The sequence below is a fragment of the Cricetulus griseus genome, chromosome 2 (genome assembly GCF_003668045.3).
Source record: "Cricetulus griseus strain 17A/GY chromosome 2, alternate assembly CriGri-PICRH-1.0, whole genome shotgun sequence".
NCBI classification, from domain to species: domain Eukaryota; kingdom Metazoa; phylum Chordata; class Mammalia; order Rodentia; family Cricetidae; genus Cricetulus; species Cricetulus griseus.
The window spans coordinates 266,512,550-266,656,728 of record NC_048595.1 but is presented as its reverse complement, the minus strand read 5'-3'; the positions used below and the strand labels follow the sequence as shown (position 1 = coordinate 266,656,728).

General features: G+C 41.4%; 1 protein-coding gene across 3 annotated transcripts; it reads right to left on the bottom strand.

Moving 5' to 3' along the window:
- Positions 1–34,919: 34,919 nt before the first annotated feature.
- On the bottom strand, positions 34,920–136,110 carry Atg5 (autophagy related 5). 3 transcript variants are annotated; one of them, XM_027401894.2, is made up of 8 exons: positions 135,892–136,101; positions 119,221–119,386; positions 115,247–115,374; positions 110,039–110,117; positions 101,837–101,999; positions 73,698–73,792; positions 48,753–48,870; positions 34,920–35,660 (listed from the first exon to the last, which is right to left on the bottom strand). In XM_027401894.2, the coding sequence occupies exons 2-8, from the start codon at positions 119,326–119,328 to the stop codon at positions 35,524–35,526; spliced, it is 828 nt and encodes a 275-aa protein (XP_027257695.1). In that variant the 5' UTR covers positions 119,329–119,386; positions 135,892–136,101; the 3' UTR covers positions 34,920–35,523. The 3 variants fall into 3 exon arrangements, with proteins under 3 accessions (XP_027257695.1, XP_035296262.1, XP_035296263.1); XM_035440371.1 differs by lacking the exon at positions 34,920–35,660 and adding an exon at positions 40,217–41,205 and having other exon boundaries at positions 135,892–136,110; XM_035440372.1 differs by lacking the exons at positions 34,920–35,660; positions 135,892–136,101 and adding exons at positions 40,217–41,205; positions 118,517–118,576 and having other exon boundaries at positions 119,221–119,360.
- Positions 136,111–144,179: the final 8,069 nt, after the last annotated feature.

The following is a 144,179-nucleotide window of genomic DNA, read 5'->3' as shown; positions in this document are numbered from 1 at the left end:
ATGGGTTATAGCACTAACACAGTGGTGGGTTACTTTCCTGTTGTGCACAAAGCTCCAGATTCAATCCCCGGGGAAGGAAGGTACTCACCTGACATCCTGACTGTCACAGCCTGGGGAACATGCAATCTCCTAACTGTCATACTTAGACAGTAGAAAGCCAAGTCATAAGCCAAAAGAGTGACCAGAAGAAAGCATGCATTATCTTTCTTCATGAGCGAGCACAACCCGTCTGAGAGCCCCTCCTCTGTAACTTGTAATTTAGGGCTTGTGTAATGACAGGGTGAGCTCCTCTTATTGATCTCCAGACTTCTTAGTAAACTAAATGACAGGCACACAAAGAGTTTAAGGACAGAAGTGTGGCAGCAGCTTCAGGAATCTTGCTCTGTAGGAAAGAGGTTCTAATATAGTCTGTGTTCTAGAACCTCAGAGTCAAGAGCTTTGGCTGGCTGAACCTTTCAACCAGGAGAGGCAGGTGTCACCTGCCTTGAGCTTTTGGTTTGTCACCCTCCTCGTGGCCTTGGGCTGTCTCTTGTCAGATCTCAGGAACTAAAAGCAAGGTGAAGGTTGGCTTGAGTTTGACTGGAAGAGTCAGGAATGATAATAATAATTAACACGACCCAACTTCCACTTGCACTATAAACAGTAATTAATGTACAGGAGCAGTCCAAAGAGGCACCTGAGTTTGGAGTATGACTCTTATTTTGCAGACAGGGAAACTGAGGCCAAGAGGTGAAGAGGCCTTTTCAAGGCCACACAAGGACTCACTATCACACCTGAGGTTAAAATGTAGGTAGGCTTCTTTGTCTCCTCATTGGAGGCTTCAGCTAAATTTACCTAATATTAAAGACTTAAACACAACAAAGCTACATACATAGACATTTTAAAAAGATAAAAAAAAAATGATAGTCAAAGTGTGCAATTTCAATCAGGATCCAGCCCATCACCGCAACTGCACAGCCTCTATCCCAGTCACAAGTCATAGGCTTGAAGTGTGTTCTCTTTTTTTTCTTTAAGTTTCTTTTTTTTAAGACAGGGTCTCACTATACAGCTCTGACTATCCTGGAACTTGCTCTGTAGAGCAGGCTGGCCTGGAACTCACAGAGATCCACCTGTGAGTTCCAGGTGGATCTCACAGGGATTAAAGGCATGTGCCACAGCTCCTGGCCACATGCATAGATTCTGCCAGGTTTGTGTTCACCTCACCTGACAGTTTGCTGGAACACTGTCAAAGCTCCTAAATTAAAACTCCAAATATTGTTTCTCTTGAATTGTTCCACCCCTACTCTTAGAGATAATAAATGCCAGCATAGAATGGACAAAATGTGGTTACCAAGCCAATCTCGGCCCCCCAAGAAGACAATCCTTCGTATTGCTGTTAAGGGGGAAAAAAGATAACCCCAGCACTCAGAAGGCAGAGGCAGGCTGCTCTGTGAGTTCAAGGCCAGTCTCGTCTACACAGTGAGTTCTGAGTCAGCCAAGGCTACATGGTGAAGCCCTGTTTCAAAAAAATAAAATAAAAAACCCTAACCCTCATTCAAGTGTCTTTTGGTTGTCACCGAGAAAACTATTCAAAACAGTTTAGATGGAAATGCCAAGGCAGTTCAGGCTTAATGGAGTCCTTGTAAACAGACACATCAGCATGTGTTTGGGGCCTGGCACTGTTCTCCTCAGGGCTCCTGCGAAGGGAGAGAATGGTGACCACTTAGGTTCACTGGACTTCCTCTGGTGGACAACCCTTTCCTACCTCCATGCAGGTGTGAAGTCTTTCCTGCATAGAGGCATAGTTTGAAGTTCCATAAGTGACTGTGCTTGCCCTGAGCCCCACACCACTCTGATATAATTTCAATAGAGAACTTGCCATGCTTCTCTAGGCATAGGTTGTCAGGCATGGGTGTGGTCCTGAGACCACAAGTCTCCCAAATCAAGGTGCTATTTGCAAAAGAGGAGGGAAGGGATGCAAGGCAGGTGAAAGCCCTGGCTGTCCACACCTTATACAGGAACAGGAAAGTCACCATTTCACTGTATACACTGCAGAATACTCTTTCAAATGCTCTTTCTGTCCTTGCTTCAGCTCTGCATATCACCACTAATGACACTTTTAGGAATGGAGCAGCAAATGTGGCTCCCCCATTAGCCTGTATGTCTCAGATTCTTCAGAATGTTTATGTCAATGACCTTGAGGAGCTCCTAAGTCTCAGACAGATAGGATAGGTGACGAGCAAGCCAAGCCAGCAGGACCTCATTGTCAAAGAAAACTGAGAGAGGATACACACCAGACTCGCCTCTACTTTGCCATCACTTTTGTCAAATGCCTTTCAGTGTCCTTCTTTCTACTCCATTTGGAAGCTCACAAGGAGTTCAGAGGACTTTTTGAGTTAAAAATAGTCATCAAGTCCACAAACAATGAACACACAGATGAGTAAGAGGGGTGAGAAAAGTATAGGTAGAAGGATACTGAGCTGGCTGAGTAGCCCAGGTTTGACGCCAGTTGGCAAATGAATTTATCTGAAGGAAGTCCTCTGGGAGCTCGGATTCTCTGTCCCACTTGTTTGCTGTTAGTGATGCGCTGTGCCACCTGGACATTTGTTCTCCAATCGTCAAAGGCCAACCTGTCCCCATGAGATGATATCCACCTCTCCTTTTCCCTGCTTTACTTCCAGGAACTCCCCAGGAGGAAGTCTTCATTTCCCAAAACCATGCTGCTTGTTCCTACTGTCCTTACCTGAGCCTCTCCTAGTTATTGTCCCATGAGCAGCCTGGACATGGCTGTCTCCCAGGCCCCTTAAAGCATGGTGGATATAGGCAGTGGTTTGGGAGTATCTCCCAAAGGCTCATAAGAGGGCTGCAGAGCAGAACGAGAAAATTGAAGCAGATGTCACCTCCCTCACAGGCTGCTGGTCTTCTTTTTCTGGCTACCCCTCACCCAAGCACCATTTATCACCATGTGGTCAGGATACACCATCATTCCTGAATGGTTATCTCAGAAATCTGGCCTTATGTATGATGACAAGAAGGAGGCAGAAAAGGAAGGAGGAAGGAGGAAGAACAGAAGGGAGGGAGGGAGAAAGGGAGGAAGGGAGGGAGGGAGGGAGGGAGGGAGAGGGGAGGGAGAAAAATAAACCTATATCAAAGAGGTTCCTTTAAGAACAAAAGGATAAATTAACTACCATGGCTAATTTGTTTCTTCCCAAGAATTCAAACATCCAAAGCAGAAAACCAATCACATCAAGAAACAAATTCAACTTTTATAACAGAAAAAAAAAAAGTCTGCTGGAAATCTTGAAAATACAATTTTTGCCCTGCCATTCCAGGATGAAGACAATACAAGCATGCCTGTCAAACTGAAAGGTGGCATGGGAAGGAAAACCTTTGTCCTGGAAGACCTCACCATGACTTCGAGGACCAGCTCAGAGAGAGTAAGCTGTGTCTATGCTAGAAATAAAGTAGAGTTAAGACCATCAGCAGCTCAATCCTGGAAAGAGATTGGCTTAGCCTCAGTTTGGGATGGAAAAAAGAGCTCACAGATTTAACTGACCAGTTAGTGTTAAGAACTAAGTGATCTGCCAGTAACAAGTCACACTCATCAAGAGATAAGAACTGTGGTCAGGCCAGGCATTGGTGGTGCACGCTTTTAATCCCAGCACTGGGGGTGGGGATGGGTCGAAGAGGCCGACAGATCTCTGTGAGTTCCAGGCCAGCCTAGTCTACAGAGTGAATTCCAGGACAGGCTCCAAAGCTATACAGAGAAACCATGTCTCAAAAAAAAAAATGGGTAGTGGTACACAACTATAATTTCAGTGCTTGGATGATCAGGAGGAGTTCAAGGTCTTCTTTGGCTATAGCAAATTCAAAGTCAGTTTGGATTACACAAGACCTTTTCTCAAAAACATAAAACAACGACAATAATGAGTGATCCCAACAGAGACACCCAGGGAAACACTGCAGGTTGAAGGGTGTGCAATTGTCATCTCAAGATCTTGAGGTGTTCAATATGGAACAAACCACCAATAACAGTGGTCTTCACAAACTCCAGAGTCTGCAAGCCTGCTCTGTGTTGTTCCAATTCAGTAGTCTTGTAGCCTTTACTGGAACTTACAAATATGTAGACTTAGTTCATGACTCCATACTAAGAACTGGCTTGGCTGAGTGAGTGGGGTGGGGGTGGGGGGATGGGGGAGTGGCCCATGCCTTTAATCCCAGCACTTGGTAGGCAGAGACAGGTGGATCTCTGTGAGTTCAAGGCCAACCTAGTCTACACAGTGAGTTCCAGGACAGCCAGGGCTACACAAAGAAACCCTATCTCAGGAGAAAAAACAAAAAACAAACAAAAACAAAAACAAGACAAAAAACAAAACAACAAAGAATTGACTTTTATAATTAGAGTGACTAAAGTTATAGGAGCTGTTCATATCCCACAAGATGTCAAGGATGTCTTGGCCAGAAACCTACTGGCATGAGAAGTGGAAGGTGGTGCAAAGCCATGTCAATGCCAAATCCTTTCTTACCACAATGGAATGAGCCAACGGGGGATGGGGTGGGTGGGTAGGACATATCCGCATCTCTTGTAGGGAAAGCAGAGGATCCCACAATAGCCTGGGAACAATGTACCCACATAGTACATACAGGCACAGTATTTGTACCCATGATTTTTAGAGGAGTTTATGAATTGTTTTAAACTCCAGAAAAAAATTAGGGTCTATAAAAGTTAATTAAATTTTGGTTAAAGAGATAAAAATTCTTGTTGAAAGGCATACTAATCTTTCTATTGACACTACTATGTGTGTGTATGTGTGTGTGGGTCTCATAGAGACAATATTCCCCAGGGCCCTTGATGTATTTAACCCCAGCTGCCTTCTTGCCCTTGGCACCTACAGAGTCCTTTCTGGCTTAGTCTAGACCCAACTGTGTACAGCAATCTACAGCACCCTTCTAGTTCATTTTCCTCCCACCCATTTGGTGGACCTGGGGATGATCATTGCCTGTTTCAATGGAAAAGCCATGCCTGTAACCCCAAGTGAGGATGGATGCTCACAATTGCAAAGCCCGCACAGGAGATGAGTGAGTTCAAGGCCAGCCTGAGCAACTTAATGAGGCCCTGTCTCAGAAAAAATAATTAAAAGAAGTAGGGGTACACCTCGGGTAAAATACTTGCACAATATGAACAAGGCTTGGTGTTTAACTTCGAGAACCATGAAAACAAATAAACAAACAAGTAAATAAATAAATCACATTCTTCCTAGCAACCAGGTAGTGTCAGCAAACAAAAACAAACAACAACAACAACAATCAGAAAATATATTTGACAAAATGCATTCTCTTTATGCCCTTGTAACCACTGGCAAAGAAATGTACAACTGCAGTAGCTGCCACACCTCTGAAGTGTGACCACAGTCAGTCCCCTTACAGCATTACCCCACTCAGAAGCCCACTCTGGACCTTGGCTGGTCCATATGAATGGCATTTAGCCCTGCTCCATGGACTGCTGTCACTACAGTCAGGAGCCACAATACCATAACCTATGAGCTCAAGATGTTTTCATTCTGTTGTGTGGAAAACATATAAATGTCATGTCTAGTCTACAGGGCTTCCCTGGAATAAACTGACGTGGAGATGACCTTGGGGAACTAACTGCTGAAGACCTTTGGGAAATTATCAAGGAAAACTAAGAAAGGAACATGATGCCGTGCAGGGGTCTGCTTTCCTACTGTCATTTCTTTCATTCAGATGTATAGCCTTCATGGTGCTCTGTGATTGTGTTTCTCCTTAATTGTGGTAATACTACATTATATTTACCATTTGAACAATTTGTAAGTGTGTAATTAAATGGTATCAAATATGCTTATTTTATTGTATAACTATAACACTGCCAGAGTCCCTACCCCTTAAATAATAACTTTCCTTCTCCTCTACCTACACTATTTTTCATCTGTGTTAATTTGCCTACTCTTCATACCTAATGCACATGGAATCAGACAATATGTGTCTTTTGGTGTATGACTCATTTTACTTAGTATAATGTTTCCAAGAAGGTCTATCCATGTTGTTACTTAGAATTTCATTTCTTTTTTTATATGGGTAGCAGTCCATGGGTTATGGCTACCCTACATTTTGTTCATCTGTTCATCTATTGGCAGCCATGGGAACTGCTTCTATCTTTTGTCTATTGCCATAAACCATGGAATACAAATAAGGCCTCTCTGTTCAAATCTCCATCTTCAGTTTTCCTGGATATGGATTCTACCTAGGGATAGAATTTCTGAATCAAATGGTGCTTCCATACCTAGCTTTTGAAGAAAGTGTCAAACAGTTTGTAATCATGCTTTGGTGGAAATGCTGATCTACAATTCGGATCGTTGAGCGGGCAGCAAAAGGACATAGAAAATGCTGTGCCCCAGGCACTCTCTCCTCACATTCTGGCAGGGTTCCCCAATCACTTTCCTTGTTGGGTGGTTATCACATGGACAGAAAACAGAAAATCACCTGACAAATAACAGAGCTGCTCACTGTTCTCTGCGGCACCCTAGTACATGGGCACAGCACAGGCAGCTCATGCCTGCCTCTCGTGAGGCAGAATGCTTGCCTAACAGCCTTTACTTTGTGTTTGGTATAAAATATACAAACAAGCAAAGTGCATATAGATTAAATAATAATGAAATGAACGCAAAGCCATTGTTCAGCTTAACAGAAACCTGACAGTATGTTAGCCCTCTGAGTGTCAACCTCTGATCCTGCCACCATATGTGTGACTACTCTCCTGAATTTGGCCAATTATTTTCTTTTCATAGTTGTGTTACAATAGACATGTGTTCTGATGTATATAATCCATTTTTGCATGTTTTGAAGCTTATACAAATAAAATTGTCTGGAATCTGTTATTTCTATGACTTGATTTTGTTCACACATCACTGTGATTTTTTTTTTGTGACTTCCATTCCAAACTCAGTAAGTGCAGTTCATTTTCACTGCTGTGGGTTGCTTTTTTTTTTTTTTTAAAGATTTTATTTATTTATTATGTGTACAACATTCTGCTTCCATCTGCACACCAGAAGAGGGCACCAGATCTCATAAAGGATGGTTGCGAGCCACCATGTGGTTGCTGGGAATTGAAGTCAGGACCTCTGGAAGAGCAGTCGGTGCTCTTAACCTCTGAGCCATCTCTCCAGCCCTGTGGGTTGCTTTTTTATACATCTTTAATATGTTTCCTATTCTGAAACTGGGACACTCTGGTTATTTCCTAAGAGTTCATTCTAACTGGGTGTCGTCCCCCTGCCCCCATTGCAACTGGCCCTAAACTATCTTAATGGTCATTGTTCTAACACAAGAGGACTAGCTTTCAGGTTGTGAGCAAGAGGATGGCAGGTGCCCTGTTCTCTTGGGTTCTGAGCACTTCTTCATGCCTAACTGCCAAGTCTGGATCCTATACCACTCTGCCAGGAGCCAAGGTAGTTAAAGTCTGTTAAAACAATAGACCCCAAAGGATTAAAATGTTGGCAGGAATCCCATGGTGAGGGAGGGAAAGGCTGAAGGCAGGAGCCAGTTAGAGGAGGAACTAGTTCTAACAGCTTGTTAGATAGATCACCTTGCTGGAGAGATTTCAGCCAAGACAATGCTGGGTCATTGATGGGTGGGGACCACACCTTGACCAGCACTGCTTCATTACAAACACCTCTAACCCTCCTGTGAGTGGGATTTCACAGGCAGCATGGAGCAAAAGGAAATCTAGAAAGCAGCCTAACACAAAAGTGTAAGCTTATTTAAAACTTTAACCAGTCGGTCTTTTGGTTTTTGCTGTTTTGCTTGGTTTTTGGTAAATGTCTCAATTTCAAAAGGTTGGATATTTCTGACTCATGTCAGTACCCCAAAGATAGCCTTGATCATCACTGGACCCCTTTATTTTGCCCTTCTTCCCAATGTTTCTGCTTTTCCCTGGTTTGTCTCTATAGTAGGCATACTAAGGACAGGTAGCTAAGAAGGGCTCGTGGCTGCCAGAGTCCAGACTTTCACCCCATAACTCCAGCAACAATTCCACTCTCTGATCAAAGCTGGTGGGATCATAGCCCATCTAATCTATGACAATCAGATACTTTCTCTGAAAATGTAAAACCCTACCCAAAGAGCAGTCTCCTTTGCTTTGTCATTTTATGTCAACTTGAGGTAGAGTCATTTTCAGAGAGGAAACATCATTTGAGGAAATGTCCCACCAGATTAGCATGCTCACCATGCATTGAATCACAGTTCACTGTGAGCAGTACCCAACCTGGGTGCACGGTCCTAGGTGCTACAAGAAAGCAGGCTCAGCAAGCCATGGAGAACAAGCCAGTAAGCAGCACTCCTCCTTGGTCTTATCAGCTCCTGCCTCCAGGTTTGTGCCTTGAGGCACTGCCCCAAATTCCCTTCATGATGGAGTACAAGCAGTAGGTGAAATGAGCCCATTTCCCTCTAAATTTCCATCATGGTGTTTATTGCAGCAATAGAAACCCTAAATAAAATAATCCTGCCAACATGGGAATCTGGGACCCTGAGTCTGGTGTCTCCTCTGCCCTATGTCTAGAGGGAAACAGCAGGTCAGGAAAGAGAGCTGGCGCATGTATGAAGTGGAAGGAGAGTCCAGGCCTTCTGACTGGTCCTACCAGCAAGCTGACTTTGGGGCTTGCAGGATTCCGTCATTGTTCATAATCAGGTCCTGAACTCATCGACTGCAGTTTCTTCTTCCCACCCATTCAGAAGAACTGCAGAAATGCCCAGGGACTCTGACTAGCCCGAGAATGAGTTCACTTTTTTACCTGACCAACCAGAGGTAGGCTGATTCACCAGTTCTGCAGGCAGCCAGCTCCAGGTGCTAAACAGTGGGCGGAGCTTCACCAGTTTGAACTGCTACACTAGTTTAAAGTCATGAAGACATGGATGTAGCTCCATGAGGTTTATCTCCTGAGTTTTTTTTTTTTTTTTTTTTTTTTTTTTTTTTTTTTTTTTTTTTTTTTTTGGCCAGTTATTAGAGATGCTATAAGGATTTTAGAATTTCTGAAAAACAAAACACAACAGTGCAGGGCAGTCAGCACTTAGCTCCATTATTCTCAGTGACTGGGAGAGCAACGGTGAATGAATGAATTTTACAGGCAGATCTTGTCTCAGCTCTTATCTTGGGCAATAGCTTTCTCTTCAGTCTTTACCAGAGCTGTGGCAAGAAACAAAAGGCCTGTTACAAGTGGAGGTGGTTTTTGTTTTGTTTTACTTTCCTTTTGTTTCCTCTACACTCCTCCAGGAAAAATGCAAATGAATGATAAGCTAAAAATAAAATAAAATAGGGCAGGTGGCTGGAGGGTGAAGAACACCGGCTAAAGAATTCCAAGAGTAAGCCTGGTGGTAGTGGCACATGCCTTTAATCCCAGCACTTGGGAGGCAGAGGCAGAGGCAGGCGGATCTCTGTGAGTTCGAGACCAGCCTGGTCTACAAGAGCTAGTTCCAGGACAGCCTCCAAAGCCACAGAGAAACCCTGTCTTGAAAAAAAAAAAAAACAAAAAAACAAAAAAAATAAAAAAACAAACAAAAAAAGAATTCCAAGAGTAGTAGTGATACTGGGGATCATGGATAGACACTACGGTAAGCTGTCCTTCTGGAGGCAGTCACATTGAGCTTGCATCCACAGCACACAGAGGGAGCCTTCGAAAAAAGGAAGAATGCCATGCTTTTGTTTAAAATCCTTTGTCAATCTGTGTTGCTCCCAAAGGCGTGGAATTTTTTTTTTTTCCCTTAGCCTCTGTCGAAACCAACAACAAATACTGTGTTGTAGAGAGTAGCCATTCTGTTCTGAGGTGTACTTTGAGGTGAGCTGCTTTCTGCCTTCTCTCCTTTTCTGCGCTGAAAACCACAGTATGGTCACGACGATGGTGCAGCACCAGCTTAGAAACAGGCATATGCTCTCTGGCTCAAACCTCAGTACTGCCTCAGACCAGCCTTGTCACGATTCTCTCAAGTGTAACATTGTACATTTGCTCTCGGAAACCTGTAGATGGTCATGCCTGAGACAGTGAACTGGGATAACACCAGAGAGTTGCTTGGAAGCAGAGAAGCTCATTATTCCTGGAACACACTGCTGGTGCGTGTGCTTCGGTTCAAGCTTTTGATGAACAGAAAATGTGCTCTGAACTCATTTTTCTTTCCATGAAACCCTGACACAGCATTCTGGTTTCAAAGGAAGCTATATAAAAGGGACCAAGGGAAACCCCACAACATGGGACCACCTTAAAATCAAGTTTACTGCCTAAATGGGATTAAGTTAGAGTTGTGTTTTAAGAAGAATAAAACAGAAAAAAAACAAGTCTTTGCTGCATGGTGCCCACTTCTATCTGCACAGCTCTGAAGTCCAGATGCAAGTTGTCACTGAACATCTCTGGAGAGAGCGTGGGAAGTTAAAAGTCAGTGTTTTTGATTAATTACTAATCATGCTCAGCTGTGTTGGCAAATGATAAAAACGAATCATCTGCCTTTAAAGTACCGGGTAGAGGACTCGTGCTTGCCCAGAGCCGAGTGGGGAGGAAGAGCAGCCTGCTGGCCTGGTCTGGCCTTCACTGGTCTGGGTGGTGAACAATAGGCGACATTGTGTGTCTTTTAGCTTATAAAGTCATGACTAGGAAGTACCAACCATCATTTAGACAGGCAGGCAGGCAGGCAGGCAGGCAGGCAGGGAGGGAGGCAACCGGAGCCAGTGCCTAAGGAAGAGCCCAAAGGACTGTTCCACGGCAACTGAGGTGGTTACAAGAAACACCCAACTAAGGAATATAGGCTGCATAACCGCTTCTCTGTCCACAGCTGGAAAAGTTGTCTGAGCTGGAGACAACAAGCTGTAGTTGAGTGTGTGTTTGTACATACATAGGATGAGGCAAAGTGTTATTGGTAAATAAGAGAACAAATAAAATACCTAGAGTCTCATTTAATAATAATGATAATAATAATAATAATAATAATAATATTTATTTGTTTATTTGTTTATTTTTCACTACTCTGAATCAAACCCAGTCCCAAACACTTCAAATTAAAACAAAAAAATCAAGGAAATAAGACAGTGACCCCATGACATTCTTCCCTGAAAGTCCGGTGGCTTCAACTGACTGACATTTTTCTCTACCAGAGCCTGTGGAGTTTTTGTTTTGTTTTGTTTTGTTTTGGTTTTGAGACAGGGTTTCTCAAGCCTGGCTGGCTTGACTCTCGCTCTGTAGACCAGGCTGGCCTGGAATTCACAGAGATCCACCTGCCTGTGCCTCCCAAGGAGATGCGCTACCAGTACCACCTGGCTGAGGTTGTCTGCACTGAGATTGGCTGAACACCCATTACCTGACATTAGTCATTCTTAGTTCCTTCAACACAGTGACTCTTGTCTTTTGGGCATGCATGGTAACAACAGTAATGAGATGAATGGCGCTAGAGGCTGTGGGTTTTTTGTTTTGTTTTTGTCCCCTCAGCTAAAGCTACTCTGATGGTTCTCATTATATCCTCTGTCTACAAAGAAGCCTCCTGAAGTGTTTATCTGATTATTCTTTATCAATAAAAAAATCAGGAGTCAGATATCAGGGTAAGAACCTGATTCATCAGAGAAGTGGAGAAGCCACCAGTCACCTCCTCTCTCTTCTGTTCTTCAATCCTAAAGCCCGAGATCCTAAGCCCGCCTTACTACTTCCCTTATCCTCTCTGTCCTGTCCTCCAAAACCTCTATGATTAAGCTTGGTCAGCTAATGGCTAGCTCTGCCCTCTGACTCCAAGCAAACATTTTAGTCAGAATTCAATCAAAATATCAGACAACAACCTCCCCTCCTGCTGCCTTCACTCAATTCACCGTGTATACTTAGTTCACTTTGGGTCTATCCTCTCAGCTCCTGGGCTTGCCATGGCCCCTTGTTGTTTACCAAATCACTCCCAACTTCATGCTGCTTCTTGTTCAGGAGCCTTCACACTGAAGGGACCAGCTCCCCATTTCAGCAGCCATAACAGCTGAACACATGCTTGTCTGACCTTGTCTTAGTCACTAGGAGGTCAGATGCCTGCCTTGTGGCAAGGAACCAATCAGAAGTTAGCTGGTGGTGCTATGCTTTACGGCTCTGGGTGTGCTGTACGGACATGTGCACAGCAATGACGCGCAGAACACAGCAACCACCTGGGAGGGCCTATGGGCCATAACAACCAGTTGACCAATCAACACAGGGCAAACCCTCCAAGCCTGGAGGCACACCAATCCTGAGCCTGTGCATACCCCTAGACACTCCCCTTACACTGCCCTATAAGATCTCTATGCAGACGCTTTGAGCTATCTTTACTAGCCATCCGCCATGGCGGGTGGATGAAAGACCCGAGCTAACACGGGGTTAGCTTGTTAAACAACTATAATAAAGCCTCGTGCAGTTTGCATCAAGCTTTCGACTCTGCCTGGTGATTGGGGTGACCGAGGTCCTGGGCTGAGATCCTGGAGGCCTGAGCTTCCGGGGGTCTTACAACACCATGGACACAGAACATATTTCTATGCTAACTCAAGCTACCCCTGATGCTGTCAAATGGCTGACACCCTGTATAACTCCCCTAGATCACCCCTCATCTTCTAGTTTCTTCCCTGAAGCCAGGCTGAGCCAGCCTTCAAGGAGCATGGGAGCCACCCTGCAGGATCTGGCTCCATTGAAAGGTCTGATTTCCTTTCTCTTGATCTTTACCAACATTCTGTTCAGTGTCATCTCCTCCTCCTCTTTTGTGCATCTGTGAGGCCCTTTATGCATTGCTCCAACTGCAGGTGAGGAGAAAGCAGCAGGTCCAGAAAGGCTAAGTTTATCTTTGCCTCAGTCCAACCCCGGTGTGCTGCTGAACCAGGAGGACAACTTCCTCCAACTTGCTAGAAACCTGCAGTCTACCAAGGCCATAGCCTATCACCTAAGACTCAGGGACCGTGACAAACATTTTAAAAATCATCTGGATATGGTGATACACTGCAGTCTCCGTCCTCGGAAGGCTGAAGTGAAAGAATTCCAAGACAGAAGTCAGCCTGGGCTATACAGTGAGACTCTGTCCAAAAGAAAACAATTCATAACTCCAAATGATTAAATATGTGTTGACATTACCAACAACCCAGTCCTATGAAGTCCAAAGTCTGAAACAGTATAGCTTGGCCCTCTCCTCCCTTCAACAAAGCTGTCCAGAGTATTTGTCTGGAGGTGTTAGGGAGGAAACCCATTTTTAGTTCTTGTTGGTAGGATCCAGGTCCCTGCCTTACCAGGTCTGGGGCCCTCAGTGTTATCAGGTCAGACCCATCATAACAGTATCTCTTTCTTATAGTTAGGGTTGGTCAGCTGTCCCGTAAAACATAAACCATCACATGGTATGTCCATGGGGGAGATATGGCTCATCTTTGAATTCTGCCTGCCGTATGATCTTATATATCAACTGCAGGTATTGTGTGAGAGTAGTGGACAAGCCAGTCTTGCCCAGGACTAGTGAAAAGGCTACTGCATTCCTCCAGGAGACAGAGACTGTCCTGTGACTAGGGAAAGCTTAGAGATTCTTGTAAAATCAGGAGAAGCCTAGAATTCCCGAAAGACATTTTCCAGTAAGGGAAGGTAGGGAAATGATGAAGACTTGGGGAGTGGGTGAAGAAGCTGGGCAAACTAAAGGAACCAAAGATGAGTGTGGGTTGCAGATTCTCTAGGGAAGAAAGGTACCTGTAACCCTTGGCTGTGCTGTGTTTCTGATCAACACACAGCTTGTGTGTGGGGAAATGTGGCATGGCCAATACCTCAGGGTAGAGGGGCCCACCTGTGTGTAGACATGCAGGGACGAAAGCAGAGTGTGCTGGGAGGAATACACAGGCTGTACAGCCCCCAGAAAGGCCGAAACTGTGTAGGGAGACCAAAGCAGGCTAGGGTTTTGGCTGTGGAGCAGATGGGGTTAAGACTCCTTAGAATAGCAGTTTACAAAGAGTTGCCATGGATAAAGCAGGGTTTATTTGCCCCCCAGAGCACAGAGTCCAGCTCAGTGTTGACCTAGGGGACATTTTGAGCCCAGAGTATTTATGACTGACCATGTGACTGCCAGCACCCGAGAGAATCAAACAATAAGTTACTCTCCTTTATAATTAATAACTATTTTATTTGTTTTTCAGTACTTTGGATCAAACCCAGTGTTCAGTTCTGAATACTTCAAATTAAAACAAAACAAATAAAACAACAAAACAAAATAAAACAAGCAAACAACACAGTGACTCTATGCCACCCTTTCCTCATATATGAATCAGAGACCCACAACAGCCAGGACTGCTCAGCCTGGTCAGTGCACAGAATGTCTCCTTTGCTGCCTGTAACCAACCTTTCTCCCTCAGCATTGTGGCTTCTGCTCAGTGGTGACTTGCTGGTGCTGGGGAGCAAAGGCCTGTTGAGCCCAATCTTGGGTGTCGTTTGTCCAAAGACCTCTTCCCAAACTGGGCTCTGAGCCTGAGGATATTCAACCAGCATGGGGTAGGATTCAAAGAACAATTCTAACTCAAGCAAGAGACTCTTTAAGCTGTAGGGTCTCTTGCTTGATTCTTCCTAGAGGAATTTTATGGGGTTTCCAGGATCAAGAATCACATTTGAATCACCAGACTTTGTTGTTTTGTGAGGTACAGCCCAAATGTCCACTGTAAAAAACACAAACTGTGAAACAACAGTAAAGCATGAAACCTCATCGCTAAGTCCCACATACCTGTGCTGGGTGGTCACCATGGAAATCCTCTGCTCCTTATACTGGCCAGGATAGAGCGAGTCTATCAAGACTAACTGGCATGTCTTGAAAGTTCCGAGTCCTCGACGAAGTGCTCAGAAGGAACCAGGCTGCCTTTTGAAAGTTCCTGAGGACCTAGAGGAGCTGGCAATAGTTTGAATCCAGTAAAAAAACAAAGGTAAAGATCTGATGACAACTTCCATTATCCAGCAAATGCTGGGACAAACCATTTTGAGAAGTGATGGAGCTGGGACTGCCTGAACGTGAACCAGGTCTCAGAGAGCAGTCCAAATGGATCCCAGATTTTGCTTTAACCTCATGGGAATATACAGTCAGGGTTCTTTCCATCATGAGGAGGCAGGTCTTTCTGGGCCGTAGCACATCTTACGGTCAGAGGGTGCTCCATATCTGACCAGCAAGCGGCCCTGGGCTACTACATCTCTATGTGGGAGCTCCAGAGACTGCCCCGCCAAGCATTAAGACAGGGGGTAGAGCTGCCACATGGACTTACTTCTCTGTATGATCCCATCCTTCCCAGCTTTCAGAATGACCCTACAGTCCACAGGGCTGTGCTGGGAACAATAATTGGCCAAGGACAGGCCTTTATGCCTATGATCACTCTGCCTGACCTTGGTTCTTCTAAGGTTACTAGGAGAGGCTTGCCTTGATCTCGAGTCCCGAGTCTCCTTCAAAGTCCCCAGGGAGCTCTGGGCTCATTTTAAAGATGACTCCCTTTTGCTTCTGCACTCAGCCTACAAGTTCCTTCAGTGTCTTTTTGGAACTGAGCAGAGGCCGGCCATCCCTTCAACCCTAGGGCTGGGACAGTCAGCTTTCCATCACGGTAACATATACTTGAAGTAATTCACTTTGAAAGAGAAAGGCTTATTTTAGCTCACAGTTTTCAAGTTTCAGTCTGTAACCCACTGGGCCTGCTGTTTATGTGACAAGAAAGCACATCATGGCATGCTCGACAAAGCCGTTCACTCCAGGCAGGGAAGTGAGAAAGCAGAAGGAACAGCATCCCACCATCCTCTTTGAAGACATGTTCCCTGTGATCTGAGGACCTTCCACAAGGCCCTGCTTCTCAGATGCCTGCCACAGACACTACCACCCCAATAGCATAACTTGGAGACCATTCCTTCAGCATCCCAGGTCTAACAGCCAACAGTGGCCCTGTCCACAGTAATTCTTAGCACCTGTCTTTGCTCCTGAGTACATCACCATTAACCTCCTGCCCTCCATCATACCCCTGCTGTTTGAATAGTGCAATCAGACTAAACAAAGGTGCTGTGCAGCCTGAGGCTCTGCCTTGCTGACTTTTTGAGTACTGGTTTAGAGAGAAGAAAATTTCCACTAATTTTTACCACTGAGGGGCTGTGTAGCTTTGGGAAGACACTGCATTGCTTGGCCATGTCCCTTCATCTTGTGTAATGAGACAACAGACTACATAATCTATGGTGTACATAGATAGCTCCAGCATACCATCAGTTCTGATCATGTCATGCTGCCTCCTAGGAAAGCCTCAGGTATGTATGTATCCAGTGAATGTCTATTTGGCAACTGCACTATAGACTAGGGGTATGTTGTCCAGGAGAGGCAGCCTCTGCTCCCAAAGACTTTATAGTCTAGTTAGAAAAAAAGATGCCAAACTTTAAAAAGAAAATGCATACACCCCTTATTAAGCAACGTGAGTACTGTATAACAAGTGAAGGCAAGCACAGGGCCCCTCATCTGTTTCCTGGTTCTCAGGGAACACTGCTCTTTACCGCCTCAGGTGTAGTGTTGTGAAAACAGGTATTCTGTGTGTCCTGTCTGCTTTTCTCATGGAGGTTGTTGCAGGAAGGAAGACAAATTTGGTCTATCACGCCAGACTGGTTAGAAGAAGCTCCACCAAACACTTTTGGTCATACAATCTAATAAAAAAATGAGCCTGCATTCACATCACCTTTTTACTTACTTTTAAGCCGAATATATGTGTGATTGCGGCCATATATAGTAAATATTAGTCACATTTATCGATATTCCTACTACTACTTATAAAGCTCAGTTTCTTTCTCATAAAATACAGATATAAGTGGAGGTTAAAAGACTTGTTTTCTTTCATTTCAAGGTATACCCATAGTCCAGGACAAAGCCCGTAGGAAGTTCAGCTCTGAAAACCTTCAGAACCAGTTAAATGGAAGCCGAGATAAATACTTGGTCCAGGCAACATTACACAGTTCTGACATAACACAGCCTGAAGTGGTATGTTGGTGAATACCAATGAAAGCTATGGTTTTATGGAAATAGTTTTTTAAAGAATTGTGTTAAAAAAAACTGCATTATGCCACACCAAAGTTTCCTTTCCTTTTTCTTCAGGTTTTATTTACATGTGCACAGAGTCCATAAGCATTAATTATTTTCTCAGCTCCAGGACTAGGCTTCATGGGCAACTGCAAGATATCTGTAGACCTGCAGCCTCTGAGTCTGTGGCTGCTTTCTGGCAGGTGTCATAGGAGAGTACACCCATGGCAGGTGCCTTTGTTTCCTTATGCTGCTGTCACAGAATACCAGGTCCGGTACTTGATAATGAAAGGAATGTCTCAACTCATGGTTCTCAGGACCAGCAAGTTCGAGACTGAGTGAGTAGCAGCTGCTGAGGGCATTTGTGTCCAACATCCTATAGCAGAACAAAGAGAGTAAAGGTGGCTGAACACTCCCTTTTCTGAGAATCCACTCTGCTCTCAAGTTCAACCACCTTTAATCAGGCCCCACTCTCGGCACTGGTACATAGAGAACGAAGCATCCCAGCACTGTGGCACCATGGCAAGTGGGCTGTAACTGCCTGCATCTGAACAAAAAGGACAAGGATGCTGGATTAGGTGCAGTTCCTTTCTGGGACTTGGAAAGATGCCAAGAGATCTGGCTCACTTTTTTTCCCTCTGCCAGCCTCTTGAGTCTGGCTCTGATAGCCATTGCAAGCAGGCCAGGGCAGAAGATACCTGCAGAGGCGTGTAGACAGCAGAGCAATGATCACTTTCACTGTGTTGGCTGGGTGCTGGCTAGAGCTGGCACCCCAGGCTGCTGGAAGGGCCAAGGTAGCAAACCAGCAGGAAACAGAGTGCTTGGCAGAAACCCATCCTCTAAGACAGAGAGAGGCTTTATCTCCATCCTTGGCCACAGTTGCAAAGGGACATGGCACTCAAGTCACCAAATCTGGTTTACATGTAAGATATACAAAACATTCCTTGCATTGTGAAATGGAGTCTATGGTAGTCCCATCCCAGCAGCCTTGGCACACCTCCCCTCCTCCATTCTAATATCCAGGTTGCTCTAGCTGCTAAGAGTGACAGCTGACCTTTGAAAGGGAGGTGGAATGCCCCCAAGAGATCCCAGACCTAACTTCAGTTTGGCAAACCTTTATAATAAGAACAGATTGCACAAGCCTGCACGTGCGGGTTGAGGGAGGAAAAGGGAAGGGTGTTCCTTGCATGTGACTGGGACCCTGCTCTTCATTTGACTTGGATTTCAGCTGAGTTTTGTAGATTATAAAGATAGGAGTATGTGTCAGGACTAGAGAGACCTCTGCTTTCCGCTGTACAAGAAACCCCACATCTTCCCCGAAGGCCAAGCTATTCCTGTCAGATCCTGGGACCAACCCCTGTGCTTTCAGGGGAAGCTGACCTGAGGGATGTCTTGGGTCATACCCACTTCACACTGCCCAACAGTCCTGTCAGGCACTATGGGTGCTTTCTTTGGCCTTCATCTTCTGCTCTAGCCTTGCCCCTTGGAGTGGACAGGAAGCAGGATTTAGAGTTGGCACCTCATGGTGGTGGAGCATGGATTCTGCCCCAGTAGCTCAGGGAAGGAATGCTGGTCACATGGGATCCAGAGTTGGCTGTGTAATGTGGGAGACAATGAGTTCCATGTTCCCACACTGTAAGTCATGATGACACTGTTAAAAATGACTGGTGGGCGGGGGAAAGTGAAAGAAAAAGAGCCAGAGGGAAGAGAAACCGATGTGATGCACACAGAGGATCATGCAAGAGAAGAGGGAAGGCATGAAGACAGGCTAGGGGAGGGCGGCCTGGAAGTGAATCAGGGAAAGGGGACAACAGGCAAAAGCGATTGGGCAGGAGGAAGAAGCCAGGCTAAAGGGAACACGATGAGGTATTTATAGAGAGAACACCTCTGCTTGAGCAAATGTCCCACTGTAGCAGAGGGTGGAGGACAGGTTTACTCTTGAATACATCACCTTCAGACTCTGGCTCCAGGGTTCAAAGTCCCTCACCTTAAAGTCTGTCTCTGCTTACTGAAGGCCTGACTAAATTCAGAGAGATAATGGAGGGGAAAGAGTGGAGAGCCATGTGCTTAGAAGAGCCCTCTCAGGAAACCCCTAACAGACTGTGTTCTGCCCATTACCTCAGGAGTACTGCCAAGCACTGGCTTGTGGTATCAAGAAATTAGAGAGTACTAAACAGCCATACTGTCATTTGGACTCCACAGACAATGAATACAGTAAGAAAATATTAATGGAAGATGAAATAAGAGAAAAAAATTAAATGAAGAGTGGCTTTCTTCACAATACCACAGAATTTTCTTAAATGTGGAGATTAAGGTAGAAAAATTTAGTCAACTAAGGAAACATTGACAACTGGACAAGAAGGTCCAGTATGGAGTCTTGACAATAGCATAGCAAAGTCAAAATGGAGAAGTGTAGCACCAAACCCCATCTCCTGGTGAGCCAGCTCAACATATAAATTGGATACGATATTTGAGATATATTTAAAAAGCAACAAATCACAGAAATGATTGGAGTTGATGGAGGGAGATTGGCTGTGTGTGTGTGTGTGTGTGTGTGTGTGTGTGTGTGTGAGAGAGAGAGAGAGAGAGAGAGAGAGAGAGAGAGAGAGAGAGAGAGAGAACATTCAACTTGCAGTTGACAATGAGAACTAATAATTATTGTTTTTTAAGACAGGGTCTCACTCATCCCAGGTTGGCCTCATCCTATGTAGCCAAGGATGACTCTGAACTTCTGATCCTTCCATATCCCAAAACAGTACTATAGGCATGAGCCACAGTACCTTGTGTTATGTGGTGATGGGGATGGAACCTGGGGCTTCATGAATGCCATGCAAGCACAACCAACTGAGTTACATCACCAGCCAAAGACAACTGACATTTAAGGAGTGCCAACTCTGTGCCTGGTGCTTTCTTAAGCATGTTACATGCATTTATTTGTTCATATAAGCTCTTCTATCACCCTATTAGGCATTTCCTATTAGTTGCATTTTATACACAAGGGAACCTGAACACAGAAAGAACAATTACATGGAAGTTAGCTCAGGGTTCCATGTTCTGTAATTCTTAAATCTGAAGACATGCTGGACAGTGGTGGTGGTGGTGGCGATGGTGGCGATGGTGGCGATGGTGGCATATGCCTTTAATCCCAGCACTCGGGAGGCAGAAACAGGCAGATCTCTATGAGTTCGAGGCCAACCTGGTATAGAGCCAGTTCCAGAATAGCCACAGAGAAACCCTGTCTTAAAACCGCCCCCCCCAAGAATTGATGTTTATGGTTTTGTGTGTCTGTGTGTTTGTGTTTGTGTGTTTAAAGAGGTTCTTATGTAGTAGATGTTGGTCCTCAAACTCAGTATGTAGCCAAAGATGACCTTAAACTTCTTTACTTCTGATCTCCCCAAACCAAATGCTAAGATTTCAGGCTTTTGCCACCATGCTTGGCTATGCACCGTCGGGTAAACACTTTGCTAATTTAGCTGCAGTCTAAGCCCATTTCTGTTCCTTTGTTTGTAAACATTCCCCTTGAAACGTGATTATAGACACACTGCCAAAGAGAGGATTCTGTGAGGAAACTATGATTTATAATGAGAACCTTAACATTGTCGTTAAGATGATGCTTTCCCCAGAGAAAATGTTCTGTTGTTCTAGTTCAGGATGCTGAGGCCTTCATATTAAAGAGGCCCATCAAACTAAGAGCCCTCTGGGTGCTCATAATGGGCCACAGCATTGTGCTCTGATACTCCCTTCCACTGTGAAAGCACTGATGGGGGGGGGGAGAGCAAGATTCTTTCTCTTTAAACAAAAAAAGAAAGAAAAGAAAATATGAAGGAAGAAAATGAAAGGAAGGAAGGAAGAAAGAAAGAAGGAAGGAAGGAAACAAAGGAAAAGTGCCCCAAGCCCTGGAAATGCACCCAGGTTCTTGTTCTCAAGGTAGCCTCTTCTACAAGAACCAGAGCTGAGGAGCAAGGTATGGCAGAGATGGGCTGTGGGTCTGGGAGGCAGCAGATGAAGAAATAGATAGCAAATACATCTGTTTTCTCATGAGCCTGTTGTTCTCTGTACTAACTGCTATAAAAACAACATGAAACCAGCCACACTTCAGTTTTGGTTCTAGTGACTAAATCAAGGAATGGCACAATGGTGCTGTGTCATTAGAAATGAAACCGGTTTTTAAACAAGAGAACAGGGCCACCATTTTAATAACCCGGACTACTTCATAGAAAAATCAAAGCTGAAACTCTACCACCCCAGCTCTGAACACCTGCTGCCTAAGGTTGGTTATGAACCAGTGAGCCCTCTTTCTTGCCATGAAGACACCAGATGTGCCCTGACTTGCCTGATGCTGCCAGGGCCAGCCTCCTCATGCTCATTGTACTAGTGGGAGGAAATGAACCTTATTGTTGGCTTCAACAACTGTATGTGATACTCTAAAAAGAAACAAAAGTACTTCATATCTGATTTTTATTTTTTCAAATATATAAACTTACATATGTTCACCCTCCATACGCAATTTTGTTTATTTGTTTGTAGACAGGGTCTCAATATAGCTCTGGCTGAGCTGGAATTACCTATATAGACCAGGAAACTCAAGAGATCTGCCTACTTCTGCCACACAAGTGCTGGGCCAAACATATATTTTCATATATGAATTTGATCTTCACTGTGGGGTTGCCATTTACATTTTATTTTTCAGATAAGTACTTACTCTGTGGCCCAGACTGGCCTGGAACTCATGCCAAAAGCCAATCCTCCTGCCTCAATCTTCTAAGTGTTAGAATTACAGGCATGAGCCACGTTTTTTTCAGATTAGTTAGAAGCAGGCAGAGCTGGCATCCACAACCAGGAGTGTTGGCCAGCAGTATTTGGGAGAGGTCAAAAGGTCAAGGTCAGTGTGGTCTACACAGGGAGACCCCCAAAGAGGGAAAGACATCTCATCGATGTCTGTATAGCCCGATCTAACTTGGCCTGTACCACAGTAACGAAGGTTGTGCCATAAGCATTTGTCAGCTGCCTCATCAACTTCTCCTCAGTTGCCAGGGAAGTTCCTCTCTACTTCCCTTCTTGGGGACCTGTGCTGATGCCCATCATAGTATGCATCAGGACAGGTGATTGGCTCAGTCCAGGCCAAAGGGGTTTGAGGAAACATTTGCTAGCCGTTCTGAGAAAAAGCATCCTTGGTTCTCAGTTCTATTACTAAAGGAGGCAATCTCTCTTTCCTTGACGGCCTAGCAGAGAACTTGAAGTCTGCATTCCCTAAACTAAGTGCCAAAAATGCCGGCCTGTGAACCAAGCAAGCACACAAAATAGGCAGTGCTCATGAATGAAACAGATGTGGTGCCCAAATCATCTAGGGACTCAAGCAGTAGAGCAATATCAAATTTTCAGAATACAAGTAAAAGCAATCCCTTCTGTCACACAAAAACTGACAACCAATGGAAACACTGCCTGAGCCCAGTAACATCTGCTTGTGCTTTGGCTTCTCAGTCAGCCTGAAAGTGTCCCTCAAAACCTATCATTAGTTTGGGGGCATATGCACCCCTATCCTACTTCAGACTCAGAGATCCCTACCTCTCTATTTCTGAGGTCTGGCTTCTTCAGTTTTCTGCCCCATCTCAGCCCAGCTCAGACAAAGGCAATGCTCTTCCGAATCCTACCACAGTGACAAATAACTGTCCTCTGGAAAAGAAACTAGCAGGGGAATGGACAGCCAGCTGCAGGTGTCAGGTATCACAGTGAAAAAGACCAGTGCTGAGAAAGGACCCTGCCACAGCCCTTTCTTCATGAAAGTCAGGCAGAAGGCCCTGTGGAACAAAGATTACCTCCTTACTGGATCCCAGATGGAGCCTTGACCCCAAGGAGTTTAGGAATCTTATTTGTGAGTGGAGGAGTCTTCTGGAAGTTTAGACATTTGAGATCATAATTTATAAGTCATATAGGTTTGAAAACCTGTGAAGAGAACTGGTTTTTGAGATTTTACTCAATCTCAGTTTCTCTTGAAAACTCTGTTATTTCCACTTCTGAGCAGTATGACTGACTAAGCACAGTTAAAGTCACCCACCCTCTGCTGCACATCGAGAAAACATAAGGTTACATGTGCAAAGGACATTCTTCTTCCTCCACCCCTGCAGCCTATCAACAAGACTTTCTGTTTTCCAAGTGACTTGATTTCTCTCCCTTTTTAGTAGAGCTCTGTAACCCATTCACATGACAAGTATTAGGGCTAGACATTTAGCGCAGAGGTCAGAGCCTGTGAGGTACATAGGCTGGTTCTCCTCCAGACATGTTCTAGCACCTTTGGAGAACACGAATATGCCCTGGTGAGTCCTCACATGACCAGAAGCCACCTACCTGCTTTGCCTTTTGCTCTCTCCTTCCCTTTCCACACAATACCTGAAAAGATCTAAGACATTCATATTTCCCTAGTCAAAACCATCTAATTGGGGCTGGTGAGATGGTTCAGTTGGTGAAGGCTCTGGCTATCAACTCCAATGAAGAATTTAGTTCCTTGGTTCTACACGGTGACCCAACCAACGCACCTACACACACACACACACACACACACACACACACACACACACACACACACAGAGAGAGAGAGAGACAGAAACATAGTTTGAAAAGTAATAAACCTTCCTTTAAAATGGTTAGATATGGTGATGCATGATGCATGCCTTTAATCCCACCACTCAGAAGACAGGGACTGGTGGATCTCTGTGAGTTCAAGGAAAGCCAAGTCTACATAGTGAGTTCCAGGACAGCCAGGGCTGACTACGACTACAAAACAGAAAGAACAGCAATAACAACAAACAACAATAATAAAGACAGTCCAATGGCTTTCCTTGTTTCTCTACTTAAACCCTGTGGTGACCTCCTAGGTCCTGGTGGCCACTGCCTCCCTCCATCTTTGACTTTTCCCTATCCATCTTCCTTCCTTAGAAGCATTCAGGCATGTTTTCAGATCCTCAAGCTGTTACACCCTTTTCTCTTTCTGAACATTCTATTTAGTCTGATTGCTGCCTAAACAGTAGCTTTCAAACTTCTTTTTGAGCATAAAACCATTAAGAACAAAACAAAACAACAACGAACTTTATCATCTTTAACTATAACACATCTGTACATAGAGAGAATTGACTTTTTATAAGATAATACTTTGGGTATTTTTATTTCTTTTGAAAATTTATTTAACTTTTCAATAGTGGTACAAACACAAAATGAAATACAATTTGTCTGTGAAGCAAAAATGAAACTTGCAGGAAAATGGATGGACTTACACTGTATAATATTAAGTGAGGCTACCTAGACAAAGAAAAACACAGCACATTCTTCTTCATATGTGACCCAGGCTATAATGTACTTATGTAAAGAGCTGCATGGGCAGAGCAGGACGTTTAGAATGGAGATCAAAGAAAGGGCAATGCTAGGTGACAAGGAAGGTTGGGATGCACGCAACAGAACATGTGAGTTGTGAAAGCAGGTAAGGCTAATTTTTTGCGAGTTTCAACTGTTCTAGATTTTTCTTCATGGTGTCAGTCCATGAAAATGTAATTTACAGTGAAAGGGCAAAATCCCAGTGAAACTCCGTGGCTTCCGAATGGACATTCTAACAGTATAGAATTCACTGAGATGCACTGATTGGGACTGGGTGTTTGATTGCTATCTTAATCTAGCTGTGTGATGTTTTCACTTGGAAGTTCATTATAATAAAGTGACTAAGAATAAACTGTATTGTTTGTGTGTGTATCTGGGCATACTCGAATGTGCATGTATGCAGGTGGCCATGTGCAGGTAAGAGGACAACTTGGGGGACTGGTTCTCTCTTTTCAACATGTAGGTCTCAGGGATCAAACTCAGGGTTGGCAGCAAGTGCCTTACCTACTGCTATCTTGTCAACTCCATTCCTTTCTTTGAAAACCAAATCCTGACCCACTAACCTACAGTCTGGAAATCCTCAATTTGCTCTTGAAACATTTTTTTCTCATCTTCCAGCTGCTCCCTAAGTGTCAGCCACTCACAGAGTCTTTCTCCAACCACATGATCTAACCTAGACCACAGATTTGGAATATTTCAAATCTCTGCCAGTTGTCCCTTCCCTTCAGAGAATGTATCAGAGTTACAATTATGTATTCATTAGTTGAGAGGTGTCCCTTGTCTATCTCTCAGCCCCCAGGTTAGCTTTCCAATGGTGGGATTTTATCTGCTTTCTTCCCCATTGTATGTCCGGCTTCTGGTCCAATGTAGCATCAGAGTAGAATATAGCAGTCACCAAATGAGTGAGTGGATGGGTAGGTGGCATGGTTTTAAAAAAATGAGTCTTCTCAGCACACACCTTTAATCCCAGCACTCAGGGGACAGAGGCAGGCAAGATCTCTGTGAGTTAGAGGCCAGCCTGGTCTACAGAACAAATTCCAGGACAGTCAGGATCATTACATAGAGAAATCCTGTCTCAAAAAACAAAACTAGGGGCTAGAGAGATGGCTCAGTGGTTGAGAGTGCTGGCTGCTCTTCCAGATGACCCAGCACCCATGTGGCAGCTCACAACTGTCTGTGACTCTAGTTCCAGAGGATCTGACATCCTCACACAGACATACATGGACGCAAAAACACCAATGCAGATAAAATAAAAATAAATATGTTTAAAAAATGAAACTAAACAATCAATCAATCAAACAAAAATAACCAACCAAACAAAAGTCAAGCCTTCTCAATAAAAGGAATCAGTGTCCTTTGGAGAAATATTGGATTTTAGGGCTGAGACAAGAAATACATTTAAATACCAGAAAGTAAAATAACTGTTCACAAACAAAAGTATGGGGGCATGTCACAGGACCACAGGGGCCACCCTGGAAAGCTCCAGTTGCCAACAGGAGGAGCAGTAAGAGACACAAACCTATCAGACCACTAGACAAAGCATTAAATATCTGAGTTTATATTTATATAAATAAATGGACTTCTTAATACATGAATGCAGAAGTCAAACTTTCCTTACAAATGAATTTCAAATATTTATCTAGATACTGCCCTCAAGGAGGTAGAGTTAATTCTTCCCATCCCACCCTACTCCCTTGAAAGGAGGAAATGCTGGCCTCCAGTTGGCTTCTAAGCAACAGAGGTAGGGGAAGCAGAGATAACACAGAGTAACTACCCAGTGGAGAGAGCTGGCAGACAGAACCCTGGTCCCAATGGAGGCCAACCACATGATGATGTCATGACAGCAGGTACCCTGATGCCTAAGACAGGGTGAGAAGGGCATGTGCTGCAGTGGCCTTCCTTCTAGAATCCCACTGTAACAAGAAAGTAGTGGCAGTCACAGTCAAACAGGGGCAGTTCACAAGCTTACTGTTGCTCCCATCAGCGAAAACACGAAAAACTAGAAACTGTCACACAAGAGGATGAAGGCAACAAGAAAACCTATGCAGATGGGGGAGGGGTCCTTGCTGAGGAGATATTGGCAGTTGAGGGCTGCACGAGGAGGATGATCACTGTTTGAGGATATGGCCACTGGTAGGTTGTCCACACTCCAGTGCATGGCTCCATACCCATGGACTCAAGGTAAGAACAACATAACAACAACAATAATAAAGAGGACATTAAGTCAGGAGGGAAGTGGGTTAAGAGATCCTGGGGGCCGGGGAAAGGTGGTAGGGGGTGGATATGATTGCGATATATTGTATACATTTATGAAATTTCCAGAGAATAAAAAATATTTAGGAAAAAACACTCCCGTGTAATGTGGTATCTTAGTCCTGTAGACCCAAATAAATCAGAATAAAATATGGCCTTTTAGTTAACAACAATGTCTAAATACTCGTTAGTTATGGTAAGTATACAGCAGTAATTTGTGGTGAGAGGCAGTGAGTGTGAGGGATGGGAACTCCACACACTCATTGTAGTTTTTTTTTTTTTTTTTTCTTTCAAGACAGGGTTTCTCTGTATAACAATTCTGGCTGTTCTGAAACTTGCTTTGTAGACCAGGCTGGCCTTGAACTCACAGACATCCACCTCCCTCTGGAGTGCTGGGATTAAAGGCTTGCACCACCACTGTCCTGCTTCATTGTATGTAAGTTCTACATTAGGAAATACTTTTTAAAATAAGTCATAGATTTGGAAATAGTACACATAGTCATTTTCTGTTAGAAAGCATTGCTTGCTAGGCATGGTAGTAAATACTGTACCAGCACTTAGACTGAGGCAAAAAAAGTTGCCATGGGTTCAAGATTACTCGGAGTTATGTATCCAAGCCAGCCAGAGCAACACAGTGAGGCCCTGTGAACAAAACAAAACGAGCATTTCCTTGTCAGATGTACATACTTTAAAAACATCTCTTACCTTTACTAATGCATAATACAATATGAAGGATTTTAAGAGAATGTCTCAAGTCTCTCTGAATCAACTAACAGGAACTCCCAAAATAACCAACCAGTAAGTATTCAGTTGAGGTAAATACTTGATTAAGACCACAAGCTGCTCTCAGAAGTGTCCTATCCTCTCTTCCTCCAGAGCAATATAGATTCACACTTCAAAGACAGCACTTTGCTTAGTGCTGGGAGGGAGGCTGGAGGAATACAGAGAATTTGAATTCCATACAGCAAGTGTGCACTGCAATCACATGCCACCTCACTTCAGAACAAAGGGTATTCAACTTTTCTTACACAGATCTCACTGTAAGGTAAAGCCAAATGTGCAGCATATCTTGATGCTATTTCAAAGAGGGGGATGTCTCATGGAACCGAGAGGGTGAGATCTAAGGCCAGCAGCGTCAGTGTAATTTGGGTGCAGGTGGAAGTGTTGAACCCAAGGCCCGCCACCACCCAATCCCTAAGAAGCTGCATTCAAACACATGGCCACGCCTCTGCCTTCTGACCAGACACTTTGCCTAGTTCCACTGAGGCCATGCTTCCTGGTAAAGACCATGGCCACGCTTCTGCCTTCTGACCAGACACTGCCTAGTTCCACTGAGGCCATGCTTCCTGGTGAAGACTGGGTGTCATCCTCAGTGACAAAGGCCAATGTCACTTTCTTTTTTCGAGACAGGGTTTCTCTGTGTAGACCAGGCTGTCCTCAAACTCAAAGAGATCCACCTGCCTCTGCCTCCTTAGTGCTGGGACTAAAGGCATGCACCACTGCCGCCTGACCCCAATGTGTCTTTTTTACACCAGGGGTTTCACTAGTTAGAAATGCCTGCAGGGATCATTGTTTGCATCCTCACTGTGAAACTCCTTCCTCTCCCCAGACCACTCGATACCCTGTGAGGGTGATCATTACTCTTGTATCCCACTGGTTCCTAGACCTGTGCATATTGCGCTGGATCTCCTAGACACATAAAACTCAGCTTTCTCTCTCCCATGTGAGGCTCAGCTGTACTCTAACCTCTTTTTTCCTCACTAAATCGTATTTTATTTCCTAAATATGCGTAACCAATTTTCAACTCAAAACAGCTCTTATGAGGGTCCCAAGTATTTACTCGCCAAATCCCAAGGTCTGGTCCATTATCACCCTGGGTCCCTGCGAAGTCTATGAATTTTTTTTTTTTTTTGGCTCTAACTTCCCAGCATCCTTGCCTCCCCCTTTGCCTGCTACCTCAACTACAAGGTCCCCTCCATGCAGAAATCTCAGTACCTTCAGTACTGGCCTGTGCTTAAGTAAGTATTATCTTTATTCACCTAATGAATTTTTTTTTTTTTTTGAGACAGGATTTCTCTGTGTAACCCTGACCATCCTCGAACTCAAGAGATCTGTCTGCCACTTGATGAATCTTTCACAGTATTGTTAGGCACTGGTGGATAACACAGACAGTTCCAGCCCTCACAGAGCTTTATAGTCTACCAAGGAATAGCTATGGTGCAATGAACACAAGCGGGAATGTGCTACGGAGGGCGGAAGCCAACTCTAGTTCAGGAAGACGTCAAGTAAAGAGCAGAACACCTAGTAATTTCAGATAAAGGACATACGCTGTTTCATATTCATGTGTCTTAAATAGCACACAGGGTTGAAACAGCAAAGGATACACTTGAGAGTATGGTTTCCAACTCAGCTGCAGTTGATTCAGCTTTCCCCCGAGAAGGGACGTAGGGAGACACGTGAAAGGCTACTGCAGTGAACTGGATGAGATGTTGGCTGGCCGGTGAGCATTATGTTACAGAAGTGAGGGTGACAGATTATCACAGATGTGTTACATTTTAAGGTAGACAGACTCTCCGAGACTTACTGACGGACACAGGATGGTGGAGAAGGGCAAGTGTAGTGCTAATGTTGACATACACATTTCAGCACCAGAGGGGTGAGTAGCATTTAAGATGGGGAAGAATGGGACAGGTGGTGGTATGAGGCAGGGGGAGTCAAGAATTCTGCTCTGCCGCTCAAGGTGGAATTGCTATATACCTGACACAGATGTCAAGTAGGTGGCTGAGTGCTGGTGATAACGAGGGTGTTAAATGTTCCAAAGCGTGGGTCTGGGAAGACAGCTCAGTAGGTAAGAACCTTGGCTGCTCTTATAGAGGACCTGGATTCAGTTCCCAGCACCCAGTCACCTCTAACAATAGGGTTTGGGGGGATCTGACACCATCTGGTGACTGTGGGCTCTGGCATCTTCACAAAAGCCTACCCACATACACTTTTTGGTTTTTTTTTTTTTTTGAGACAGGGTCTCTTTATATATCCCTGGCTCCCATGAAACTCACTATGTTGTCCAGGCTACCCTTGAACTCACGGGGATCTACCAGCCTGTGCCTCCAGAGTGCTGGGATTAGAGGTGTGCATCACCTCACAGAGATCTCCCTGCCTCTGTCTTCTAGGGATTAAATGCATAAGCCACCGTGCTCACATAGACACATTAAAAAAAAAAAAAAAGTCTTGGGATGACTTCAAGTACCATAGAGGAAGAGGCCCCAAGGTGAATGCTGGGACACCACAATCAAGGTGAGAAGGGAAGGAAACTGAGAAGGGGGTTGAGATAAGCAGCAGGGCGTGGTGACCAGTGAAGAAAGTGAAGAATGAAACAAGGTGTGGTCAATTGTCAAATGTGCTAGAGTCAAATTAATCCAGTGTCATCTACCACAGCCCAAAGCTAGTCTTGACCACTGCCTCACTTGTAATTTTTCTCATTGCCTTTTCTTGTTTTCTTTGCAGTTAAATTCTGCCTGTTGCCTTCTCACAGACACTTGTTTATCCCAGAACATCTGCTACCATTTCTTTCCCTGTAGCTCTCTCTCTCTCTCTCTGTCTTTTTTTGTTTTGTTTTGTTTTGTTTTTGAGACAGGATTTCTCTGTGTAGCTTTGGAGCCTATCCTGGCACTCGCTCTGGGGACCAGGCTGGCCTCGAACTCACAAGAGATCTGTCTGCCTCTGCCTCCCAAGTGCTGGGATTAAAGGCGTGCACCAACGCCCGGCCTTTCCCTGTATCTCTAAGTAAGTATGTTACATGGACTTCTATAAAATCCAGAGTATGTCGAGCACATAAGAGCAATTAGCATACCACTGCAGCAATGGCCTTACTTCATATGTGGTTGTTGAGTGTGGTGTGTGCTGCCTCGAAGGCCAGGGCAGGAGTCATAATTTCAAGTACCAGCTCACGAGACCCTCACTAAGAAAGAAAGAAAATAATAGAACTAACCTGTGGGTTTTGCACGTGTCTGAGGTGGCCTGCTGCTAATTACATTCACCTGGCATTTTCTTTGTCTCATTTTTAATGTCCCATGTAATGCCCTGCCCCCTAGTCATTTGTTTATCTCAAGCTGATTGGTTCCCGAACCTTTTAAAGTTTGTTCCAGGCCTTGGTGACAACCAGTATCATTGAAGCCCTATCAGAGACTTGAGATGGCAGGAAATTTCAACAGTGCCAGGAAGAGTTAGAGAAATGCAGGTACCAAGATGACTTTTTAAAGTGAGATGTGGTTATGAGAAATAAGGAAAGGCTGGTAGCTATGGGATAAAGCTTCCCTAACTCCTTACAACATGAGAGGGAGTAGACAGATCTACACATCAGTTATTTCTGTAGAAGTGTTAGCCACCAACAGATAAACAGCATGAACATCAGAGCCTGGTACAGACAAAAGCCTCCAGTGACACAGAACACAGGACAGTCATGGCAAACTCAGGCAAGTCCAGAGCCAGCTAGATGTCAAAGACACCTGCTGCACATGCCAGGGCCTGAGAGCCAGTGCACACATCTGATTCCCTTTCTCATGCTCACAGATTTAGGGGCATTCTCTAAATTATTGACTACTTGGCAGATACCAGATATTCAAAATGGGACATATGCAATGAAGGAATGAGCAACTAGAAATGCTTGGCTTGGAGATGAGTTAGCTTGAGTTCTTTTCAAACAGCTAGAGTCACCTTAAAGTGGCAGAGGTGTGGGGGGTGGAGGGTGGGAGGGTGTTAAGAGTCATGCTCTAAACCCTGAGTCAGCTGAACCAATGACTTACTACAGCCCTAGTTTAATGGTTGCTGGGAGACTGGGGGCAAGGGTTCTATTCAAGAGTTAGGGAAATGCTGGATTCAACCACTCTCATTTTCAGAAGGACAGCCGCAAGCACAAGCATGACACAAACCAACCGTCTATGAAAAGGTCAGGACTAATGAAGGGCTCCAGATGCTGGCTCAGAATAGCAACCTAGGGGCTGCTCAGGGTGAGGTTGAAACAGGCCTGTGCTGTGGTCGACACTACAGCTAAAATGAATGTGGGCTGACGCAAGGACCTGGTCCACAGTGGTTCCTACTGAGAGATTTGAGTAAGCACGTCTTCATTGGTGATGCCAACCCCAACCAACTGAACTTTGTACACTGATTTCTAAATGACAAGGTCTGTCCTATTTTTATAGCTGGTAACTCTGACAGGAATACAAGACCTACTTACAAATGCTACTAACCATCAATTTTGCCGTTTTGTAGATAGGTCTTTTTTTGGCCTTGTGATTAGAGGTAGGAGAAAGCTTTGCACCAAGCATTTTTAGGGGTCAGATGATGTTTCAGAGCACACTGAATATTCCTAAATTCCAAGACTTACTTTTATCTGTATCACTCTAATATTTCTAAATTTAAATGTTTCAGTATTAAAACCCATGTATCTAGTGAGTATCTCCAGGATCTAAGCACAGAATGTTTGACTTTGTGATTGCAGGGTTAGGCCTATAATACTAGGCATTAGTACATTTGCTAGTGCTTGAGAAGGACCCTTTGTCATACGCAGGTGCACAGGGAAGACTTCCTATAGCTGTTCCCTGATTCAGATGGGCAAGTTGAAAATATCCAATAGGAAAAAAAAATGTATCTGATGAATAGATGGGGTGATACATACACACTCGTAATCCCAGAGCTGGGAGGTAGAGGCAGGGAAGTTCAAGGGCATCCTCAGCTGCATTGAGTCAAGGCCATCCTAGGATATGAGAGACCTTGACTCAACAGCAACACATGTGATTCACATACCTGTGAACCTGGTAGCTTTACAATACAGCACACTGAAGAGTACTGCTTTCAGACTACCTGACCTGGGGATTCCCACTGCTGCCCAGCTTGAGACAGCATCCCCACCACATGTGCCAGCCTAAAGCCATCAAAGCTCTGACGTGCAGCTTATACTGCCAGCCTGTCACTTCTGCATCAAAAAGACAACCGGCAATTACAGAGTGTCATTTGATCTCCAATAACACGAACAAGATGCATGCCTCTCCTTCCTCCTCCTTCTCCTCCTCTGGAGTATTCTCAGGCCAGATGAATATGTTTAGAAAACACAAAGAGGAACAGAACTCAGAGACAGGCATTGTGAACAACTCTCGTCATGGTGGTTGTGTACAAATGAGTCCAAATTGTTCTGATTTTTCTCCAATCACACCCAAGAATTTTATCCTGTTATTTGAATTATGCTGGCACAGGTAACAGGCTCCCCAACTTCTCTCAGACCCAAGCATCAACAGAAGATAAAGAGTGATCTGCATTCTCCCGAATGAGACACATGCACCAAATTTTTAAAACTGAGAAGACAGGTTATCTGAAAATATACTTTTAAGCAAACATGCCACAGAAAAACAACCATTAAAAAGTTGATGGGTTAAGGGCGTTTGCTGTCAAGATTGACAATGTGAGTTCAATCCCCAGAACATACAAGGTGGAAGGAGAGAATCAACTCCCATAAGTTTTCCTCTGACCTCCACACTCATGCTGTGGCATGCATTTGTGCTCCCCTCCCAAATAAATGAAATGGAAAAAAAAGAGAAGAAGAAGAAAAAGCTAGTAACTCAATGTTAAATCTACATTCTTTTCTTAGAATAATCCACTCAGCTTTTCTGATGGGAAAATCCTAACACGGTCCAGGGCCATTCCTCCTCATACTTAGATAGGAACATGTTCTGTGCATCATCATTTATGCTAAATCCCAATAGATAGCACAGGAAAACATAGTGACTATTAATTAAACCCCATCTATGCTCAGAGCTGAGGTCATCTAAGCACTGAGTAACATGATGAAGGTAAGTGATAACTCACTATTGTTTGAATCCCCCTCCCCCAAGAGTAAGCCACTTATTGAGACCTAGCCCTCATCCTTTTCCTGAGAAACTTACAGTCTGAAGATGAGGGAAATCCTGATATTGCTCTATAAATATTTCACCTCCAACTTCTAGGAATGATGGCAGACATTTCTCTGGCCACTGGACCCTTGGCTCACCTGGTTTTATAGGTGTTTGTTTATGGTGCTATTGTGGCTGGGTGGTATTTACTTCATTAATCTGGAAGGGAAGGCCAGCAGCTCTAAAATACCCCAGAAATCCATCCCTCCAGTGTCACCTGTAAAATCACCATGGTTACCTTCTGACCACGCCTCACAGAGAGGGCTCTCTGGCATATGACCCTTCTGCTCAGTGATGCTCTTGTCAGTCTGTCAAAACACCAAGGGGAAAATCCCCAAACTCAGCAGACGAATAAACACTTGTAACGTGAACAATCATATTTAGACCAATGTCTTGCAAAAATACAAGTCAGTGGATTTTTCTTTATGTAACTCAAGCATCACTATTTTTTCCTGCCTTTACTAAAAGGGCACTTTGTTTTGTCACCCAAATTTCTTCTACTTTTCTGTGACTGGTACCCAATGTTACTTCTTTTACTATTTTAATTTCCATTTTTGGATATTTGCTCTTTGATCCACTTTATCTCATTTTGTGGATAAATCTGGTTAATTAGTGAAAAATCACAAAGACTTTGGGGGGGGGAAGGGTAGGTAAGGAGCACTAACAGGATCTCACTTGAGTCATCACATAAGTTTATAAGAAAACATTTTTATTATAGAATCTAAAACCATTATTTTATGATACTGTCTTTGTGCATACTCAGATGGGTTGACATTCAATGTGGACATAAAGCTAGCTCACAAATCAACTGTAGGAGTCTCCAAGCAGCTGGCCATAGGTTGCAGCAAGTTTCCTTCAGAGTGGGAGGAGTTCCAGGAACCTCTGGAGGTTTTGGTAATGATAAGGAAAAGCTACTGCAGTCTAGAGACAGGTCACCTTCACGATTTAAAAACTGGCTGACAGGGGACCACAGTGACACAATAGTCCTAGAGCCAAAAATCAAACAAACAAAAAAACCCAAACCAACCAACCAACCAACCAACCAACCAGATACCAAAGGAGAGGAATGGGAGTTTCAAAATACGTAAGATTACCTTAGATGAGCAATTGGAATACTATGATTCGACAGGGTTAAAATGACCAACAAAACAGCCAAGGCAGTTCATATTCTTTCTACCTTTAGTGCAGAAGACAGATCTTCAAGTTGCAGTAATAAATCCCACAATAGCTCCTGAGACAAGTTGCCCTATGACCTGCACCCTTGCCATACCAGGGAGAACTGGAACACAGAATAAAAAGAGACTTACTATATGGGATTCAGGGTGTCCTTGAAAAGTGACAACTGTATGTTATTAAATGACAAAACATAGTTAGAGGCTTTATTTAAAAATCTCTCACTGTTCATTATCAAAGTTACAAGATTGTTTGCATACCAATAGACTGACTGTAAACAGGAAATTCTCATTAAGGAAAGATGGGTTTACTGTAATTTGATCTTTTACAAAAAAATTACTGTAAGTTATTGACAGCAATTTCTCTTTTACTTTCTTAAGTCTAATTTTCTTGAAAATTCAACCAATGTTTCCACTTTCTTGACTAAGGTTCAAGCACGGTCACCTTAGGAAATACCCTGCTTATTTGTTAGTCAGAAATACAAACTGTGGCACATGTTTCCATGTTATTCCTAGAGCAAAGGCTTCAGCTGCATTGTATTTCATGAGAGGAAAAGACACTCCAGGTCCTGTTGTGTCTCAGCTCAGTTTAATGATGGCAGTGTGGCAAAGCAGTGGTGGTGCCCAGTCAGACCTGCCAGGCTGCCCTATCTCTCTTGGGATCTTCTTCCTCCTAGGCTTGCAGGCAGCCACGTGTCTCCACCACCACTGAACCTGACTGAAGCGAGGGTGACATGCTGACTCAAGGTGATTCCACCATCCAGCGAGGAGCTGCTCTGTCAATCTGTTGACTGGGGGACAATGCTAATATGAAGAAAGTTATCTGGGTAGCTCAGATGCTCACTCAGCCACTGCAGAGGGGTTTCCAGCATTGGCTCAATTCCGTGAATCATCACTTGGTTCTTTTTTTCTCCATCTGTTCCAAGAAAGAAATCCAAGAGTAATCAATAGAAATGAAAACCACCAAGAAAAGATAATCTGTTGCTTTTTCAGATTCCTTAGTGAATTAAATAGATTGAAAACTTGTTTTATCCCCTCAACAGGAAATGAAGACGAGGAGAAAGTTTAAATGTTGCAATATGTCTCATCCTGAACAGAAACTTGAGGTTGCAATGAATTCTGATAAAAATTCTGTTGCTATATGAAAGTATTTGTTCTTTCTTAATTACTGTGCTTGCCCAAGATTGACGTTAGTGAAACTATCCTGGAGAAAACAGCAGGTTGAACCCACTGACCAAAAGTATTCTAGTACACATTTAAAACCACTGTAGAAGGCTGTTAAAAATGGTAACCTCGTGGAGGTGGGCCACACACGCTGGGAATCTGAGAGGATGTTTAACAGATGGGAGCTTTGCTGATTATCAGCAATGTGCTCAAGTGTTGGAAGTAACAAAAGCACAATTAAAACTATTATTACAGAGAACCAGCAGTCTGTCTTCAGAGTCACCAAACCAAACCTGATGGATTTTTGCTAATTCTCAATTGCTAATTAAAACAGTATTATAAGCCAGGCGAGCACGCCTTTAATCCTAGCACCCAGGAGGCAGAGGCAGGCGGATCCCTGTGAGTTCGAGACCAGCCTGGTCTACAAGAGCTAGTTCCAGGACAGCCTCCAAAGCCACAGGGAAACCCTGTCTCGAAAAACCAAAAACAAGCAAACAAACAAACAAACAAAAAACAGTACTACAGCGCCTGCTGCTGGGCTCAGCAGATAAAAAGCATTTACGGGCTAGCCTGTGGTCTGAGTTTGATCCCTGACACCCACAGGGTAGGAGAGAACCTAGTCCCCAGGTTGTCTTCTGACCTCCATACATACACACATGGTACATGGGCAACCACCCCAACCACCCCTACACTGAAACTAATTAAAAGCAAAACAAAATCCCTTATGTATCGAGCCCCTCTTCCCAAAACAACCACTCCAGACCAAACAAAAATTACTCAAAAAGGAAAAGAATTCTTTAACTGTCTTCAAAATACAATGGCAATCCCCTCACATCTTTGGAAACAAAAGACAAGAGGGCCCAATTCTCTGATGGGACAGGAGCACTCCAGCTACTGCTGTCCTTGCCGCTGTATTCCAAGTGCCTTTCAATCCCCACTGTGCTAAGGTACAGGAGGGCCTGGTTGGCACCTAAGAGCAGAACCTATAAAGAAACCGGGGGGGGGGGGAGGGAGAGAGAGAGAGAGAGAGAGAGAGAGAGAGAGAGAGAGAGAGAGAGAGAGAGAGAACAAACAAAGCTTCCCCACATACCTATCACAATTCAGCACAACTTTGGGGGACAGACTACTGCCTCATGACTCCAGAAACTAAAAACTGTCTCTATTGCTTTCATTTCCCTAGCAATCTTAATTTTCCTTTTTTATTATTTAGTTAATGTATGTGTGTCTGAGTGTGAATTTGTGCATGTAGTGAGTGCAATGCCCATGGCAGCCAGATGAGGATGTTGGATCTTCTGGACCTAGAGTTACAGGCAATTGTGAGCTGTCCAATATGGATGCTGGGATCTGGGTTGGGTCCTCTGAAGGAGCACTGTACTCTTAACACCTTAGTTATCCCTCCAGCTTCCCAGCCATCTTTGTTGCATCTATGTAATTCTTTTACACAGCTGTAATCACATAGTTAATACAATGATTAGCTTCATGACACTGGTCAGAGCCATCAACAAACTGAACCCTGAAGAATTGGTGTAAGATGGACGAACACTAGAGTTCTCTAGAATGATTGATTCATCTTTCCAAGTTCTAGATTGCCAAGGTCTTACCATATTAAATCTTTCTTAGAATATCTAGAAACAATTCCAGTACGGTTCTCTTAATATTCTTATTATATATTTCTTTGAGCTTTATTTTAATATTCTCAGAATTTCCTCCTTCTTAGAACCGAGTCAAAAAACGAAAGCGTGGTGAGAGTAAAAGTTCCTTTTGTGTACAGGTTCTCAAGCCAGAGCCATCTTTTTCCAAGACAGAAAAACTAACAAGTCACTCCTCACTGTTCAACACAGTTCCTAAAGCAGCATTTAACTGGAGTGGACACATGCGAGTGCCCCATCCATTGATGCACTCATGCTTGAGAGGAGACTAATCCTCTCACTGTGTGACAACAGTCACACCGTGCAAGCCAGAGAACATCAGAACCATCCTAGCTCTTTGTCCAATCTGGCATATCATGCCATCATGGCAATAGGCAGGCAAACACTAGTTCTCTGGCTTTCAGGTTGCTTGAACTGCATAACTAAGTTGGATCTCTCTCTGCTTTACCCATCACTGAACAACTGTGGATGCGAGATATGATCAGGGACAGTGGCTCATGTTTGTAACTGAGCACATGGGGCAGAGTCACAAGGGCAGTCTTAGTTCAAAGCCTGCCTAGTCTACAGACTCAGACCCTATTTCAAAACAAAGAAAAGCAAAGCAAAATAAGACAAAGATGTGAGACATTTTGTCATTGCATGCATCAATCCAAACACATCATGGGTATTTATTCTTTTGTTTACTTTCTGACTTCCCTTCAAAAGTAACTGTAAACAGAGAATTCTTGGGATGGGGCAGGGTTTCCTTGGGACTGTAATCAGAGCTCCTGTTGTTCACGGATGTCCCCAGCAGCTAATATGGTACTGATACACTGTGATAATGCAGTGGAGTTTCACAGTGGCAGGTGGGGTGGGCTGCCAAAACATCTTCTGAACTGGGTCTGATGGCCACCCCACCACTGGGCAGTGTGTGACTGCAGAACTGCTGGAGTTAGTGAGGTAAAGGCTACAAGTAGTCCCAAATAAATAACAAGTATGTATGTTGCCACCTAAATTTATGCTTCCATAACAACAACAAAGCATGGCTGGGTAATTTGGCAATTATCTACATGAACAAAAAGAATAGCGATGAATTAATTCCTACCTTCCTCTAACAAGAGAAAGGGAGCCCTTGATGAGATTGCTAAACTAAACACATTTAGTAAACATGTCTGTGTTTCTGATTCTAGACTTTATACTTGAAATTGGAAACATCACTCAAAGCAGATGACTCAGGACTCCACTGTACACTTCTTACTTGCAATTTTGCCTTTTGTCTGTTGGGTGATGCGAGATTAACCAGGGTCTTGGGCTTGCAAGGCAAGGCCTCCACTAGCAGGTTTTACCTCTGCCTCCACTGGAGTTTCCAGTATATGGAAGTCTGTCGAGTGTTGTCCTCTGGCTGTGGCCTTTGGAAATGTGAGCATCTGAGATTACCAAAAAATCTGCACTAGACTGAGCCCATTAGCTTTCCACTGTGGAAATGGGGATGGGCTCACAAGCCATGCCCCATCCTGAGCATTTATACACAATGCTTGTCACATCCCACTGGTCACCAAGCTAGACTTGGATTTAATCCTTTCTTGGATCTGTCCCTGATCCTATCTGAGATGAGCAGAAGACAGCTGTTCCCCCAGAAAAAAGTTCATACAATAGAAGCTCTAAGTTAGGCAAACGTTTAAGATAGTAATCAAGAGAGGCAGTTGTGGTCATTCATATATCACTTTTGCAGGGTGACTCTTATTCTGCCATAACTTTCCATTTGTGATGTACATTTTCTAACAAATATATTTCACAGAACTATTGTGTAGTTAGTAAAATTTAAAATGATATCAAACTATTAGGTAGTCTATCATCAAACTTCAACAGTCCCAATATTTTTGTCCCCAGCTTGGTGCTTAGTCCAGTCCTGTCTTAGGTTGCACTACTCTTGGACAATTTCTCAGAGCAGGATATTCCTTCTCTTCTCTTCTCTTCTCTTCTCTTCTCTTCTCTTCTCTTCTCTTCTCTTCTCTTCTCTTCTCTTCTCTTCTCTTCTCTTCTCTTCTCTTCTCTTCTCCCCTCCCTCCTTTCTTCCTTCCTTTCTTTTTGAGACAGGGTTTTTCTGTAGCTTTGGAGCCTGTCCTGTAACTTGCTCTGTAGACCAGGTTGGCCTCAAACTCATCAAGATCTGCTTGCCTCTACACCCCTTGTGCTGAGATTAAAGGTGTATACTACCACCATCCAGCTAGGGGAGTTTCTAAAGAACAGTCACAATTCTGCGGCTGAGTGAAGGTCCAGGTACTAGCAAGTGGAGTGGGCCTTCATCTGATGTCCCAAGACAGTGGACAGGCAAGAAAAGGCCCACAGCCTTTCAAAGGTTCCAACTCTAACATTGCTGCATGAGGAACCTTCCAAGTTAGGGATCCGAGGGACACTTCCATCTGCAATAGGGTTTGGACTTTCAATTTTGAAAAGTATACAATATTATTTTGGAAGGTATCCTCACAGTAAAAATCAGTAGCTACTTTTAAAGTGAATAGTGTTACAATAGTTGTCTTTTAAGGAAAATATATTTACGGTTTGGAGAGACCACACCATGGCTAAGGACTGGTTCTGCTCTTGCAGCAGAGGTCCTGGGTTTGGTTACCAGGATGGTGTATATATCATCCTACCATAATTGCACACAAACACACACGCATACACTAAAAATGAAAATTTTAATGCACACATATGTATTCAAGCACATTTTGTCTATATGAGAATGGTAGCAGTACACTGAAACAAACAAAAAATACAAAACAGGAAAAATCCTATTGGCTAATAAATAGTAAAGGCTTAAAAACAATGGTAACACACAATGCATCTATAAAATATGTTGCCTGCATACAGATACATGTACAGCAAATACAAATGCACACAACAGTATAAATCAGACATAAAGGAAAGGCCAATCATGTAGACCAGTGCTATGAACAGACCCTGGGAGTTCAGACACTTAAATCCCTGGGAATGAATGACCTTATTCCTTTGAGATTTCCTTATATAGGAAGTAAAGGTGTCACACTAAGTCATAGTTCACATTCTGATAGACCATCAGCAGCAAGAGAGAGGTTAACAGAAAACAAACACATAAGTTGGGTTCTCTTTCATGAACCTCTGCAGTACAGTCTGTTTTAGATGTTCTGTAGAACCAATCCAACCATCACATTTCCCAAGGAGACCCAGTTGGTAATGCTGTGAAGCCTGATGTGTGCTAAGACATAGCCCAGGTCCTGCTTGCTGTGTAGAACCCAAGGTCGCTTCTCACCTAATTCACCGGCCAGACTGTGAGCCTCTTGTCTACAGAGTCCCAACAGTTCTAGTCAATCTCTTACTCTCTTATGTCAGAACAGCAAAATCTTTCCTTTAGACATTAGCCATCAACATTTACTAACTATGAATCCTTTGTTAGATGTGAGTCTCCAGTTCTTCATCTTACAGAGGGAATAAAGACTCATCTCTAGTACTCCTTGGAGAATTGAATGAAATATTTAAGAAGAGAGCCCAGCTGGGCATTGGTGGCACATACCTTTAATCCCATCACTTGGGAGGCAGAGGCAGGAAGATCTCTGTGAGTACTCTGAGGCCAGCTTGGTCTACAGGGAGACAGTTCCAGGACTTGAAGGCTGTTACAAAGCGAAACCCTGTCTTGAAAATCAAAAAAGAAAAAGACAGAGAAAATGAGTCTGGAGTATACCTCATGTGGAGGAGGCTTCTTACTGTGCACACAGCCTTTGGTTCGATCCCCAGCATTTGTAAACTGAAGGGAGTGACACATACCTGGAGTCCCAGCAAGACAGGGGGAAGAGACAAAGTTCAAGCCCACACAGAGAAATTCTAGGTCAGGCAGGGCTACTAAGACCACAAGGGTGAGGAGAGTCACGGGGAGAGTAGGGAGAGCAAGCAGATCAAGAAAAGGTAGGCATATGCTGCAAGGTATGGTAATAAGTTAATTACGTTAATTACGTGGGTACTAGATGTCGACCAATGTAAGAGCTACACAGAGAAACTACACAGAGAAACTCTGCCTTGAAAAGCAAAAAGCAAAAGAAAAAGAAAAGATAAAAATACTCAACTAGAACAAAGCAAAATCCATTCAAGCTTTTGCTACACCTCCCTCACACTGGCACTTGGGGGCTCACACCAGGCAATGGTGGCCTGCTGGGAACCAGTCCTCAGGTCCCAGCCAACTGAAACAAGAGATCTGTAAAACAAGCTTCTAGGGATATCCTGCAATTTCTTTCTAATTGACAAATACAACGGACTCTCTTAGTTTAAAAAGGGGGCTAAAAAGAGGGAAGACAAAGAAACACAGCCTTTCATGAGAAAATTTCAATTGAATTAATCCCTTTTGAGGTCCATACCTCTATGTATGCAGGAAGAGAAAGCTAAGGTCAAATGGACTGATTGCAGGTTTTCAGGGTTATTTTATGATTCAAAAACAAATTTTCTGAGAAATATTTAATAATTCTAAAGATGTTTTAAAACCAACAAGGAAATAAGTTTTTTTTTTTTTTTGATTACCACTAACTCTTTTGAACAATTTTGCTCTATCTGATGAATTCCCCAACCTCTGTTATGGCCAAGAACAAGATGCCAACTGACTGGATGCAGTGACAGGAGAAAGCACAGGCTGAAGTCTGAAGTGCATACATCATGCTGAAGGGCTCTGATAGCTGCGGTGGTAACAGGCAGTGAGGTCAGGTCAAAGGGGGTCAAAGCAAACCAGGATATGGGCAAAGGAATACATCAAACACTGATTTTAAAAGGGCAATTAATCTTACCCAGAAATGCTTCCTGGGGAATGAGATCTCCATCTTAAGAGCACACTATATGCTGTAAATGAACACGAACACACGAGCACAGGGCTTTTATCCCATGATCACAAACAGAAGGAGAGAGTGCTGTTTATCAGAGCCACAAGCCTTTTACAGCGCTCCATTAACACCTTCCGGGACTATGCTCACTCAGGGCCAGTCTTAAGGAGCCACTCATAGTCCATGTGTCGTTCTTCCACGTATAAGCTGTCTATTACCTAGATTATTTTATTCCTAACATGTTTCTGGAGCCTTGGCTCTTTTGATAGTTTCATGAATTTCTAAACATGTGCATTCTCTTGACTATTGCTTATAACTATTATATTTCTTTGTGAGAAGGACATAAACCAAAATTTAAATTAAAACAATGTACTTAAGTATAATCATAGAAACTGTAGTTAGTGACTGGTTAGGCCATTTAAATAAACTGGTTAAGACCCTCCGGGCCATGAATTGAAAAAATAAGGTGAAATAAGATATAAATACAATCAAGAGTAGGGAACAAAGCAAACCCAGCTAGAAGAGACTAACAGACAAGGATCCCACTTCTGCATGGGTCACTATGGTAGTCTTCCTGCATGGCAAACATTCCATTAGCATCACCAGCACTGGCAGCCTACTTCTCAGCCTCTTTATCATGTTTTAACAAGTTATGTGACAATCAAGCCTGCTACACACTAAGCAATGACTGTGGAGATGCTGCAGTTTCTTCCTTACCACAAACACACTCTGGCATTTCTACTCCTGCCCAGAAGCTGATTCCTCAAAGCATTAATCAATGGCATAGAAGTTTGCCATAAGTGAGGTGTAATTGGCCTTTTTGAATTTCCAATGAACTTTTGTTTGAAAAAATATGTTAACAGGGGTTGGAGAGATGGTTCTGTGGTTAACAGCACTCTGTACTCTTCCAGAGGACCCAGGTTCAATATCCAGCACCCACATGACAAGTGTTGGTAATTCCTGTTCCAGGTGATCTGATTCCCTGACACAGACATACATGTGGGCAAAACACTAATATACATATATTAATAAAAGAAAAACTAGGCTAGTTGCAAAATCTTAGAAATATAAGACTATGAAGTCTCACACGGGAAAAAGTTGTCTAATTTATGTTCTACAAGCATGCTATAATAGGAAATATAATTATTGCATAAACTAAGAAACCTGGGCTCATTAAAGAATTCAATGGTTGCCCAATTAAATAACAGGAGGGTACAAAGATATTAGTTCACATTCTAATGTAATGCAGACAATGACTAGAGTTATACAACCATTACCTCATTCTTCAACACTCATCTTAGGTTGCAGGGTGGGGGGAGGGAAAGGAGGAGGGCCTACTTCAGTTTTGACATGTGGTCACAAATTCAAATGCTAACTCCTCAGGAGCAGTGGCTGTAGTAACAATGCACACCCTACGATATCAACAACCAACTTTAACCTCCAGAACCTGAAGGACCTGCCTCTGAGTGTTTTTGTCACCCACCCCCGCTGTTGTGTTTAAGAATAACACACCACACCACATAAAGAATTTACCATACAAAATCATATAGAATAAGGAAAATATGAATTAACTAAATTTTATTTTTGTGACTCCTGTGGTTTCCCATAAAGCATATTAAAATAACATAACTACCAGGCATGATGGCACATACTTTAATCTCAGCATCTGGGAGGCAGAGGCAGTTGAATTCTCGAGTTCCAGGCTAGCATGTACACAGCAAGTTCCAGGTCTCTCTCTCCTCTCCTCCCTCCCTCCCTCCCTCCTCCCCCCCACCTCTCTCTCTCTCTCTCTCTCTCTCTCTCTCTCTCTCTCTCTCTCTCTCTCTCACACACACACACACAGAGAAAAGTAATTTTGAATTTAGATTACCTAAACTGAATATCCCAAGTCCCCACGCTTCCATTTCACTGAGTTCCTTAGTAACTCTCCAATATATCCAAGCTTACTGACAAATTCAGGCATGTATAAAGAAAAGGCAGACAAACTCAGCAAACAGACACTACATGCCATGCAAAGGCAGCTGGTGAGGGTTCCATGGTAGGCACATTCGCTGTGTGACCTGATCCCTTTTTCCATTTCCAATTGCTTCACTTCTGCCCATCTTCGTTATGACTTGTCACAACTGATGAGGGCCATACTCACTGTATCTTCAGTCAAGATCATCCCACAGCTGTGTATCTTCCTGTCCATTCCAACTGGACCAAAGCTTTTTTCATAGAACACTACTCTATCTTTTGTATCTTAGAGTAACAAGACAACATGTACAATACAAAGAAAATGAAAAGTTATAACATCACACGGACCTGAGAAGTTAAACAGTTGTCAAGGAAAGATATCAAGGAGTTAAATTAAGTGCACAGAAGTTGGAAGAAACTGGAAAGGGAAAACATGCAAGCTTACTGAACAACTCATCCCTCAGGAGAGCTACAGGATGCTAGGACTAACCTGTCATGGACTAAGTCTTTCTTTACACCTGTGCTGTCCATGTGATACCAAAGACAAAATCAGGAGAAAATAGCCCAACACAGAGAACTAATCAATGAAATCTTAAAAGAAACTTATAGAAACCAGAATGGAGGTTTATTAAGCTATGCAGCTTACCAGTTTTCATAATTATATTAGAACAATGGAAAATAAAGTATGAGCCAGTAAAGTTTATAGGCTTTTTATATTCTTCTAAATAAAAATTAAGTATATGACTTTTGGTTTTTAAATATTAACACTTAATTTATTCATTCTGTGTCAGAAGATAACTTTTAGGGGTTACTTCTATTACGTGGATCCCAGGGACTGAACTCAGACTGACAGTTTGGAAGTGGGTGGCCAACTACACTGAGCCACCAAATTGGGCCTGGTTTCTGACACTGACATTGTAGTACACTGAAAGAGGAAGATACGTGATTTGATCCCAGTGCAGAAGTATTCATCTCTGAGTCATTTTATCCACTGAAACCACAGACACCATGTACCTGTGCTCACCTTTGCTTTGTTTCCTGTTCCTTCTATCTTGGCTAATTTCCCTAGCCACTTACAGATCAGAAGGAAAAGAACACAAAGCAGCTTGTCTCGGTACTCCAATGACCCCAAGCTCAGCACATTCTGCTGTCACGATGAACTAAGACTGAATTCCTCCATGGCTGAATCACAGGGAGGAGCATGCAATAGTGCCACATGGGTTCTGTAAGCACTTTCTCTTTTTATCATGTGATGACAGCTAGGTCTTATCCACACACACCCAAATTTCAAGTCTTTCACTTTCAGCTTGAGTGCATGTGTGTCACTCTGACAGCGGACAGGTACCCCGAATCACATAGTGCATCTCCACTCTGACAGCAGACAGGTACCCTGAACCAAACAATGCATCTCCACTCTGACAGCAGACAGGTACTCTCAACTGCATACTGCAGTTTTTCTACTCAGAGACTTGAAGCTTCTGAATACACCCACAGATTTTAAATGCTAATTTTTCCTAATTACAAATATGAAATGAAAAGAGGCAAAGATAAAAGCTTTCCAAAAGAAAGACACAGAGTTAAGGATGTGCCCAATTTCACAGCATGAAATTCAATGCTGTGTGTTGGTACTATGTATGTCATACCAGCGAAGTTTCAGTCTTTGCATCAACCAGCGCTTAATGATTTGAGGAGCAGACCCCTGTTAATTCACCCATAGCACCTGAACAGTCTGAAGCAGATCTTCAGGTTAAAGGCTTTTTGTTATTTTTTTATTTATTTTGTGCATACAGGTGTTTTCTCTGTCTGCATTATATCTGTGCACCATGTGTGTGCCTTGTCCTTGGAGGTCAGAAGAAGGCATCAGTTATAGACAGTTGTGACTCTAACAGTTACAGCCACCATGTGGGTGCTGGGACCACTAAGCCATCTCTCCAGCCCTTGCCAGTCACCCACAGCATCTGTCACAGTCTAAGGCAGACCCATGAGTTGAATTGTGTCTTAACCTACAAAGTCACTCTGCATATTCTCTAGCAAAGATCATGCAAGTACCAGAATTCAGGAGAGAACAAAGAAGCTTTGCAAAAACATTCACAAATGTGCTCACTATTCACAGATGAGGCCATGATAATCTTCCCCTGGAGGGAAGATGGCAGAAGCGAACACAAACGGGCTCTGATAAAGGGTTTCAGACTTTCCTGTATAGCTTGCTGTTCACAGTCACCATTTTAGTGTACTAGACAGTTGGCAGGAAAGGCAAACACAACAAAATAAACACAGAAGCAGCTTAGATTCTAAGGTCACACCATCAATTTAGTCAAGAGAACTAAGTGAAGAATTCAGAGAATTAAGTTAGGAAAAAGCACACATTTCAGAACACTTTCAGATGAAGGTTTTTAAGGACTTTGTGTGTGTCTCTGTGGGCATGTGCCCCATGAGTGTGGTGGGTGCTTACAGAAGTCAGAGGGGGCATAGGATCCTCTGGAAATGTAGTCACAGGAGATGGAGTACTGAGAAATAAAGAGTAGTCCTCTGGAAAGTAGGCAGTGCTCTTATCCCTGGGCCATCAGACTAGCCCCAATGAAACAAAACAAAACAAAAACACAGAAAATGAAAACAAATGGCCACTACGGTTAAGTAGAAAAACCGATACATGGTTAGCATGATGGCTCAGCAAGTGAAAGTGCTTGCCACATAAGCTGATGATCCCTGGAGCCTATATTAGCAGGGGGAACTGTCCCCTGAAAGTTGATCTTTGATCTCACTCTGTCTCTCTACACACACACACACACACACACACACACACACACACACACACACACACACACACACACACACACACACACACACACACACACACACACAGAGAGAGAGGACTGGAGTTCTTCACCTCATTCCCAACTAATCAGCGAAGAGATACTGCAATGCCTGAAAACTGCAAACACTGGGCTAATTGAACCCAAAGGCTCTAGGCTAAACACCTCTTCACAAACGCAAAGGTGACCCTGACTCGGCTCCACTGCCTTGTGAACTTCCTCAACCACACCTAACAGCCAGAACAGAAACTGGCAACCTCAAAGTAAATGAACTCAGACTCCAAGTTAGTGAAAGAAATAAAAAATTAAAATCCTATTTTTTAGATTAAAAAGAACTATTAAAGTTATTTTTAATAAGCAAAACACAAGTCTACCAATCAGAGAATTTTAAATTTCTTTGATTCTTACTTGACAAAATGGTCTTTAAAACATACTACAAAGTACTCAAAAAACAGAAAAGTTTAGTGCGAAGAGATGAGCATCTGAAAAGCCAGCCACTGTGGACAGGTGTGGGAACTACAGGTTTCATCACATTTAAAACTCTGATGAAGGTAGTGAAGACATTCACCAGGTTTGCTATCCTCTAACCAGCACTGTAAGATTATCCCGAAGCAACAAAGGCTCCCAATTTCTAAAACTTGCGTCAACAGGAATTAGATTAGAAAATGTAGCTATGCCTCTAGATGGGACCTGAGACAGACTTCTGAGTTCCTTCCTATAAGCTTTCACTATTCTGTAATTATACAAATATATTACCTACAAGAAGACTCCTACCAGTTCTAATTCTATTTCTTAGCAAAACCACTTCCTTAGATTCTTTCATAAGAAGCTATTGAAGAATTGCTTTCACGATGAACAATTCCTACCTCCTTCCTACTAGGTCCAAGATTAAGGATGCTCAGGGTATTACTGAACATGGTCATATATCACTGAAAATTCCTCATAAAAACTAGTCAGTGATGAGCATTGTAATAGATCATGGGGCTAACACTGCAAACTATTTAATTTCTTACCCAATGACTGGGTGAGGAAGACACCTGCATCCATGTCCACATACAAGTACACACGTGCATATGCAGAGCAGATCTCAGGTGGAAATCTGAAATGCCCTCATATTTTAGCAGTGAGGATGTAGCAGCACACATGGAAACCTCCACAGCTGAGCACATGTGACAGCTCACATAAAAACGTAGGCACACTAAAAGTACCATGGAAATCACCTTTAGGTTGTGTGTACAGGTAATGTATGTGTGTAAGAGCACAAATGAACTTGGTGTTTAAGCTTGCATTCTATCCCCAAAATAATTCAATACATGTATGCAAATATTTCAATTTCTTCAAGAAATCTGAAGTACCTTTGGTGCCAAGATTCTCCAACACATATACATGTGCACTGATTTTCAGATATACAAACTCATTGAAGTAGTACTTACAAACCAAACTGATTTCTTGTTTTATTACAAGTGTTATAAAACAGAAGATTTCCCCTTAAAAGGCAATAAAAGATACCTTCCTAAAGTGTATCAATATAGAATATCCACTTAATGCCAGCAACCAAAGGTGTAGAAGAGAAAGTGACAGCACTTCTTTGGGTTGTTAAGCACCTTACCTTCAGCGGTGACTGCGGAAGGACAGACTTCTTTGAGAAGATCTCCAAGTGTATGCAGCTGTCCATCTGCAGCCACAGGACGGAAGAGCTTCTGAATGAAAGGTCGTTCAGTTGTAGTCTGTTTGAAAAAGAAAAACAACTCAAGCAAGTCAGTCTTTGTTGCTGTTGCTGCTAACTACACAGACACAGATCATAAACATGGTCCTGGCACTAGTGTCTTCTGATGTGACTTAAATATACAAAATAAGCATCACTGATGCAGTATCACTGGGGAAAAAGGTTAACATAATAAATGCACATAAATCAGATTCATGCAAATATGGAATGTCAGATACTCTTAAAAACAACTAGCTAGACTTCAAATAGCAACCTCCCCTTCCCCAACAGGGACAAAAGGCATTGTCAATAACTCTAAAAGTGATACCATAAAGTCACCAAATACAGAAACACACCATGGCTGACTACTGCATTAAAAAGGATTTTTTTTAAGGGGCTGGAGGGATGGCTCAAGGGTTAAGAGCACTAGTTGCTCTTGCAGAGGACCATGGCTTGGTTCACAGCACCCACAAGGTGGCTCACAACCATGTCACTCCAATTCCAGGGTATTCAACACCTTTTCTGGCATCCATGGGTATCAGGCATGCTTGTGGTGCATATACATACACACAGGCAAAACACTCACACATTTAAAAAAATATTTAAAAAGAAGCTTTTTAATGAATGTATTGTAAGAGAGTTATGGGTTAAGGGGAACAAGACATTTGATAACAATGAATTCAGATCAAGTATCCAAGGTTTGATAGAGATAGGATTTCAGTACCAGATGTGGGATACTTCCCTGAGTTAAAGGTCAAGAAGGCCCTAGAGACCACCGAAACAACAGGCTGTTATTGCCATTGCTCTTGGTTGCCCACCATAACTAGATAGTAAGGCCTTATTGCTAAAGACACCACACACTTTGGTTGCAGGACATAAAGAAATCAATTTGGAACTGACCTGGAAATTTCTCCCTGCTGGCTAGCTTTCATAGTGCTGGAAGGTGCTACACAGGCCACTGGGGGAGAAAAACCATCAACAGTATTACCCAGTGGTGGTCCCTGCTTGCAACAATACTGACCTGCCAGACAAGACATACTCAAGAAATCATGAAATAATGGTATGACTCTTAGGGGGAAGGGGTAACCAAGTGCTTTCTGATTAGACCTGAGGCCTACTCTACAGGGAGGAATTGAGGCCTGACTGTAAATATAGTCAAGCCCCCCGGGCTAGGGGAGCGACTGGCCCTAGTGGGAACCCACTACTATTGTTTTGTTAAATGGCCATGCTGTTGAACTGGTTTCTACATGTTTACATTTATATCTGTGTATAAGTGTTGCTCTAAACTGGTCAGAGAAGCTTCTTGCAGTAGCAGTAATATAGAGACTTATAACTGGTCAAAGCACTGAGAGTGAGTCACTGAGTTTACTGCAACCCTCCTCCTCCCAGGCTCAGGGAACATCACAGGGCAAACAATGAGGAGGACTATGAAATGCTGTCCCCAGGGACATGATTTGGTTGCTGCACTCGTGAACTCATAGCAGCTGTGATCACCTACACAAGATCAAATGGTTCAGCACGGATGGTGTGGGGGCGCAGCAGGTCCCACCCAGAACTACTGGCAGTTGCTGGCTGCTAAAGGGCTGTCATTATTCTTTAGGTGTGTAGTGGATGCTAAGTTGCCCATGCCCCAGTGATGCTTACAGTGCACAGCAGCATTAACTGGAGTGACTGAGTGAGTTACTTAAACAAATAGAAGAAGATAAAAGAAAAAGACATGGAAGGAAACTGGGTATGATCAAGGTTTCTACATTCACATGAAACTGTCCAAGAATAAGTAAAAATATTCTTCAAAAACAAACACTCTACACAAAAGAACCCAGCTGACTACTGCACTAAAAAGGAAACACCCTTCTTAGAAGAGTCCCTCTAAGAGTGGTGCTGCACCCTGGGCAACAGACATCCGCTAACAGCGTTCTCACCAAACTTCTGAGGTTTGACAGAGTTATCAGGATAATCACAACAGGATTGATTCCTAATAGCTGCGTATCTGAGCCACTCCTAAAAGACCATTTTTCTTTTCTTCAGTGATTTGAGTACAGAAGCTCTGCAATCAAATACCTGAGGCTGGCCTGAGACTTACCAGCCTGCTTCCACTCTACCTCACGAGTGCTGGGACTGCAGATGTTGCCCAATACCAGCTCAACATCCCTGTCTCTCTTGTCTGTTGTTAAAGGACTGTGCCAAGCACAAATAGGTATATTAAGAGAATGGAAAATATTTCTTTTCACCTCAACTGTTAGTCAATTTTATGATGTTAAGTTTTAATTTTCAGCCTCTTGGTATGAAAAAGAATCACAAAATGTCTAAGAAGAAAAATATGCCTAATCTAAAAATATGACTTTAAACACTTACAAAAGACACATCTTTGGGAGAAATAATATGTATATATATCCACATTGGCTTTTAATCAGAGAAGCTCTCAGTCTTTTTGAAACACCTATCATTTTTAAAATTAATAGAAACTAAACATGTGAAAAAACTTGTAAATGTAAGCAATTCAGTGGATATATAATAAATGTTAAAAATGGTATGTAAACAACATAGCTGAGAATGTGTGGCAATCATAAAAATAAACTGTGCAAAATAAAAGCTTAGAAATAATTTGGTTCCCTTCACTTACTTAAAAAGCCTATACTTTGCTATACATATTAAATAAAAACTATCATGTCCAGGTAACTGATTAACTACACAAAGATAATAAAGTTAGCAGAGTCCCAGAAGAAAAAACGAAAAGGGATGAAGGTAAACACTTAAATTGTCACCACCCACTTAGGGTTGTCTGTCTTCTAGGTCACCAAGAGGCTTTTCAGACATTTTAGGAAAGGAAATGATGTGAGGCAGGAGGCTTCTCTCCAGACTAATGGAAAGCAGCCTGGGGACAGTCTAGGTAGGGGATGGAATGAGGACAGGTGGCAAGAAGTGACTGTATAAAACAAGCCCAGGTGAGATAGCCTGGCCAGGGAGGGAGAGGAGGGGAAAGGGTGTCGAAGGGCAGCAACGGATTCCCACCTAAGAGAGGCACGAAGAATGTACCGGTCGGAGCTGAAGCCAGCAACGTCACAGGAAACTCTAGAGGGTTCAGTTCTCACTCATACCTAATCAGCAGCAGAAATGTGAGGTGGCTGAGTGACAATAAAAATACTTAAAAGCAACAGGCTAAAGAGAAAAAGCCAAATAGTCAGGTTAGCAAGTTAAAAACGAAATTCTAATTCCATCATTGAAAAGAATGCCCCCTTATATATCAGAATAGCTCCCGTTTTTACTCCTCCAGTTACAACAAAGGTGAAACTTCCCACAGTAACACACCTTAATTCAATACCATATAATGGTAACCAAGACCACTCTTCAGAGGAAAGTTCTGTTTCCATCCATCACAAATAAAATGCAAAAGAAAAGGCCTACCAAATACAGCCAAGTAGATCAACCAGTATTGACGGGACAACTCTAGCTTTCTTCAGTCAACTTACTAGACCTATTCTAGTAAATTAGAAATTAGAAAACATATAGACTGTGGAAGAGGCACATTCTCACAAATGAACTGAGTTTCAGGCATTTATTAAACTTAATGTAACAAAAATTTAAAGTACTGACGAAATAAAGAGTTAGCTGGCAGTTGCCATTCATTATAGAACCATGGACACAATGACCCAAATTTTCTGAAAGTACACACATGCATACACACACACGCATGCAGGCAGGCATGCACACACACTCATGTCTGTGTACAGATGAACCTAAAACATTCCATCCTGCAGAAAAGCCCATGTAGGAAGGTAAACAATTCAAAATAGATTCAGGAAGTCCCTGAAACTGACCAGATTCACAAGCACCCCCCCTAGCCCCCAGTAAGCATTACAAGTACCTCTCTGTTGAAGGAAAACTGAGCTACAGACTCCCATCCCAGACAAGCTGAACTGCAAAGGTGACTCTGAGAGCAGACCAGCTACCTGAAAGAGGTTTAGATCAACTGAGGCACCTGGAAAGGGCCTTCTACCACCTGATGCAGGATGTGCAGTGTGCTCAGGTTTCCAGCTTTTATGAGTTGTCATTCATGATGGGGCAGGCAATGGTGATCCAGCTGTCTTTGAGTCACTTCTGCTCCTGTAAGTAACCCCTCACCCATTCTCCTGCAAATAATCCCAATAAAACTATTGGTTCAGGAACTTGGACTTCGGTGGTGTTCATACTTTGGTCCTCCATTGGATCCCTATCTGGGGTGAGTAGACATGTGTGTTGTGTCTCCCCAGGAAAAAAAATTGTCACATAACAATAATGCACAGGACAGCAAAGTTAGAAACAGTTTTAATTCAAAGTAAGAACAGTGGTGGGTGGTGTCGAACGCCTTTAATTCCAGCACTCGGGAGGCAGAGTCATAAGGATCTCTGTGAATTTGAAGCCAGCCTGGTCTACAGAGCTGCACAGAGAAACCCTGTCTCGAAAAATCACAGAAAGGAAGGAAGGGAGGCAGGGAGGGAGGGAAGGAGAGAGGGCAGATGGACAGTATCTTAGATAGACTTCTACTTGAGACTTCTATTAGCAAAACTTAATAATGAGAGGGGCCTGATTTATTAAAGTCTGCACAGAATTTGCTAACAGTACTCCCTCAAAGGTTTAACATCTCCCAGTGACATGAATCACAACTGAATGGCAATCTCTTGGGTTGCTGTGAGTATACTATCGTAGTATAGTGCTCACCTGGCATTTGAGGGTTTTGGTTCAACCCCAGCACCACAAATACAAGCAAAGGCCAAAATCTTTTGCTCCAGGAGCCTTAGATGTATACTCTAGGACTGTTGGTTAGGCTGAAGAAACAGATAATGACAGCTTACATATGTCACCAGCTATTTCACATGTGCTGGTTTTAAGTCCCTTTAAATAGAGTGGTTGAACAGAGGGACATTTATCAGTAATATTTATATGATTTAGAAGTATTTCTCTAATGGAGTGAATACTATCAAGTTATATTATATGTACACCCAAAAATGTCACAATGAAATTCACTATTTTGTGCAATTATTCTAACTGATAAAAAACAAAATGTAACAAGACTATTTGGGTATGGTGGTGCAAACCTATAATCTCAACACTCAGGAAGCTGAAGCAGGGGGATCAAAGTTTGAGGCTAAACTAGGTTGGATATTGAGAAAGGATGGGAAATGAAAGAAAGGAAAATAGAAAGGAAAACCCAAAGTACACAGACAAGATGGGGGTTTGTTGTTCAATTATTGCAGAGGATTTGTTATGGATTGCAGGTATTTACAAGATTAAGGGAAAAATCAAGCTATATTGAACTGGAATTGGAATTAGCAATGTCTACTGATTGAAAATGTAATTAGATTTTCTTAATTAGGTAACAAATACTATATGGTAAGAACTACATCTAGGATGTACACAAGTGTGCTGATGTGACCAAGACTGTTTTCATTTCTATTACCAACAAAATAAATTTAATTGGAAGGTATTAGAATAACTGTGCTTTAAATAAAAATCCAGGAAAATTAACCAGGACTCCTTACCAACAAGAACAAAGATAGAACAACAACAAAAACCTCTAACAAGTTATTTAAGTTTAAGTTCTAAGGGTGGAAGATGCCTGAGTAGGTATAAAGTAAAGCAGCCATTGCATAGTACACTGAATGTAAATTTTAAAACACATCATTTCAAAAGATGATGAAAACCAAGGTGAAATACAGATGGCTGTCAATCTTCCAACTTAGAATCTCACTGATATTTTTTAATGAAGAAAGAGATCATGACATTTCAACATTCACAGGGACCTGGAATAACAGTACTTGTTAGAAATTAGTGAATAACAAAACCCAGCTAAGGGCCAGAGGGCAGACTACAGCACAACATACTGATTTCAAGAGGCATTCAACACTGGAAGTCTGTTTCTCAATCTGATAAGCTGGGAAATGTTATCTATAAACTATTATTATGATAAAATAATAGGATAGATGATACTTAAAATGTGAAAGAAATAATGCACTAGGTGGTAACAAAGGCTAGTTCTTTTCATCCTGACTTTTAAACCACTATTGAATGAAAGGAATAGTTTTTACCGAACCAATTACAGAGAGAATCAAAAGTATTTAACATTTTACCTTCAATTTCCTTTGATACTTTATTAATTCAAGTAAGTGCTCATGGCACAAAGTCAAAGCTTACACAGGCCGTGCTGCTATACTTTCCCAAAAGCAACGTGACAGAGGCTTCAAACTGTAACAGGCACATGTAGCTCAAGATATACTCATGCATGTCAAATTTTGCATCACATGCTTTTCAGAAGCAGGTTCATATTTAAATTAGCTTAAGAATATACACAATTACAAGATCCATTAGATAGAAATAACAGAGCAATTTAAATCAATGCTTAGGATTTTCCACTAAACAGTCTATGGTGGGAAACTAGGAAGAGGAGCAGAGGGATTCCTTTATCTGTTATGGAGGGAAACGGAGACCTGAAAATAAGCATGCTGAGTGGTCCTGCTAAAATAGTCTGGAGTCTACTTTCAATATTCCTAATACCACCAAGAAATAATAATTAAGATTTGAAAAGCTGTCATTGTTACAGTCAGGAACACTTAATCTCCAAAGCTGCAGAGTCTTAGTTGAGATGATGATTAAATTTAAAGCATACATTCCAATCCATCCTCACATCTGGCTTAAAGGTTATTTTGTCTCATTGAGATTATTATATTTATTATAATATTGTCTAGACAATGCCAAATGTATTTTGTCACATAGTAGTTACAGCAAATACAGATAACAGTTTGTGACCTCTTTACATCCTTTCAACTAAGTAGTGTGTGGTACAGGGTAGCACAGTTAACTACTGAGGACTGAATTTGATGGAAGAGACAGTTGCTTGGAAATATGTTCTTTATTGTGTGTGTACGTGTGGTGTATTTGTGTGTACACACATGTCAGAGGCTGACATCTAGGTATTTTTAACTCACTTCTCCACCTTATTTTTTAAAATTTTATTCATTTATTTTTATATCTTTTTTGTCTGCATGCACATCTGTGTATCACAGGCATGTCTAGCTCCCATGGAGGCCAGAAGAGGGCTTTGGGTCCCTTGAGACTGGAGCTGAAGATGGTTGTGAGCTACCACAGGTATGTTGGGAACAAACTCAGGTCCTCTGGAAGAGCACTTGAGTCCCTGTTTCAGCTAGCTTGGCTGGCCAGTGACCTCAGGGGTACTCTGCAGTAGGTAGACAGCAGCACACACCCATGTCCGCTTTACATGGGTGCTAGGAATCTGAACTCAGGTTCTCATATTAATGCATCAAGTACTTTCTCAGCAGGGCCAGCTCCCTAGCTCCATTTTAATGTTTTATATGAATTTTTAGTAGCATAGTCAGAGAAGATTCAGGTAAAGACAGTACTACTAATGATTCTAGAAAGTTATCTTAATACATTAAAGATCTCTCTCCAAAAGAATTCAGTCATACTGAGAGAATCACAGTTGAAGTTTAATTTTATTTAGTAGTTTTGGCATTTTTGCTAATTTTATTGAAAGCCATACTAAAACGTTAGGTGAATATAAGAATAATGTAGCTAATACCGTACTTCTTCTGGAAAGTCAAAGGGTAGTTTTGCATGAAGTTTTTATCTTTATGGATATTACCATAAAGTAAATTAGAAACACTTTCAACTTGTACAAATAAAGTAGTGAGAGGAGACGCCTGAGTAAAAGCAGCTGTGACCTCAGAAGTGGGCGTGCTCTGAAGGCCAGTCAACTGTCTTCCCCAGGAGACCGGTGAGTCTAAACCAGGCCAAGAACCCGTGACTCTGCACAGAAACAGAACATCTCTTACACCCGCCCCTCCATACATGCTCCAATAGTTTTACAATGAATGCTGAAGTTTACCATACGGGGATATTATTTTTTAATGATGCATATACTTTTTCAATGTATTTCAACGAACTATCAAGAAATTATATGAAAATTCCTTTCAATTTTTTTTTTTTTCGGTTTTTCGAGACAGGTTTTCTCTGTGTAGCTTTGGAGCCTATCCTGGAACTTGCTCTGGAGATCAGGCTGGTCTCGAACTCACAGAGATCCGCCTGCCTCTGCCTCCTGAGTGTTGGGATAAAAGGCGTGCGCTACCAACGCCCGGCTGCCCTTTCAAATTTTTGAAGAGGCAAATAAAAGTGATATTCCATAGATCTGCCTGCTGATATAATCTCCAGATCAGCAAGTTTAAAAATAAAGCACCTGACTGTTATGAAACATGAGAGAAAAGTAATGAAGTAAAAGCACACAACTCCTAGAAGAAAACTCAGGAAGATGCCTGTGACCTTGGATCAACAAGGTCAGGTCAGATTTTCTTAGCCATGAAACACCTCAAAGCATGAGAAACAGCAGAACTTCACCAAAAACTTTAAAGTTTGCTCTTCAAATGACATCAAGAAAAAAAAAAAAAAAAGGGAAATCCAGAGTAAAAGGAAATATTTTGCAACTCATACATCTGATAAGACTAGTATTTAGAATATATAAAGAATTCTCAAAACAATGGAAAGACAATCTCACTTAAAAATGATCAAAGGGATTGATATGTAAAATAAGATTGTTTCTAAAATAAATAAATAAATAAAGATCGAAGGGGCTGGCAGGATGGCTCAGCAGGTAAAGGTGCTTGCTGCACAGTCCTAATGACTGGAGTTTGATCCCCAGAACCCACAGAAGCTAAAGGAGAGAACAGGCTCCATAAAGTTTTCTTCTAACCTCCACATATGTACTGTGTTATGTGTCCTGCCAACCCCCACAATCTCGTATGCATACACAAAGTAAAAATAATAACTAACTAGATAAAAAGGAACAAAAGCAGATGAGTATAATGGTATACACCTATAATCTTAGCACTTGGGAAGCAGAGGTGGAGTTCAAGGTCATTCCTCAACTACCAAGCAGGGTTGGGGTTAGGACCTAGGCCACTGGACTAAAAGCCTGTTTCTAAACATACCCCCTCCCCATAACTAACTAATTAAACAAACAAAAACAAGAAACAAACAAAAGCCAGTAATTTAATGATATTTCTCATAAGAAGATGCTAAGCACATGGGAAGATTCTAGGCAGTGTTATTAGTCATCAGAGAAATGCAGATCAAAAGCACAATGTGACCATGGAACAGTGCTGAGATGAAAATGACAGAGACTAAGAACTGGCAAGCTGCTGGCACCTTCATTTAGTATGGGTAGGAATACAGTGAAGATGCTTTGGGAAATACACCAACAATACTTCAAAACACTAAACAACCAGCATAAAATGGTACTCTTTAAATACCTACAGCAGAGAAAGGAACATAAATGATTACCATAATTATAATTACATTCATAATGCATTAGTAATAGCCCGAAGTGGAAACAATCCAAGTGTCATCAGTGGGCAACAGCCATATACTGGATCATACAAAGACCCCGTTGCTCTAAAGGAGCAATTGTGATCCAGAGCAAGCATGAACCTGGGACATCATGCAAGTGAACAGACCCTAATTTCTTACCACGTCCAGAATGGGCAAAAAGCACAGACACACAAAGTAAATTAGTGGTTGAAGTAGGGAGATGAGTGACTGCTAATGGGCCTGGGGAGATGAAAATGAGAAATGTTGTAGTTTCGACAGCTGCATGAATTTGTGATGTTCTGAAAAACTCACTGAATAGTATTCTAAATGAGAGACATGTATGCTACTAGAAAAAACACCAAAACTGTTGAATACTCAGGTGTGGTTAGTACAAGACCTACAAGAAACAGCAAGATACTGTTCCCTGCCACACACACAAAAGCCCCCCTTCCCCTTTACTTCAAAATAATTATAAGGAAAGAGGTCGACAGCCCCCAAAGGTTAGAGAACTATTCTTATCTTTATCAATTCACAACATTTCCACATTTCTCCCAACAGAATGAGCATCATAGCAATTCTGAATGAGAATGGAACAAGCTTTGACTGTTTGGCAAAAGTCATTTGATATTTTATGACCTGGTAATTAAAATGCACCTGGAAAGTTTTTAAAGTACAGGATGTTATTTGTTTGTTTGTTTTTTGAGAAAGGGTTTCTCTGTGTAGCTCCAGCTGTTGTGGAACTCACTCTAGACCAGGCTGGGATTAAAGGCATGGACCACCACTGCCCGGCCAAGATGTTAGTTTTAAGAGGAAAGTTTACTAAAATACATGCTGTTAATAAGAGTTAATATGAGTGTGCACACCCACAGACGGCAGGAAAAGGCAACAGATTCCCCTGGAGCTACAATTAGAGATGGTTATAAGCTGCCCCAATGAGTGCTGGGAACCTAACTCAGGTTCTTCCTGCAAGTGCTCTTAACTTATGAGCCCCCAGAGCCACGCATCTCATGCAGTCTGTCCAGTTTATTAATGTCTTTTCTTCTCAACAAACAATTTTTTATAAACTCCAGGCACTATGAATTCTTTTAAGATATGGTCTCTGAACTTAAATTAGTGAGTTCTAGGGTCACTTCCAGGTGGATGCAGAGGGTGGGCTCACCTCTGCCTCCAGGTGTCCTAATACCCAACAATACCACTATTGTTGGGTGCAACACACCATCAAGCTGATCAAGGCTGACAACACTCAGAGCCCAACACCGGTCAAGACTGTCCTTCTGGTACAGAAGCCCACACAATCTCATGGGTTGCTTTGCCATGCAAAAGCTCTCAGCATCCAAGGATGATTAGAAGCAGGTGCAATGAAATCTGGAGTGCAAAGTCACTTCCTGATGCATCATCTACCTGCTGAACTTCACCCGCACCTGCCTATAGGCCAACATAGGCAACTGCTTCTGGATCTGTGGTCAGACAGCACCTGCAACCTACAGCAGGGCTTTGACGTATCCGTCTAAGGCATCAGTATTTACCATGTCATTCTCTTTTGGGTGTGTGAGACCACCAAGGGCATGCTCCAAGACCCTAAGAACACGTGCACCACACTGTGGTGAGCTGGTCATGCAGGTGGTGACTGCTGCAGTCCAAGTTGTGTCCTACCCCTCCAATATGCAGACACACACACACACACACACACACACACACACACACACACACACACACACACACACACACAATGCTGCAGTCTGGAAGGAAAGTAGCCGACATCATGTTACAGGTAGCCTGTATTACTGTAGGAAGATCTTCAAGGACAAAGATGTTCTCTGTGGCAGACGTAGAGGCTTCATGCTGGTTATCTACAATGAACTCTCTGTTGTACATCGTAGCATCTCGGGTCTACAAGCCAGCAGACTGACTTAGAATCCAAATGCTCATGGGACCAGCCCTGTGTCTAAGCAGACATGCATACATTCCTGTTTGTTATGAAGCACTTGCTCCTCTGTGGTGCTGCTAAAATTATAATTATGTTCTATGGAAGGCACTCTGCTGGGAAACAATAAACCAGGACCCAGAAGGAGTTTAAAAAAAAAAAAAAAAAAAAGAAGATAGGCTCTTGCTATGTAGCTCTGGCTGGCTTCTTATAATCCCGAATACTAGGATTACAGGCATACTCCACCACCCCCCAATAAATGACTCATTTTAACTAGTCAGCTCCTTGCCTCACATGTAGAACTACTCTTGTTAGTACTCACGACAACAGTGAGGAAGCATTTATAAGCAGCACTGGTGAGGCTAAAGTATTACCACCAGGACATTGTGACCTTTATTCTGAGAGGATCATGTGTACCAAAGAAGGATATAAACTAGGTGTAGTGACACACACCTTTATTCCCAGTACCAGAGAGGCATAGGCAGACAGATCTCTCTTTGTGAGTTTGAGGCACAGCCTGGTCTACATAGTGCCAAGACAGTCCAATGTAGAGAGACCCAGTCTCCAAAAACAAAGCAAAACACACAAAACAGACTGATATAACTCTTACATAATTTAATAACAATTTGCCCAAACTAAGAAATGGAGATTGTGGTAGTAAGCTGAACAAAATGCTTTCTGTAATTGAAGACTTAGTGTTATCAAAGACTAGCAAGAGAGGATACACATGAGTATGGCTTCATGAATAATTACCAACCTTGAGATGAGTTGAAGAGCATCATGTTATTTAAAATATACTGTTTCATTCAAAAAATTTTGGTTGTCCTAGAATTAACTGCAGTTAAGGGAAAAGTGCTCCTGATCACACAAAACATGAACTACAACTACAGTATTTAAGATGAATGTTGTTAGAACATTCCAAAGCAATAAAACTAATCCATCATGTATAACACAGAGAAGGCATAGCAGTAAAAACTGTAAAAACTTAAAAATAACAGTGTAATTGAGAAGAAAGTAAATTTGTTAGTTCTTTTCTATTAAGCACTCCTCAAGCAACATAAAAATCAGAGTTCAAACTACACTTTGATGTGCAGGTCCTTTGGGAGCTCCTGTGCCCTGTTTTATATGAAGCATCTACGAGCCCCCAGTGAAGAGCATCGCACCCTGGTCTGACATTGCTTTAAACATGCACAGTCAGAAATTAGCTGTGGCTTACAGTAACAATTACCTTCATCTTGATGAAAAGGTCTTGGTGTAAGCTAAGGGAGGCAGTTTTCTTCAGCAACCCATTCCTTAAAAAGTAAACTTCAAGACTTTCATTAAAACAGGAGACGGCTTACTATTTAGTAAATACACCTCAGATTCATGAAACAGAGGAGAGGGGGATTCCACAAAGGAGGGAAAATGGGAAAGTTGGAAAAAAGAAAACAGAAAAAAGGAGAAAAAAAAAAGATCCAAAGACCAAGAGAAAAACATATTAGAAATGTGTTTTGAAACAAGTAGAATAAATTATTTTTCCTTTTGTATATGTGAAATAACCAATGAGTCTCTTAACCTGTGCTTTGAAAAATCTAGGTAAAACATTAAGAATAAATACCACACTGGGTATCCACATTAGCCTTTATTCCTTTCAAGACAGGTCTAATACAGCCCATATTGGCCTCTATCTCATTATATAGCTGAATATGACTTTGAATGCCTGTTCATCTGGCTGTTACTTCCAGAATACAGAATACAGAAAACAAGGCCATCCATGCCTTGTTTTCTAGGTCTTTAACTTTGAAAGCATGCTATTTCTTAACACAGATTAATTTTCACATTTTGAATATACTTCTATTTACAATGATATGAGGATATGCTTATATGGCATAAAGAATAGTTAAATCAAGTTGAATAAATAATATGCCTTCTCGTACATGCACAAGCATTAACTTAGCCACATTTAATACATAAGTACATCAATGAACTCAACAGACATTCAAAATGCTAGTTTAACACAATTTTACAACTAGTTCAATTTGATTTAATTTGTTTTATTCATAATTGTGTCACAACATGTGACTGCAGCAAGTTACTTTCATGAAAGTATCACACCCAAGGTACACATATGGTCTACTCAAATTTGTATCCAAGCCGGTTGGATTGTAATCATTCTTGCTTTCAATGATAGAGCTTGCTTTCAATGATAGGGCACTACTCTCCATTGGTGGCTTCCTGAACCAGCACTGTTCTTTTTGATTGGAGCCTAGACAATTTTCTTTGATTTTTCTTTTAATCAGTGTATCTTATAAAGTATATGACAGAGTTTTTGGGTCACACCAGTTTAAAAATATTTTTATTCTTGAACAATTTCATACAGTTATACAGTGTGGCTTGATCATATCCATCCAATATCTCCTCCTACCCCACCCCCCTCACATACCCCTAGCACATCTTTCTTGACCAGACCTTTGGCTGGTATTCTCTTTCTAGCAGACCATTAAGAAATCTATACTGTTCAAAGTAGAACATAGTCTGTAAAATGTTCCAAGGCATCAGACTCAGATAATAAAATAGAATATTTGTATCCTACTATATTATTGAGTAAGGATTAAAATATCTCAAAGTACAAAGAGCAGTCTGCCTAGGCAATGGCTCATGTATACCTGTCAAAATCGATTCATGATCGATATAATCTATGCATACATCAGTGCACTTTGCACATGTGTATAAATTATAAAAGATCTACATGGACCACAGGACAAAGTAAACTAGGATGGGGTCATTCTTCTTATGGTGTGTGGCTGATGGTAGGTTGCCCATGCTGATGCTGCCAGCACAAACTGGACTCAGTGGGTTAGAAAACAAGAGGAGGACACAATGATGGGAGGGACATATGTTGGGGGTATGTGTGAGGGGAGCAAGATGGGAGGAGAGATTGGGTGGATATGATCAAGGTCCACTGTACAATTGTATGAAATTGTTCAAGAATAAAAATATTTCTAAACTGATGTGAGTCAACAACTCTGTCATATACTTTGTAAGATACACTGATAAAAATAAATCAAAGAAATTTGTTCAGGCTCCAACTAGAAAAAAGAGAAATTGGTTTTGCTTTGTTTGAGTGTTTGAGTGTGTGTGTGTGTGTGTGTGTGTGTGTGTGTGTGTAGGTGGTGCTGGGGCCTTACCTTGGACCTTAGGTACACTAGGCTCATGCTCTATCACTGATCTATACTTCCATCCTACCTTGTTCTTTAAAAATTCATTTTCAGCTGGGCGTTGGTGGCACACCGCCTTTAATCTCAGCACTCGGGAGGCAGAGGCAGGCAGATCTCTGTGAGTTCGAGGCCAGCCTGGTCTCCAGAGCGAGTGCCAGGATAGGCTCCAAAGCTACAGAGAAACCCTGTCTCGAAAAACCAAAAAAAAAAAAAAAAAAAAAAAAAAAATCATTTTCCTTCTCATATTCCTAAGCGATTACCTTATGTTTAACCTACTTGGAAGTATTAGCAAGTAGTTATTTTTAAAGTCTGAGTAATTCTACCAAAAGCAACTCTCATATTTGCCCACTCCTAAGAATCAAAGCCTGGTAATTCTGTTCTCAACAGACAGGTGTGTGCTCCGCATGCTATATGAAAATCATTTATGAGAAGAACAGGGAAAAATTAGAAGGTAGTTTTCCCTATTGAAACAAGTGAGTGAGTAAGCAGATTTCCAACAGCAGAGCTGTCAGCAGGTTGAATGACTGAGAAACGTCATTTTAGATGTTGACATTATGTATAGTTTTTAAAGAGACTTATGGAGTCCAACAGTGCCAAAGAAACCAAGAAACCAACTGGTCAGTAGGGATGATTATAAATAGAAAGGTTAAAGAATGAAAATTCTCAACAGTGACTAAGACAGAGTTGCTACTGCTAAGATTATATTAGGGTAGGGGAAAATAAGGAACCTGGCCCATTAGATGTCTGTGAATGCAGGAGAACTGAATTTAGTCATTGAAACAGTAAGACCAGCCACTTACTACCAGAGCATACAATCCAACTTAGAAATATCAGGAATAAACATTCTCATAGATTTGATAAGTGGACAGCTTACTGCTTTGTGATGTTAAATACTACCGATTAGCTCATCACACACTTCTATTTCCAACAACTGTAACATTTTAAGCTGTCTTACATTTAATATAAGTATCATCAATTTTTAAAACTGGCCAATTACAGCCTCACTTGTTCTTACTGTATCTACTCAAATTCTCAGGAAGGAGAAGTAAAGTTAACATATTACTGGAAGAGAAAGAAATACATGCCAATAACTGATACATGTTGTGTATGCTGTGTGTTTTATTAAAGTAGCAAAAATACTCTTACTTTTTAAAACTTATAGTGTGAGTGGCGTGTGCATGATGTGCGTGGATGCAGGTGTACGTGTGTACATGTGTGCTCTGGCATGTGCGTGGTGGTTGGAGGACAACTCTTAGGAGTCTGTTCTCTCCTTCCACCTCATGTGGGCTCTAGGGAACAAACTCTGGCTGGCTGGTTTACCTGGCAAGTGCTTTTATCAGCTGAATCACCTCATCTGCTCCCAAACACTGTTTCTAACAACCAACCAAGAGATTCTCAGTGAAACTGTTTAAACCAGCTCATTTACAACTCTGTTAAGATGAGATACTAATGACTGAGGCTTTAAGGTTCCTTCACATTATCTCACGCATAGGTACAAGCAATAACATTCATTCTATTCCTAAAATTGATCTTAAAGCATTCAATAAAAATTGACTAATTGGTAAATAAAGAACTTGCTGTAATGAAGAAAAGGCCCCACAATTTTAGCTATGTTTCAATTTCTTCATATTTTCTGTGACCTTTGTCTATTGAAGAAAATGGACTGACGGTTGGAAGCCACAGAATGAGGGAGTAACATCTGTGTGTACAAATTGAATACAATTTCAAATGAGAAGCAATAATATGGCTAAGAAAGCAAAAGAAATGAACTCAACAGCCTATGAAAGAGAACAGATTGAGTGAGGCTCCACTGTCTCCATTCGAAGCCCAGGTTTTCTAATCACCAGATGGATGAACCCAGTGGATGTCAATGACCAGTGATCTGTGATCTCTCAGTGATCTCATCTGTATACAAAGCATGAGCACACAAGGGAATAAACACATATACAATAGTCAAAACAGAATCCAGCTCTCAAAAACACAAAACAAATGTTAGCAATTTCTGTTATTCATATATAATTTGTTTTCCTTAAAAATGTTTTCACAGGAAGTAGTTTAATTCTAAACCATCTGAGATTATTAAATACATTAAAAACTTGCTGTGTTGGACTGCCCCCTGCAGGCCTCAAATTACCTTCTTATTTTAAGAGGAACATAGAGAATATAGGATTCACGTATGTTAAAAACAACACTAAAATCATAATTTACTCACTCATAATGGTAGGATGCAGCTTTTGGAACAGCTATCAGCTGTTTACTGAATAGAGAAAAACTACATGCCACCCTGTCTGTTAATATACAGAGAGGGGGTAAACTCAAGATCACAAGGCCCAAATTAAGACCTGCTATCAGGTCATTGCTTCTGCCATGGCAAAGGTGCAATACCCAAGATTCAGGACAGAAAACAAAGAACTAACCTCTATAGAGCACCTCTTTTTGCTATAGAGCAAAAAGATTAAGGAAGATTTGCCGGAGAAGTTATGTTTGAGGTAAGGTTACAGGTACTGTGAGAGAAAGTCCTATTTCTTTGAGAAGTTAACAGGGTAAGAAAATAAAACAGCACAGCTTTAAACAATACCACGTGAAGTTATCTGGATAGTGGGTAGCTATATGTAATAACAAATTAACAGCAATGTGCTGGCTGGGTATGGTGACACATGCATTTTGTCCCAGAACTTAGGAGGCCGAGGGTTCAAAGGCAATCCTGGCAACAAAGCAGGAAGCTGTCTCAAAAACACAACAACAATAATCCCCATTACTCGGCTCCCCCCCCCCCCGCCCCCAAGACTGGAAGGAAAGAAACAGGTAAGACAATTCTATGAGAACCAGCACAAGTTCTGCAAGGAGGAAGAGCATGAGTGCAAACGGAAAGATGGAGACTGAAGGCAGGCTGTTCTGGGACATCAGAATGAGGCAATTCAAACAAACTAAGCAGAACTTATACCAAGTATCTCAAGTATGGAGTCTGGCAACTGTGGGAAAGATACAGAGTACATAAATACTAACACAATGAGCAATTCATCATGTGTGCTCCACTGGCCATGAAATAAAATACAGAAAGCATGACAAAACATTAAAATGGTTTGCAACAAAAATATGATTTAAGTCAATTTGTGACAAAACTCCCTTGCCCAGTGCACAAATGATGAGCTAGCAGGTCTGAACTTGGGCCTTCTATCGTTACCTTACCCCTTATCCATACCAAGCATTCTTAACCATTTATTGTGACCCAGACACATGTAATCCATACTTTACAGATACTGAAGATCCAGAAATGTGACATGAGTGCCCCAAGTCACATGCCTAGATGGATGCATTGTCCAAATCAGAAAGAAGCCTCTTTCACACTTTGGAGGTGGCCAAAACTGTCCTGAAACTTGCCATTCTTGTCACAGTTCCAAGCCTGAGCTTATAGTTATGTATCACTGTACCTGGCTTGAAACCTCTCCATTTAACTACTGTATGGCTACATGTTAGAGTTAATTCTTTAAGGTTTTCCAAGGTTCTCTACATGGAGGATCATTCTATACGAGGCGGACGTTTTGTGGGGAAAACAACCATTAATCATTTAATATAGCAAGACTCTTATTCTTAAGTAGAATACTCAGTTAAAAATTTTGGATTTTAGAAATAGTTATTAATGCCGGCGGCGGTGATGGCGGCACACACTTTTAATCCCAGCACTCAGGAGGCATAGGTAGGTGGATCTTTATGAGTTCAAGGCCAGCCTGGTCTACAGAGCGAATTCCAGGACAGCCAGAGCCACATTGAGAGACCCAGTCTCAACAAAACAAAACAACAACAAAATTAACAACAGTAGCAGCCAGGCATGTACGCCTTTAAACTCTGGAGGCAGAAGAGGTAGATCTCTGTGAGCTCAAGGCCAGTACACAGCAAGTATGGGCCAGTTAGGATTACAGTTAAACACTGTCTAAACAAAACAAAACAAAACAAAACAACTCTCCCCTCCATCAAACAACAACAAAGCCCTAGGAAACAACACTTTAGTCCACTGCTTTCTTCAAATTTCTAAAAATCCATTTATCAAGTTTTGGAGGTAGCAGAGGCTCTCTTCAGTAACAGTCGGCTTTTCATAAGCTCTCCTCTACAAAGTCAGGAGAAACATGGTGATGGTCAGTTTAGTTACCCCCAGGGATATAGGCCTCTGGCCATGCCTGTGGGAGTTGTGTTGAGCACACTAAATGAGGCAGGAGCATCAAGTATGTGCTTACCACTCTGCTCCTGACTGAGGATGTGACATCAGCTTCCTCTACTTTCCCACCAGGAAGGACTTTGCTTCTCCTTCCCAGAGCATGTGTGTCAGAACCCTTTACATAACAAAAGAAACTGAAACCCCAACAGCGTTTCTCAAAATTAACTTGTCTAAGCAAACAAGCAAAAGAGCCAAAGGCTTGCAAGAAGAAATTTGATCACTTTGGAGCTTTCTGTGATTCTATCTCATGCCAAGAGCTTTACAATAGACTATGCACATCCTCAGCCTGGATTACAGCCTTGTTGCCGAAGGAGGGACCAGAGTGTGGCTCAAGTTCTGTTATTTGACTTGTCTATTATAGAGTTTATCGGGTCAGACAGAGCATTCACTCAGTGAAAACAACCTTACGCCACTGAACATTTAAAAACATCAAAGCTAACAGTAGATAGCAGTAAGAACAAATAAGATATCCAAAAAAATTGAGTAGGGAAATCTAGAAACAAGAAATAAAAGAGTATGAAAGCCCCAGAACATCCAATGGAAATCCTGAACAAACAGACATGGAACAGAACTGCACTCAAAAAAGCTCATGGTGAATCCCAATTCCTATCCTGAGGCTAGCTTTGAAGATGTCTTCATGTAAAAAGTAAAGCCAGGTTGTACATTGCTTGTTCACACATTTTAGGTTTGCAAAATGCATATGGGGGCACTTACATACACACACACAAGACAGGGAGGTGTACTCATTACAGACAATTAAAGAATCTTTTGAAGTTGTCAGATGATCACATAAATTATATCAAATACAAGAAATTAAGGAAATAAGTGGACAAAGGAGAAACATCACATAGTGGACTTGAGAAGACCAGAAACTGGATGTGCTAGAAAAGGACTTTAAACAGAACTACTTAAATGTAAACAAAGGAATAAAGGAAAACACTGTGGAAACAGAGGAAAGTAGGAAAATGTATTTTACTAAATAGCAGAAATAATGAAATTAAAGAAATAAGGGTTGAGCATACTAGCTCATGCCTGCAATTACAGCTCTTATGAAGATGAATTCAAGGGCAGCCTGAACTACATCGGACATAGTGAGTTCAAGGCCAGCCAAGGCTATATGAGAACACTCCCAACCCACCAAGCTAATGAAAATGTAAGTTGAGTCACAGTTCATTGAAAATTGAAAGCTAAAATTAAATAAAAATAATTGGGGGAGGGGCTGGAAAGCTGGCTCAGCAGTTAAGAGCACAGCTGCTCTTCCAGAGGACCTGTATCCCCTCCCCATCCACATGGTGGGTGGTTCATAACCACCTGTAGCCCCAGACCCAGCCCTCTTCTGTCCTCAGCAGGTATGCACACAGTGCACACACACACACACACGCAAGCAAACCCACAGACACATAAAATAAAGACAAATTAAAAAAAAAAACACCATGAACTAGGATACTGAAAAACAAACAAACAAACAAACTATACCGGGCATCCAGAAATAGATTCTAGTAGCCAAATTACTTTATCATAAAGGGGCTGTGGGCAAAGGATAGTTTGTAGTAGGAGAAAACAAACTATAGCCTGTAAGCATAGTCCAAATGTATTACAAATTATAATATACATTCTTTGGAAATGAGTTAAAACTGAAGTTAAAAAAACTATTCAGTTTATTAAGGGGCACATGCCTTTAATCCCAGCACTCGGGAGGCAGAGACAGGCAGATCTCTGTGAGTTCAAGACCAGCCTGGTCTACAAGAGCTAGTTTCAGGACAGCCTCCAAAGCCACAGAGAAACCCTGTCTAGAAAAACCAAGAAAAAAAAAAATCCCTCTTCTTTGTCTCCAGCTTTCCACGTGAGGTAATAACAAAATACTAACTGAAATATAAGACAGTAAGAGACAAGGTATATAATGTCTTACCAACATGCAATAACCCTGGAGGAGAAGAATCCTAAAAGGCACTGCTATCATTTGTCACACATTTCAGTTAGAAATTTCAGAAAACACAGGGATGTCTGAAATCTAGCCTCTCCTCAGTTTAGGAAGCAACAAGTTAGTTCCAGCCAATCCAGCTTCCAATTACAATCATGTTCTCCTAAATCCCTTAACTATTACATTTTTAAGGGTTCCAGTGCATTACAAGAGATGGGAAGTAGATTTGCTTAAGTAAAATTGGCAAGCAAACCTCTCAATCAAATTAAACACTAACGAGGCTTTAGTGGTATATTAAAATGACTTTATACTGGAATAGTGGGAGGGGAGCAGAGCTCTGGTGATTACAAAACCCTGATAAACTTTGCTTTTACGGCTGATAAAGACAAGCAGAAATCATCTGAACTTCCTTAGAAACTAGACACTATTTACCAACCTTTCTTTATTGTTTGAAGCTTAAAATAACATTGCTCTATTATTTCTAAAAAGAATCTCAAGCAACCTGCAGAACAAAGTGACTAAATGATGTTGAAGCATGACTAGCAGCTATTCAGATTATTAGATATCCCTTAAGACGCCCCTTTCTTTATTGGATAGAGGAAAATCCTTGATGCAGTAGTAACCCTTTCCTTTGCAGCCTTATTCCTTGCTTAATTCTTACTCTTGATGCCCATGACAAACAGACTTTCCCCAAATCAGTGTCTTCTTTGCCTATAAGTTGTCCTCATGTCCCTTTGCCTATCCTAAACCCAACCCCTCTTCTCAATTCTGGAATGCATCACTTCCTTAAGGAGGTCTTTTCTGTCCTCCCAGAAGACAGACCCCACCCACCCACTGCCTCTGACTTACAGCACAGGATAGATTTCTCCTCTTCATGGAAATCACACCTGCAGTTTTGCACTTAGCTGTACACTTAGCTCATTAGCTTCTTTTAACCTTTTTGCTAAAAGTTTTGCAGCAGTGTAGTGTAACATCAGCCCAATATAATATAATACTATCCACCTGACTCTCAGAGCACAGCTCAGGATGGAATATGCCACAGAAGTCAAGTTAGAGTGTTCTTACTGAACTCCAGTGGCAGAGGAACAGTTGGATATCCCGTGCTTCCTGAGAAGACATGACATCCTCACAACAGCCTAACTGTAAAGCATGAACAGCGATGTCTGGAAGTTTCAGCATAAGCTGCCATGCCCAAAGACTTTACGGCCATTTACAAAGCTTCTTGGTGGGTAACCTCATTAGTCACCATCTGTTACTGTGTGCAATCCTATATAACATTTCGGTTACAAGTCGGAAACACCTCTTGCCATTAAGCTCATTTCTAGAACACTGGCTCACAAGAAGCACCTGGAGCTCAGGAACACAGACCTGAAACTCACGCACTGACTACTATGTAAATGCAAAAGCATGGTCTGTAACAACACTAGAGAATTCTGGATGGTCTGACTTTTACCATGAAATTCTGTCTCCGATGAGCATCACACATGAAAAAGAAACAGCACCTAAACAATCTTCACAGAAGCCCAGTATGTGAAGACTATCACCAGCCACAGAAGTTCAGATTCCTATTGGCTCATCTGGTCAAGCTGTATTCAAGTTATCTCAATCATTGTGATATTTATAAATATGATAAATTTAATTTGGAAACAAAAAGCAAGTTGTTGACATTTCAGAACAAGGTGTGGGTGCTAATTCTACATTTCATTTGCACTATCCCAAGGACATGAGTCTCTTCAGAATGAACTATATTATGAACTATATTTTAGTAAAAAAATTATTCTTCACTTGCTTATTAAACATGGGCTTCTCAGCTTTAGTAATCTTACTGATGCAAGGTCTCCTGTGTGTGTGTGTGTGTGTGTGTGTGTGTGTGTGTGAGAGAGAGAGAGAGAGAGAGAGAGAGAGAGAGACAGAGAGAGACAGAGACAGAGAGAGACAGAGAGACAGAGAGAGAGAGAGAGAGAGAGAGAGAGAGAGAGAGAGAGAGAGAGATGTTAAGTGTTAACTAAATGCTACATACATAACACCTGTATCTAACAAACAGACTATTACAGCCACACAGATAAGAAGGAATTGGATCTGATGCTATTACTAGAATACAATTAGGAAAAAGAAATGGAGGCCCATTTTCCTTCAGTTAGGGAATAAAAGGGAGACTTAAAAGAGAAATGAAGCAAGCAAAGACAATAAATTAGCAAAAACTAAAAATCTAAAATATTGGTGTTTCCTTACATACCAAACTTCTAAAAGTTTATTCAGATTCAAAACAGAACCAAAATGGAAAGGAAGAAAAGCTTGTAAAGCAATTCAGAAACAATGAAGGCTTCTGCTCTTCCCCTGCCCCCACACAGGAAAGGGCCTGCAGGAAGCTGGGCTCTCACAGCCTCCATCTGGCAGCCAGGTCTAGTGGAGTCAGTTCTGAGAACTCTCTAAGTTCCCACTTTCTATCTGATGACAGAATTTATAAAAACCATTCTTTCAAGTTGGGGCAGTAATGCACACCTGAAATGTTACTGCATGAAAGCCTGTGAGTTCAGGGTCAGTCTAGTCTACAAAGCAAACACTGTCTCCAAAACAACAACCCTTCTCTCCACACACACATGTGCTCCATACACCTCTCCACACTGAATTCTTCTATACTATGACACCAAAGCATGGGATAATAAACCTGCACTACTGGGACAACTATAATCCCTACAGGAGTATGCAGTGTTCACAACAAGGAAATTATAGCATCATGCAGAAAACGGGCCAGAAACAAACAATTTACATCAGCACTGTGGGGCCCCAAGCTCAAAGCACTGTGGAACTCTTCTCATGGTGCTGTCTTCAGAGACTGAATATTTATCCAATTATATCCCACAATAAGGTACTTTGTGAGACCATGAAATACCTGACAGTAAGTTACTAAGGGCTCATGGCATATGAAAATGAAAATAAGAGTTAACAGAATTTACACTCAGGACATTTTTGTTGACACTGGTCTGAAAGCATCAACTTAACACTGCCTTTGTGAAAAACAGGAACCCTGGGAATCACACCTGCACTGCTACTGCCGGGTACTCGGGTACTCGTGCTTTCAATTTCTGCTATTGAATGATTCTCCATTACAGCAGGTCCCTGCCCTCAAAAGTGCTAACAGCGCAGCTTCTAACAGTGCAGTAACTGAACCCAAGGCCTCATGTACGCTAGTACTGAGAACTCTAGCACTGACCTACACCTGCAGACCTTGAGAGACACACAGTTCACATTTGCCATATGGTAAGCATAGTGGATTCTGAAAGCACTCTACAGAATCTTGTCTTGACTTCACGTGAGCTTGCTGTGCGACCGAGCACCAGGCACTGTGGACACCACCAGGACTGCCCATCTAGGCCCACCCTGCTCAGATGCAGTAGCAGACACTGCTCCTATGGAGGCAGGCCATCTCTGAGCCTTTATCAGTTTATCATCAGACAACAAAACCATGCTTTATGTATGCTTCTGTCAGAGGCAGCACAGTGTCTAGGACCCATTTCCAACATTAAAAATCAATAAAAACAAAAAGAAAAGCAGTATTATTAAATCAACTATGAAAATGATGCTATGTTTGCTTATAAGGTGGTAGGTGTTTGTTCCTTTTATGTAGGGACATACATACACATCAGGCAAATAGTTTTACCACTCTTCATACCCATATAATCCCAGCACTGACAGATACAAATTCAAGGCCAGCCAGGCTGCTGTGGGAGACCATGTCCCAAAATCTAATAAAGAAACACCTTGGGGCTTGGGATGCAGTTCAGCTGATAGAATGTATGCCTAACATGCACAAAGTTCTGGCTTCCCAATATAAAACCAGACAGGAGGCTATGGTTGCAGTCCATGGGAGGCAGAGGTAGATGTTCAAGGCCAGCCTCTACCAAGTAAGTTTCAGGCCAGTTTGTGCTCCTTGAGACCCTGTCTCAGCAAAACAAACAGGACTTCAAAAGTGCTTCAAGTATAAACTTAGGGGTTACAAATAGATTGAAGCAAATGGCTGAATCAGCAAGTACATTAGATATTACCAGTAGCAACTCTGAGTCAGACACTGCAACACAACCTCCAACTCTACTACCAGCAAAAGAAGGTTCTGAAAAACTTGGATGCAAACCCAGATGCTAGTAGGTTCCCACATAGACAGCAGAGTTTTAGACACAGTGCTTCAAGACAATGTCCAAAGTTTTTAAAAAGTGGTATTTTTCATAATGTTACTTCCTACCTGATATATTCTAAAAGGGATATAACGAAATCCATTTTCTTCGGGTGGATATTCCATGAGTTTCCGGTTGATGGCCCAAAACTGGTCAAATCTGTCTGAAATGATATAAATTCTGTTATTAAGAATGAACATCGTTAACAGACCAGCTCATAAGAAGACATGAAAGTCCTAAACATTCTCTCAAATGTTTCTGAAAAGCAAATAGGAGTGGTTTGCAAATTATTTCTCTTAATGTTAACATAAAGCAAGATATGAAATTAATCTTTCTACAACAGTTTTTCTCTCAAGAGAAACCCTAAACAGGCATGTGACTATTTGTGTTACCAAGGCAAAGACCAGCAGGAGAGACAGAATGACTGTTCATTTAACTTAGGCTGATAATCTGTATTAGAACAAATCTGCATAATTTAAATATTACCCAGCACTTACATAGAGAAACCACAGTCTAGAAGAGCTTCTGAAAGAAATGTGCAACCTGGTGCTGGGGCAAAGTCTCTATAGCACATGACTTGAAAGCATGACAGCGAGTTCAATCTCTTAGAACCTACATAGAAATGTCAGGCATGTTAGTTCCTGTTTGTAATCCCAGAATTGCAGAGGAAGAGGCATCGAATTCCAGGCCAGCCACCTAGCCTAACTGGCAGGCTATAGGCAATGGAGTACTTTATTCTAGGCAGAGGCTTTCCTGACACTGTGAGTGTCCTTTGGGCTCCATGTGCACTCACACACAAAGAGAAAGAGAAAAGCCAAGGAGGGATGTAATCCCCCTGGAAGAGCTGGCTTGCCTAACAGGTACAAAGCTCTTGGCTCAAATCACAGTACATGGGGGAGGTGGGTGGAAACAAAATAAAGAAGAGTATGTGTGAACTGTCAATTGCAGTGTTACTTCATACTGATTGCAATTTAAAAATTGTTCAAGCTGAATTACAACATTACTAAGTTATAATAAAAATCTACAGTCTCTAAATAAATTCAGAGGTTAGAACATTTATTGTAAATGCAACCATGCAGTATGTCATCTTTTGCATTTACTCCGTGTATATATGTGTGCATGCTGCATACGTACAAGATGGTGTTTTCAAAGTTCATTCTTGTACCATGTCCAAAAGTTTCATTTATCTTTAAGATTAAATAAGCACCCAATGGTAGAGTTACAAGATTTTGTTAACTTATAAATTTTGGAGTAATTCCTACTTTTGGCTATCATAAGTCACATTACTGAGAACATCAGTATACACAATTTTTATAACAATGTTTTCAATTCTCTTGGTGGACCAAAGAATGAAATCCCTGCCTCTTACAGCAAAGCTGTTTAACTGATACAAGGCAATTGTTTTGAGGAACTGCCAAACTGTTTTCCCAAGTAACTGAACCATTCTCCATTTCTACCAGCAATGTTAAGAAGTTCTAATCCACGTTTGCCACTGCCAGAACTAACCATTTTTTTTTTTTTTTTTTTTGAGACAAAGTCTCACTATGCAACCTTGGCTGGGTTCAAACTCAAAGAGATCCACCTGTCTCTGACTCCCAAGTACTGGGATTAAAGGTGTGTACCACCATCAACTGTGTCCCCCCCCCCTTTTTTGGATATATGGTGGTATGAGGCAGTAACTCAATGTGGTTTTTATTTGCATTTCTTTAATTACCAGTACTGAGTATCTTTTTATTTGCTTGCTGGTCATTTATGTATCTGCAGATTTCTCTGGAGAAATGCCCAAAGCTCTTATTTGTTTTATTTTTGTGTGTGAGCACAGTCACACATGCCACATTGCACATGTGAGGTCGGAGGACAACTTTTGGGGGTAGGCTCTCTCCTTCTATCATGGGTTCCAGGGATCAAACTCAGGCATGACAGCATACTTTCATAATTAACACACATGGGAGGTGGAGGCAGGATGATCAAAAGTTAAAGATCAACCTTGGCTACACAGTGTCTTTGAGGACATCCTAGGCTACTTGAGATCCTGCCACAAACAATTCAAAAGCCTTTTGGCAGAGCTAGGCTTGGTGTGACATAGCTGTGATCCAGCACTTGGGAGGCAAAGGCATGAGGATCACTACAGGTTTGTGGCCATCCTAATCTATATAACCAGCCAGCACTAAATATCAAGATTCTGTCTCAAGACATGCAAAATAAATCCCCAAAGTAAACTTTATCAAAATAGATTTATATGGATTCCAAGAGGGGAGTGAAGGGGTAAACATCCAACCAGAAAACAGGCTAATTCTCAACTAGGGAAGATTTGAGATTTAAATTTAAGATTAAAATTAAGATTTAATAAGATTTAATTTAAGAGGAGATTGAGTAATTGTCTGAAGACATTATTGGTTGTCTAAACTTGTCTGTGTGCCTAGCAATTAGTGGAGGGAGGCCAGGAAAACTGCTACACACTACAATACATAGAGCAGCTCTGCCAAACAACTATGTTGACCCAAAATGCCAATGGAAGGAAAGCAATCACAAGGTATTGACAGGGGATGAGAAAAGTTTCTGGAAAAGACCTCCAAGGTGTAAGTGTGTAAACAAAGGAGCACACTCACCCTTGCTCACAATTCACCCTGCAGCATGTGCACTAGAGTATGGGCTCAATCCTTCCCAAGTCTTTAGAGTGGCAACTACTTAACAGATTTCTCAGCAAGTGTGCTGAGATTCCAATGCAAAAGGCTCCTCTGCAGTTTCCAATGGTAGCAAGATGGGTCAGTGTCATTGGGGTAAGGGCATCAAGGGAGATGTCACTCCCTTATATGCCCAGTTGTACATTCTTTTTAGGAACACAGAAGTCAGCACTTAGAAAACTTCCTGCCTTTATAAACATGGTGGAGGCCCCAAAGTGGGACACACACCCAGCACACATTTGTTTCCCCCTGTAGTGCCAGCTCAGAACCAAGCTGCTGATCTAATTTTAAGGTCTGTACAGATCACTTACTTGTGAATTCGATCCCAAATTCTAGAATCTGATTGTTTAGCTGCTGTTATGGAATAATTTTTTTGTATGCTGTGAAGATGTGTCTTTGCCAAGGTGGCTTCTGATTGGTTTAATAAAAAGCTAAACAGCCATTAGCTAGGTAGGAGGTACAGGTAGGAGAGCCAGAGAACTCTGGGAAGAAGGGCAGAGTCACCAGTCAGATGGAGAGGAAGCAGCATGGACAGTCCAGGGCAAAGGTAACAAAGCCACGAGACAAAAAAGCAGACTGATAAAAGTGGGTTAATTTAAGTTGTAAGAGCTAGCTAGTAACAAACCTAAGCAATGGCTGAACTTTCATAGTTAATAAGATATCTCTATGTGGTTATTTGGGAGCTGGCAGGAGAGACAGGAAAATAAGCCTACAAGCTGCTAATTCTTCAGCTGCTGCTTCCCTCTGACTTGCTGTGCCCTCCATGTGGGCACCTATCTGCTTCTCAGTTCCTGGTTGTTCCTCCTGGTCCCTTAAGATTTCCTCCCCTTGCCCTGTGCCATGTCTTTCTGGCTCCTGGATGCAGCTTCTATACCTTTGGGGCTCCTACCACATGAGCAACTTTTCCTCTGGGTTCTGGCCTTCTGTACACCTATGGGTCTCTCTACTAAAGAACTTACTCTCTCCCTTTTCTTCACTCTCCTGGCTGTCTCTGACTCCAGACTGCAGTCCTACAGCTTCAGCTCTCAGCTCCTTCTTGGAGCTTATAGGAACACACCCACACAGCTTTCTGCCTTGCAACGTTCTCTTCTTCCATGTACTTGGATGTGATTACAACAGCTTGGTCTTGATACAGATCAATGGCCAAAAATTGGCACACTTCACTTCCAAATTCTCATAGATTATAACAACTGCACAAACAAATGATCCCCACATCTCTCCTATCTAAACTCACTCTGCTCTCTCTACACTTCCAAAAGCTTCTTATCTCTGAGGTTCTAGTTTCCACTCTAAAGCATTTTATCTCTATGATTTCTCTGCACTCTGCTCTCAAAAAAAAAAAAAAAACCTCTCTTAAGAACTATGCTATAAAATCTTATCTCAGGATTTATAAGTTGTTCATTGGAAATGGATTAAAATCCATAAAATCTTTAAGAAAAATATGGCTTTAAAGTTATAACAAATGGCTTAAAAATCTATACATATATATATATATATATATATATATATATATCCATGTATAGATTTTTATGATTTAACTCTTGTTTAGGGTATGTGTATAACTTAGATTCAACTCTCATTTAAAAAGATTGACTAGGAAAATATGTTTTTAAACAGCAACCATATGGTTTTCCTCCATCTTGGCTGATGACCTCATCAGGGTGTAAGTAGTCACATGGCTGGTAGCCATCATTACTAAGGTTAAAGGATACATGCCATGTGACTTAACTTCGGATGACCACATGACATAGAACAGTAAGTGTAAAATTTCTTGGTCTAATGAGCTGTGTTTACCACTGTATCTCTTTTTTAGGCCAAGGAAGCTACAAGTCTCCAAAATATTGTGGATTTGTATGGATTTTTATATGATGATAAAAATTTAAGGCTATATTTGCTACAACATACTATACACGTGATTCAACTCTGGTTTAAAATATACTATATATGATGATAAAATTTTAAGGTTATAAAGTTTTGCTGAGCTCATCAAAAACTGGTTTAAGACACATGCCTAACTACTTATGTCTTTGCTAGAAAATTTAGATAAGTAACAACATGTTTGATAAATAAGGTATATTCAATAGTTAAGATTTATAAATTCTTAAGCTCTATTCAGGTTCACAGTAATATTTGTCTAGCTTCTTTGTCTTTGCTCAGTTTAAGCTTTAGTCATTTGGATAAACTAAGACATATAAAAAGCCGCATGTTCTACAATGGTGCACTGTAAATGGATCAGCAAAGTTGCCAGTCTCAGTATGGACTGAAAGTTTTATTTTGATACTAAAAGAACTTTAATTCAAAAATTGTCATTTTTAAGGCTAAACCAAACAGGGATGAAATATAAAGTCCTAGTCTTATGAAAACTATTAACCTGTAAAGTGCTAAGGATAATTAAAACATGCAACTGGACCTTATAGATGATCAAATGTGAACTATACTTGAAGTCATGCTAAGTACTAATGTAATTAATTATAGGAACAAGCTTTATTTAGCCTCTTGTATATGTTTTCAAAGTTAAGCCTAAAACAAGTAACTAGAAACAAGCAAAAGTCTGTTCAGTTTAGATACATTTAATAGATAGATGGTCCTCAAATTCTTCAGATTGGCTGAATACGGCATTTAAAATGTACAATAATAATAATGATGATGACGATAAGCTTTTCGTGATAGAAGTGGCAGTGCCCCTAATCTCCTCCAAAGAGGGTGATGATCACAGAAGAACTCCTCCTGGAGCCTGCTTTAAATGTGGCAAAGGAGGTCACTGGGTAACAATGTGCCTTCCACCTTGCCCACCATCAAGCCCTGTGCAGACTGTGGACAAGCAAGACACAGGGGAGTTGATTGTTCTACTTTTCTTAGATAAGGTAGGCTGCTCCCCAAGTTCCTGTACCACAGGAAAATCTATTGGATCTTCCGGACCAGGTAAGTGAATATGATGCTGCCCTGGGTATTTGCCCCTTGGAGGAACCTAGGGTGATTGTCCAGGTAGCCAACAAGTCCCTGTCATTTTTAGTCGACTCATAAGCTGCTTGGTCTGTACTTCCTGCTTATTCCAGTGAAGTTTATCCTTCTCAGATCTCTGATGGTGTTGACAGGCTAGTGACAGCTCTGCCAATTTAACAGCAGCAACCAAGGTTTCAGCTGCTTTCTCAGTTCTATTTATATATAAAAACCAGGCCTCAGTTCTCACTTTCCTAGATCTACTACTAGGTCTAGATACAGTTTACCTTGCTACCAGACTCTAAAAAGGAGATACACTTACAAAACAGATTTCAATGTAATTTTACTATTCCTTTAAAAGGAACTCGCTTTTTAATGATTGCTCTCAGTAATCAACCACTGTGTCTCAGGGGGAATGATTGGATAGAAAAAAGGTGTAAATGTATTTAAGGTCTGAGGATACGAAAGCTTAAGTTGTGAGGATCTAAGAAAATGTTTTATGGTCTAAGGTGTTTTAAGCTGTGTAAATGCAATTTTTAAAGGTATAAGGAAGTGACTTAAGGTATATAAAAATAAAAAATGTTTCAGTTCTCTTTTCCTGTTTATGCTATTGTTCTATTAAGGCTTCAAAAGTTCAGAGTTCTAACATTAATCAATGGACTTCCAATAAGCTATAAATCTATCTCTGGTAAGCACTGACTACTATTACTATTGTTACAAAATCAAGATTTTAAATTTCCTTTGGATATCGTCTAAGTATAGACTCAAAAGTGCTTCTCACTGTGCTAAACACATCTGTCTAGTCTATACATACCCAGTCTTCTGGGTCCCTGAACTTCTACTACGACCGACTCAAGGGTGTTAGTCTACAGCCTTTTCTACAGAAAGGATTTCAGTACAGATTACAAATAGTGGTAATGCTGACATATCTGAAATGTTTGCCTCGTTTTATAAACTTAAAAAATTCTTGGCTGGTGGTGGTGGCCTATGCCTTTAAAGGGAGGCAGAGGCAGGCATATCTCTGTGAGTTCAAGGCCAACCTGGTCTACAGAGCAAGTTCCAGGGCAGGCTCCAAAGCTACACAGAGAAACCCTGTCTTGAAAAAAAAAATTCTTGCAAACTTCAGGAAATCCATCTCTCACAGGTCAGATGGACTCCAGATCTGTACTGTCAGTGAACAGCCTGTTTCCCCATCTGCCTATTCCACTTATTCCTGAGGGTGGGAATCTACACTCCCTTTTCCCTGATCTTGGGACTTCCCTCTCACAACTACCAGGAACATGGGTCTAAAGTTTCAAAAGCATCACCTAAGAAGAAAAATTTCTCCTAAGCTCTTTAACTTTATTTTCTGTCCCCAATATATGTAGGGAGACACTGTAACCACACTTCCTAAGGGTTGGCTACAGGTGTGCTTAACCATGCCTCTCAGGGCGTGGTCAGGGGAGGTTCAGCATGACGAGGGGCGGGGGTTCTTAAGGTGCAGGAGACATGTGGGAGCCCTGTCTCTGGCCTCCCTAGATTGCTGCCTCTGGGCATGCTCTGGATTGCGCTTGGCTGGTATTATTTGAATAAAGGTATCTTAACCTACTTATATCTGTTCTAATTACCTGCCAGCTCCAGGTGTTCCCTCAAAATCTGCATCCCAGACAGCTGCAAAGTGACTAGCCCCAGGGGTGCAGCCTCAGGAACTGCTCCAATTACTGCCTGCATATCTCTAGCTCCAGAACCTGAACAGCCAGTGAAACAGCCTACTCTTCCAGGACAGTTCCCAGAGACTTGATATTCACAGAAAACAGGAAGCAGTCTAAAAAAGCATGGTACCATGGTTCCTGCCTCACCATCACCCCTTCTTATTTCCTCACCTTTTATAAATGAAAGGGAGGAATGTAGGTGATCTCCAGAGCTCACCTTCAGCAACTTGGTGCCATCAGCCACACCATCACCTGCCATCCAATGCAACACATCCCCATTGTTGCCTTGGATTGCACATTCTCCCCATGCACATACACTATACCCTTTAAGAGGTCCCTGCCATTACAACTCTGCAATGCGCTCCCATGTCTCTCTCTCTCATCCCCACTCAGAGGCAGACTTTTGCCCTATCTGCCCAATAAATCTCTTTCGTGAGATCTGTTGCATAGTGTGATTTTTATGGTATTCCTTGGTCCTGATCAATCTGCCAAAACCCTAACAATAAGACTTTATAAAGATGTACTCAATCCACTGTGTGGTTTCTACCTCATCGAGTAAAGAAACTTGCCACGAAGACTGCAATCCTGGGACTCACAATGTGGAGAAAATCTACTCCTGCAGATTGTTCTTCAAGTTTCCGATGCACATGCATGAACACACACAAAATAAATGTAACAAAAAATCAAAACCACAAAGAATCTGTATTAATTACTTTTAAACATTCTAGGAAAACTCTAGTGCTGAGCTATGCCCATCTGAGATTTCCTAATACCAGTAAAAGCTTAAGTCAGCAGAGATTGTGGAAATGTTGGTTGATGACTGGCAGGATTTTTTTTAGGATATCAACTTTTAAAAAGAACAATTTTTGCAATTCTTCAAAAAATATTATTCATTTTATTATTGTGTGCATGGGTATAGAGGATAGGGTGCATTTGCCAAGGGGCATGCACGTGCCTTGAGGTCAGACTGTTTCATCTTACTTGGGTTGTGGGACTCAAACTCAGCAGGTGTTAATCTCCTAGACTTGATTGGTGGTACCACCAGAAAATATGCAATAAACAAATTATAGCACTCTCCAGGATACACAAGGCATGGTTGCTAACCTATGTATTCCTTGCTCCTCATATGGAAAAACAACACAGAGTAGTGTTGACTTATATTCTTACAAACTACATTTTATAGGTAGATGGAATACCAGGCAAAATACTTTTCACTATTCTTATGTCAGAAAAAAATGTCTTTCATCGCCCAAAGGAAACACGGAGGACAAATTAGAAGGACAAATTGCTACGAAGCTCAATTCAGCTGGCACAGACATTTGGCAACAAGATAGGTGTAAGACTGACTCTTCATGCACATGGTATGCATGTCTTAGGATTTAAGAGCAATACTGCAAAGACAAATGAATATCACTGTGACAGGATGTAACAGCCACTCTAAAAGCCCTCTAGAGAGAAAAACAAACAGTTGAAATCATTCCTGATGGAGACTTACCCTTCAGAAAACTGTGTGTCTACCACGACATTCATAGTAGTACTATGAAAATGTGTGTGATCTATATAGTGTTTTAACTAAAGACTTTCAAGGTATATAGCACAAAGCATATCCAATTATAAACCAATCTGAAAAATTTCTTCATTTTTAATAGGTTAACTATATTTGTAAGGCAAAATGGGGGGGCACACAAATAATTACTAGTGGACTGCCCCAAACCAGCTATCAAATAAGTGATTTCTATCATTAAACTATGTCTTCAGAAGCAAGCCAGTAAGAATCATACTTAACAGGGCAGTTGGGGTGAACAAGGGGTAAGGAGCATTCTCTTTCTTTCAGGCCATCCACCACTACTCAGCAGAACTATACATACATTAAAACATGACACACAAAATTTTGGCTCTATTGCATGATATTTAAAGTGACTAGAATATATCTGGTAGGGCTCCTCACCAAAATAACTTTCAACCATTTTTAAGAGCTATAAAAATTCCCTGTGAATGCACAAGCAGGTAGGGGCAGTGGCTATCCTCTGGTACCTGGCTTAGGTACCAGGCCTGAAGGAGGCTAATCCTTCATCCTGCACATAAACACATTTTGGTAATAAGATTGAACCTAAAGGAATTTGTTGTTTGAATGAATTAAAAGAGCAATAAAACCTAGGTCACAGGAAAGAATGATAAAGACACTGATTCACAGGACAATGACTGGAGATATTCTCTCTTTGGCCCTAACAAAATAAGAACCACAATCTTGGAAAAATGGGCACCAAGAACAATAGTCAATAGTAGACTTTGTTTCTGTGCTTACTATTACCACTTTCATCTCTCTTCTCTCCCATTCAACAGCCTCCTAACTGGTTACTACCTCCCCATGTTTACCCCCAACAAACACCACTCAGAGTGCTGTTTGTAAACATGAACCAGGAATCCATTTTTCAAATATTTTCCTAACAGGCTATAAAAATGTAATGATACACTTTAATAACATGATTCAGTACAAGAATCCTTTTTGAAAACATAATTTGTATGCACATGTGTGTGCATGTTTGTGTGTGTTTTTGCGTGTGTGTGTGTGTGTGTGTGTGTGTGTGTGTGTGTGTGTGTGTGTGTGTAGCTATGCATATGTGTGTAGAAACAACTTCAAGCATCATTCTTCCTCAGTCACTGTGCACTTTCTTTTGAGACAAGGTCTTTTACTGCTGGAGTCAGGGCCTGCTCAGTGCTGGAATTCTAAGTAAAAACTACTACGCCTAGGTGTTGACATGGATTTGGGATATCAAACTTAAGTCCTCATTGTTGTGGAATACTCCTTTACACTGTGTGAAGATATGTCACTATGATTGGTTTAATAAAAAGCTAAGCAGCCAATAGCTGGGCAGGATTTTTGGGGCAGAGAGAACACAGGGAAGAAGAAAGGGAATTGCCAGCTGGATGCTGAGGAAGCATGACATGTATGAGTTGAGATAACAAGCCATAAACCACGTGACAGCACATAATTAATAGAAATGGGTTAATTTAATTTATAAGGGCTAGTTAGAAATAAGCTTAAGCTATTGGCCAAGCTTTCATAATATGAAGTCTCTGTATGGTTATTTGGGAACTGGCAGGTGGGACAGAGAAAGACTCACTACAATGTTCAATGTCCACATATTTCCACATAAGACCTGAGAAAGCTTTAAAAGAGGTTTCAAGGGGCTGGAGAGATGGCTCAGTAATTAAGAACACTAGCTGGTCTTCCAGAGGTCCTGAGTTCAATTCCCAGCAACCACATGATAGCTCACAACCATCTGTAATGAGATCTGGTTCCCTCTTCTGATCTGCAGGAACACAGACAGACCGAACACAATACATAAATAAATCTTTAAAAAAAGGTTTCAAACACACACAAAAACAGAGCCAAATGTGGCTTTCTAGTCCCACAGTCTCTCATGTGGGCTGTGGTATAGAGATGAGTCTCCCACCACTGCTTTAGCCACCAGAGCACCATGAGCTAAGCTGTGTGGCAGTTTAAGGTTTCCCTCATGCAGACAGAAAAGATTACAGTAAAACAGATCCAGATGGGAAAACAACAACAACAACAACAACAACAACCAAAACCAAAAAGTTACAGTGTTTAAAAAATGTGCATAGGCTTTAAAAAAAAAAAAAAAGAAGAAAATGTGTATAGACAGTCACAGAAAAAATAGTTTATAAATAGTAAGAAAAAGCCTTTAAAGAAAAAAAAAAGAAATAAGCCATTTAGGGATAGTAAATACATAGGGAGTCTGGATCCTATGTTATTGTGTTGTCTTTGAATTTTTTGATTGCTGATAAGCAAACAACAGCTGCTGGGAGATATGGGATTGTGAAAAGGACTGCTGGAATAAACTAACCTAGAAACAGTAAGAACACCTTAAGTTTAAAATGGAACTCAAATAATGTATTACTTAGTGAAGAGGTTATGTGGGACAGTACTTCAAAATTCCTGCTTCATAGAAAAGTCTGCCAGATACTCTGCAGGACACACAGGAAAGTGGCCACTGAACTTTGCCAAAACAAGGTGGGACAGTCCCTCAAAATTCCTGCTTCACAGAAAAGTACATCGATATTCTAGGCTCTTAGGCTAAAGATGGATGCCCCAATGTTGCAGAGAACCCTTGGGGTGACTCTCCAGGCAGCCAGATGTCTGCCATTTCTTAGTTTTCAAAGTAGTTTGCCCTATATTTCCTGTGTACTCAGGTAATATTATATCCTTCTGGGGTCTTTGATGGAATTGAAGACTAGCTAGATATAGTTTTCCTTAGTTAGAACAGAAGATAAATTAGTCACAAAAATTTGGATAGATAATGGAGTATTTTCTCTAAATTTGCCAAATGAGTTGGACATTGTATGTGTAGTTTTACCTGATAATTGTTCTTACTGTTTATAGTTTTATTATGTTAAAATCTTTCCTTTTTATTTAGACAAAAAGGGGAAACATGGAAATTCCTTTAAATGTGTGAAGATATGTTACTGTGACTGGTTCAATAAAAAGCTAAATGACCAATAGCTAGGCAGGATTTTTGGGGCAGAGAGAATGCTGGAAAGAAGAAAGCAGAGTTGCCAGCCAGACAACATGTAAGCATGACATGTAGGAGATTAGGTAAAAAGCCATGAACCACGTGGCAGCACATAATTAGTGAAAATGGGTTAATTTAATTTATAAGAGCTAGTTAGAAACAAGCCTAAGCTATTGGCCCAGCTTTGATAGTTAATAAGAAGTCTCATATTAGTTATTTGGGAGCTGCTGGACAGGATAGAGAAAGACTTGCTCTCACGAGAAACATTTTGCTGAGTAAGCTTATCCACCCAGCCCCAAGAATCACAGTCTAAAAAAATCAGATCTCCTCTTTGCCTACAACTGGGGCCGACTGGTCCCTGTCCAGTTCCACAGGTAGGAATCAACAGTTAGTAATGAAGCACCTTTCCCCAGGTCCCAACCCTCTCCTCCCCCAGTAAAGCTCTGTTGTTCCTGCACTCTCCAGTGACCCAGTGACCACATCCCACCTCACTCACACTCATAGATTCAGACAGCCAGTCGCTCACTCATTCACATTAACTTGCCTACTTACTAAACTCCAAGTCACAGTATTTTTTGTTTCTTTCCTTGGAAAATGCTAAGTGTATGTGTGCTCATCTCACAATTGTAGTAGGTTGGAATCTCATCACTCAATTTCACTTTGCTGCTTCATTCTCACCATTCAACTCTTAACACAAATGCCATTTTTGACTTCCTCTTTATTCCTAAACCCTATTCTCTAACCATTCCCTATTATACCATTATTATTTTCCCCCAACCACTTATTATTTGAGTCTGAATATTTATTCATTGTCTTTCTACTTTAGGTAAAATAAAGATCCATGAGGCAAAGACTTTGTCTTCCGTATCTTTAGCTCTAGAAAAGCACATAGTACACAGTCTCTGGGTATTAGCTAATGATTAAACAATGAAATGATGAGTTATTCAGGCAAAAAGGACATCAAAAAGAAACTGGAAAAGGTTCCATAGCTAGTGAAAAAGGACGGATACTCTAGAGCACAATGCTCCATTTTCACTTTTGCGCCAATAGCTGCGGCGAGACATCATGTATATGTCTATGTGTGCAAGTGATACGTGTATGTGAGAGACATGTTCAGGTACTCATGCCCATGTGCAAATGCTGAAGCCAAAGAAGGGCACTGGGTGCCTGCTCTAATACTCTTCACCTTATTCCTTTAAGATAGGGTCTTTCATCAAAGCTGGAGCTACACTAGTGGCCCGAGTGAGCCTCCTGTCTCTGCACCCCCAGCACTGGGGTTACAGGCATGCCAGTTTTTATGTGGGCTCTTAGAATTTAAACTCAAGTCCTGGTGCTTGCACAGGAAGTGTTCTTACCCACTGAGCATTAGGCCTGGACATGGTGTTTTTAAAACCGTGCTTCAATTTTTTCATCTACAAATTGGAGAAAGTAGAAGGGCATACTCATGACAGTATTGAAAGAAAAAAAGAGGGAACGGATACCAAGTGCTATATCATGTTTACTATCACTATTACCTTTTAGGCTGCCTCCAGATTATACAACAAGGTTAAGGAAGTGTATGGAACCCTGTGAAAACATAGTTCTGTTCAAACACCATTACCACATGCTTTCCTGGAGTGTTCACCATTCTCAGGGACAGTATTTTCAAATGTACTGTGAATGCTGCTAAAGTTGTGCAATTCAGCAGCCTTTGCTAGCCAGCCACGATGAGGAGAATAAGAACCATCACAACCTGCTGCAATTTATATACCATTCCATTTCCTCCAACCTATTTAGCCATCACAGGTTCTATCTTGTCAGTCAAGGGGTACAATTTAGTTGCCATTAACTTTTTGTCATTTTCAACTGCATTTGCCTTGAGGTATAACAAGAAACAGTAGCAGGGACAGGAATGGTGATTCAAAAGTGTCAAAATCTTAGGGGGCCCCAGTGTGGACAAATTGGTTTGAGTTCTATGCATTTGAATGCTTGGCCTATAGGGAGTGGCACTATTAGGTGTGGCCTTGTTGGAGGAAGTGTGTCACCGTGGGGGAGGCAGGCTTTGAGGTCTCATATGATCAAGCTATATCCAGTGTTGTAGACAGTTCACTTCCTGTTGTAAGCAGATCAAAATGTAGAACTCTCAGCTCCTTCTCCATCACCATGTCTGCTTGCTTTCGCCATGTTTCCTGCCATGATCTTAATGGATTAAACCTCTGAACTGTAAGCCAACACCAGATAATCATTGCCTTTCAACCATTCTTTATCTTAACATACTAAAACATTGGAGGGGAACTATATGCAGCTCAACAGACCACTTGCCTGCCATATACAAGTTTATGGTTTAGTTTCCTCTCCCCATGCTCATAGAAAGACTAGGGGTGTAACTCAGTGGTGGAGAACTTGCTTGGGAAGTGCAAGGACCTAGATTCAATGTCCAACAATGCAAAAAAAAAAAAAAAGATATGGAAAAAAAACTAGTATGATGGAGGAAAGATTTCTAGTTAATCTGGGAAAGTGAGAGGTTTTACAATTATTATGCTTGATTAAAACACAGGCCTATAATTATGGCCAGTAATAAATAGTTTTCATGAAAACTTCATAAATAGTTAAAACTACTGCTAAAACTTAAAATCTGATTAAGCACTGAAGTAAAATCAGGCTAAATTTTAACTATGGTTTTTCTTTCTTTTGTTGTTTTGTTTGAGACAGGGTTTCTCTGTGTAGTCCTGGCTACTTTGAAACTCACTTTGTTAGTCAGGCTCACCTCAAACTCAGAGAGAGATCTGCCTGCTTCTGTCACCCAACCCCCCCCACCCCGTGCTGAGATTAAAGGAATGTGCCACTGTCATCCATCTTAATTATGGTTTTTCTTAAGAATTATTTTTATTTCTCTGGATAAGTTTCTGTCATTGCTCGCAGAGGCCGAATGATAGCGCCAGATCCCTTGGAGCTGGAGTTACAGTGGTGGGCCATCTGATGTAGGTGCTGGAACTAAGCCTCTGCTCTTTCTCTGGAAGAAGAGCAAGAGCTCTTAAACACTGAGGAACCTCTCCAGTCCCTAGGCTAAATTTTAATGTTCATGTCATTGGCAACAAACTATAGCTGCATATTATATCTTTAAAGTACTCCCCAAATCCACCCAAAGTATACTTTTAAGAAGGCAATTACTGAATTCTTACTAGGAAGTATTTATTACAAATTTATTGAAAAACTGAATAACATAAGATTCTAACTACAAAACTTTCATCAAAAGCTAACATACTTTGTTCTCCTGTGTGCTCACATTAAAAAATGTGAAAGACTGATCTTCACCCAAAGTCACATATTCCCTTAATCTAAAAGATACCCTTTAAGTTTGCTGAACAGGCTGGAAAGCAGGCTTAGTGGTAAAAGTGCATACTGTTCTATCAGAGAACCTGAATTCACTCCTAGCACACACCACCCAGGGGACCCAACACCCTTTTCTGACCTCTGAGGGCACTGGTACTCTACACACATATATCCACAAACATAAACACAACTTAAAAAAAAAAATCTTCCAAGCATGGTAGTGCATGCCTTTAATCCCAGCACTTGGGAGGTGAAAGCCAGCAATCTGTGAGTTTGAAGACAGCTGGTCTACACAGACCTCCAGGCCCTAGAGCTGCATGGTGAGAGCCTATGTATTAGTAACTTTTCTGTTGCTGTGATAAAACACTACAACCAGGAACAATTTATAAAGAGTTTATGGGGTTATGGTTCCAGGGGGTTAGAGTCCATTATGATGGGAGATATGGCAGCAAGCAGCAGCAATGGCAGCAGGAGGAGCTCAATCTTCAAAGGCAAACATGAAGCAGAGAAAGGGAACAAGAAGTAGGGTCAGGCCATATGCTCCTAAAGTCTGTCCCAGTAACACAATTCCTCCAGCAAGGCTGCGGCACCCAAATCCCCAAACAGTGCCCCAATTGGGAACCAAGTATTCAAAGGCAGTTCTCATTAAAACCATCATCCCTGTCTTAAAACTTATATACCTATTCACTTGCGTGCGTATGTATATATGTATGTATGTGTGTATGTATGTATGGATGGATGGATGGATGGTTTTTTGAGGCAAGGTTGCCCTAGAACTCATTCTGTAGACCAGACTGATCTCAAACTCAGAGACCCACCTGCCTCTGCCTCTCAAGGCACACTTAAGGGCATGTGCCAATACCCCTGGCTGATGTATTTCTCTAAGAATATGTTTGTAGATATGTATGTGCATATGTGCATGAATGATAGAATTAGAGGCATGGGCCATCTCACTCAGAGCAACAAAAAATAATAAAAAAAAAACATTACTAGAGGTTCTTAAAAAGATTTACAGAGCTAGAGCACAGCGTATGCCAAGACTGATTATCTGTGTTCCTGTTCAAATCAGACGGCATCTCATAACCTGATTCTCCGTGTGCTGAGAAAAATGTTCTTCCTCTTAGACAGAGTATCACTGTCTGAGACTCAGAGTTCCAGAAACAAACTGTATAATGAATCAAACCCAGTTCACTTCACTCAGGAAGCAAATTAGACAAAAACAGAAATCTATTCTAAGTTTGAAAAGTGTCCCCTAGAACAGGAATTACTGATGGCTGTGAGCTACCACATGGTGCTAGGATTCGAACCCTGATCCTCTGGAAGAGCAACTACTACCTCTGAGCCACCTCTATAGCCCTGGTCAATAAAATCTTTGTAATGCTTATTATATAAAGTATTTTCTCTTTATCTAATACAAAATTCTTATATTTCAGTTAGGAAACAGTGATGATTGCCTATTGACAAAATGTTTCTAAGCAAGGAATAGTAGGGCCTAACAACTTCTTAATCTGTACACTGTGCCCCTACTTAAAATTAAAAACAAAAGAACATAAAAAAGTACACAATACACTTTTTCCTTCACTTCATATATAACTGGAGAAGTCCAACCAGCATGAAATAACAATTTCTAAAATGTCGCATCAGTCCTTCTCGTTTAACTAGTAGTGCTTGGTGGTTCAAGTCTTCTCTGCCCACCCAAACCCATTTCTCAAATGGCAGAGAAAGCTCAGCCAAGTGGTCCTGAACTAGAAGAACACACGAGATGTCTTGATGGTGGAAAGCAGTAGCAAACACACCACAGTGGCTCAAAAGTGGAAAATCAGATGGGGCCTAGAGACATGCAGGTGGCATGGTTCACAGCTACCTGCCTGTAACTCCAGAGGAGTCCAACATCCTGTGGCCTCCTCAGGCATCTGCATGTATGTGATACACATACAAACAGGAAATTATGTAAGCATTGCGCGCACATACACACACACTCTCACTGTCTCTCACTTAAAAACTGGTTCAGTAAATTCTTTTTTCAGACTTACTTATTTCATGTGTAAAGCTGTTTTGGTTTACATGTGTGTATGTACACCACAAACATGCTTAGAAAGGGCATCAAATCCCCTGGAATTAAGAGTTACAGATGGTTGTGCAAAACTATTGTAGGGCTGGAAATCGAACCCAGGTCCTCTGCAAGAGCAACAAGTGCTCTAAACCACTGAGGTATCTCTCTAGTTTCCTATTCAGTAAATCTTGGTAAATGATATACATAATAAAGCCTAATCAGAACTTCTAAGAATCCTAATTGCAAAAATTAGGTTAATAAAACTCAAACAAATCTATTACTTCCCACATTATTTGCTTCCAATGCAAATATCGAAATCTCATAGTATTTCTCTTGAGCACAGCACATGAAAATAAACAGTAAACTATAGGCAAGGAAGACACTCTTTCCTGCATTTCAACGCTCTTCTGTTCCGTTCCTTACTGAAGATGGACAACCATTTCTTATGCTCCACAAAGTATGTGAAAGAGATTATACGGTACTTAACACTTTACATAAAAACCAACATTAAAATGATGAAAAGTAAATGTAGGCAAGAATGACTGTAGAGCAAGATCTAAGTAAAACAGGTAAACAAGTAAAAACAAGACAGTAAGAATTGTCATAAAATCTTCAAGGTTTTATCATGACAATGTGATTAAAATTTAGAATTAGAACTGCAGAAATTTACTTCAATTCAACAGAAGGTAGGATATTTTGATATCCTAAAGATGACAAAGAAATGAGCTAAATGGAGAGAGCCCAAGAATTTACTCATAGTCTGGATCCCAGAGGACCATACTGGGGAAGATAACCACAGGGACTCACTCAGGTCCAGATCTGACACAGCCACAGCAGAAAGAGATAGAAGGCTCGATTTGTTTTTTAATTTGTACAAAGTATGGAGAGTGTAATCTTTCAAGTTATTATGCACTTAATTAGTAGTACGAGCTGCAGAAAATAAAAAAAAAAGCCCACAAAACTAGTACACAATGGACTGTTGCATCTCAGATTCACAAATTTGTTTATTCTTTTATAATTTGATGTTTGTCATTTCTTGAATTCAGAAACCTGGTAATTCTTTGAGACAGCCATAGATATCTTTATAATACTTAAATATGATTCATACATAAAAATATTTTTGAATTTTTCAGTTGCTTTTAAAGTAATAAAGGAGAAAAGTGATTCAACGAGAAACAAGAAACTAGGGTTCATTTCTTCAGTTTAATATGTAGAATTCTGAAATCAGAATTCATTGTTACCATAGCCATTGATCAAGACTCATGAAGGCTGAGGAGCAATGAAAATAAAGACACGGGTTGAGAACAGGGGCCTGAGCTTGTGAAATTCTTAGTACAAATAATTTATCATGTTTGTTTAAATCTACATGACACTTAGAAATAGGTGTCTTAGTCTGGGTTTTTATTGCTGTGAAAATACACCATGACCACAACAACCTTTATAAAGAAAACATCTAATTGGGGTGACTCGCTTACAGTTCAGAGATTCAGTCCATTATCATCAGGGCAGGGAGCATAGTGGCATGCTGGCAGGCCTGGTGCTAGAGCTGAGAGTTCTACATCTTGCAGGCATCAGGAAGTCAAAAGACTGTCACATTGAGGGAAGTCTGAGCAAAAGAGACCTCAAAGCACACCCCCACGATGTGGCCACACATCCTAATAGTGGCACTCCCTTTGGGGGCCATTTTCTTTCAAACCACCACAACAAGTAAGACATTAAGTATCATTAATATTAATATTGCTGCATACTGAGCAAAAATATGTATCTGACCATGTAGATCCCAGAGATAATAATGGATGGAACTGAGGCCAGTAAATTCAACTCAAGAATTGAGAGGAAAAAAATGTTAAGATATACAGAACTGGGAAGCTGGAGAGATGGAGGACTAGGGTTCGATTCCCAGCACCCACACAGTGGCTAACAACCATCTGTAATTCCAGTGCCAGAGGATCCAATGATCCCCTTGGCCTCCCCAGAATTAAGAGAAAGGAAGGAAAGGAAGGAGGGAGGGAGGGAGGGAGATACAAAGAACGAACACTGGGTGTGTTAGTCCATGATGATGGCACTGGGAGGCCGAGGCAGGTCTCTCTGTGAGTTGAGGCCACGCTGGGCTATGTAGTGAGTTCCAGGACAGCCAGAGCTATTTTGTAAGACTCTTGTCTCACCCATCACCCCCTCAAAACCAGATATGTGAAACTAGATTATGTAAGATGCAGAGAACTTGAGAAGAAAATGAAAAAAATCAAAAAAGAAATATGCAGAAAACAAGTTGCTTCAGAAGCCCAAGCAGGGACTAGAGATGGCTCACCAGTGAAGAGTATACTGCTCTTCTGGAGGACCAAATTTTTGTTCATGACACCCACAACAAAGGATGACAACCATCTGTAAATCCAGCTCTAAGGGGATCCGATACTTCTGACTACTGAGGGTAGTCACATGCAAATATATAAAAGTATAGGTAATTAAAAATAATTTTAAGGGCCAGGCTTGGACACACATGCCTTTAATTACAGCATTTAGTAGGCAGAGGAAGGGGGATCTCTATAAGTTCAAGGCCAGGTTAGCCTACACAGTGAAATCTGGGAAAGTCAAGGCTACCTAGTTGAGACTGTGTCTTCAACAGATATTTTTACATGTAAGTAGTAAGTGTAAGTAGTAGGCTAGGAGACAGCTCAGTGGATACAGCACTTGCTGAGCTCAGATCCTCAGAAGCCATGCAAAGTACTGCCGGCTATCCTTATTGGAGTGGGAGTGGGCAGAAAGCAAGCAGGAAGCTGAGACAGGAGAGGGCCAGAAGCTCACCGGCCTACTAGAGTGGTGGACATTCAGGAAGCTTGTTGGACACAGCAGTGAACATGAGAGGCTTCTATCAAAGTGGAGGGTGAAGTGACAATTCTGTTGTGACTGTGACAATACACAGTTGTCCTCTGACCTCACAGGAGCCATGGTAGGGTGCACACACCAAGACTAATCATTAATGCTGAGGACATACCTCAGTGGTAGAGCTACATCCCCTTGCCTATATACTTGCCGAGTGTGTCCTGGGTTCAACCCCCAGTACCACCCAAAACAAAACAAAACAACGAAAAACAAGGTAAACAGAATTGATCTTAACACACAATTTGCCATTTAATAGTGACTTGAACAAGTATAAAATCGTATCTCAAACTAGAATGATTAAGTTTACAATAAGAAAGTTACAAGATTGAATTTTTCTAAGTACCAGTTAAATGTCTGTTTATATACCAAATTCCTCTGGTTTTTACAAAAAGAATTCAAAGCCCAGGATGGTGGTTTCGTCTCTAATCACAGACATAGGAAACTGGTAGAGAAGGGTCAGAAGCTCCGGGCCAAGTCAGGTAACTTATCAGGACCCCATCTCAAAAAAGGGAAACATTATAACTCACTAAGTGAGTCAAATGGACCATTGCTAACAACTGCACACACAGATCCAAGTGCTGAGCTGCTGAGATAGATCAGAAACCTAATAACTTCGATGGCCCAAACTTTGTATAGCTGCTGTGACAGAAGTGATAGTTCAGAGCAACACTCAAGTACACAGACAGCAAAGAACACAGAGTGGCACCACAGCATCTCAGAAGTGCTCCCTGCTATAGTATCCATTTTTGTTCTCTTAAAGAGAATCATGAATTAATTTACCTTTCAGTACACTCACTCACTTGAAATTATGTTAAACAATACATATTTGTGTACTCAGATGTGCCTATTCAGGTATATATGGCATTCTTTTCTGAAGAGAAAAAAGGAATCACGTATACATCTGAACAGCAGTCAGTAATGACTAAAAGAATGAGAATCACTTTTGTTTGTCAGCCTGATGCGGTAAGGCAAGACAGTAATCCAACCACTCAGGAGATTCAGGCAGAATCATGAGTTTGAGATCATCTGAGCTAAATAATGAGACCCTATGAGAGAGGAAGGGGGGGAGATTGATTGATTGATTGATTGATTGATTGATTGACTGACTGATTTTTGCTTGAGCTAGGCATGATGGCTCAAGCCTGTCATGCCAGAAGCCAGGAGGCAGGAATGTCACTAAAAGTTCAAGGTTAGCTGAGCCACACAGTGTGAGCTATGGGCTAGTTTAGGGTATGTTTAGGAGATGGCAAAACCCTGTGTCAAGTAGAAGAAAGAAAGGAGGGGAGGAAAGGGAAGTAGAAGGGACAAAACTACAATATAAAACAAAAAGATGTGTTCTGATTTCCTTTCTGCACAATGGACCAATCTATACATTCAGAAGAAATGCTTCATGGACCTTCCCAAAGTCACTAAAATGAAAGACACCAATCTTAGAACTTACAAAAATTTTAAGACTTTGTAGGTGAACCAAATGTAAGATAAATATATAACAAATATGAAATTACATTTCAAAGGGAATATGACAAAAACTAAACCTTTATATTCCTATAAAACTATTATTTTTTATTATTTCCATGAAATGCATCTTCAGTAGTAATCAGAATATCAGTCTAAACACACACACCAACTAGAGATAACCTCTAAGACAAACAGACTTCCACTGCTATCAAGATGCCTTCCAGCAAACTTACACTAGTATAATATGTTGGGTATTCTTAAGTAACTCTCAGTGTTTTCCCAAGGTTTTTTGTTTTTGTTTTTTTGTTTTTGTTTTTTAAATCTATGATGTTTGTATTCTAATAGGCTATGATCCAAATATTGCATGTGTTTATTCATTTTAATTTTATGAGCATTCTTTCTTCAGAAGCCTAGCAAGTGTCTTTCCATGAAAACACAAATGCGTTAACTTTTAAAATTCACATCATCCTTTCTGCATAGAAAGGATGGACAGAGGTTGACCCTGGGTGACTTCTCAACCACCCTCCATTTTACTTACTGAGGTAAGGTATCTCAAAGAGCCCAGAACCCTGCACTGTTTCCATTAGTCTACGTAGCTGGCTAGCTCAGGAGACCCAGCACCTCTGCTCTCCCACTCCTAGGTGCTGGAATTACAGGCAGCTCACTGCTCCCCACCTACCAGGAGAGGGATTCTGGTCCTCCTGTGTGTTTAGCGTGCACTACAGAAAAGAACATCGAATGACATGTACAGACACATATACTCACATATAATAAAAAATAAATACTAAAAAGCAAAAGACTGAAATGTAGGATTATAAAACCAGTATCAGAATTTTTATGAAATAATGAACAATGGGGAGGTAGGTGACTGAGGTCTTAAGATGAGCAAACACTCATCTGAAAACTGAGTTCATTTCATTGCCTGGCAGGTTTGTCTTCCCTCTCCAGCAAAGACCATTTGGAAAGTAAAAGTAATTACTAGAAAACAATGTAGCTCAAGTAATGCAGACCCTTTCCCTAGGGTATTACGGAGTTGACTCTTACAGCTTGTGTGCTGGATGAAAGTGCAGGTATGTGCACCCAACAGTTCCTCTTGTTCCTACGATGCCTAGACCTCAGCCTTTACAGTTCCAATTCCATTACAACCATCTTGGTTTTACTAACTTCACATCTTACTCATCTAAAAAGGCTTTCTCTGCTTCATCCAGGCAGTCCTCAAATCAATGGGGGAAAGAAAAAAAAAAATCAGTCACTAGAATCCTGCCTTTGCATCACTAATGGAACTCCAGAGAGAAAGTGATCTGACTGATTTACAGATAAAAGATGAGCTACATAACAGCAATGAACAGACCCAGTCCAGTTCACAGACCAATGAAAACAGCAAGATGAAAACATAAAATATCTGTCTCTAGCACATAAGCCTTTAGTATACCATCTCTATATCATCAGTCTTTAATATGCCACACAGTTTATATTTCATGTGCACTGGTGTTCTGTCTGTGTGAGGGTGTCAGAGCTTTTGGAACTGGAATTACAGATGGTGAGCTGCCATGAGGGTGCTGGGAATTGAGCCTGAATCCTCTGAGGAGCAACTAGTGCTCTTAACTGCTGAGCCATCTTTCCAGTCCTGTCTATTTCCTCTTAAAACCAGGTTTATGTTAAAAATGGCAAACTGGGACTGAGAGTGTTGGTATATGGACATAATCCCACCATTCAAGAGACTGGGGCAGGAGGATCCCAAGTTGAAGCCAGACCATACTGCAACCCTGTCTTAAAAAGAGAGAAAACAGTACAGGGTATGTGTGTGTGTTAAATAGCACACTGTAAGTTAATTAAAAAGTCTAACACCTTATAAGCAATGGAAATTTTAATCATATTTAACAGTCAAATCTTACTTTTATGTAAGTGTATGGAACTTCTTATTTTCTTTTTTAAAAGTGTTAACTCAGACTGAGTGTGGTAATGCACACCTACAATCCCATCACCTGGAAGCTGAGGCAGGGATATTAAAAGGTTGTCTAGCCTGAACAACATGAAACCTTGCTTCAAAAACCCAAATAGATAAAGAAGTAGATATATTCAGGGAAGACTTGTTAAAAGCTGAGCCTTGTATTATTCCTGTTATCTTTTAGTAACTTCCTCAACTCTCCCACACAATGTGACATTGAGCAGAAAACGTTTGCATGGACTGACAACTGCTTCACAAATAAAAATGCTACTTTCTTTTCTGTTTGTGACCATTAGCTCTGTTTCAGAGAGGTGGCACACCCTTGTATCTAAAATGAAAGCCTATAAAAAAACCGAAAGGCACATTATGTCTTAAATGAGTTTTCTTGGTTTCATAAGCTTTTCTTATTTCTCCTTCAGAGGGCTTCAAAATTAAAATTAGCATTTGAAAGTATTCAAAAATCGTTGAAACTTGTGCTTAGCTTTGGTGCTCTCCAGGTGCAGCTCTGAATGGAACAAACAGACCACTTGCTTTGTTGGAATCTGGAAAAATTTACAACCACATTGACAAAAAGATGACACAAATCTATGATCTCACAAATAATTAGGACCTTGCTTTTGGGTCAAACAACAACAACAACAACAAAACCCTTAAATATAAAAATATAAGGACTTTTATGCTATTTATGAAACACCTAAATATCACTTCCTGACCATGTGAAAAAAGAGCAAATCAAAACAGTATTTTTACTCTCTAAGACTACATACACTGTTTTGGGGCTTAAAAATATAAGATATCACTAACCACAGGTATGATATAGTGCAATACAGAAAACATACCAGTGCAGTAACACTAAAGAACAAAAATGCATCTAAATGGAGTGCCTAAGTACATGCAGTGTCACAACCCTGCCTGGCTGTCTCGTCTCCAGGTGCTTAAGGATCACACCTTCTGACACAGTGACAATACAAGTTAGATACTCTTTGTTAGCCCTACAAATAGAAGGCTTCACACAAAAGGTGATGATAAAATATAAAGAAATGAGAAATTAATCAGTCAGAAAAAGAGAGAAACAGTGTTGCAGAAAGAAAGGACAATGAAGCATCCACCTTCACAAGCATGCCGTAATTAACTTTAAGCATTTTATTGTGCAATTTACAACTATTTGTGTGTGCATCCTGACATTCATGTGCAGAGCAGAGGATAACTACATGAGTTGGTTCTCTCCTTCCTCTACACAGGGGCCAGGGAGAGAGCTCTGGTTGTCAGGCTTCTTGGCAATGGACGGAGCCATCTTGCCAGCTCTACCGCTCTACTCCACAATTTATTTTGAGCTTGTGTGTGTGTGTGTGTGTGTCTGTGGGAGTATGTGTGTGTCTGTGGGAGTGTAAGTGTGTGTCTGTGTGTGAGTGTATGTCTGTGGGAGGGTAAGTGTGTCTGTGTGTCTGTGTGAATATGTGTGTGTATCTGTGTGAGTGTGTGTGTCTGTGTGTCTCTGTGTGTGTGTGTTTATGTGAGTAAAGGAGTGGGTAGTGATTGTGGTATTGAAACAAGACTTCATGTAATCCAATCTAGCTTGAAACTTGGCTACATAGGTGGGATGGTCCTCCTGTATCCAGACTCAAGTTCTGAGATGACTTGAAGTAAACTTTTTCTTAAATATCTTCTCTCTGCACAAGCCCCAGCATCTTTGTTTGTGACAGGCTCTCTTGTTGCGGGCCTCCACCTCTAAGTGCTGGGTTTACCTAGATGTGGTACCTCAACTGAGCAGGCAGTGTACTTTATCTGTGGCACCACAACTGAACAGGCAGTGTACTCTCTCTGTGGCACCACAACTGAACAGGCAGTGTACTTTCTCTGTGGTACCGCAACTGAACAGGCAGTGTACTTTCTCTGTGGTACCACAACTGAGCAGGCAGTGTACTCTCTCTGTGGTACCACAACTGAGCAGGCAGTGTACTCTCTCTGTGGTACCACAACTGAGCAGGCAGTGTACTCTCTCTGTGGTACCACAACTGAGCAGGCAGTGTACTTTCTCTGTGGTACTGCAACTGAGCAGGCAGTGTACTTTCTCTAGGTTACAAATCATTTCAATTATTTGGTAAACATTTTTGAAGGGAAAAAAGTGTGGTGCATGCCAGGTTTTGAAAAATTCCAGATGTATAAAATGAAACTATGGAACAATTCCATGTCACCCAGATCAAATGTAAATCTAACAGAAGAATGAGAAATGTGATTATCATATACATCATAAAATATGTGCCTTAAAAGCTGAGGTCACAGAGTCTGCGTAAAGTTCAGAAAATACCAGTCACACTCTGACTGGGCAACAGTGCAGTTTCACCAAGAAAGAACTTACACTGGACGTCTTCTTGGCCAAGGGTAAACACAAAGATACAATACATGCGACTGTCATACTCGGCCATGTGCACTGGAAAAGTGACACGTGGCTCAAAATATGTAATTTTAATAACAGGGAAGGCTGGCATGGCACCTGCACCTGTAATCTGGGCATTGAGGAGGTAGAAACAGGAAGGCCATGAGCTTAAGGCTGACCTGGGCTATGTAGTGAGATTCAATCTTGGATGGGGGTGGGCATGATGGCATTATTCTATGATTTGTCCAACTTTTTCATCAAAATATTAGAGATTCTATTTATTACTATTTCATATACAGCGAAACAAAAGGAATTTAAAACACAAAATACAAACTTTTAGGATAGTAAGAATATGTCTCAAGGAAGGAAGGAGGGAGGAGGGAAGGAAGGAAGAAAGGAAGGAGATTGAAGGGAAGAAGGAAGGAGGAGGGAAGGAAGGGGGAGGAGGAAGGGAGGGAAAGAAGGAAGGAAGGAAGGGGGAGGAAGGAAGGAAGGAAGGAAGGAAGGAAGGAAGGAAGGAAAAAACAAAAGAACAACTGTTAAGGAGATGACTCTCTGGTACAATACTTGCTATGTAAGAATGAGGACCTGAGTTCTGATACTGACACCCACAACGTGTGCCTACAACTCCACTGGTAAGGACACAAAGATAGGCAGCTCCCAGGGCTTGCCAGTCAGCCAGTGTGTCTAAGATGGAGAGCTCCAAATTCAGTGAGGCCCTATCTGAGCAAGTGAGGTGAAAGCAATAGAAAACCTTTGGCCTCTGCAGAAGCAGGAGCAGGCAAGCAGTCACTTGCCACATATACACCCCCCAACACAATTTAATTTCTTTGTAAAACACAATGAAGTTAGGAGAAACCATCTTTGCTATACTACCTAACCAAAATATTTGTTTAATGAACGTAAATATCTCATATTTGCATTTTTATTTCCTGCATTACCTCTGAGAGTTGCTTTGCTATGAACACCAAGAGCCTCACTTAACCTGGGATCTTGTCTGCTATCTCCACTTACGTTAATGAGTTCACCTGTATATGGTTTTTCCCGCTGCATGTCAATAGTCCTTATTGTTTTCTGTTCAGAGCAACATCACTGTTACATTTTCAGTTTCTGGACCATTCCCTTTTATCCCCATCCATAAATGTTAAGTGGACTCAACAACTAAAAGTACACAGGAAGTTACAGCACCACATGCTTTGCTGTTTGTGTTGAGAATGGCAAACGCATAGTGGTTAATCAACAGACAATAAGATGGAATGCTGCCCACACTAAAATGCTAGCAGTAGAGGCTGGAGAGATGCTTCAAAGGACTCAAGCTCATTCCCAGCACCCACAACTCAGTTCCCAGCAGTTCACAACTGCTGATAACTTCAGCTCCTGGGATCTGACACTTTCCTTTGGCCTCCACAAACACACATGTGGCAAGTGAATGCATGTATATATGGCACACTTTTTAAAAACCTAGCAATAAAATTCTACTGTACTTTATTACTTATGGTAATATGTCACAGTAGCTACAATCTGAGCAATTTAATTAAGAACTGGGTATTACTTAGCCATGCACAATGGATGACAAGAAGCCACAAGAAATCACATTTCTGTGTGCATTAGAAGGCAAACAATGCATGCAAGAGTAAGAAGCCACAGATCTCCAAAAGATAGGAATGCACATGAACTCATTTTCTATCAGGAGTATTTGCTTTCTCATTCCACTTGCCTCATCAGCCATCTCTCTTCCTCCTCATTGCCTCCCTTCTCCCTCCCTTGGTGTACCCCAGGCTGGCTTAGAACTTGCTGTGCAACTGACGACCTCCACCTTCGGATCCCCTTGCCTCTACCTCCTATGTACATGCACCAGCACGCCTGCTTGTGCTGAGGATAAAGCAGGGCTTCTGAGTGCTGGGCAAGTACTTTAATAACCAAGCTAGATACTCAGGAGGAGTCTCTATATCAAAGCAAGGCGAGAGAGTACTCGTGCACAGAAACAATCTACTAGTGTAAGAAGAGGCTGGAGCAGCATCCCTCGTCTGAGGAGAGACCCTTCAGGACACATGCAGTTCCCAACTCTGATCAGAAAGGGCCACACCTAAGGAATGAGGACCACACTCTGTCTTCAGAAGAGGAACTTAAAGTTTATGGTGTTTCAAATCATGAGCTAAGTGATCAATCAGCCTGTGAGAGGATCCAGGAACACAGCAATTCCGGCAAGCTGAAATGCAGGACATGGGCCTGGAGGCCAGAGCTAGGTGACACTGCTAATGCACGAACTGCTCACAGGGATAGTTTGTGCTACTGCCCGTAGCACTTAGAAGTCAGGCTATGTAGTTACCATTCTGCAGTCCCATCCAGAGTTGCTTGTGGTCTTTTTTCTGCATCTCATTGATGACCTGACTTTTGTGCTTTAGAGCATCAGCTTCTTTCATACATGACATAAAATGAGCTTCGACTGCATCCTTGGATGGACAGTGTAGAAGGTCCTTTTCTGGAAAACTCTATCAAAGGGAAGCACACAAAACATGCATACAGATACAAATTAGCTTCTAAAGAGAACTTCCCCCATTTGCCAATGTTCCCAGCAAAACTAGATTTTATTATCACAGTAACTACAAATACTTAAAAAAAAAAATTAACTTAAAAAACATTACCAGTTTGACACAATCTTCCCAAATAATCCTCATCTGTGAGGTTGTCTTTTTCAGGTTCCTATGCATAACACATGTACAACAGCTACAACTGACACCAGCAATCACAAATGAGTGGTCACTGGAGTCAGAGAGGGATCTGCAAGAGGGCACTGACATTCCTCTACACTTACCTTCAAAGAAAGGCCGACCTCGAGCTGGCCCGGGGAATCAGGCATGGGAGACCTGGCCCCACTCCTCATCTGCCATATGATGGCATGGGCTGAGGATGTCTGAAGTGGGTGGGAGAGCAGGCCCTGCACCTCACTTGGGCAGGACAATAGAGCCAACCCCATTTGTGATGTGGGTGAGCAACAAGAGGGTATACACGAGGAATCCTAGTGAGGGCCCAACAATGATAATACAGAAAAAACCAGAGGCCTCAAACCAGACCAAATAACTTTTTGCAATGAATACTTACAAATAAAGGTATATCAATTAAAAAGAAAAAAAGGCCCACCTCAATCTAGGGAGGTTCTGAAATTCTTCATGATAGGAACTCAGGGAAAACTGGAGGGGAGGCAGTAATGTAAGAGAGAGAGCTTACTCATTCTAAGCAGCTGAGTGAAGCGACAGGTCCCTCCTCACAGCCCCTGGCTCCCACCTGGGACTGCATCTCTTTCACATCTACCCAAGTGACAATAAAAAGATTTGTTTTTCAAACCTCACAATGAAGTTACAAAAGATCCTTGATTCATTACATTTTTATTTTTCCTAGTATGCATTAGCCATTGTGTAAAAACAAGCTTATCTTTCTGACCTAAACAAATTCTCAAAGATAAAAAGTGCGGTGCAATGTTTACTCTCTCATTTATCTTTCAGATCAGAAGCATGACAAAATAAACTTTATTTCACTTTTACATATTCTGAAAATTTCCCTTTATGTATCAGTTTACTTGGAGGTGTCTTTTTTTTTTTTTTTTTTTTTTTTGTCATTTTGCACACACACTTCCCATCACATTCTAAGGACCAAACCCAGGACTTTCTGTGTTCTACCATTGAGCTAAATCCTCCAATCTCCCACTAGAGATTATAACTGTTGCTTAATTAGAATATTCATCAACTGTCTGCAATGTATCTAGATATGTTAGAAGTAACTTAAATAGCATTAAATCAAAGCATTACCTTATGAGGGGAAAAAAAAAACTGAGCCCAATGGAAATACCACAAAACTGATGGTATTTTATTAGAACAATAAAGTAAATTCAAAAAATACATTTTCTAAAATACATTTCCATCTCATAAAAAGAATCACCTATCTGATTAAACATAAGCTCTCGCTGTTTTATCACCAACTCACTTCTAGTACTAGGTTCACCTTTGGAAAGAAAAATATAGTCACAGTTTATAAATTTACTTTAATAAAAATCATAAAAAAAAAAGTTTCCCAAGATTACTGTGGTACACATACACAAAAGGTTGGGAAGGGAGGGCATTTTTCCCCACAAGTATTTCTTCTAATGTACTATTTTTCAAGAAAAGAAAGAACATATTGGGAAAAACAATCCTGTGCCTGTTATATTCCCACATTCAGGAGGTGGAGGCAAGAGGGACACAAATTTGAGGCCAGCATGGGTTATAGACTCACAGCTCACCTCCTCCTGTGCCTTCCCTACCCATAATCCCAAAGCTGAGAGAAGTTAAACGCCAAACATGGTAGCACATGCCACAAAATCCATCATTTGAAGACATGAATCAAAGTCATGTGTGGTTTGGGGACCAGCCAAAACTATAAAACCCTGTCTTAAAATACAAAAAGAAAAAAGAAAAGAAAACCTAAACAAACCAATGCTAAAATAAGTGTACCAGACACCAAATGTGCTAACATTGCCCAATTTTCTAAAAATTGTATTTCTACCAAGGTGTAACCTACAAGCTTAGCTACAATCAATTATCAGTCCTCCTTGCTACCATCTAGAGGGTATTTAATTCTCATCGTGTCTCTTAGGTCCTATTTGTTAAATCTTTAGATTCTCCCATAAGAGTACCGTTGCTAATTCTCCCCTCTACGCACTGTTTCACATATAGTCTTTCCATTTAAACACTAACCAAACCCAATCACAAGCCTCATCCTCAGCTTCTCTTTGGCTTAAACTCTCAAGATGCATCCCCACACATTCACACCCAAGCCTTTTAGTTCTTATCAATTCCCTGCCATCAGTTAACCACACTGGCTAGTTACAGAAACACCTTTCAACTGGCTGTTGTAAGCATTCACCTACACAGTGACTGTTCTCCAGTCACACACAAGTTTCTTCTATCAACAATTCCCATTTTCATCCTTTCCTACCCTGTTTGCTTTTCCAAAGCTATTCTTAAATATTGGTGTGGTTTGTGTCTAAAGTATGTAACCTAGGACCCCTTTTCTTTTTCATTCCATATCCTCACCTTGAATAAGATTACATATTTCCATACCACTTAGGAACTAAAGATTATCAATATTGTTTCCCACCAGGATCCTTCTTAGAACCTTCAGTCCACACAAGTCTAGTAGGTGTCCTAGAGGTATATGCAACTCAACAAATCCAAAGATAACAAACTAATGCCACCACTACCCACTCCGAATTTTCCAGAGCAAACCTAGTCCAATACTTTATATCCTACATAGATCTGGAAATTCCCCGCTTGCAACACCCCAGGCTAAGAACTACTCACAGTTCTGAAAAACCTTGCAACAGCACCCATGCAGTGTGTTCTGTTACTGTGATAAAACACTGATCGAACAAATTTACAAGGGAGGAAAGGACTTCTCTGCTAATACTTCCAGGTAACAACCTATCAATGAGCAAAGTCAGAGTAGAAATTCAAACAAGAACTTGAAGCTGGAACCATGGAGGAATGGCGCTTGCTAGTTCACTAACTGGGAGGCTTATCCTCAGCCAGCTTTCTTAGACAGTTGAGGACTACCTGCCCAAGTTATGGTGCCACCCACTGGGACTGACCCCTCCAATGTTAGTTAACAATCAAGGTAATCCCCAACATACATGTGCACAGTCCATTCTGATCTGGGCAACCCTTCCTCTTAGGTGACTCCAGGCTGTGTCAAATTGATAGTTTAAGCTACCAAGGACACACGCCTATAATTTTACACTCTTAATGTTTTTGCATTTGGAGTCACAGTGACCTTCAAACACTAAGACCTAACCTTCTCCCTCAACTTTTTCTTCTTTTAGGACATAATCACACCATCAAGATTCTAAATTACCTCAGGGTCTGCTTACCTACCTACCTAAACTTCCCACCCTATTCCCTGGACACATAACCCTCCCTGCTTCAAGTACTTGAGTAGCTCCAATCTTCAACATTCTTTCAGTTTTTCCAGCAACACTGTCTCATTTCTGTCTTCATATCAACTGTTGGAGCACTCTTTTCCTTTACCTAGAACATTCTTTTCTCCTTGCCCAAGTACTTATACATCTGGCCAAAGGCTCCTCAGCTTCAGGTTCAGCTTTTATGGCACACCATCCAGGAAAACTTTCCCTTCTCCCAAGCCAAGGCTAGCATACACTGACCCTACACTGGATTCTATAGTAGTTACACTGGCCAATATTACAATGGCTGTTAACATGTCCACAGGTAACAGTAATCTGAAGTTCATAAAGCAGAGGTAATGCATCAAGTATCAGTAACTCTTTCTTAAATAAGCCAAATTACTGAGATGCAGTTCACACACGTTGAAATTTAGCCAAATTACTGAGATGCAGTTCACACATGTTGAAATACAGGAAGTTTCAGTTAGATGAATTTTGAGTTTGAACAACTACCAACCAAACAAAATAGAGAACATTTCAACATATAAACAATCACATCCTCTCATTCCTCACCAAAAGTTTACCACAACCACTACCGCCACCCTCATTCTCCAGCAAAAGTTAACCACACTTTTTGTCCTGGGCAGCAGGCTCTCATTTTCCTACCTCCACCAATCACTGATATGATCTGTTGCAGCAGTTTTGCCCACAATAAAATCTTACATGAAATAGTGTACCATTGACTTAGTATACTCTTGAACTGATTCCTTTTGTTACTTAGTTATAATGAATGAATATGTCATGTGTTTAATCCCGAAAACCTGCTGCTAGTACCATTATCTCCAACCTTTACCTTGCTAATAAAGCCATTGTGAACAGCAATATGCAAGTGTCCAAGATTTTCAAATTTCTAAATACACAGATACAAACAGCAATTAATATCATCTGAAAGCTGGCCAACTATTTTCTTGAAGTGACACTCAGTTTTAAACTCTCATCAGCAACATTTTACAGTTCTGGGTACTCAATGTCAAACTTTTTATCAGTCCTTTTCATTTTAGTCATTCTAGTGACTGTAAAGTAATATCTCTCTCTGGTTTTCATTTACATTTCCCTGATGACTAAACATGGTAGGCACCTTTTCATGTATTTATTGGTAATTTCATATGCTCTGCAAACTTTCTGTTCAAATCTTTTGCATTTGTTCCAAAGCAACTGACACATGAGGTAAGAGGCTGCGCATAATGTGAATTCTGTGTGTACTTATACAAATATTGCCCAAGAGAAGCAGCAGGTGCACTCCAATCTGTACCAGCTAAACAGATCTGAGTAGAAAACAGAAAGTCTGAAGCCTCCACACTGGAAATACTTGACGTTAGCAGCCACACTCTCCAACACTAGCCACTACAACTTCTGATTCCAAATAACCTTTCCACAGCTTCACAGCTGGCACGTGCAACCCATCTCCATAAGCAAACTTTTAGTCTTTTTCAATTTGAAATGCCATCCTTACTACAGTATTTACATACCTCTGTAAAACTGTGCTGTGGATTATGGCATTCCTATCTTGTTAGTTATATCATCAAAGCTTTTGAACTTGTCCCCATGGTTTTTAACTACACAATCTTACAAAACGTTTTTGCTTTGTTTTAAGGAAAACATGTTGGATTACAGCAGAACATCCTTGTCTCCTTCCTGACTCAAAACTATCATGTAGGGGTCTGGAGAGATGGCTCAGTGGTTAAGAGCACTTGCTGCTCTTGTCGTGGTCCCAGGTTAGGTTCTCAGCACCCGATGGCAGCTCACAACCACCTGTAAGTCTAGTTCCAAAAGATAAGACACCTCTTCTGGCCACTACAGGTAGTAAGCACACGTATGGTACACATACATTCCTTCAGGCAAAATATTCATACATATAAAATAAATCTAATCATTTTTAAAATATCAGTTAGGATGATTTTTGCTATGCCCTTGGTCAAACTAAGTGAATTCTCTTTTATTCCTAAGCTTGCTAAGGGTTTTGATGGCACTGGTTATTAAACTCTGTCCATTTTTCTTTTCTGTGTCTATTGATTTTGTTGTGTGGCCTTTCTATTTTATTTTGCCAATGTAATAAATTATGCTGATTGATGACTGAGTTTTGAATCAATCTTGTATTCATGAGATAAATTCAGCATAGTTTGTATCGTGCGTTTTCTAGGTACTGCGGTTCAATTTGCTGATTTTCTATTGAGGATTTTTATATCTAAGTTCATAAAAGATATTGATCTGCAACTTACTTTCAATTTCTTTAATCACATTAGAATCAGTTATTCAGGTTATTCAACAGGCTGGGAAATGTCTTCTGTATTTGAGTGTCTTTGTGCACTTCAAGCATAAATCCCATGCTCCCAGAACAGTGTCGGGCTAGCACACAGTAGGATCTCAGTATTTACTGAATTAACAGTTGTATTTTAACTTAGAATTCGGAATATTTTAATGTATGTTAAAACACACACAATTAAGCAACCTAGGTACCTAGGTGACACCACTAAAGCTTTTCTTTCAGTTGCTGAACAAGCCACGGGGGACATGCGGATGCCATGGAGGGAAGGAAGTCAGAGACCTCTACAGCAGGGACTGTATGTAGAGGTATGTAGAAACATGGCTGCAGTGACTGTGAAGCTGATGAGAACTACTGAGATGGCTATAGAGGCAACATAAAACTTATTAGAATATAATGGATGGAAAGGAAACAAACAAGGAACAGCAACAAAAAAACCTATGATGGCTGTAAAAGCTGATGCTATGTGTACCAAACTGTTATATCATGTTGAGTAGCCCATGTCAGTTTGCTGAGACTGAAACGGACTTGGAGGCTGGAGGGATTGCTCAGTAGTTAGGAACACTGTCAGAGGACCAGAGATCAGATTCCAGCAACCACACCAGGCACCTCACAGACTGCTACAACTCCAGCTCTAAGGGAACCACATCCTCTTCGAACCTGTACCTACCTAACTACACACACACACACACATACACACACACACACACACACAAGTTTTAAAAATTAAAAACAAAAGCAAATGAATCCATTTCAGTGAGACCCTTCATAAGTACTATATATAAAAGTACAGACCAATCTTACAAGGTGGCTACATTAACAACTGCCCTGAAATCCACCATGGCCCAGAAGCACATCAAAGTGTGCACTGTAATGGTGGTGGCTCTGAACTTTCCAGACTATTTGATAGAATAAATTACAGTAACCTGTTAAAATTTCATCCAATTACTAGAACTACTTTTTATTTCTAAAACTAAAAGGAAAGGCTTGTTGGACAATACTGATCCTTTACATCTGTTTGAAGTAGTTTCATTTTCATGACACTGTAAACTGCAATTGTTATATATACATGAAGCCCATTCTATATACATTATGGCAACTGAAACTCAGGCATATTAGGACTGAGGGTTTACCTGTACAGTGCTGAGATAACTAAGGTCTATAGTAACACACTGTTTTGCAAAGCACCTTATTGTAGATGCACTGGTATGAAGAAAAAGCATCATAGGAAGAACGGAGAGTGGTGTTTAGGACATAACTGAATAAGCAGCCCTTACATAACGACTCTCTCATGCTCTTTATGCTTCCCCACCTCCCACTGCCATCTGACAGCCTCTTGCTAGGGATAACTAAAGATGTTCTTCAGGAGCCTATAAAGTTGTTCGAATTGGAAGTAGGAGGGGTACTACACAAATAAAGAGGGAGGAAACCAGTATGTTAATTTTTTTATTATTTTTATTTCTTATGGTGGGTTTATGATGTAGTCAAAGTTGGACTCAAACTCCGTATGTAGCCCAAGCCCTAGCTGAGCTTGAACTCAAAATCTTTCTGTCTTTACCTCCTGGGTGCCAGGGTCACTCAGTGCATTGCTCTGCTCAGCTGTGACCAGTATTTTATAACTTCTTAGGACAAAATCAGGCAACATTAAATTTACCTGGCTTCAAAAACCACAGGAATGAAAGTGTCAAAACAGAGGCTCACCATATCTTTGGACTTCTGTCAAAGTAGCTACAGAACTTTTCAACAGTACTAGGTTGTTCTAATCTCTACTCTCAAGCCACATCTACACCTGGGATTTAGTTTTTATATTAGCTTAGAAATATAACTATATATATTAAATGTAAGTTATATATAACAAGTTCTATAACCTGTTGTAAATCTAAAACATGGTTTACTCAACTCTAAAAAGGAAAAGATATTTATATATTAAATGGTTTTGCCAAAAATTTGGAAGAAACTAAGAATAAATATCTCAGGGCAAACAGAACAGCTGTGGAGAGCTAGAGCATCAGTGATTGTCCTGGAGTGGGTGATTAGTCAGAGGTGGAAGCACAGGCCTACAATTCCAGCACTAAGCTGGCTAAGCAGGAGATCTACTTTGAGTTTGAGTCTAACCTAGACCACACAGTAAGTTCCTTGCCAGCATGGGCTACAGAGTGAGACCATGTCTTAAAAACAAACAAAATAGGAGAAACAATAAAAAAAAATTGAAAAAAAACCTCTAAACTATTAAGAACCACAAACGAAGCAAACAGGAATTGCTATTTAAACTATACCTTGAAATGTACTGTGATGTTCCAAGGAAGAGCTGAACTTGATGCAAGAAGATCAAATAGTAAACCAATTGGATAATGCCTAAAAATGAAAGGTATATCTTAAAGAGAGAAAAAAATACATAAATTTGTAACTAAAACCCCAAACAAATTTCCAGCACATTTTATCCCCCACTGTCACAGCCTTTGCTGGTTACTTACAGGAAAGTAACTTTATACAGCTGCTTGCCTGGCTCACTATCTGTACTCCATCCAGCTGCCAGCTGTTTTCCTTCTAAACTTTTACGTTTCCCACAGGAGTCCAATATACCCAAGGGGATTCTCATCAGTGCTATAGTGTAGTGTCGATTATCATCTGGTACTGATAAGAGGAGACTATTCTTTGTAAGTTAATTTCAATACTAAAATATCTTGTTTGTTTTTGAGAGGAACCCATTATGTACCTCTGGCTGGCCTACTCATATCTTAATCAGACTGGCCTAAACACATAGCAAAATCAATCCTTCTTTCTCTACCTCCTGAATTCTGGGATTATAGATGTGCACAATCACATCTGGCTTCTTAACAGCAACTGTTTTGTTCTGTTTTTGACATAGTATCTCAGTAGCTCAGACTGGCCTTGAACTGCTGGTCCAGGTGCATCAAGAGCTGTGTTGCTAAAGACACTTTTATCTTTTTCTTTTTAAAAGTAAAATAAGCAAATAAACTTTTGTTGTTGTTGTTGTTTTGAGATAGGGTTTCTTTGTAGCTTAGGAGGCTGTCCTGGAACTCACTCTGGAGACCAGGCTGCCCTTGAACTTACAGAGATCCACCTGTCTCTGCCTCCCAAGTGCTGGGACTAATGGTGTGCGCTGCCACCACCCAGCTAAGTAAATAAACTTATATTTATTTAATTTTATGTTGTAAGGGTGTTTTATCTTCAAGTATATCTGTGGACCATATGCATGTAGTGTCCTCAGATGTCAAAAAAGGGTGTCAGAACTCCTGAGACTGGATTATAGACAGTTGTGAGCCACTGTGTGGATGCAGTGAATCAAATGTGAGTTCTCTAGATCAGCAGCCAGTGTTCTTAATCAATAAGCCATCTCTCTAGCCCTTGCTTTTTATTTTCAAGATTTATAAATTTCTAAGTGTAAAGATAGGTACCTAAAGAGCATGCAAATCCAGTTTTATGATTATTTCACTTAACATTGTGTATGTATGTAAATATCCAGCCTTTTAACTATGAAGCATGTTGATACTGATTCAGAACATCCTTTAAAAAAAGCATCAAACCCTCTAGGCATGGTTGCACATGGCTATAATCCCAGCATTCAGGAAGGAGAGGCAGGATCCAGAATTAAATGGTCAACCTCAGCATCATAGCAAGTTGGACACCAGCCTGGGCTATGTGAAACCCTGCATATATAAAATAATAATAATGATAATATAAATAAATAAAAAGAAAGAAAAGGCTGGAGAGGTGGTTCAAGCAAGCCTGTCTACTTAATTCAACCTCCTGTTCCTAAATTAAGGAGAACAGACTCTATCCTCCACAAGCACTCCATTGAACATTCCCTACACACCAGACACACATGCATGAAATCAAAAGAAAAAAAAATGATCCATTACTGGAGTACTATTGCCCATGTCGTTTCATGGAAATAAATCTTTTTACCCAAAGAATCACCAAACTGAAGATTCACAGGTTATTTTTCATTGAGTAAAACAAGGGCAACAACTCTAACTGCAAACACAAGTAATTTAATGCATTTGCCTAGTTATAAAAGCCTGAGTCTGATGTCTGGTACTACCCTTGCACTTGAAAAAGCATTTTACAAAATAGTTTTTAAAATCCACAACCTGGGCTGGAGAGATGGCTCAGCTGTTAAAGACTAGGCTCACAACTAAAATCCACAACCTTACAAAAAATGAATAGAAAAGATAAAAACTACTGGAGATAAGAGAATAATCTACACAGTATTTACAGACTTAAGAGCATCCCACATTCTAAGGAGAACTATGAAAGTCTACACTGGGTATCTTGCTGGAATGTGCTCCTGAAATTGTATGTGATGCTTAGGCATTGTACTCCATCTAAGTTTAAGATCAGCAGTATTTCCTTTGTTTTTCAATTCAGAAGTCAGTTTTAAGCTCCTACTGCCATAGTCCACTCTGAAAATAGTTTACATAACATTTAAAAATCCCAAATCCCCAAATACCAAAACAAAAGACCTTTCTTATTTATGTACTCAAAGGTCGAAGATCTAATTTCTAATTCATTTTCTTTCTTCTCTCTACCATCTTTTTCTGCAGTGGTAGGGAATCAAACCCAGGGCCTTTTATAGGCTAGGCAAGAATTCCCCTATCAAGCAAGAAACACAGCCAGATTTTAACCATTAACAGGGTTTACTGCAAAAGGAGTCTTGAGCTGTTACAGTAGTAAAGTATCAAATACAAATGATGACTACTTAAGCTGTAGTAATAAGAAACTTCCCTCTGTAGCACGCAGTGTTAGAGCACCCTCTACTGTCCAGTCAAATCATTCAAAAGTTAAGATTTTGAGATGCATCAACACTTCTGTTTCTCAGATAATTTTTAAGAGTTAGTAAGACAATGCACTAGGGCTGGCAATGGGCCCCATGACAAACCACTTGTAGACTACAAGAGGCTGTGTCTTAAAAGCTATCTGTGCATCAATAACATTGTTTTCTTCTGGAGACGGGGTCTTTCTGCAGAGCTCTAGCTGTCATGAAACTCACTATGTAAACCAGGTTGCCTTATACTCACAGAGATCCACCTTCCTCTGCCTCCTGAGTGCTGGAATTAAAGACATGTGATATCATGCTGGGCTTGTATCATTAACTTTCTGGGAATTCAGGGTGTCAACTACTTTCAATAGCTTTTTTATTATAATTTGGGCAAATTAAGATAAGCAAATAGGAAATTAGAGAACAGAATAGGGGAAAATGCTAAGTAGAATGCAAGAAGTTAGGGCACAAAAGGCCATGATCTGAAGCTCTCAATGCCCAGGTCGTGCCAAGCATTCTGGAGCATATCAGTTATCCCAATAGCTTAGAGGCCACAGGAGAAAACAGCCATGATTTCACACAGCCTAAATAGAGAGTGAGCTTCCCACTGGCCTGGGCTACAGAGAAAGAACCTATTTGGAAAAAAAAAAAAAAAAAAAAAAAAAAAAAAAACACAACAAAAAACCCAAACATACAAAAAAATGACTTTCCAGAGAGCTGAGAATGGCTGAAAATGAAGCTTAGTGGAATAGCAATTTGCCTAGGAAGCCCAAGACTAGATTGTTCAAGCCCCAATGATGGGTACAGGGTGGTGGTGGTGGGGCCTTCTCAAGGGATAAATGCCAAATCACTCTTTTGCAGTAAAGAAGAAATTGGTCCAAACATTACTCTAGTAGACACATCTTATTAACATACTAACCTTATAAGCTAAATCGCAGAAGTTCACTCCTTTTAAGTTGTCCTCAGATTTAAGTCATCTGCACAATAAGGTTATTTACACCTAAAAAGTTTCCTGTTATTTCCTAAGTCTCTTTCTTTTATCTTCTCCTCAAAAAATATTTTATTTATCTACCTATTTATTTATTTAATGTATGAGTGTTCCATCTGCACCTACAACTTTATGCCAGAAGAGGGCATCAGATCCCACTATAGATGGTTTTGAGCCACCATGTGGTTGCTGGGAATTAAATCCAGGACTTTTGGAAGAACAGCCAATGTTCTTAACTGCTGAGCCATCTCCAGCCCCCTAACTCTCTTTCCAAGCCTCTTCATTTTATTATTCCTAGACTGAGGACAAGTATTTTTAACCTATTTGTACTTTTCAAATTCCATTTAGTCATCTTAGTCAGCATCTGTCTGCAATCAAGGACACACACATAGGGGTATTCGAATACAGGACCCAGGCTATCTTGAACTATTTATTTCATAGCCTTTGGCTCACAGCTTCTCTACTTTAAATATTTTGGAAGCACAATAAATAACACTCTCAATAACAGAAAAATACCAAAACCTTATCTGCACATGGATAAACTGAAATTTAGGACTGTTTTCAAGAATCTTAAAAATAGCATAATAGCCAGGGTATAGAACTGGAGAGATAGCTCAGCAGTTAAGAACATAAATTGGGCGTTTGAAAGATGGCTGAGCAGTATAAAGCACTTGTTGCTCTTGCAGAAGATCCAGGTTCAATTCCCAGCACCTACAAGGTGGCTCATAACCATCTGTAACTCTACTTCCATGGGATCCAATGCACTGTTCTGATCTCTGTGGACACCAGGCATACAAATGGTACACAAATACATTCAGCAAAACACTCATACATCTATAAAAATTAACAAAACAAAGCTGACCTTGCAAAGGACCCAAGATCAGTTCCCAGTACCTATATGGGGTGGCTCACAACCTGTAACTCCTGCTTCAGAGTATCTGATGCTCTCTCTGTCCTCCATGGGCACTGCACGTCTATGTACATACACACACATAATTAAAAATAAAAAAAAAACTGTTTAACAAAAGAAAATACATTAATCTATCACCCAGTCACCCATGCATACAAGCAGAAGGCAGAATTCTTTTTTCCCCCTTTCTATGACAGTGTATATGAGAAAGGTCATCCAAACCTCAGTACTTTCATACTGGGTCCCTAGCTAATGGTACTGTTTGGAAAGACAGATTTTTTGGAGGGGTGGAGAGGAAGGATGGCTGGAGACATGGACAGGGTCTCATGTAGATCAGGCCAAACTCATTACATAGCCACAGATGACAAACTTCTGACCCTCTGGCCTCTACCTTTTGAGAGCTGGGATTACAGGTGTGCCTCATCACTCCTGGTTTCCCAAGTGTCAGAAACTAAATCCAGGGCTTAGAAGATGCTAGACAAGGCAGAATATTGTCTGTAAAATATTGTTTAATGGTTTAACCTTCACATCTAAGTTAAACTAGTCATGTCTTTCCTGTTCTGTTTTGTTTGAGAGGGTCCTGCTATATGGCCTTGGCTTTCCTGGTATTTGATATATTGACAAGGGCAGCCTCAAATTGTGGTAATCTCCTGCTTCAACCTCTGAACTGGTGATTGCAGGTGTGTGCTACCATGCTTGGCTTCATTTCTTTCTTTGTAGAACTTTTTACGACCGTCCCAGGGCAGTACACCTTTTTAAAGCTAGCGTATACTTGCTGTTTAACAATGAAGAAATTCACTCACCATTTCAGGGGTGTGCCTTCGTACTCAAACCATATCTCACTGACGTCCTCCTGTCTCATAGCCTTCTGAAAGTGCTTTTTCACTTTATCAGTTACCAACGTCAGATAACTGACTCTTGGTAAAAGCAACTGAAATGAAAAATGTTAAAGCCATATTTACTTACTCATTATTGTTTCAAAACTAAGACATATTAAGCCTATTAATTTTAAGGAAAACAGTGGTGTTCTTTGCATTGTTTTGACTACCTCAACTGCAAGCCATCTGCTTTGTATAGAAAATTCAAAGCTAGAGTTTAAAATAGTGAATGTTTCTAACTGGGTTATAACTTCTAAGTAGAGTTTAGGGCATATATGCTTATAACTGACACAAATCTACAATTTTCTTTCCCATTTTATAGAATACATAATACATGTCATACTAATTAAGATATTAAGTAATTCTATCAAATTTGTCTTAAATATTAAATGATTCATACAAGTATTATCACCTTTTTACATAGAGCTTAATGTTTAATATACTAAAATATATTTATAATACTTTAATTTGTGTGATGATTGACTGATTGACTTTAATTGTCAACTTGATACAATCTAGAATCGACTGGCAGGAGAGTCTCAATGTGGTACTGTCTACCCAGAGTTGGCCTGTGGGTAAGGCTATGGGTGATTTTTGCCTTGACTGTGTGAACTAATGTGGGACAATGCAGCTCACTGTGGGAGACATGATTCCCTGGGTTTAGGCTCTGGACTGGCTAAGAGTGGGGAAGGTAAAATGAACAGTAAGCGTGCATGCATTCATTTCTGTCTGTCTTCACTGTGGATATGGTGTAGCAGTTGCTTCAACTTCCTGATGCCTTGACTTCCCAATAATAATGGACTGTAACCTGGAATTAAATAAATAATTACAAATTATTTATTTAAAAACAAACCCATTCTTCCCTAAGTTTATTTCACCAAAAGAAAACTAGAATTTTGGCCAGGACCAGGTGTACACCTTTAGTTCCAGCACTCAGGAGGCAGAGTCAGGAGGATCTCTGATTTTGAGGCCAGCCTGGTCTACACAGCAAGATCCAGGAGACACACACACACACACACACACACAGATCGGGAGGGAGGGGAAATTTCAATTTAAAATATCTACTATTACAGTAATAGTTTACTCTGCAGAAAACAGTACTAACCTGCAGAGATGGCAAGAAGGAAGACATACTACAACTAGAGTGCAAGGGTCTCAGCTGCTGATTCTGGAGAGCACACACTATCATCTAAGGCCCAAACTGGCTCAAGAATTCACAAATGGGCCAGGCACGGTGGCACTCAACTTTAGTCCCAACACTCAGGAGGCAGAGCCAGGAGGCCTGAGACTTGACAGTGAGACCCTATCTCCAAAAGAGGAAGAGGGAAGGGGAAGAGAAGGAAAAAGAGAAACAAGAAAAGCAACTGGTGTTGGGGCTCAGGTTACCACCTGGGATGTGAAGGAAAAGGGACCAGGAGGCTGCATGAAGTTATCACCTTCTGCTACACAGCATGCTCTAGGCCAATAGGATTTTTTTCCCCAAGGAGTGGAGAACAGCTCAGTGGTTAAGAATGCTTTATTGCTCTTGCAGAGTACCTGGGTTTGGTTCCCAACACCCACATGGTGGCTCACAGCTGCCTGCAACTCCAGTTTCAGGGTATAAGACACTATTTCCCAACCTCCAAGGCTTCCTGCACATAAGTGGCACATATATATATATATATATGTATGTATGTATGTATGTATGTATGTATAGGGCATAGTGGTAAAGAATATATATATATCTTTATTCCCAGCACTAGTGAGACCTAAGCAAAACATTACAAGTTCAATCACACAGTCACTAACTCTTTATTTTATTTGTATTTATGTGTATGTGGTGTGTCATCCATGTGTAGGTGTCCAGAGGCTAGAAGAGTGTGTAGGACCCCTGGGTGGTTGTGACCAATCTGATGTGTGCTAGAAATGGAAGTGAGGTCCTTTGGAAAAGCAGCAAGCACTCGTAACTGCTGACCCATCTTACCAGCACATTGACTGATTTGTGTGCGTGTGTCTGTGGTGTGTGTGGGCATGCATGTATGTCTGTAGTGTGTGTATTTGTGGTGTATCTGTGATGTGTATGTGTGGTCTATGATGTGTGTGCATTCACCCATTCTTTTGCCACTGTCAACTTTATTAGAAACAGCTAGAAAACAACTCATTTTGCCTCTGCGGGCTACTGGGTAAACAGGAAGAATATCATCTCATTGACAGACACATAAATGTGGATAAAGAAAAGCAAAGTAAAACCAGGAGAACCTTGAAATTTGTTTTTAAAACAAAGAATGCAGGGTGGATGTGGAAGCACATGCTTTTAATCCTAGAATTCAGGAGTCTGAGGTATGTGGTGTGTGTGTGTGTGTGTGTGTGTGTGTGTGTGTGTGTGTGTCTGTGTGTCTGTGTGTGTGTCTGTGTCTGTGTGTCTGTGTCTGTCTGTATGTGTGCAAATATATGGTATTTGGAAGCTGAAGACCAAATCCAGGGCTGCTCCACTAAATGTTAAGAAAATATTATATCACTTTGTTTCACTCTAAGCCCCAATATTTTATTAAACATGCAAGGTCATACTATATTATGATCATACATTATATCATTAGGTCATATGTAACATTTGATCAATTTTTATTTGTGCATGTGCATTCATAAGTTCATGCAACTATAAACATATTTGACTAATTAGTTGCTTGGAACCATCTAAATACTTAAAAAAAAAAAAAATCCAATATGTGGTTGAGAGCAGAGGACATGGGTTCAGTTCCCAGTCCCCACATGACAGATCATAAGTGTCCTTAACTGTAGTTCCAGAAGGTTAAGACACCCTCTTGTGGATTCCTCAGGTACTGCAATCATATAGTATACTTGAGGGAAAACACCCATACATAAAAAATGAATAAAACTTAAAAAAATTCAACCTGAACCTATTATTAAAAATAGCTTCCTACTAAAACACAGTGCATAACTTATGATTCCACTGTTGTGGGTGTGTTAGGTACTGACATCCTAAGCCTGTGCTCTATCATTGATACAGCCCTAGCCTGACTCTACTCTAATAATACACATGAATACATACACACACAAAAGAACATGTATCAGTCTGTCTGCAGTGACTAGTGCGTACACGTTGTGGGTAGCATGATTAGAGGGGATTTTTTATGTAAAGATCGGTTATTGTTTTAATTATTATGTGCATGTATCTATCTCTGTTTGTGCAGGTACCTGTGAAGGGTAGAGCCATCAGTTCCTTCTGCAGGAGTTGTAGCTGCCAATGTGGGTCCTCTGCAAGAAGACAATTGCTCAACTGTCTCTCCAGCCCCTATTTATTTATATTTATTTATCCATGGTATGTCTGGTGCACATAGGTGGAAACCAATGGTCGGTGTCAGATATCTTCTTCCATCACTCTTCACCTAGTTTTTCAGATTTATTTTATGTGCATGAGTGCTTTGCCTGCATGTATATATGTCCAGCACAAGAATGCCTGGTGTCCAAGGCAAGAGGTGGGTGTCAGAGCCCCTGGAACCCAAGTTACAGATGGTTGAGCCATCATGTAGGTATTAAGAATGGAACCATGGCCCTCTGCAAGTGTTCTTTCTAAAGCACTGAGCCATCTTTCCAGGCACTCTCCACCTGAAACACTGGTTTGGATAGCCTGGCTGGCCAGCAAGCCCTAGGGACTATCTGTCTCTTCCTCCCCAGAGCTGACACAACAGTTTCTAGGTGAGTCCTGGAGAATCGGACTCAAGCCTTACACTTGCCTGCTAAGCATTTGACCACTTGTGATAACCCCAGTCTTCTAACTTTTCCTATAGCATGGGACAATTGAATCTAAAACGCTGGCTGAGTGACAGCCTTCAGGTTCTAACAATCTTATTTACAATAGCCAAGTTAAAGAGCTCATTTGTAACAACCAATATACTTACATAGTATGGCTCTGCTTCCCTTTCAGTTATCTCATCCTGATACAGTGTAAAGCAAGTTGGAATTCGTCCAAACCATACATCTCGAAGCACATCTTTGTCATCTGTCATTCTTCCAGTGGGTAAAGCAGTACATATATGCTAAGTTCTGTCTTCAACCAAAGCCAAACTGGAGATAAAATAAATAGCATTAGTCAGAGACTTACAAGAATTAATGAAAAGACTTCACAGACAGAAAATTAACTCCAAAAAAGTTCACCTAGCCGGGCGTTAGTGGTGCATGCCTTTAATCCCAGCACTCGGGAGGCAGAGGCAGAGGCAGGCAGATCTCTGTGAGTTGGAGGCCAGCCTGGTCTCCAGAGTGAGTGCCAGGATAGGCTCCAAAGCTACACAGAGAAACCCTGTCTCGAAAAACCAAAAAAAAAAAAAAAAAAAAAAGTTCACCTAAAGAAAAGGTGGAGTGGGGGCACACATCTTTAATTCCAGGACTCAGGAGGGAGAGGCAGGCAGATTTCTCTGCATATGAGGCCAGCCTGATCTCCAACACAGAAAGAAAACAAAAGGATAAACACCAGGAGAAGTCATATACACCTCTAATACCTACACTAGAGAAGCTGAGGAAAAAGAGCAGAAACAAGCTTGAGCTATTCAGTAAGGTGTGTGTGTGTGTGTGTGTGTGTGTGTGTGCGTGCGCGCGCGCGCGCGTGCGTGCACACCTGCACATGTGTATAATGTTACACATCCAACTAATATGTAATGAGAGCCATATCAAGATAGAAACTATATTTTTGTTACCCTTTCAAGCCCCATAGTCTCATTATTCACCTGGAGGACAGCCCTGTCCCTAAGTCCTATGATCTTAATCCAATTTCAAAAGATCACTAACACAATTACACTTGCCCCATTCAACATATTTGACCTCTCCTACCCTTCCTGGAAAGGAAACCCAAACATTTGTTTGGGGCTGCAGATGAGCTCAGTTGATGGTGTGCACCAATCAAGAACTGGGGGTGGTCCTGCATGCCTGTGAGCCTCACCAGGCCAGTCTAACCCTGTCTGAAGAAAAAACGATCTGTTCACATGAGAAAAACCTCTAGGAAGCCTATTTCCCGTTCTAAATTTCATCAGATCCATAATTTAATCCCACCAACATTTCCAGTTGTAGTTATTATACTTCTTTTTATAATCCCAATGTCTAGCTGCTGTGCTTCCCCCTGCCTAGCATGCTGCTATTTTCTCCACCTCTTATCTACTCTGTAAAGTGAACTAACAGTGTGCTGTCTCAGTGAAATACTTCTCCAAATGCCAACACTAACCCTGCACATGAGAACAGTTTTAGTCTCAGGGAAGGACAATTCTTATGACTTTAAGACACCCCAGTATCTTCCACTGTTCATACCCTCGGCCACCTGTGCACATGCTGAGATACATACTGCTGATAATTATTAGAGTAACCCTAAGAAGTGCTACCTGCATAGTAAGGTTCAATATATTACCAAATAATGTTCCACTTTTGCACCAGCTTCATGGGCAGTTAATTCATAATGTATTATAATGTATAATGAAAAATCCTAAATAATTGTATGATACCCCCAAATATTATGGGTCAAGGCAGGCATCAGTTTAAAATTCTTTTTAGATTTACAATTTTATGTTTATGAATGTTTTGTCTACATGTATGTGTGTGTACCACATGCATTCCCGGTGCCCTTAAGAGTCTAGAAGAGGATGTCTGATCCCCTGACACTGCAGTTGTAAGCCACAATGTGAGTGCTAGGAATTAACCCGGGTCCTCAGCAAAAGCAATGAGCGTTCCTATCGCTGAGCTGTCTCTCCACCGAGAGACACTGATGTAACACTGAGGTACATCAAGAAGCTTGTTTCAACCTTCTCTTCTCCACCAGTGCCAAATACAATGGGATTGTTATCAATTAATCAAAAAGTTAAAGGTCAATCAGATGCAGGGCATTCTCACATAGCACATTGCAAGAGGTAGGAAAAAATCTGCTTAATGTCAAATTATTGGCACTAGTTAACTCAGAGTACAGACTCTGTACTTAGCAGTGTCTCAACTTTTATTAAATATATACAAGTGTTTTAAGCAAGTAATATGTAAATTTCACTTAGTATCACAGTGAGACTTCAAATGTAAGCATGCTTGAATTTTACACTCACAAGAAAATTTCTGGGTGCACAGATCACTCAAATGAACTTGCTAAAAATAGGAAGCTCCTCACCACTTCCTGACTTAAGGCAAGAACCTGATCTTCAGAGTGCATGTCCAGGCTGCAGAGATGGCTCAGCAGTTCTGAATGCCTACTGCTCTGCAGTTCGAATGTCTACTGCTCTTCCAGGAGACCTGAGATGGCTCAGCAGTTCTGAATGCCTACTGTTCTTCCAGAAGACCTGAGCTCACTTTCCAGCACCCAGACTGGGTTCCTCACAAGCACCTGTAAGTCCAGTTCCCAGATCCAATCTCCTGTTCTGACCTTTTTCAGCACCAACAAATGTGAGTCATAAATTCACATGGGCACACACTGAAAAACATAAATGCTAAAAACCTGAGTAAAATAAATGTCAAAAAGCAAAATAAATTTTAATTAAATAACATTATACAAGTTTAGCTGGCTATGGACTAGTTAGCTGGCTCAGTGGGTAAAAGCACTTGCTGCCAAGCCTAATAATTTGAGTTAGATTACTGGGAGCTACACAGTGGAAGTAGAGAACTGACTATACTGCTGTCCTGACTTCTGCATACATACAAGGCACATATGTGCACACATGCACACATAATACTCTAAGTAAATGAATATTAAAGAAATTTAAACACAACAGTGTATTCTCAGAGAAAGAAATCAGGAAAAGTATTCATAATAACTCCCCAAAAGTTAAGTGTTTAGGAATATACCTAACTGAAGAAGTAAAAGATCTCAATGAAAAATTCAAGATTCTGAAAAAGGAAATCACAGAAGACGCTAGATGATGGAAAACGTTCCATGATCCTGGGTTGGCAGAATTCATACTGTAAAAATGTTTATACTACTAAAATCACTGCCAAAATTCCATTATCATAGTTCACAAGAAACAATACAAGAATTAACATGGTAACACAAAAGATCGCAAATAGCCAAAGCAACCTTAAGGAGTCACAACACAATACTGGGGACCTGACATTATACTATAGGGCCAGAGTCATAAAGACAGCCTGGTGCAGGCATGAAAATTCACAGGAAGACCAATTAGAAAGACGGAACTTCTCATGAACAGTGATGCAAAAAGACTTAACAAAATACTGACAAACCTAGGCAGTGGTGGCGCACACCTTTAATCCCAGCACTCAGGAGGCAGAGGCAGGAGGATTTCTGTGAGTTTGAGACCAGGTCTACCAGCATTAGTTCCAGGACAGCCTCCAAAGCCATAGAGAAATCCTGTCTCGGATTAAAAAAAAACAAAAAAACAAACAACAACAAAACCAAAACAAAACAAAAACCAAACAACAAACAAAAAACAAAACAAAACTGGCAAACCGAATCCAAGGACACATCATAAAAAATAAAAAAAGAAAGTCATCCACCATGATCAAGAAGGTTTCATTCCAGAGATACAGGGATGGTTCAACATATAAAAATCTGTCGATGTAATCAGGAGCATCACCATACCTGACTTCAAGCAATACTATAGAGCTATAGTAATGAAAACAGTTTGGTATTGGCATAAAAACAGACATGTGGATCAACAGAATTGAATAGAAGAACCTGACATAAACCTGATTTTTGAAAAAGAAGCCAAAAGTATACAATGGAAAAAAGAAAGCATCTTCAACAAAATGTGCTGATATAGCTGGGTGTAGGCATGTAGAAGAATGAAAATAGATCCCTATCTACTGACATGCACAAAACTCACGTCCACCTCAACATAAATCCAGTTACAATGACCCTGATAGAAGAGAAAGTGGGGAATAGCCTTGAACGCATTGGCACAGGAGACTACTTCCTAAATATAACACCAGTAGCACAGACACTTTGATCAACAGTTAATAAAAGGGACCTCCTGAAACTGAAAAGCTTCTGTAGGGCAAAGGACACGGTCAACAAGACAAAATGGCAGCCTACAGAATAGGAAAAGACCTTCACTAACCCCACATCTGACAGAGGACTGATAACCAAAATATATAAAGAACCCAAGAAACTAGACAGCAAAATACTAAATAATCCAGTTAAAAAATGGGGTACAGATTTAAACAAAGAATTCTCAACACAAGAATCTTGAATGGCCAAGATACACTGTTCAACATCCTTAGTTATCAGGGAAATGTAAATCAAAACAACTCTGAGATACCATCTTATACCTGTCAAAATGGCCAAGTTCAAAAAATGTTAATGACAGCCTATTGGAGGGGATGTGGAGTAAGGGTAATACTACTCTACTGCTGAGGGGAGTGCAAACTTGAACAGCCACTTTGGAAATCAGTATTTTAGTTTTTCAGAAAACTGGGAATCAATCTACCTCAAGAACCAGCGTATATAACACTCTTGGGCATTCACCCAGAGATGCTCAAACCATACCACAAGGACACTTGCTCAACTATGTTCATAGCAGTATTATTCATAGTGGCCAGAACCTGGAAACAACCTAGATACTCCTCAATGGAGGAATGGATAAAGAAAATGTGGTATACCTACACAATGGAGTATTACTCAGTTGGGGAAAAAAAATGGCATTGTGAAATTTGCAGGCAAATGGAACTAGAAAAAAATCATCCTAAGTGAGGTAACCCTGACCCAGAAAGACAAACACAGCATGTACTCACTCAAGTGGGTATTAGATGTAAGGCAAAGGATAACCAGGCTACAAGCCTCAGCCCCAGAGAAGCTAGGTAACAAGGAGGACCCTAAGAGGGATGCATGGATCTCCCAGGGAAGTAGATGTGGTGTTCTGGGTAAACTGGGGGTGGGGAGGAAGTTGAGGGGAGGAGATGGGGGATGGGAACATGGAATCAGGATGGTCGAGTTGTGGACAGGACAGTGAAGGAGAGTGATGGAGAATTTTGATAGAGGGGTTAGGTAGAAACCCATTGTGGGGTTAGGTAGAAACCTGGTGCCAGGGAAACTCCCAGGAACCCACAAGGATAACACCAGCTAAGGCGCCTAACAATCATGGAGAGGGTACCTGAACTGACCTTCCCCTGTAATCAGATTGGTGATTGGCCTAGTTGTCATCATAGAGCCTTCATCCAGTGCCTGATGGAAGGAGATACAGAGATCCACAGCCAATCACTGGGCCAAGCTCCGGGAATCCAGTTGAAGAGAGGGAGGAAGGATTGTATGGGCAGGGAGGGGGTTCAAGATCATGATGGGGAAACATGCAGAGAGCAGACCTGAGCTTGTGGGAGCTCACCGACTCTGGACGGACAGCTGGGGAGGCAACATGGGACCAACCCAGGCCCTCTCCATTTGAGTGACAGTTGTGAAGCTTGGTCTTTTGAGGGCACCTCGAAGTGGGACCTGATGCATGACCTGGCTATTCGGAACCTATTCACTATGGAGGGTTGCCTTGTTCAGCCTTGATGCAGGGGGGAGGAGTTTGGTCTTGACATAGATTGATGTGTCATGCCTTTTTGATTCCTGTGGGAGGCCTTACCCCATTTGAGTGGAGTGGGAGGAGAGGAGGAATTGGAACCTGTGGTTGCTATGTAAAATAAATTTAAAAAAATGAAAAAAAAAATGAGAACAACAGAACTTCAATTGAAAAACGGCTTCTATCATATTGGCCTATGTGCAAGTCTGTGGGACATTTTCTTGACTTTTGATATGGAAGGGTCCAGTGCACTGTGGGCAGTGTTGTCCCTGGGCAGGTGTGTGTAAGAAAGCAAACTGAAGCCAGGTGGTGGTGGCACATGCCTTTAATCTGAGCACTTGGGAGGCAGAGGCAGGCAGACTTCTGAGTTTGAGGCCAGCCTGGTCTACATAGCGAGTTCCAAGATAGTCACGGGTGCACAGAGAAACCCTGTTTTGAAAAACCAAAAAAGAAAGAAAACGTAGAAAGCCAGGAGGAACAAAGCAGTAAGCAGCATTCCTCCGTGTTCTCTGCTTTAGTTCCTCCCTTCAGGTTCCTACCCTGACTTCTTCTACCTCATCAACTGTTACCTGGAAAGAAAAGTAAAATAAAGTAAACCCTTTCTCCTCCAAGTTGCTTTTGCTCATCATGTTTTATCACAACAATAGAAATCTAACTAAGACATACTAGCAGGCATATTGAAAACTGAAAGTAGTGGTTTGTGTAACCTTGATACATCCAATTAACTGACAGCTATGCCTCTTGCTCAAGAGAAAGCAGTAAGTTCCTTAACTAACAAATTTGAAGAACACTTCATTACAATTTTGGGGTTTTTCCCTTATTTGCTTCATTTGCCATTTGTAGCACTAGGGTCAAAAGTGGTGCCTTAGACATACTAGTCAATTACTCTACCATTGCACTACATAGCTAGTAGTATTTTATTTTTTATTTCAATGTTCAAGAGTCACTATCAGCCAAGCCTCATGAAGGACTGTAATTATACCTACTCAAGTGTCTGAGGCAGGAGGGTTATTAAGTTCAAGGACAACATGTGTAACTTAGTGAAACCCTGTTACAAAAAAGAAAAAAGCTTTGGGGATACAGTTCAGTGATAGAGTGCTTGCCTACCATACAGATGCCCCATATAAAGTATCAGTGGATACTGATACATCCAATCAGCTACAACTCTTGCTCAAAAGAAAACAATCAAAGAGTTCCTTTTATTAGCAGATATATGTTCAACCCTAGTTAGTGCCACAAATAACAATTTAAGGCACATACAATAGTCTCGCCTTAAATTCACAAACACTAACTTCCAGACCTTGAATTCAAACCCTAACACCACCCCCACCACACACACACACACTGCACACACACTGCACACACACACACAGAGTCACTATCAATATCGCCACCCTGGATGACCTTCTTCTCAGAAAGGTAGGAAATAGCTGACAACAAATGAAACTTAAAATGGCACAAGGTCTTGCTGGGAAGGCTCTTTACCTTCCCAAGAAATAAAGACCAGATTGGCAGGAGTCCAAAAACAGTATTCTAGACAGATGATCACCATAAGCCAAGTCATGCCTGGATATGACTTCTCCCTCTCTGGCTGTCAGAACACGTGACCACCTTGCTCTTTGCATACCATTCTCTTCCACTCTTCTTCCTGTATCAGAACATAGAAACAGCCAAGACTCTCCTCTCAATGTCTGAGTCCCTGCTCAAAAGAGATACAAGGATAGGCTTGGAGAAATGGAAACCACCTCAAAACTCTACTTCACACATGGATTTCTCTCTCTTGTTTTGGTGGTTTTGTTTTGTTACTTGTGTTTATTTGTTTAAGAAAGGGTCTCACTATGTAGATCAGGCTGCCTGGAACTCACAGAGATCCACCTACTTCTGCCTCCGAGAGCTAGGATTAAAGGCAGGCACCACCATGCCCAGAGAGGCATGGGCTTTAACACCTTGTAATTCAGCCATGTTTATGAACATTCTACAGTTAGGTACACAAACCAATACATAAATTAGAAGCTCATATCCTATTTACAATTCTTCCTTTTAGTTTTTTGTTTTTGAGACAGGTTTTTAAACTGCAGCCCAGACGAAGCTCCAACTCTCAATCTCCCTGAAGCCTCCCTATTGCTGTTGGCTGTTCAATATATACTTCAGGGGAAGAAACCAACTGAGCCAAGGAAGGAGAGGTGAGTAGAGCATGGTATTGAAAAACATACATTTTGTAAACCACACTGCCTAACAGATTAGTAGAACGTAAGCAAGACTACTTACTATTTCAAAATGTACATTCAACATTAATAAATGTTCATCTAAGGACTGTGGAAAGCTTCAGTGGTTAAGAGCATTGCCTCTATTCCAGAGGACCCAGGTTCAATTTCAGCATTCCTATCAGGCAGGTCACAACTATCTGCAACTGCAGCTCCAAGAGATCTGACACCTCTGACCTCCACAGACACTGGAACACAGGCACACATACCCACATGCAGAATACACATAATTAATAATAGTAAAAGGGAAAAGGTTCACCTATATTGAATTCTGTCTCTGGTCCAATAAATATACTTAAATGGTATAAGCAAAACTGGCGATGTCATTTTCTATTGACCTTTAGTTAACGTGTCTGTTTTTGTTACCTGTGAAATGGAAAACAGCACTATCACATTAGCCATGAACAAATTAATATATACAGCATACACCTGTTATTTCAGCAAATGGGAAACAAGGAGGAGGACAAATTTCAAGCCTGTCTGGGCTACATCAAAAAACTGTATCTCAAAAGCAAGGGGTAAAGGAGCAGAGGGAACTAGGGATGTGGCCCAGGGCGCACGCACGCACGCACGCACGCACGCATGCACGCACGCACGCACGCACGCACGCACACACAGCTTTAAGAACTAAGAACAATCAAAATCACTATAGAAACAAATAGGAATTATAACAATAAAGAAAAGCAACTTCTAAAAACTGTGCATCAAACCCTGCTAAAATGATACTCAATATAGTTGACCTAAAAAGATGGCTCAGCAGTTAGGAGCACATATTCCTCTTCTAGAAGACCTAAGTTCAGTTCCTAGCACCAACATCAGGTATCTGACAACTGCCTGTAACTCTAGCCCCAGGGATCTGACATCTCTGGCCTTGGTCACAAGTACTCATACACACATATAGATCACTAAACATAGTAACATGTTTGAATGAAAACATTAAATATAGTCAATAAGTCCTGATTCTTTGATAGGCCAAGCTATGTGTTATTACTAGGTGAATACAAAAAATAACTGTTAAAACATTAGCCATTGGCAGGGCAGGGTGGCACACACCTTTAACCCCAGCAACTGGGAGGGGAAAGACAGAGAGATCTTCTAGTTCTAGGCAAGCCTGGTCTACAGAGTGTTCCAGGACAGTCAAGGTTATATAGAGACCCTGGCACATAAAAAGAAAAAAGAAAACAAAACACAAACATCAGTAACTGTTTCCAGATCTACTGAATGTGTCACACACTTTAATGTCACTTCTATGCCTTTGCATATGCTGTTGTGCCCCTCCCTGTAAAGCATTACTCAGACTTTGTCTTCCAACTCAGAATCTCATTCAGTACCAGCTCTAAAGAGTCTTTCCCCTAGGCATGACTAGAGATAATCCCCTTTCCTCTATGGGTGCACTTTTACTTCCCCTTTACTACAGAACTGACAAGCTTGTATTAAAGGTGCTCATCTGTACACCTCACCTTCAGTAGACAGTATTGTACTTCTTTGGGGAAAAGGATTGTACTTCACACATCAGGTTGCTTCTGACATTTTGAACAGTGTCTGGAACAGAGTAGGCACCCATAAATATTGCCTGGATCTTTTAAGTTATTTTTGAAACAGTACATGAGCCCCAAAATGATGTGAAAGAACCAGAGAGATAAAAATCAATGATAGTATGGGGGCAGGCTGAAATAGGGCGTCTGCAGCCTGGGCAAGGGGGTGCTGAAGCTCACTATGTAGCACAGGCTTGACTTGGAATTTCTGATTCTTCTGCTTCTCATCCAAGTGCTGGGATTACAGGCATGCACCACTCAGCCTCAGACAACAGTTTTGAAAGTCTAGGAATACTATATATTATACCACTTCACCCTGGATATATACAAGCCTATACCTTTTCATTGTATAATATAAATGGTGAGTCAGTACCAGAAGCCATACTCAAGATTTCTCAATCTTATTTTCAGTTTACTGAAGTATGCCAACACCCCCTTCAACACCAAACACCCTTTGTGCATGGTACATATAGTCAGTTAAATGTTACTTTGTAAGAACTTTTCTTAATCATTTGAGAATTTCATACATGCTTATGGTTCATTTTGATGAAATCCACCACCCTACACATCACCCATCACAGCCCTCAACTACTTCTCCACTTTGTGTGTGTGGTTTTTTTTGTTTGTTTGTTTTGTTTTCTGAGACAAGGTTTCTCTACATAACAGTTCTGGAACTCTGTAGACGAGGCTTGCTTCGAACTTACAGAGATCCACCTGTCTCTGCCTCCTGAGTGCTGGGAATAAAGGCACGCACACACCACCATGCAGCTCGTGTGCTCCTTTTTCAGAGTCCACCTGTATGTACACTGATATAGGACAATCTACTGGGACATGGGCAGTCTCTCTGGACAGCCTTACCCCTGAAGAAAACTGACTCTCCCTCTGCCAGCAGCCATAAGTTCCTCAGATCCAGAAACTTCAGGAGCCCTTTCCCCACCGGTGTTGGGATACTGGCTGGCTCTTGTGCAGGTCCTGTGCATGTAGTCATAGCAACTGTAAGATCATGTGTGCAGAAGTCAACTACCTCTGTCTCTATAGGAGCTTTTATAGGGAGGAAGAGGAGGTAAATATTAGTGGATCTGTAGTATTTAAAGAATTCTAAAAAATTTTTGTGGGGTTGAGGAAATGCTGTTGGTAAAGTGCTTGTTGGGAAAGGGTAAGGACCCAAGTTCAGATGTTCAGTCAGGTGTGGTAACATCTATAACCACAGTGCTGCAGGGATGGAGACACCTCAGTGAGATCACCTCAAAAGACACAGGAGAGAATAGCTAAGACTCCCTATAGCAACCTCTACACACTCATGTTCCCCCCCCCCCATGTGAAGGCAGACAAACACACACACACACAATCACACAAGAAATAAGTACATATAAACAATAAATATACTTGGGACTTGAAAGGATGGGCAAAGAATGGATAGGGAGGAAGAGAAACTCATTCTCTTCAACTACAGTGGGTTCTGTCCCTTCAGAAATAATTTAAGTTGAAAATATCATAAATGAAGCTGGGTGTGGTAGTGAATGCCCATAATCCTAGTACTTGGGAGGTCTGGGAATTCACAGGTGGCTTTGGCTATCTACCAAGTTCAAGGTCAGTCTGAGCTCCATGAGGCCCTGTCTCAGAACTCCAAAAGGAAATAACATAAGTGAAAAGTGTATTTAATATCTAATGCATTCACATCACTACTGGGAAACATGGTGAATGTAGCTTTGGCACTTTATCCTTGTGAACCTGCTCAACCCACTGCAGCTGCCTGACACAAGAAAGAGCGCCTTAACTCATATAGCTAGCTGACTTGAGAGTCAGCATTCCAAACTGCAAGGATGGGGTGCAGCTTAGCAGTTGAGTGCTTATCTAGCATGGATTAGGCCCTGGTTCAATACCCAGCCCTAAACAAAAAGGAGGGGGAAGGGGAAGTCACTTTATTTGCCAGAAACAGTGACATACAGTAAGTCAACATCTTCGGGGGCTGAGGCAGAAAGATCTCAAGTTTGAGGTCAGCCCAGGTTATTATGCTGGTTGGTTTTTGTCAACTTGACACAAACCTGGGAAGAAGGAATCTTAATTTTGAGAATGGCTCCAAAAGACTGGCCTATAGACAAGCCAATAAGACATTTTCTTGATTAATGACTGCTGTGGAAGGCCCATTCAATTTAGGCAGGCAGTACCACTCCTGGACAGATGTATCTGAGTGATCTAAGCAAGGAGTAAGCCAGGAAATAGCACTCCTCCAAGGCCTCTGCTTCAGTTCCTGACTCCAGGTTCCTGCCCTGACTTCCCTTCAAGACACAACATGATTTCAGGACACATGGCTGAAATAACCCTTTCCTCCTTAAGTTGCTTTGGTCACGGTGTTTTATCACAGCAACAAGCTAAAGGTACCCTACAAACAAGACCAGCCTGGGCTACATGGCAAGAGCCTATTTCAAAAAGACAAAAAACACTTCAGATAGTTGATAATTGTGCCTTGCTTCTGCTCATCACAAAATTATCACAAAGCTAAAGCTGCGTCTGATGAGTGACATTAGGGACTGTATATATTCCAAATAGAAGAAAAACACAACAATAATGGTGAGTTTACAGAAACAACAGGTGCCAACATTTTACTAAACTTCTGCCTGGGAATAATGTGTGAGAGTTAATGCTGGAAGGGCTTCAGTATCATATATGTTCCCATCTCAGGTACTTCAAAAGCCCCAATCTCCTTTTCCTATGGAATGAAATGAATACTCGTGTCACAAGGTTGTTCCCGAGGGGAAAGCCTAGAAGGTATTTGACATAGTATTGTGGAATACTAGGAAACGCAAGCAAGTCCTTTATTGTCAATCTGTGCAAACACACGAAATACGTCCCATAAAAAGCAGTGAGGGTATCAATTCCATCCAGCAGCACTAGAGAACCTGTGAGGTTTGAGAAGGGTGAAATGGAACAAGAATCTCAGAGCTGGGCATGGAGAGCACACCTGGAGGCTAAGAGTTTAACTGGGAGGCAATTTAGCAACCACTGCATAAAGACATGAGTGCTGGACTTAGAATATTTGTACTGGGCTGGTAGGAGACAGACATATACCTTCCCAAGGAAGAACCATGGGAAAAAAAATGACCAAGGAATAAAAAATAAGGGCAGGGAGATTTGAATGCTGACATAAGCAATACTGGCAGGTAAGGGATTCAGATCACAGACATGATTTCAAACCCTGACTTCCACCTACTAGTTGTTTGGCAAATCCCTCATCCCTGAATCTTCCATTTATAAAATGAAAGCAACTTTAGTACTCACAGGGCACACAGATGGTGATACAAGTGTTTAGCTTAGCATGTTTAGCAATTCTACGACCAGTCTGCACCTAATATGTACTTTCTTCATGCTCCTATTGACACCCTGCTGAACACACCCTCTTTGGGCTAAGAATTCCAGGACAATTTCTAATCCTTGTAAGAGTTAGGTTAATATCTGCTCTTTGGGAAGCATTCCCCTAAAGCAACCTCCAGTAATTACTTAAGTACCTCACACTAGGAGGTATTTCAATGTTCATTTATGTATCTCACCATTCACCATACTGAACTGGGTGTTTCTTAACAGAAAAGACAAAAATGAAAACATGTCTACCTTCTTATCTCCAATTAGCATAATTAGCACATCTGAAATTTCTCAAATGAGGAGGGAAACAAGCACACTGACCTAACTACTTTAAGAAGCTCTTCCAGTAGGTTGTGGTGGTACAGGCCTTTAATCCTAGTGCTTGGAAGGTAGAGGCCAGACCTCTGTGTGGTAGAGGCCAGCCTGGTCTACATGGGGAGTTCCAGCTCAGCCAGGGCTACAAAGGGAGAGAGTCTCAATAAAACCAAAACAAGAAAAAAGAAACTCTTTCACCTAGGTGCTTCTCTAAGTCACCACCTGCCAAAACTAAATCAAAGACCTAAACCATCAAAGTCCATCATTATGGGAAAGTCTCTAAGTCTACTAACCTTGCTTTTTGGTTTCTGAAGTTCTGCTTCTGGCTAACTGCTCTTGTTAATGGAAATATGCCAACCCAGGGCATGGTTTTTGTGCTTAAAAGGTCACCCGAAGAAAGGCTAAGGGATTTTGGGGATCCCAAACACCCAGTGTAGTCACCAGCTGGCTAATGGGGACTTTCTTTTGGCTTAAATCCATTTCCAAGCAGTCTTTTAAGGTGAATATGCCATAAGTGCAATTACTTGAGGCAGCTATAAAAGGACTTGGTTTTCATTACCAAGGATGAAAAGAAAGACAATAACAGACAGTGGCTAGTCTCTCCTGAAATTTACAAATTGCTTCAAACATGAGTCTTAGGTAATGTCTAGTGCCCCTAAATTCCTCCAATCTACTTTCCTGTATCATTCACCCATATCTTCCCCTGTTCCCCCACTTTCCTGTATCATTCACCCATATCTTCCCCTGTTCCCCCACTTTCCTGTATCATTCACCCATATCTTCCCCATCAAAGTTCCCAGTCTCCTTCCACTCCCTCAGCTCATGATCATGGTTTCTAGTTTAAACTTGGGAGTTCAGTCATTCTAAGCAGATTTACTGAACTGGCCCACCCTGGGGTGTGGAGAGGAGATGATCTCTTCTCGCTTTATCTCTTGTCTGTGCCTCTCTCCCTCCTAAAGGAAAAATGTCCCCAGGGCACCTTCAAATACCAGGTGTACTTCTAACAACTTCCATTGATAATTTCAGCTCAGACTTCAGAATTTATTTCATAAGTATTTTACCACACAATGGCATTAACATGTGCACAACTAGAAATGACTTCAGACCTTCCTTCTCCCCTACAGTCTTCTCTATTACAGTAAATAGCTCTGCCCATGCACCTTACAATCATCCCTAATCATTCTAACTACTCTAATTTAGAAGCAAAGCTATAATCTAACCATTCTCAACCACACCAGACCCAAGCAACACTGCCTTTATTTCTGCAGTCAACATGACAATCAGATCTTTTCAAAACTCAACTCGGATCAATTTGCCCTGGACTCAAACTTATCTCATTAAAAGTAAAAAACAGAGTCACATGATGTTGGCAAACACCTTTAATCCCAGAGCTTGGGAGGCAGGAGTGGATCTCTGAGTTCAAGGCTAGCCTGGTCTACAGAATTGCCAGGGTTACACAGAGAAACCCTGTATAGAAAAGGAGGGAGGGAATTAGAATGTTTAATCCCAGCCCCCCGGAAGGCAGTGGCACATGGATATCTGTGAGTTCAAGTGAAGAATGATCTACAATGAGATTTCCAGGCCAGTCAGGGCTACAGATAAGGCAAGAAAGAAAGAAAGAAAGAAAGAAAGAAAGAAAGAAAGAAAGAAAGAAAGAGAGAAAGAGAGAGAAAGAAAGAAAGAGGAAGAAGGATGGAGGGAGAGAGAGGGGAAGGGATGGGAGAGGGAGGGAAGGGAAAGAGAGGGAGGGGAAGAGATGGAGGGAGGGAGGGAAAGAGAGGGATGAGGAGGGAGGGATGGAGGGAGAAGAGAAGAGAAGAGAAGAGAAGAGAAGAGAAGAGAGAAGAGAAGAGAAGAGAAGAGAGAAGAGAAGAGAAGAGAAGAGAAGAGAAGAGAAGAGAAGAGAAGAGAAGAGAAGAGGAGGGCAGAGTGGGTTTGGAGAGATGGCTCACTGGTTAAGAGTGCTGGTGCTCTTGCAGAAGGCCAGGGTTTGGGTTCTAGTCCCACATGGTGGCTCGCAACCTTTGGTATAGGATTCTTTGGTGGTCACTAGGCATGAATTTGATTGGGTAGACATTCATGCAGGCAAAACACCCAAACACATTAAAAAAAAACCAACCAAACAAACAAACAAAAAAAACAAGCAAACAAACCAAACCACTAAAGCTTTTACGAAGTCCCATAAGGACCTTGCCTCGCCTAATTTGAGCACTCCTCTTTTGCTCTGCCTGTTCTTTCCCACTGGAACTAGCTATTATGCCTCTCCCCCTCCCCAATGGCCTTTCCCTGTGGCACCTTCAGCACTTTCAGCTTCACTCAATTATCTTTCTATGCTCACCATTAAGAACTCGTGTGCACACCATCAACTCTACCTACCAATTCGTTTCCCTGGATTTTCCTTTCCCTGGAACTTTCCATTACCTGGCATATACTTTTTCTCCCCTGAGACAGGAGCTCATTGTGTCACCCTGGCTGGTCTGGAACTCACTATATAGACCAGCTTAGCTCTCTGAGTACTGGGATTAAAGGCAAGCGCTGTGTGTGTGTGTTCTCTTATTTGAGACAGGATCTCCCTTAGTAGCCCAGGCTGGCCTCCAATTCAAGGCAACCTTCCTACCTCGGCTTCCCAAGCATAACGATAATAGGCTTGTGCCACCACAGTAAGTTTTGTTTTCCAGTTAATTTGGTTTTGTGCTGCTCAGGAAAGAATGCAGGGCCTTGAGAATGACTTTGTTTGGGGCTTTGCAAGGGTGGTATCTGTGCATCTGACAGTTGCAAGCTCAGCAAACTCACTGGGTAGTCACAGCTGGTCTTAAACTCTTGATTCTCCTGTCTCCACCTCCCCAGTGCTGGAATTAATGGTGTGGGTTCAAAGTACATTTAAACATAGTGTAACATACTCACCTCTCACAACTACTACCATAAGGCCAACATCCTTGTTCTCAAATTCAACTCAAACAATAAGTCTACTGAAATCAGAATATTTCAGACCAAAGTATTCAGTATCAAGGACCCAAGAGACTTATCGGGTGAGTTTTATAAGGCTTTGGATAGTTAATTATTGTTTGATAAATCCCGGGGTTCTGATTAGTGAAGACGTGCTATGCTTCCACAGGAAAATGCTATTTTTCTTTGGGAGAAAAATCTACAAGCCTCTCAGCTTCATAGGTTCCTCAAGTTTGATTATGCTTTGAGAGCAAGTCAAAGAAAGTAACTGAATAAATGATAGTGTTCTACTAACAGCAACTCCTTTGTTAGTATTAAGTACTATTATTAAATTAAGACTGAAAGAATGGCATCGAAGATAAATAGCCTAGAGTAAATACTACGTTTGGATATGCACCGAAAGAATTATGATTTAAATACCTCTCGTGCAAAAGGCAAGTTCTTAACTTGAGCTTCTGACTCGATGTCATATGTCCTATCTCAGTAAGGAACTGACATTCTTAAAGGGGAAGGCAAGGCTGATCCAAGGGCTCTGGGGCAGTGTCTACTCAACCCCACCACCGCGCATCGTCACCGCCTCCCCCACCATCGCCCCGGGTGCGCTCCTTCTGCCGGCCGCTGGCCCTGGCCCTGGCCCTGGCCCTCACTTCCGCGCCCCAGACACACAGGAGCCCTACCTGAAGTGCCCGCTCTGCTCCAGCTTCACAGGGGGAAGACGCTGGGTCGCCGCGCTCCGCCTGCCTGACTCACGGCGCTCTGCAGAGGCGCAGGAGCAGAAGTACCAGGGCCCGCGCAGCCGCAGAGCGACGCCACCGGGGTCAGAGCCCAGCCCTGCGCGCACTTCCGCCCTCCCAAGCAACGCGAACCCGACCCACAGCGGCTGGAGCCCACTACCAGTCAAGTGACCCCCGGCGCCTAAAGATGACGTCGCACCACACGTGACCTGCACTCCGCCCTCCGAGGTCGGCACAACCCTAGGAAGCCTGAGTCGCTTCCGAGCATGCGCGGACAGAGAAACAGCGTCCTGAGACGTTGGTTTCCTCTTCCTCACAAGACAGTATTGTAAAAGCGTTACTTTAAAGGATGATTGGGCCGGTTTTGTTGGTTTAGAGACAGGACAGGGCTCTCAAACTGTGGCTGCAGTGGATCTGGAGCTTGCTCTGTATCTTAGGCTCCCCAGCCTCTCAAGCGTTTACCACACCTGGCTTTCTGGTTAATCCCACGTATTTTCTCAGTAGAGCCTCTTCCCTCTGGTCGAACCACAGTAGGCGTTAGTGGCTAAATTTAACCCAAGATGGTAAAAGCAGTGAACCCGCCCCCTACCTCTAAGAATATCCATTCTACTCTTCTTGCTTAGAAAACAAACAATAAACTTATCCCCAAAGAGTACTTCAGCTGGGTCTATACAAAAGTCTTACCACGAGTTTAGAGGTTTTCTTTTCTTTCTCTTTTTCCTCCCAGGGGACTGGGATTAACACTCTTCTTTTGTGACGTCCCCTACATCTTGGAGAAGATGATGTCCCTACAACAGTCATTTATTCTCATAGCTTTGTCCTGATAACGAGTTTCTGCAATAACCACTGTCCACTGCAAAAAGAAGGTTCTTTAACCTAAGCTGGCATCAGCGGTGACATAAGCATAGTTACTTAGAAAAAAACGTACACAATATGATCATTTAACAAAACAAGAGCAGTAGCTTCCTTATATGGACCTATGATCTACCCAATCATGGAATTTTGTCTAGGTATACATTACCAGATGTGGGCTCCCTTCTGTGGACTGTACCTTAAGACCAACCAGAAAGCAATTAGATTACCTCCTTAACAGACTTGACACTGTTACACCAGTGGTGTTGCAGGTAGGGGCCACCGTTGATTGTGACTGTTCACAATTCTGTTACCATCTCCCAGTACTGTGAAAGCTAGCCAGCAGAATGGGAACTTTCAGCCCAGTTCTGGCATGATTTCTCTGTCTTGCGACCAAAGCATCTTTAACTCCGGGGCATAATATGTGTTTGTTATAGTCAACCGATAGCAATGGCAGTTTCCTGTGTTGCTTTGTAGTACTCAGAGGCCTCTCTGGCCAACAACTCAAAGGAATGCTGCTCATTCCTGGCGCTAGGACTTCCACTCAATAACATATGGGTTCTGGGAGTAATTTGTCCATGCAGGAGAGACTGCTTGGTTTTTGTTTGATCGGTGAAATAAACTAGAAAATGTCAGCATGTGTCATGTGTATAAAACGCAAAAATCAGGCTGGGGTAATAAGCACCTACTCAGTGCCCGTTTCACTGTTTAACAAAGCCCCATGATCTCAGCTACTCACTGATTATTGAATTTAATCTTGTGGGGATTTCTGTTTTGAGTAGGTGGAGTGGATGAGAACTGTGACTTTCTAACTTTGGACTGTTATTCTTAAAAAGAAACTTGTTTTTTTTTCTTCCAGAAATATAAAATGTTTACTAAGGAGTCTCTTTAAAAAACAAACAAACAAAAACAGCCCTGCATTTTTACTCAAGATGTGTCTCTGGCGATATGTTCAATCCCTTGAATGAGAATTTATTATTTATAAGTTATTGAATGCCGCAGAAAAATCACACTATTATTCAGTGTGTTTCCTACAAATTTCTAACCAGCCTGAGACATTTTCAATGGTACTGAGAATTTCTTAATTCTCCTTCAATGACTTTTAACTTACTTGTTAAGTACTTCATTCAAGAGTGGGGATTCTGTTCTGCACTTTGAATTAGAAACTAAGACTCTTATACTTGTTATACACAGCATTTATTTTATACACAGATTATAAAATAAATTAAGATTTAACAATATATAAAGTATTCCTAACATTAAGATACTGAATCCTGAACTTTACAGTTATAAAATTATCTAGATACATACTAAAAAGGAGATTTTGGTGTTTCATGTATCCAATCAGTGTCTAATATAGATCTAAGAATTCCAAAACATTAAAATGAACTGGAAATCTTTTAAAGCTCTATAAATAGCTAGAAGGGGAAAAAATGAATGAGTTCAACAAAGGCCATCTTCAAATGAATACAGTGAAGAAGGTACAACACACAGGTCATTCCACAAATAAGAGTCAAAGTTGAGCTTTGTAAATTACCACAAGCAACTTGAAATGCAAGTTTGTTCTAGTTATAGCTGCAATCTTTAAAGCATTAATATATAATTGAAGTAACTATCTAGGTTAATCACTAACTACTTTTTTCAAAAGTATTATTTATGTAACTGTAGAATTAGTTTTCTTTTTTTTAAATAAAATTTTCTTACAATAGATCTTGTTTATAGTTTCCCTTCCCTTTACTCCTCCTACTTACCACATCCTCTGCCCTTCAGATCCACTCCCTTTCATGCTTCTAAGAGGTAACAACCAAACAACAAAAACATAGCATATCAAAGTTGGACAGGGCAGCCCAACAGGAGGAAAGGAGTTCCAAGAGTGCTTTTGGTAAGATGACCATTTTTACTGTCTTAATCCTACTTATACATGAGCCTGGGAGATCTTTCTATCTTCTGATATTTTCTCCAGTTCGTTTCTTCAGAGACTTGAAGGGCTGGTGTTCATAATCTGTTTTTTCTTCTAGCAACTTGCCTTCTCTGCTTCCTCAAGAAACAGATTCCTGAGGTTATGGCAGTTTTGGATGCTTCTTCACCCATACCTCCCACTGAGCATGATCCCACTGACTCCTGAAGCCTATTTATCCTTTACTATGAAGCCTGTGAACAAGGCAAACCCGTTAGTATTTTTTAACAAGAAGCTTAACTAATGAGCTACCAAGGTGGTTTGTAGCCTTGGGATGTAGTGGTGAGAGCAGTTAAACTGGCAAATCTATCAGTATCCTAGTCATCAAACCCCATCAGATCTGAGAAGGATAAATTTTGCCTGAGTAAGCAAAGTGAAATAGCTTACCAGCTACCTGTGGTTGTTGGGGACAGAGGTCCCAGGGCAGTATCAATCTTCACCTGCCAGGCCCAGAAGATCTAATAGACTTTCCTGTGGAATAAGAATTTGGGGGGACTGTCCTATCCTGTCTTGGCAAAGTGGGGTAATCAATTCTCCAGTGTCCTGATTGTCTACAGTATGGGCAGAATTTTGGCGGCAGTTGAGGTGAAAGGCAGTCTTTATCTGTTCCATGACTGGATTTGTTAAATTTAAAGCAAGCTCCAGGTGGAGGTTCTTCTATGCCCATCCATCTTTCTTGGAGGAGGTGGTGTGCTGACAGGAGCTGGCATGTCTCTATCATGAAAAGCCTTTTTAAAAATTAAATTCCATATTCTCAAATCTCTGAAGCATTTGAGGATCAGGGGGCTGTTATCTGTTAGGTATAAGCAGCTTAGTAGTTCTAGAAGGCAAAGTGCAGTTTTCACAGTATGAACAATTTAGTGTTTCTAAAATCAATATACAAAGGGAATTACTCATGTTATAAAATTGGGCAGCCAGAAAGTTATGTCCCTGTACATGAATTCATGGAGGTGCAGCATTAATACCTCATTAAATTGTCATTGTTTTAAATCCCATCTTTCATAAACCTTGTTTTTAGGACAGGACAGAAATTATCATACAGAAATAGATCCTAATCCAAAGTATCTTGGAGACATGAAGTCTCCTTGGTGGGCCCACTCTATGTGGTCACCTTTAGTCAAGATGGTTGCCTTGCCCAGCCTTAATACAAGAAGAGGAGTTTAGTCCTACCTCAACTTGATATGCCATGCTTTGTTGATACTCATTGGAGGATGAGTGAATGTGGGGGGATCTTCAACACCTGAGATTCTTTCTTCCATCTCTTATATTTTGTAGGTTATGCTTGCATCTCTAGTTCCTGATTGTTTATCCAGATTTTCCATTTCGAACATTCCTTTGATTTGTGTTTTCTTTATTGCCTCTATTTTAGTTTTCAAGTCTTGAACTGTTTGAAATGTTTCTTTCACCTGTTTGATTTCCTTCCTTTCATTAAGCAATTTCTTGACTTCTTTTCCTCCATTTCTTTAAGGGGATTTTTCACTTTCTCTTTATGATTCTCTATTATCTTCATAAAGTTATTTTTAATGTTTTCATCTGCTTCATTGGTGTTGGGATGCTCAGGTCTTGCTGGTGTAGAACCTTTAGTTTTTGTGGTGCCATACTGCTATTTATGTTGTTGAATGTATTCTTACACTGTTGTCTACCCATCTCTTCCTCCAGTGGGTGCAGGTGGGGCCTGTGCTTCAGGGGGGGTCTACCTTCATTCAATTGGTGTATGTGGGTCCTGTAGCTTAGGTAGTTGCTTTTCCTACAGGTGCTGCCAGATGCTGATACAGCTCTGGGGTTCTCCTGGTATAGGCAGGGTCAAAGCTCTTGTACACACAGATGTCATTTGTGATAGTCTAGGGTGTGGGGAGGTTGCTTCCAGGACTCTGGGGCTTCAGTGGGTATGAGTGGGACACAGCAAGTGCCCTGGTTGCTTAGGACCCACAGGGCAGTGTCCTCTAGCCGGGGTCCCAGATACTCACCTCTCCAAATGGGGATATGGGCAAGCTTGCAGATACCTTGGGGGACCAGACAACTGGTTTTTGATGGTGTAGTGCCCATGCTTTTTTAGGCATTGCTTCACCCATAAGTGACCCAAACTAAACTCATTAGTTTACCAAGTTGCAATTGATGGGATTGTTTCTTAGGTCTGTAATTCTCAGCACTATCTGAAATGGATAGGGTTTGTCTCCAAGGAGAAGTCAACAGAACACAAGTCTTCATTTCTGCCATCTTGTTCTGTGGAGGTAGTTCTTGTGTGGTGAGGACTATTCCATGTGTTTGTAAACCACCTGGAATGGACTACTTTTCCTTGCTAGGAAAAAAAAAACAAATGAATGTGGTATGGTTTGTTGCCCAGGGAAGTTCTGGGGATTACTTCTGTAAAGGTATTGGCATGCCCAAGCATCACGGGGCTTTCCTAATCCTGAGCTGTAGGTTCCCAGACTTGTGGTAGGATAGCCTCTTCCAAGAGGGTAGTTTTCAGAGCACAGGAGGGAAATCCTGGCCTATTTCTGGTGTGACAGGTTCCTGTAGGGACATCAGGTTGGTGCAGAACTTTGAAATGAGCTAGGGCTTGGACCTCTAGGATAGGGGTGCAGTTCCTACTGCATTTAGCTTTGGGGAGAGGTAAAGGAACCCAAGTGGAGGGACAGTGACAGCAGTAAGTCTTAGATATTTGCATAGTGGAGAGGCCTGCTCTATGTGTATGTACAGCGGACATGGCTAGGCAAGTGTACACTACAGCAGTGTGTACAACTGCTTGCTCTTTGAAGTGACTTTACACACACACACACACACTGGGCACTGACCGAACCTGGGCCTTGTGCACGGTAGGTACATGCTTCACCTGCCAGCTGCATCTCTTTTATTTTTTATTGAGACAAAGGCGAAGTTGCCAGGCTGGTCCTGAACCTGACATTCTCCTGCCATTCTCTTGCCCTACTCTGTTGTAGCCAGGATTCCAGGCACTATTTGATTTGTCTGATGTCTGGAGGACAATATGTTGAAGAAGTTACTCAGGGGTCTTTCAGGAGGTGCTGTGCTAGTGTAGAGCTCATATAAAGAACTTAGTTTGTGAGGCTGCTGAGCCTATTGGTGGCACTGACCTGGATAGTCTGGGGTAGGGAACATGTGAAGGTCAGTGGGACAAGATAAAGTGAGAACAAGAGAGGAGCAGGGGCCAGGCAATGCAGAACCAGAAGGGGCCGAGTAATGCTCTTGCATAGTCATTCAATGGAGTAACTTACACTTTGTAGAATGCCATGTTATGCACGTTAAATGCATGTTTCCACCCTTGATTTAGGTTTGTAGTATCCTTCATTGGGGAAGGCTTAACAGTTGGAACTGATTATAAAATGCTTGGCCTGGTCATTAACTACTTTGAAATTTACACAGGGCAAGTTTCCTCCAAATTGTTTGGCTATGAATGCTGGAGAGTTTTTTTATTATATTGAGGACAAGAGAATAATAAAGCCAGATGGGAGTTTCAGTCAGTTTCGTTATCTCTAGGTAATTTTTTTTCCTCCTGCAATTTTTCCAAAAGAACAATGCTTGTATGTCTAATTTTGGCCACCTGTTAGCCAGGGCCACATCCATTTGTGTGCAAGCATTTCTTTTATCGATTAAGTGTGTGTTGGCTCAGGATTGTTAATTATGGTAACATGGTTTTTGTTTCTCTTTTTTGGCAGTGTCTCATATGCCCTCAGTACAGCTCACTGTATTGGGATGACCTTCAACTCCTGGACCTCTTGCCTCTCCCTTCTCTCAGATCTTAAAACAGCACATTTTTGTAAGTAATAATTTCTTTTGATGCCTTAGCAGTTTGTTTTTATCACATACTTACAGAAATTTAGGAGTTTCAAAGGTGTTTAGGGTTAAGTCCTTTCTTAGGTATGTGTACTGTGTTTCCCTCCCTTCCTCTCCCCTCTTTCCCTCTCCTCTCTTCCCCTCCCCTTCACTCCCCTCTTGCTGCTGGGATAATACACCATGGCCATGACTGTTTTTGCCAAGAGTTTATCTTGGCTGGGTTTAGCATGCTACAAAGTGGCAGCTTTAACTGCAGCATGAAGGAAAGCCTGCCTTACTTCCTCTAGCAAAGCCATACCTTCTAAGCCTCCCAAATATCATCACCAACTGGGAACCAAGTGTTCAAATATGGGAACCTAAGGGGGCTATTCTAACCACAGAATCTAAGAAATCTTAGCTTGTGGCAAAACCTCACTGTTGGAAAGGCTTCCTGTGCATCGCAGGGTGTTAGGTAACACTCCTGGTCTGCACCCAGCAGGCACCAAGGCTCTTAACCATATTCCCCTCAGCTGGGTGACATAGAAGAAAATGTCCCCAGATATTTCAGATGAACCCCCAACCAGGAAAATTTCTTTTTGGGAATCACTGGGTACCTCAAGGCCAAAGATATTTTCTCTGGTGTTTAATTCTAGGATCTTGGTAAAACTTTTTGTTGTGAAAAGGTGAGGGTTCATTTCCCCTGGAATGTGTTGTTCTAGATGTGGTCTGCTGGCTGAAGTTTTTTTTGTTGTTGTTGTTTTGGTTTTTGTTTTTCTTTCTGAGGCAGGGTTTCTCTGTGTAATGGCCCTGGCTGTCCTGTAACTCACTTTGTAGACCAGGCTGGCCTTAAACTCACATAGGTCTGCCTGCCTCTGCCTCCCAAGTGCTGGGATTAAAGGAGTGTGCCACCCCTGCCTGGTGGCAGCTGAGTTTTTAAGTGATATCATTCTATATATATTCTTTGCTGCATTCTCAACTCATTTTGTTACAAGAATGTGTCAGTTTTGTGAAATCAGTCAACTTTTTAATGAATTGGACAAGTTTTTATATGAACTAGAAATTTTCTGTTCCATACATTTTGGTAGAACTCAGCAGTAATGTTCTAGTAACCTGGTATTTTGAGTGAAGGGCAGAATAGGAGGATCTTGAATATGGTGTTATCTATCATTTTATGTTGAGGCATGGTCTCCTTTGTAGAGTAGCAAGCATTGAACTTGGGGATCCACTTGCCTCACACTCTGGAGCTCTGGAGTCACAAGCATTTCAGGTTGCAGGTTTACATTCTTGTCTATTCAGACTTCCTGTCTTATCTTGATCCAGTTTTGATAATCTGTATTTTCTGAGAGAGAGGGAGAGAGAGAGAGAGAGCACGGTTGCAGGTGTCATGCATATGTGTGTATGTATGTGTTTCTCTATGTTGTGTGTATATGTGTATGTATGCCTCTTTATGGTGTGCATCTGTGGTTTGTGTTTGTCTATAGTGTGTATGCCTCTTTATGGTTTGTGTATTTAGCTGTGTGTTTGTCTGTCTATGGTGTATTTGTGTCCCTCTTTATGATGTGTGTGTATGGTCTGAGGACTACCTCGTGTGTCTTCCTCCTTTTCTTTGAGACAAGATGTCTCACTGAGTGGACCTCCACCCAGGCTAGCT

What these genes read in the sequence shown, in the direction of transcription:
- Atg5 (XM_035440371.1), bottom strand. Translation starts at nt 119,328, where the DNA reads ATGACAGATGACAAAGATGTGCTTCGAGATGTATGGTTTGGACGAATT. An exon ending in GGGAAGCAGAGCCATACTAT is followed by an intron (nt 115,375 to 119,220) that starts GTAAGTATATTG and finishes TTTTCATTTCAG; the next exon opens with TTGCTTTTACCAAGAGTCAG. An exon ending in ACATCACAGTACATTTCAAG is followed by an intron (nt 102,000 to 110,038) that starts GTATAGTTTAAA and finishes TCCCTTTGATAG; the next exon opens with AGTTTTCCAGAAAAGGACCT.